The sequence below is a fragment of the Hordeum vulgare genome, chromosome 2H (genome assembly GCF_904849725.1).
Source record: "Hordeum vulgare subsp. vulgare chromosome 2H, MorexV3_pseudomolecules_assembly, whole genome shotgun sequence".
Taxonomy (NCBI): Eukaryota; Viridiplantae; Streptophyta; class Magnoliopsida; order Poales; family Poaceae; genus Hordeum; species Hordeum vulgare.
In genome coordinates, this window is record NC_058519.1 from 572,822,557 (window position 1) to 572,966,735 (window position 144,179).

A 144,179-nucleotide genomic window follows, 5' to 3' on the forward strand; every position below is an offset into this window, starting at 1 on the left:
GTGCGTCCCGCATCGTCAGTCAGAACAGATAGTCCGTCAGGACCCTTTCCAAAGATTACATGTAAATCATTGACCATATCAAGTATGTGATCACCAGTACGGAGGGCAGGCTTCTTCTGGTGATCTTCCTCGCCTTTGAAATGCTTTCCTTTCTTTCGACATTGATGGTTGGTCGGAAGAAATCAACGATGCTCCAGGTACACATTCTTCCTGCATTTGTCCAAATATATATTGTCGGTGTCATCTAAACAGTGTGTGCATGCGTGGTATCCCTTGTTTGTCTGTCCTGAAAGGTTACTGAGAGCAGGCCAATCGTTGATGGTTACAAATAGCAAGGCATGTAGGTCAAATTCCTCATGTTCGTTCTCATCCCACGCACGTACACCTCTTCCATTCCATAACAGTAAAAGTTCATCAACAAATGGCCTTAGGTACACATCAATGTAATTGCCGGGTTGCTTAGGGCCTTGGATGAGCACTCGCATCGTAATGAACTTCCGCTTCATGCACAACCAAGAAGGAAGGTTATACATACATAGAGTCACAGGCCATGTGCTATGCTTGCTGCTCTGCTCCCCAAAAGGATTAACGCCATCTATAATTAAACCAAACCATACGTTCCTTGGGTCACCTGTAAAGTCGCTCCACTTTCTCTCGATCTTTCTCTACTGCGACCCGTCAGCGGGTGCTCTCAACTTCTCGTCTTCCTTACGTTCTTTTATGTGCCATTGCATCAACTCGGCATGCTTTTTTGTTTCTGAATAGACATTTCAACTGTGGTATTATAGGAGCATACCACATCACCTTGGCAGGAACCATCTTCCCGGTGCGCTGGCCCTCAACATCACCAGGGTCATCTCTTCTGATCTTATACCACAATGCACCGCATACCGGGCATGCGTTCAAATCCTTGTACACACTGCGGTAGAGGATGTAGTCATTAGGGCATGCATGTATCTTCTGCACCTCCAATCCTAGAGGGCATAGAACCTTCTTTGCTTCGTACATACTGTCGGGCAATTTGTTATCCTTTGGAAGCTTCTTCTTCATTATTTTCAGTAGCGAACTAAATCCCTTGTCAGATACACCATTGTATGCCTTCCATTGCAGCAATTCCAGTGTGGTACCGAGCTTTGTGTTGTCATCTTCGCAATTTGGATACAACCCTTTTTTGTGATCCTCTAACATGGGATCGAACTTCAAATTCTCCCTTTCACTTTCACATTCTCTCTATGCATCAACAATGACCCAACGAAGATCATCATCTGGCACATCGTCTGGTTCCTCTTGATCTTCAGCTTCCCCCATTGCAGCATCACCGTATTCAGGGGGCGGGTAGTTGTCATCATCCTCTTCTTTTTCTTTGTCTTCCATCATAACCCGTCTTTCTTCGTGCTTGGTCCAAACATTATAGTGTGGCACCTTCTCAAGTAGGTGGAAGTGAAGGGTTTTTGAGTTGGAGAAAGCCTTCGTATTCCCACAGACAGTACATGGACAATGCATAAAACCATTCTCCTTGTTTGCCTCAGCTGCTTCGAGAAAATTATGCCGGTCCTTAATATACTCGGAAGTGCGTCGGTCACGGTACATCCATTGCTGGTTCATCTGCGTGTGTTATATAATAAAGTGTATTAAAAACCATTACATCATACCATGAATAGAGAAGTGACCAAATTAATAGAAATTCATCATCACATTAAAGCCAAAGTACAGTAGTGACCAAAATAAATACATAACGTTCATACATAGTTCTCATTATTGAACAACATATAGCTCTTTAGAGAATCTAATTAAAACATACATTGAAACTAAAAAATTTAAGTGCAACAACAAATGTGATCATAACCGCAACTAAGGTACCAATTGAACCAATGACATAATGATACCAAGCCTTAGTATGAATGACATATTTTCTAATCTTTCTAATCTTCAAGCGCATTGCATCCATCTTGATCTTGTGATTGTTGACGACATCGGCAACATTCAACTCCAATTTGATCTTCTCCTCTTCAACTCTTTGTAACTTTTCTTTCAAGTAATTGTTTTCTTTTTCAACCAAATTTAACTTCTCGACAAGAGTTTCTATGTCGGTTGGAATTTCTGGTTCACATACCTCCTAGATTAAAAAATCTATGTCATGTTGGTCGGCATAATTGTCATAAACACTAAATAAAACAAATAGTTATAAAAGATAATATACATCACATTCGAATCATAAACAGGACGAGGGCCGACGGAGACGGATACCAAAACCATCACACTATATAATAACAAACAATAATAAAAGTAAGAAAATTACACAAGTATCTATCTAAATCATACAAGTAAGAACTTTTTTTCTTTTAGAAAGAAGATAAGAAGAAGAGGCTAACCACGGTGGTACCGGCGCCGAGAATGGGCGCGAGCGATCGACGGCGGTGAGGACGGGGACGGGACAGGACGGATCGCCAAACCTAGACAAATCTTGAGGAAAATAGAGCTTGGACAAGGAGCTTCGAGAGGAGAAAGCTTAAGTGTGGCTCGGGCATTTCATCGAACACCTCATGTGCATAGGAGGTGAGCTAGAGCACCACAAAGCTCTCCCACGGTCGGTCAAAAAAACAGAGCAGTGCACTCCTGTGCTCACGGGCAGGGGTATATATAGGCCAACCATTGGTCCCGATTTGTGGCTCGAACCGGGACTAAAGGACACCATTTGGTCCCGGTTCCAGCCATAAACTGGGACCAATGGTGGTGGACCAGGACCGAGGCACATTGATCCCGGTTCGTGTCTGGAACCGGGACCAAAGGGGTCAGACGAACCGGGACCAATGACCCACGAGACCCAACCGACGCCCTGGCCTCATGAACTGGGACCGATGCCCCCGTGGATCCCGGTTCGTGAGTGAACCAGGATTAATGGGATTTCAGGCCTGGACCAAAGCCCTGTTTTCTACTAGTGTTACTCTATGCATAACATTGGATGGTTTACATAGGAATGGGTACATAACACTATAAATGATAAGCCTAGTCTCAAAGAGGGCATGCAACTTTGTGCGTATATTCCAAATAAACCCACCCATTGAGCATATTTGGCACCCAAAAAAATAAAATGGCGAAGCAGAGCATTCCATGCATTTTTTTCATCAGGAAGAATATATGCATATTTCTAAAGTTTCATTATTCGATAGTATAAATGGAATTCATATTTCAAAATGTTATGGCATGTCATATGAATTTTCTGTTAGTACAATCAAATGCTTATTAATAAATTTCCTTCATTTAACTTAAATGATAGTGTGCATGCAAGTAAGTACTCCCTTCGTTTTTTTACTCAGCATGTAAATTTTGTTTGAAGATAAACTTTATGAAATTCGACCAAATTTATATAGAGAATATCAACATATGTTCAATACTACAATTATACATTATAGAAATTAATTTCATGATGGATCCAGTGATATTGATTTTGTGTCATGAATATTGATATATTTTCCAATAAATTTGATCAAATTTTACAAACCTTGACATCATACAAATCTTACATCTGAAGTAAAAAAGAAACGGTGTAGTTTGACTAAAGGACAGATGGCCATGTCAATATTTTCACCAGTACAAAACAATTATACCAGTACTAGTGGCTTCGTTCTTCTATAAACTAGTCTAGTGTTACGTACATTGCTGAGCTCATAATATCTAACACCGAGCTTAAGAAAACTCGTATCATTGATTGCAAAATTTAAAAAAGGTGGGCCACGTAGAATCTCTACAATAAAAACAAAAAACATGGCAACAACTACACAGTACAAACATATATTAAAATATCAAATTCATAGAAAATACTCGCTCCGTCCTAAAATAAATGCCTCAACTTTGTAGTAGCTCTAGTATAAAATTATATTAAGCTTAAGACACTTATTTTGAGACGAAGGAAGTACTCCTTCCATCTTAAAATAAATAATTTAACTTTATACTAACTTTATACTAAATTTAGTAAAATATTAAGTCACTTATTTCGAAATTTATCAAGAAAAAACACTTATACTAATCACCGCTAAACAAGGGGGCGACACCAGCTAAAACAATCTTTGGACCTCTGATCCAAGTTGCTTGAAATGTATGTAACTCTTGTATACCCGTATACAAACCTGTATACCGCCGAAAAAAGAAGAAGAGAAAAAAAACAGACATCAGGGGACTCTTACATCGATGTACAATTCTTTGGCCTTAACACGAGGATGAACACCTATGTTACGCAGGGACTTGCTTGCTCTACCGGCCACCCCCTCTGCCTCCTTGGCCGGTTTGGGGGACAGAAGAGAGGCTCTCTTATTACACAGAACGAATCAATAAATAATGGAATGGCACGAGAGGAATTACAAGGTGAAAAAGAACAGTCGCCGTCGTCGGTGATGGTGTGATGTGATGGCGATGATCGACTCGAGGAGGTGATGCATGTTCGAGCGGTGACTCGGTGATGGTGATGTTTCGAGGTTATAGCTTCTCTGGAACTGGAAGTATACTGATGGATGAGCAATGGTGCTGAGCCTTTATTGAACCATGGCGAGGAAGGAGCTCGACGGAGTCGATGTCGGCGCTGCTGTCGTCGCGGTGGTTGCCGGTGGAGGTGCATTGTTGGCGCCGACCGGGTTTGGCCTCTGGAACTGTATCCTGTACTGCATTTTGCCGTCGTCCTCGCCGTCCTCGCCGTCGTCAGTGTAGTCATCGCCCATGTCGTCGCTGTCGGTCTCGTCCGTCGTCAACTCCCGTTGCGGCTGCTCGTTCAGCTCCCTCACAGTGTCTTCTGGCTTTACGGCAAGCGCATATCCGGTTAGTTTCCACCCCAAAACATCCATCGATCGAGATCAAACACGCTAGCTGGGAGGGAGTAGTAAATATGGTGTGCGTCATTACCTTTTTTACGCCCAGATCGACGTCGAACGTGGCCGTCGTCGGCGTTGTCTGCCCGTTGCTTGTCGGCACCTGCGCGGCTCCGACTCCTCCGTTGTTCCTCTTGTCGTTGTCGTTGATCTTCTTCCCCTCGATCTCGATCTCGATCTCGTGCCGGTTCAGGTTCTGATGCTCCGCGACGGCAGGGACTGAGACAGATACGGCGGCGTTGTTGGCGGCCGCGCCGCTGCCGCCGCCGCCGTTGTGTTTCTTGCGGTAGATGGCCTCGAGCTGGTGGAAGTACGGGCATGTCTTGGAGTCCTCCGGCCGCCTCTTGTTGCTCTCCTTCACCTTCTTGAAGTACTTGTTGATGTTCTCCCACTTCTCCTTGCATCGTTTGGAGTTGCGGCTGTAGCCCAGCCGCCGCATCCCGGCGGAGATCTCCTCCCACAGCGGGCCCTTGGGTCCGTTCTCCTGGTAGCGATTGTCCATGTCCATGCGCAGCTGGATAAGCGCGTGCACCTCCGTCTTGGGCCACCGTGACGACGACGCGCCCCCTCCGCTCTCCCCTCCTCCCAGTCCCAGGCCAGCGGCCTCGCCGACGTGCTGCTCCGTGGCGACGGGAACCAGCGCGAGTGATAAGCCGGCAGAAGTCGGGGCCGGTGCGCTGCGGGGCGTCCCCGCCTCATCGTGCGTCGTTTCCTTGTGCTGCGGTGGTTGCGGCGGCGGTTGCTGTTGGAGAGCCGGCGGTTGCTGTTGGAGCGGCGCAGCTGGGATGGGCTTGGGCTGCGGGTGATGTGTGGCCTGTGACGGCGGAGGAGGAGGCAGCTGCTGTCGAGGTTTCTTTGCCGGCGGCGGGGTCTGGGCCTGCATCGGCGTTGGCATAGGGATGACGACGGGTGGGACATGCACGGTCTGCCCACCGATGCGCTGGAGGAAGGCGATGATGGAGGCGTCGCGGGAAGCCGCGGCGGCGCGCTCTTGCGCGAGCTGCTCCTGCTCGCGGTTGAGCCGGGCCACCTCCTGCCGGCGCCAGGCCTCCTCCCTTGCCGTGCGCTCGGCCTCCCTCTTCTCCATGGTCTCCAGGAACCGCTGCTGCATCTCCTCTTGCCTCTGTATGACCTGCTTCATCAGGCCCTCGAAGAAAGCCATCATCTTCTTGCTGCCGCCGCGCTTGCGCTTGCCGACACCATCCGGGCTGCCGCCGGTCTCCGCCGTCATGTCGTCATCCTCAGAGGCGTCGTCGTCATCCGACTCAGAGTCGGACATGGACGGGAAGCTCAAGCCTTGCAGGCTGACGGGCGGCGGCTGGGGAGGCTCCACGGCCGGCGCAGGGGCCGCGGAAGAAATTGGGGCCGGTTGGATCGGCCCCGGCGGCGGCGGCATTGCGCTCATCGGCTGGGGCGACGAGAAGGCGTGCATCTGCGGCGGGGGGGCGACACCGGCAAGCTGCAACTGCTCCTGATGCTGATGCTGCTGCTGCTGCGAGGCGGCGGTGGCGGCGTGCAGCGCCTCGAGCTCCTGGAAGAAGCGGTAGCTCTTGCCGTCCTGCCTGCCGGCGCGGCCCTCCTTGGTGCGCTTGTAGTACTTGTGCACGTTCTCGAACTTCTCCTTGCACTTCTTGGAGCTCCTCTTGTAGCCCAGCTCCGCAAGCTTTCTGAAACCAAATCAAGACCAAAAAAACAGCAAGGTTAATTAATTACTCCCGTAGCGTAGTACTCTTACAATCAATCAATCAATCAATCAAAGGATTAAATGAGCAGCGGTGCGTTTACAGGAAGAAGAAGAAGAAGCTTCGAGCGTGTGTGCGCGTGTGCTCTCTTTCTCTTCCTCTCCGGACGAAAGAGACAAGGAGACGGAAGGACAAGGAATGGCGAGAGAGAGGGAGAGAGAGAGGAAGCATATAGGCAGAATGGGAATTAGTTAACCGCAGGCCATCTCGCCTTTTTAGGGGAATTGAAGTCGTAGGAAGACGACGGCAGTAGAAAAAATGAGGCCATGGGAGGGAAATAAACAAAGATGAGGGCCGCATTGGGATGGGAGAGAAAGGCTGCCTTGCTTCTTTTCCCAAAAACTGAAAGCGAAAAACAGTGGCAGACTGCAGCCTGCGGCCGCTGCCTGCCTGCGCCTGCCCCTGCACTCACACCGTGGTACGAGCGATCCCCAGGAGCAGCCCAGATTCTTACCACCACCCTAGGCTACCACCCCTACGCGCGACTCCTCCCCGCCTCTCGCTGAAACCGAGGAGCATTTGATTAGATCGGCCGGGAAAGGCAAGGAAAACTGCAATTTCGGGCACAATCGCTGCGCATAATTTGCCATCATTTCATGTGGAACCATTCCATTCCAGCGAGCGCTAAATTCCACGAAACCGTTAGCCGCCTGCGCAGCGCATGAGGGAATCATGCCCAAGACAAGCTGCTGCTGCTGCTGCGGTGAATTGCGAAATGTGTATGGAAATTACAGTGTTTTACTTTCTACATCTCTCTCCCTTACCTGGAGACCTCTTCCCAGAGGGGGCCCTTGAGGGTGGCGTCGCGGAAGGTGGTGTCCATCTCCGACCGGATCCTGATGAGGGCCAGCGTCTCCTCCCGCGGCCACCGGTTGCCGCCCGACCCCAGCACGCCGCCGCCGCCGCTGTTGCCGCCGGAGTCGCCCAGCATGTCGTCCTCGGGGAAGCTGCTTCCGCCGGCGCCGCCCAATTCGTCGTAGCTCGGCTGCTGCTGCGGCTGCGGCTGGTGCTGCTGGGTCGGCGGCGGCCGGCTGCTCAGCGGCACGGGGCCCGGAGCCGGGTGCGCGGAGAACGGCCCCATGCCCGGCGGCGGCGGCGCCCCGTACTGAGGCCCGCCACCCTGCTGGTGCTGGTGGTGCTGCTGCATGGATGATGCCGCCACGGCACCTCCGCCTTGAACGCGCGCTCTCCTCTGAAATTGTCCGGCGGGTACCAAGCTAGCGAAGCAAGGCAAAAATCTGTATGCGCAACAGGTGGTTGGCCGTAGAACTGTGTATAGAGCAGTTGAGACGGCCGGGGAAGTACTAGTGAATTGTAGGCAATTGATTGTGGTTTCTAGGCTAGGCTCCTTCCTAGCTCATCTCATCTCATCTCCTTCCTCTCTCTCTCTCTCTCTCTCTCGCACAGCACACACACCGAGTGAGTGTGGTGTGGCGTGGGCGGAGGGAGAGGGAGTAGAATTGGAGCGAGCGGATGAAATAGGAAAAGGAGCCCTGCGTAGTACAAGTAGGGAGGAAAGGGAAGGGAAGGGAAGGGAAGGTCCGGAGGTGGAGGACGGGCGATGGCTGGGGAGGGAGGGAGGGAGGGGAGGGGATGGGGAGGATGGTGAAAAAGAGTGGGAGCGTGGACAACTGGAAAGGGCCCCAAAGAGTGTAAGAAAGAGAGAGAGGTGGGAGGAGAGAGGAAGCTAGCTAAGCAAAGGAGAGAAGAAAAAAAGAGAGAGAAAGTAGGAGGGTGCCCCTACAAAGGGAAGGGCTGGTGGTGCCTCTACTGATTGATCTCTACCCTACGACTCTTCCTCCCTCCCTCGCTCCCTCCATCTTCCATCACTCCCACCAAGAACCTAAACTCCACCGCAGTACACTCTGCAGCAAAGGTAGTATACGACGCCCTATGTATGTATGTATGTAGAGTTTTGTGTATGCGCCGACGACGGCGTTTGTTACGGGGGCGGTGGCGTTTTATAGCGGATGGTCCAGGGGCGTGGTGATAGACAGATATGGGGAAATTTATGAGCCGGGCATGGGGACAAAAGAGGGAGGGTGTGAGTGTGGACTGCGCAGGCAGGCGGCAGCGGTGAAACGGAAACGCCTGCATGGGCCGACGCCTCACCGTACACGTGTGCTGCTGCTGCGCCGGGGCCGACGTGGCGCCGCCGGGCGGCGACAAGTGCGCCGCGCTGACATCGTCCTTGTCCGCGTCGGAGCGCGCCACGCTCACGCCGCGCGCATGCATCCATGCATGCATGAGCAGCCCGCGCGCGCGGCGGCCGCCGTGCCGCATACGCGACACGCCCCTGCCCGCCCCCAGCGAAATACGGTGGAGATAGATAGAGCTTTTTTTCTTTCTTTCTTTGTTTTAGATAGATAGATATATACTCCTAGATAGAAACGGCGGAGATGGAGTGACTGGATAGGTATATCTCCTAGCCGGCTTTCTATCTTTGAGCTAGGCCGATATATTTTTGCGGTCGCTGGAGAGAAGAAAAGATTTGCCTTTGCGTGCATGCCGGCCGCGTGCCCGCGCGCATGGACGTACGTGTTGCCGCGCTGCATGCATGGCGTGTCCAGCGAGCCTCCCCCCCCCCCCCCCCCCTCCCATCGACCCGCCGGATGGGGAGGCCGGCGCTCCTTGTATTTACTCGCCGCGGGCGGGTGGTGGCAGCACGGCGCAGATGCGCCTCGCCACTGTGTCGGCAGCTTCGGTTCAATGCGCGCGCGCGCGTGGTGAAAAACGTACGTACGTTACGTACCGCAAGTTGGCGCCGTTGCCCCGTCAATTCATAACCAACTCGATCGATCGTCGTCCAGTTCCAGATAGATGGATGGATAGATATTGCGCATAAGTCTGAGGAGCGGATTTGAGCATCAGTCGAGCGAGATATGCGCATTTGGTTGATCACTAATGTAGCAAGATGTGGGTATCCTTTTTCCCGATCTGTATTCGGCTGGCTGGATCTACGTATGCATGTGCATGAGGAGCATGGCCGCGCGTGGTTGGTCTGGTTAGGCAATTAATCACCGCACCCGCGCCGTGAATGGGCCCTTTGCATGCGTATGTATCGGTCGATCGATCAATAAGGAGTAACTCTACTGCTGCTGCGGCTGTAATTTCTGCCACGGTGAAATTAATGGCTTAGATAAACAGGGTAAAAAAGGAGTGTGATGAGCCGGGACGCCAACGGCTTAAAACGGGATGGTACAATCGGTACTGGGACCCGGGCGAAACGGACGGTTCTCAATTTCTGATGAGGTGGACGCCGCTGTACGCAGCATGGTTGGTGGTGGGCCGGATGCCCTGTAGGCCCAAAGCCGCGGTAAAAGAAAAAAAAATCTGCCATTCTTACCCTCGCAACTGCTTCTCAAATCAAAAGGAAAAATAAATTATAGGTTTCTTTCTCAATACGCATTAATTGGGACAAAATAATTAAAATCACTCCGTTTATACCCGTACTGCCCCAGATATAACTAGAGATGTACAGTACTGTACAACTGCACATGCGTCCGGCCGGTATACTAATACTGCGGTAACTACCACTTGGTTGAGGCCCATCGCAGCTTATGAGTTTTTTTAGATTCCGCTGGAAGCGTCCCGTCGCAGGGTTCACATGTCAACCAGCAATCATGCATGTTTACCACTCTGGCACGTATCAAATTAGTTGTGTTTTTTGTATTTTTATATATGTCAAATACGGTGGATCGATGCGTATGTCTATATATATACCAAGATAAGCTAGATGATCAATAATTACATGGAGTGTGGCCGAAGCAACACATAATATGCAGGAGTACATGCCTTGGTTGAAAATTTCGCACCCAACCACCCGTCCGCCACTACTAGTTAATTATTTGTGACTACCGCAAGGAAATTATACTGTGATCTTCGCCATGATTAATTGAAGCATCAGGCTGTGTGTTATTCACTGCTATGAAAAACCTATCCATTTGGACCACGAACAGATGGATACTAGAACTCAGTTTTGGCGTGTTGATACGGAAGTGGTTAGTATTATTAGGCTCAATCAATCAGTCTCTTAATTGAGCAGTCATGTACGTGTAGCTTTCAGGCATCTGCTAATACAGCTCGATTTTCCCTGACCTATTATTTTTACTAAAACCGGGACATATGCCCATCCCAGATTTATGTCAGTAAGAAAAACACGGGCCCACGAAACAGAATGGCTTGTGAGCTTGGAAGAGAGCAATAACACAAGCATGTGCTAATACCCAAACATTCCCCGATCTATTTACGTTTGCTAAACCGGGGTATTTGCGTATTTAGAGAAGTATCCGAATGGAGAAGACGCGGGCCCGGTGAAACAGAATGGCTTGTGAGCTTGGAAGAGAGCAATAATACAATCTTTTTATAGCTAACCAACAAAATAATGTTTGGTGCACGCTGCGACGTTGTCTGGGCCTCCGCCCTTGCTGTACCATTTGCCTAACAGTCATGCATGCATGTCGCATTTGTTGCCATTCCACCGTCGTGCTATCTTTCCGCTGAATTATTGCGTGCACGGGAAAAAGAGCCCGCCAAATCACCTTCGCCTTCTTCTTATTCTTATTCTTTTTTCCTTGGAAACATTTTCTGGTACCTGCCGAGTTACCTGACGAACCGTGCGGCGAAATGTTGGAAGCCAGCGTGCGTGTAGCCGGGCGGCAGAGTTGAATTCTGTTCCGGAAGAAACGAGGGAGAGGGCTGCTTGCGTCGTTAAAAAAGTTAGCCATGCTCCCCGCAAAAAAAAAAAAAAAAAAGTTAGCCATGCATGCATTGTGTGGCTGAAGATTGGAACGGGACGGGAACGGTGGTTTTTGGAGAAGAGACGAGGCCGCGGTAGGAGACAACAGTGCACCGCAACAGCGGTGCGGGGAGGTCCACACTACGGGACGGAGGTGAAGGGGGCGTAACAGTGAGGCTACTACGGAACGTGGCCTGCGTTTATCGCAGATCCTACCGAAACCCCACACCTCATTCGTCCCAATTTATACCCCCTTCTCTCCCAAAATAAATATCGTAAATTTAATATAACTTTGTATACACTAAAACTAGTAGTATAAAGTTAAGACATTTATTTTAAGACGGAAGAAATAGTAACTACATTAAAATAAAGTACACAATCGAACGATACACGACGATGAGGTGACTCCATACAATACAAATTCTAAAATAAATGGATCACGTACAAGCAACCGAAAAAGTACATAGAAAGAGTTAAGGACAACGCCGATCTATGCCCTAACACACCTGAGCTCCACAAGAACGCCGTTTAGAGGGAAAACAGTGTAGAGCGTCGCCGCTGCCGAGTCAAAAATGGATAAGAGGGTCTTGACCCGGAACTCTCACACGGATAGGAGCACCTCAACAGCGTCTTCAGGAAGCGAGCGTCGCCGTTGACGGTGCCAAAGCGGGAGCTTTCACTCGGTAGCTCCTCGTGCCACCACGAGGTCTTTAGCGCAAGCATGATGAGACCAACTCCCCAGATCCGGATTGGGGAGCCATCACTACCAAGAAAGAACGACCGTGAGAGCCACCCACCGCTACACCTCTTGCTGCCCACACGACCAAGAGGGATATCCATCACCACCATCATGGGACCCGCCGGAGAGCCACTCATGTGGACCACCACCCGGAGCCGCCACCCCGTTATCCATGTCCGCGAAACCGCGAACGATCCCCAACACAGCGTCCCAACCTCACAATAGAAGGAGTGAAAGGGGCCTCCTTTCACTCGTAGCCCGGCTGTAAGAGCATAATTTATCCTAAATAGTTTTGGTGGTTGATGACGATGCCCCTTGCGGACTAATCGTGTGTATTAAACTTTCAAAGATTGTCAGGTGGCACAAGACGGTTATTTTCCCCTCAGTGGTTGAGAGAGAAAACCGTGTTTGTCTATCGATTTAGTGTTGGTGTACGTGAGTCATAGGTAACCCGTACTATCAAGAGGGGATTCACGTTTGGAATGGTTGGGAGAAACAAACTCACGCACACTTGCACCCCTTCATGTTCCCGGCACAATGGAGCCTTTGTTGTGCCCCTTAGGCCTTCATATTAACTTAAGCGGAAGTACCGCTGTGAGGAGCGGTAGTACCGCTGTGAGGAGCGGTAGTACAGCCCCAGCGGTACTGTCGCCCTCACGGCCCGCCCCCCTTCCGCTTATTTATCCTTTCTGGCATCTTCGGGGCCTCTTCTCAGTTTAAGCAGAAGTACCGCTTGGGGAGGAGCGCTGGTACCGCTCCAGCAGTACTGCCGCCCTCCCATTTTATTCTTTCTACCGCTTATAATTTCTCTCTGGCTTCGTTAGCCCGTGTCGAAAATGTTGAGCGGAAGTAATGCTTGGTGTTGGACGGTACTACCGCTCCTGCAGAACTACCGCTTCCCAGGTCGTACTCTTTTTCCTGTGGTGGCTGGTACTTCCTCTTAAGTACGTCAGTGGGCAGAATAATGGACAGATTCTACCCACGCTATAAATAGGTCTTCTTCTCCCAAGAAACCTTACATTTTTCCCTCTCCAAGCTCCATTGTTGCTCCTAAGCTCAAACCTGACCGATCTCTCTCCCTAGCCATCGATTATTGTTGATGCTCTAGGGTTTGGAGGAGGATGCCTTGATCCATGCTTCCATGAAGAGAAAAGTTCTTCCCCCCATTAATCCCACGCGGATCTTGTTACTCTTTGGTGTTGGAGCACCCTAGACGGGAAGAGGTCACCTCAAAGCCATATTCCATTGTGGTGAAACTTCGTGGTTTCGTTGGGAGCCTCCAATTCAGATGTGGAGATTACCCAACCTTGTTTGTAAAAGTTTGGTCGCCATCTTCAAGGGCAACAATAGTGGGATCACGACATTTCGCATTGTGTGAGGGCGTAAGGAGAATACGGTGGCCTTAATGGCATCTTGGGGAGCATTGTGCCTCCACACCGCTCCAACAGAGGCGTACTTCCCTTCAAAAGGAAGGAACTTCGGAAACACATCCTCGTCTTCAAATGTTCCACTTGTGGTTATTTCTTACCTTTACTTGTATTACCTACCTGTTTGTTATAACTGTTGCTAGCATCATATAGGTTGCTCACTTAGTTGCATATCTAGACAATCTATTTGTTGCTAAACTAAATTTGTTAAATAAAAGCATAAAGTTGTTAGTTGCCTATTCAACCCCCTTCCCCTCTAGTCAACCATATCGATCCTTTCAATTGGTATCAGAGTTACGTCTCTTTATTAAGGGTTTCACCACCCAAGAGTATGGCTGGTGACGAGTAAAGGGTTGTGGAGTTGCCCGAGGCCGGGGTTGTGAACTCGATCACCTGAGAGGATCTAAATGAGGCTATTTCCTCTCTTAGATCCTTAGTGGCTATCGAGGTCAAAAAAATGCTCAAATATTTCCTCGAAGGCGTCAAACTTTCTACCGATCCGTTGTGTGTGGTTAATCCCCTAACTTCGGAGTCGATGACTGATACGTCTCCATCGTATCTACTTTTCCAAACTCTTTTGCCCTTGTTTTGGACTCTAATTTGCATGATTTTAATGGAACTAACCCAGACTGACGTTGTTTTCAGCAGAATTGCCATGGTGTTGTTTTTGTGCAGAAATGAAAGTTCTCGGAACGTCCTCAAAATTTACGGAGAATATTTCTGGAAAATATGAAAAATACCTGCGCAAAGATCCACTGGAGGGGACGGGCCAGTGGCCCACAAGCCCTGTTGCCGCGGCCACCCGCCCAGGCCGCAGCAACCAAGCTTGTGGGCCCACGTGGCTCTGCCGCCCCCAACTCCAGCGCTATTTATTCCCTTTCGTCCCAAAAAAAATCAGGAGAGAATATTTCATCGCGTTTGCGACACGGAGGCGCCGCCACATCCTGTTCTTCATCTAGAGGGCAGATCTGGAGTCCATTTTGGGCTCCGGATCAAGGAGATCGTCACCATCGTCATCATAAACCTTCTTCCCTCTCCAATTCCATGAAGCTCTTCATCGTTCGTGAGTAATCTATTCGTAGGCTCGCTGGGCGGTGACGAGTAGGATGAGATCTATCATGTAAACGAGTTAGTTTTGACGGGGATTGATCCCTAGTATCCACTATGTTCTGAGATTGATGTTGCTACTACTTTGCCATGCTTAATGCTTGTCACTAGGGCCCGAGTGCCATGATTTCAGATCTGAAATTATTATGTTGTCACCAATATATGTGTGTTTTAGATCCGATCTTGCAAGTTGTAGTTACCTACTATGTGTTATGACCCGGCAACCCTGGAGTGACAATAACCGGAACCACTCCCGGTCATGTCCATAGTTTGAGGAGTTCATGTGTTCACCAAGTGCTAATGTGTTGGTCCGGTTCTTTATTAAAAGGAGAACCTTAATATCCCATAGTATCCTTTTGGACCCCGCTGCCACAGGAGGGATGGACAATAGATGTCATGCAAATTCTTTTCCCTAAGCACGTATGACGACACACGGAATGCATTGCCTACATCACATTGACGAACGGGAGCTAGCCACATATCTCTCCATGTTATAACCGTTGCATGATGAATGTCATCCAACAAATCGCCGACCCATTGCCTACGAGTTTGTCCGACTGCTGCTGTTACTTGTTTTGCTCTGCTGCTGTTACTACTGTTGTTGCTGCTGTTACTCACTTTGTCCTGCTGCTGTTGTTACTATTCTTGCTACTGTTGTTACTTGTTGTTGCTGTTACTTCTTACCGTTGCTACTTGGTACTGCTGTCACTACTGTTGTTCCTTGCCACTGCTGTTACTCGTTACACTGCTGCTACCTGCTACAATACTTTTTCTAGCGCCGTTGCCGTGAAAGAATATTTCCCGTCCACGGGCAACTTACTAGCGCCATTGATACAACCGTTAGGAATAGTCTGCCATCAACAGATCGTTTCTCGCACCATTGTTATCATACTACTTTGCTACTGATACTTTGCTTGCAGATACTAATCTTTCAGGTGTGGTTGAATCTGACACATTCAGAATACTTGAGAATATTCTTTCACTTCCCGTCGCGCGAACCAACAAATTTGGGTTGAATACTCTACCCTCGAAAACTGTCGCGAACCCACGCACTGGTGGGCAATTGCAAGACAATTGCTAATTGTTGAGCAACTGGGACAAGCTCTTTTCTGGCTCCGTTGCCGTGGAGGCATCAAGTCAGGAATAGTTGCACGTTAGCAGCATTTTTCTGGCGCCGTTGCGGGGGAAGGTTTGCTATGTTCTCTGAGTCACTTGGGATTTATATCTGCTGATCACTATGAAGAATTTGAAAGATCCAAAAACCAAAGTCTTGCCCTCAACTACGAGGGGAGGTAAGGAACTGCCATATAGATCTGCACTTGATTCACCTTTAGTTATGAGTAAGTTTGCGACACCACCTCCTGCTAGAAATCTTGATATGTCGCCTATGCCTGATACTACTGTCCATGATGCTTATGATGCTATGCTTGATACTATGCCTGCTTTGCCTGATGATGCTAGATATGCTACTTCTATTGATGTTGCTTATGATGCTATGCTTGATACTATGCCTGATACTGCTAGAGATGCTATGTGTGATACTGCTAGAGATGCTATGCCTGATACTGCTTTGCTTGATGATGCTAGAGATGTTACTTTTCCTGATGATGATATGCTTGATACTGCTAGAGATACCACTTTGCCTGATGTGCCACTAGGGGTATTCCTTGATGCTCATATTGCTAGAGTTACTGCAAATGCTCGTGATGCTTCTGAAACTGTCGATACTATTGAGATAGTACATGCTTTTGCTCCTGCTAGATCTAGCTCTCCTAGATATCAATTGCCTGATATACCTGAGGGTTACGTTATGGAGGGAGAGATAGCTGAGGATTTTCTTGCGTGTAAGGATGCCTATGACACTGCGAAATTACTTCTCAAGTGGAAGGAAAAATCTCTGAAAGCTAGGATGAAATACGACCCGAAGTTTGCCACCTCACCTATCTTTATCACTGATGAGGATTAAGAATTCTCTATCGACCTTGAGATAATCTCTCTAGTCGAATCTGATCCTTTCCACGGTTATGAGTCTGAGATGGTTGTAGCCCATCTTACCAAACTATACGATATAGCCACCCTTTTCGCTAGTGAGGAGAAGATCCGGTACTACTATATCCTTAAGTTGTTTCCTTTCTCTCTAAAGGATGACGCTAAAGCCTGGTTCACTTCTCTTGCTCCTGGATGTGTGAGTAGTCCCCAGGATATGGTCTATTACTTCTGTGAGAAATATTTCCCTGCCCATAAGAAGCAAGCTGCCTTGTAGGAAATATACAACTTTGCTCAACTCAAAGAAGAGAGTCTCCCACAAGCTTGGGGGAGGCTCATCCAGCTACAAAATGCTTTGCCTGATCACCCTCTTAAGAAGAACGAGATACTTGATATCTTCTATAACGGACTTACCGATGCTTCTAGAGACCACCTAGATAGTTGTGTCGGTTGTGTTTTTAGGGAACGAACTATAGAACAAGCAGAGATCCTACTGAATAACATCTTGATCAACGATAATGCTTGGACTATCCCTGAACCACCTCCTAAGCCAACTCCTAAGAAAAGAGGTATTCTATTCCTCAGTCCCGAAGATATGCAAGAAGCCAAGAAATCTATGCAAGAGAAAGGCATTAAAGCTGAAGAAGTCAAAAACCTACCACCTATCGAAGAGATCCATGGTCTCGATAACCCGATACAAGTAGTAGAAGCGAATTCTCTGCGTTGGTTTGATGAGAGTGATATTCCTTTTGACAAACCTGCTAGCCTATGCTTTGATGAATTTGAAAACTTTGTTGCCAAACAAAACAGTTTCAATGATTATGTTAGCAGACATTTGGAACAAAGTACTCGTATGCTTAGTCATTTAAGTGCTTGTGTAGACAGAAATGTCAATGATCTGAAGCTTCTGAGTAAACATGCCTCTATGATTACTACTCAGGTAGAACAAGTTGTTAGAGCATATATCTCCATATGTGGTTTTGGTAATTGATGACAATTCCTATGGACTAATGGTTGCCTTAAGTTATATTTATAGAATTTGTCCATAGGCACTTCTTGAAGTCCATCTGTCAGGTTCAAGGAGTGTATATGATGACCAAGATGTTACTCAAGGTATTATCCAAAGAATGGTCATAGAAACACTAGGTTTATCAAGATCTCAAACAAAGAGTAAATCAAGATGATCAACACACAAAGCGTATAAGATGTACTGAGAGGGATCAAGTGATCCCATGGTATGGTAAGCATTGTCCATTACGTGTTTGTGTACTAACCCATGGTCTTTGTGAGACTCCTGTGTGGGGGTTAGGTTTGCTTCCATTGGGCTTGCGTCAAAAGGAAGATCTCATACAACCCATGAAGGATGACATCAAGTGGTGATCGTCATCAAGATTGTGATGTGCAAGTTCAAGTGGATCAGCACGAATATATCATTGAAACTAGTGTCAATAATCATGTGCTGATAAGGACAACCTCATCTGCTGATAAGGACAACCTCATCTGCTGATAAGGACAACCTCATGTGCTAACAAGGACAAGATCAAGATAAGCATTCCTGAGCACTACATGCTTGATTCTTGTGGATGTTCACATGATGGACAAATGAAGATGAATACATAAGATAGGCTTTCCGCATTGTGTATGGGAAAGCTACTTGAAGACTTCATCATGTCTTGCTTTCAACTTGAGCCAAGAAGGAACAACAACATCAAGCTCAGGTGAAAGGGCTAACTCAAAGGTATCAGTTCCTTTGACGTTAGTTGTGCGGAGTGATGATCAACGAATAAAAGTATACACTCAAGTATGGATCATCAGTACTCTTTTATGATTCTTGAGTCCTTAGGGATCCTGCACTATTAAGAGGGGATCACAGGCTTTGCGATGAACTTGCTCAAACTACATCATCACTTTCTGCTCAGACAACATCTCCACTGTTTTGTTGTTATCTGAAAACAGAACCAGTGCCTCGGACATCCGGCTTTCTCCGCACGTCCGAGGACCGGACGACCGACTAGTTCGGAAATCTGGAATCCTATACCAGAGAAATCAGAGCCATATAACTCGGACTTCCGGCTCCCTCCGAACGTCCGAGGCCCGGATGTCCGGCCAAGTCCCGGAAAACCGGAAGCCTGCACGAGTAGAAGTTGAGTTCTATATCTCGGAAATCCGGCTCCCTCCGGACGTCCGAGCGCCGGACGTCCGACACCCATCGGAAATCCGGAACCTACCACCAGTAGAAGTTGAGCTGTATAACTCGAATTTCCGGTCCTCTCCGGACGTCCGGTGGCTGATAAATTCAACATAGTTTCAGTCGTATCTACAGGCCTCGGACGACCGACCCCTGTCGGACGTCCGACCCCTCGCGGACGCCCGGACTTCCGACAACTGTCGGACGTCCGGACCCTGTGTGACTTAAAGTGTCCCCAACGGCTCTTTTTCTCTCCCCACTATAAATACCCCCCTCCCACTTCGTGAGAGGGTTTCCTAATACAGCCTTATCCTCATAAGAACACATTTCCACCTCACACACATTTGCTCACTCCAAATCTTAGATCCCAAGAGCATTTGTGAGCCCCTTTGAGAGTTGTTTCAATCAAAAGATAGATCGTCTCCCTCTCCTTCTCTCAACCCAAGCTATTTGTGATTTGAGCAAGTTTTGAGCATTCCCCGTGATCTTGTTACTCTTGGAGGTTGGATACTCCTAGGCGGTAGGAGTTCTTCGGAGAGGAATCAATTCGTGTGATTTCCCCCGGAAAAGTTTGTGAGGGTTTGGAAGCCACCTCAAAGGCTTACCACTAGTGGTTGAGAAACGCCTTCGTGGTGTTATCTCAAAGGGAGAATAGGGTGAGCCTTCGTGGTGTTGGTGTGCCTTCGTGGTAACATCCACCTCTCTAACGGTGACTAGCTTCCCTCCAAGGAAGTGAACATCGGGATACATCTTCGTCTCAGTGACCTTGGTTATCCTTAACCCTAACTCCTTACTTGTGGTTTACTTGTGTTAGTTGAGCATACATACATTGCATATTGTTTGTGCTCATTATATTGTGTTGGCTATTTCTTGTACAAGATTAATCATTCAAGCATACCCTCTATATCCACACGTTCATACTTGCAGCCTTTGATATATCGTGTGATATAGTGTGATCTAGTATCTTGTGTTGTTCACCTACTTGTCGTGTGATATAGCTCAAGTAAGTTTGTGTAACTTACTTATGCTTGTTAGTAACTGCATTATGTCCATCTCGGTAGATCGTGTTGTTGATACACGTTGCAGTGCCTAGTGCATTTAGGATTTGTGCTTGACAAGTACCCTCTTAGTTTATTTCCGCATTAGTTTCAAGCCAAATCCGAAGAAGTTTTTAAATAGCCTATTTACCCCCCTCTAGGCGTCATCGAGGTCTTTTCAATTGGTATCAGAGCTAGGTCTCTCTTTAATTAGGTTTCACGACCTAGAGAGTATCGATGTCGACTATTGGATTAGTGCACAATGGCATCTTTGACTTTGATGGCAAAAATTATACCCTATGGAGAATTCGTATGCTTCATCACTTTCGGACCATGGGCCCAAATACTTTACGAATTGTTCTTGTAGGGATTGCCGAAAAAAAGGATGATGCATCTTCATCTACTAATGAGATGTATCTTGATTGTGAGGCTTTTCTTTCCATTCATCGAACCATAAGTCCTGAAGTGTTTAAGTCTATCTCGACTTGCAAGTCAGCTCATGAAGTTTGGACTAAACTTGAAGATATATATGGTGGGTCCAATCTTGATGAAGATGGTATTATGATGAAGGAGTTGGTGCATGAGCTCTTCACTCTTTTCGATCTTAAAGATTCCACCACTACTTCCATATCCGATTGCTTGCACACCTCAGCATCTTCAATCTCACAAGGTAATGACATGGTGAGTGAAGAAATATATGTTGATGAAAATGTCATAGCCTCTATGGAGACGAGCATATCTAGCACCACACATAGTGTAAATTATTGTGCTGATAGGTCATGCACTTCACCTAAAGATCCCTCGACAAATGTCTGTGGTGATATGCCTGCTTCCTCGTGTCCTCTTGATCAAAATATCTTGTTTCTCCCTAGTTGCTCTATGACTAATCATTTAGGGGAAATCAAGAAATATGAAGTACCTTTGACTAATGAAGAATCTGATTCACCAAAAGAATCATCATCAACTCCTCCAGTTCACATGTGCCTCATGGCAAGAGGTAATAATGAGGTATCATCTTCCCTGTGCAATAAAGATGATATTTGCGATGAGGATGATGATGATGATTTGACCGAAAATATCTATGTGATCAGTAAAATTCTTCATAAAGCTAGAAATAACGCTCTTCAAAGATTCCAAGATGTTCTTGCTTACTTTGAAAATTGTAATGATTCACTTAATCATGAACAAGCTAAAAGTGAACAACTTGAACATGAACTTGAGAAGAGTCATCAAGCATGTAGAGACTTAAGATCTTCAAAAGGAGAGATTGAAGTTGCTCATGATAAACTTAAAAAGGATTTTGAGGTCCTTCTCCTTGAATGCAATAATGTCAAGGGAGAGCTCATCAAAACCTCAAAGATCTATGAGGAGCTTCAATCTACTCATGAGAAGTCTCTATTTGCTACTTACTCCTCTCATATTGTTGATGATACTTGTACATCTAACTCTACCTCATTTGAAGTATCAACATTGAAGGAGAATATTGAGCTACGTGCTCAACTTGATTTACTAACTAGCAATTATGGGAAGTTGGAAGAAAACCATGTAATGCTCACAAGCTCTCATGCCGATCTTCTAACATCCTATAATGTGCAAAAGTTAGCTCATGAGGCTATCATCACCAAGGTAACATCAAATAAGCCTCATGTGGACAATGGCACTACTTCTAGTCAAAGTACTATATTTCCATGTGCTAGTCCTCGTAATTCGTCTACTCATAATGTTGCTACCTCGTGTGATGAATTACTTTCCTTGCCTTGTTTCTCTAACAATGAAACTTACACTTCCTCTAGTATTTGCATTAAAACTAACCATGCAGAGGAAATCGAAGAGCTCAAGGCCCAAGTCACTTCTTTGAAGAAAGACTTGGAACAGTGTCATGAAGGGATGTCCACACTCAACAACGTCATGTGTGAGCAAACATCTCCGAATGACAAAAATGATGTTGGAGTAAACTCAAACAAGAACAAGAGTGGCCTAGAACGAGTTAAGAATTCAGCCAAAATCATTTGCTTCAAGTGCAAAGTTAAAGGGCACCATGTTAGATCTTGCCCTTTGAAGACGAAGTCTCAAAGTCACAAGCAACAAGGGAAGCGGCCACAAACTCAATCACACACTCAGCTACAAGTTGAAGGAAGGCCTCTTCCCAATAAGACCCAAGCCAACACTCCCCAAGGTGAGAAATCAACTGGGAAGAAAACAAAGGGTAGATGTTGCTACTTATGTCGTGAGAAGGGTAACATCGCTTCGTCTTGCACGAGAGGTAACTTATCCAACCCAATCACTATTGATGATATCTATTCCCTTGGGAAGGATAAGGTTGGCAATGTGTTTGCCAAGTTTGTTGGTACTCAAAATGGTGTCAAGAAAAGAACCATTTGGGTTGCCAAGCCTATTGTGATTAACCTCTTAGGACCCAACGTACTTGGGGACCAACAAGCTCAAACTTGATCAATAGGTGACTATGGAGGACATTAGAGACTTGGATACATAATGAAGAATTAAGGGGTCTTCATCATTCATATTATCTCAAGCCAAGTCATTTGGATTATCGAGTTTCTATCTTATATCCAATATGCCTCCTTACGGTAACTTATACTTAAACTATTTACATTGTTAGGTGCTCGCCCCTTTGCATGTTGTGGTTTTGTACCTTGCATGCGGTTGTATATGTTGTGCTTCCAACTTGCTTATCTTGAGTAATCGAGTATGGGTATGTTGGTTTGCATATCATGTACATGTGAGTCTTGTATTGAGCCTTTTTGCATCTTGTTTGTATTTTTGTTGGCTCTTGTGAGAGATTAATGGATTATCCCATTGTGGGGGAGTGATGTGCTTTGCACAACTCTCAATCCTATAAATGTGTATACATGGGGAATACCACTTAGTTTTGATATTTCAAGATTATCTAGTTTCTATGTGGTATGTCTTACTCATGAGAAATTCAAATTCTATATGGTCCATTAATTATCTCTTGTTGGTTTCAATTTGCCACTTGTTAATATTGTTGGTTTATCACATTATGGGGGAGTAATATGCTATGTGCATATTACAAACCTAGAAAATGTGTACATTTGAGGTGTTGCCACTTAGTGTTGATATTGTAAATTATCCTGTTCCTAGGTGGCATGTTATCTCAACAAGTGTCATTTGCTTGCGTTTTATGGGTAAAGATGATCTTGGATATATTTGTGATCTACCAATGAGTATCATTTCGAAAATACTTCTTGTCCTTGACAATTGGTATTCCCATCATGTGATTGGAATTGCTAATCATCTTTACATTGGATTTTGTGTTTCGTTTGTCTTCCTTGCCTCTTATGGATCTATTTTTAACCTGTCTAGTGCTTTTATAGATATAGAGAAAGTGATGATCCCATCGTGTGCGTTTTGTATTTAAATGCAAATTCTATATAATGCACGTCCCTTGGGGGAGCTATCCTATTTTCTTTAGAACACTCTCTTTATTCACTCATCATAAAATCTTTTGATCCCCATCAAGTGTGTGTTGATGGGAGGCAAGTCTTGCTCTTTATGATGCTTTGTGCCATCATGAAAATTTGTCGAGGGCTTGGTTTGTTGGAACCTAGCTCTCTTTTGGAAACTAGAAACCTCGTGTTTGTTTTCCTTCAATTGGTTTCTTGTTGCCTTCTATTTGGCATGTGTCAATGGATATCTCACTCCTTGAGGTATCTTTTAATTGATATCCTTCAAGTGACAGCTCTTTTGTTTTAGGATCTTATTATCACTTGATACCTTGTCTTTTGGTGACTTATCAACTTTGTGTTGAGTTGATTCTTAAGAGTCTTGAGCATGCGTATCTAGCTACTATATACAACTTCTTTTGCTTGCTTTCCTTCTTTGACCCAATATATAGGGGAAACCCCACCTTGTCATAAATTGGCTAAAAGTGTGCATGAAATTCAAATTCATATCTATATGCACATATGTGTGGAGGTTGTCCTATGCATTGCTGGTTTTCTAACTCTTTGGTCCCAATGAGTTTGGGCACCATTTTGTTTGTTTTGTTGTTCCAGGAACAACTGGAAATGGATTGGATGCTCGGCTCATCTATAAGGAAGATGTTAAGACCATGTGATTATTGGAGCCAAGTTAGGATGATCAAAGAACAACTATCTACTACATCAATCCAATGTTGTCTCGGTAACAAGTATCCACTTAATGCATTCTTTTCTTGCAAAGGACCCAACCTGTCTTTCCTTTTCAGGTTGCATCATGGCATGAATCTCTTGATTTGTTCTCGTAGTACTTGTTTGCTTTCTCAAAGCATCCGAACGATGATGTCTTACTATTAGTTGGGATGTCTTTGATGTTCGTATGTTGGCAGTTCATACTGTACAATAAGAAAATATTATGCCATGTGTTATGCTTCCAAGCAAAAGATCTCATTGATATATTTATGACTTCCTTTTTGGATATCTAGTTTGTTCCTTCTTGTAACCATTTCGTGTGTACATCCTTCTTTGTGGATATATATCATCATGATTGTCTTCTACTTAGAATCTTTTACACATGAGAGAAGTTACATCTCTAATTGATATCCTCTTTTCTTTCACGTCCATCGTTGCATTTCCTCTTTCAAGTTTTTTTTTGGCTTCGTGAAAGGATTTGTTTTGAGTGCGCATCTTATTGCTATATCTTGATGCACTCTTTGGCAGTGAAGATTATTTTTCCTCATGCTTGTCTTGATGAGGGTTTTGCCATTTCAACTAGTATCCTTCCTATTGACAAGGTTCTTACTTCCTATCTTCACAATGGGTTGTCACAAGCGTTGGTTCTTATTTTATTTATTAGTAAGCTTGTGAACCCATTTTCTAGTATGTGTGTGTGTGGGAATGATATGTCTTGCACTTTGTATCTCATATTCATCAAGACTATGTTGATGAGTAATGCTCATCCTTATCTTAAGTCTTCTCAAGTGCTTTGCCATGACTCACACACATTACTTTGGTTGAGCTTATTCCTAAGTTGCTCCCTTTACATGTTGCTCAACCATTAGTTTTGTGCAATTGATATGCTTATTGTCTCATCTATCTTCTTGCACTCGTTGTGTGTTTCTATTAATTCTGGGGGAGCAACGATCCTATTTTTTGCACCTGTGTCAAATACAAAAATCTCATATTAGTGCACAAATCATGGGGAGCTTCTCTAGTTTTTGATAAAGCACTATGTTGCCTCTATCATAGTATCTTTTATTCATGTGGTTCGAAGGACCATATGATTGTTTGTTCCATCTGGAATTCTTTGATTGCTTGCCTCTATCTTTGTATGTCTTTGTGGCATACGATCCTTTTATCTGCAATCTTTGGGTCCTCAATATAGTTTGTTTTCCTCCAACTACTTATCATTGTATTTGTGTATTTTTTTTCTGCACTCATTTGCTGAGAAGTACACACTTTTTGGAGGACCACCTACTATTTTGGCTTTCTAAACTTGTCGTCCATTTTGGCAATCGATGCCAATGGGGGAGAAGTTTAGAGAGTTTACTTTGGATATGTTTAGAGGGTTTTGCTTTTATTGCGTAAGCATTTACATCTTGCACACATGCATTATTACCTTGTATGTGTGCGCTTGGTTATGCTTATTTCCTTATATAAACTCTCTTGAAGTGGTTGTCTTCAATTACCAAAATGGGGGAGATTGTTAGAGCATATATCTCCATATGTGGTTTTGGTAATTGATGACAATTCCTATGGACTAATGGTTGCCTTAAGTTATATTTATAGGATTTGTCCATAGGCACTTCTTGAAGTCCATCTGTCGGGTTCAAGGAGTGTATATGATGACCAAGATGTTATTCAAGGTATTATCCAAAGAATGGTCATAGAAACACTAGGTTGATCAAGATCTCAGACAAAGAGTAAATCAAGATGATCAACACACAAAGCGTATAAGATGTACCGAGAGGGATCAAGTGATCCCATGGTATGGTAAGCATTGTCCATCACGTGTTTGTGTACTAACCCATGGTCTTTGTGAGACTCCTGTGTGGGGGTTAGGTGTGCTTCCATTGGGCTTGCGTCAAAAGGAAGATCTCATACAACCCATGAAGGATGACGTCAAGTGGTGATCGTCATCAAGATTGTGGTGTGCAAGTTCAAGTGGATCAGCACGAATATATCATTGAAACTATTGTCAATAATCATGTGCTGATAAGGACAACCTCGTGTGCTAACAAGGACAAGATCAAGATAAGCATTCCTGAGCACTACATGCTTGATTCTTGTGGATGTTCACATGATGGACAAATGAAGATGAATACATAAGCTAGGCTTTCCGCATTGTGTATGGGAAAGCTACTTGAAGACTTCATCATGTCTTGCTTTCAACTTGAGCCAAGAAGGAACAACAACATCAAGCTCAGGTGAAAGGGCTAACTCAAAGGTATGAGTTCCTTTGACGTTAGTTGTGCGGAGTGATGATCAGCGAATAAAAGTATACACTCAAGTATGGATCATCAGTACTCTTTTATGATTCTTGAGTCCTTAGGGATCCCGCACTATTAAGAGGGGATCACAGGCTTTGTGATGAACTTGCTCAAACTACATCATCACTTTCTGCTCAGACCACATCTCCACTGTTTTCTTGTTATCTAAAAACAGAAACAGTGCCTCGCACATCCGGCTTTCTCCGGACGTCCGAGGACCGGACGACCGACTAGTTCGGAAATCTGGAATCCTATACCAGAGAAATCAGAGCCATATAACTCGGACTTCCGGCTCCCTCCGGACGTCCGAGGCCCGGATGTCCGGCCAAGTCTCGGAAAACCGGAAGCCTGCACCGGTAGAAGTTGAGTTCTATATCTCGGAAATCCGGCTCCCTCCGGACGTCCGACACCCGTCGGAAATCCGGAAGCTACCACCAGTAGAAGTTGAGCTGTATAACTCGGATTTCCGGTCCTCTCCGGACGTCTGGTGGCTGATAAATTCAACATAGTTTCAGTCGTATCTACAGGCCTCGGACGACCGGCCCTTGTCGGACGTCCGACCCCTCGCGGACGCCCGGACTTCCGACAACTGTCGGACGTCCGGACCCTGTGTGACTTAAAGTGTCCCCAACGGCTCTTTTTCTCTCCCCACTATAAATACCCCCCTCCCACTTCGTGAGAGGGTTTCCTAATACAGCCTTATCCTCATAAGAACACATTTCCACCTCACACACATTTGCTCACTCCAAATCTTAGATCACAAGAGCATTTGTGAGCCCCTTTGAGAGTTGTTTCAATCAATAGATAGATCGTCTCCCTCTCCTTCTCTCAACCCAAGCTATTTGTGATTTAAGCAAGTTTTGAGCATTCCCCGTGATCTTGTTACTCTTGGAGGTTGGAGACTCCTAGGCGGTAGGAGTTCTTCGGAGAGGAATCAATTCGTGTGATTTCCCCCGGAAAAGTTTGTGAGGGTTTGGAAGCCACCTCAAAGGCTTACCACTAGTGGTTGAGAAACGCCTTCGTGGTGTTATCTCAAAGGGAGAATAGGGTGAGCCTTCGTGGCGTTGGTGTGCCTTCGTGGTAACATCCATCTCTCTAACGGTGACTAGCTTCCCTCCAAGGAAGTGAACATCGGGATACATCTTCGTCTCAGTGACCTTGGTTATCCTTAACCCTAACTCCTTACTTGTGGTTTACTTGTGTTAGTTGAGCATACATACATTGCATATTATTTGTGCTCATTATATTGTGTTGGCTATTTCTTGTACAAGATTAATCATTCAAACATACCCTCTATATCCACACGTTCATACTTGCAGCCTTTGATATATCGTGTGATATAGTGTGATCTAGTATCTTGTGTTGTTCACCTACTTGTCGTGTGATATAGCTCAAGTAAGTTTGTGTAACTTACTTATGCTTGTTAGTAACTGCATTGTGTCCATCTCGGTAGATCGTGTTGTTGATACACGTTGCAGTGCCTAGTGCATTTAGGATTTGTGCTTGACAACTACCCTCTTAGTTTATTTCCGCATTAGTTTCAAGCCCAATCCGAAGAAGTTTTTAAATAGCCTATTCACCCCCCCTCTAGGCGTCATCGAGGTCTTTTCACAAGTACTAATGACTTGCTCAATGAATTAAATGACAACTCTGTCAGAGTCATTACTAGAGGAGGGAAAATGACTGAGGAACCTTTGTATCCTGAAGGCCATCCTAAGAGAATTGATCAAGATTCTCAAGGAATTAATGCTGATACACCTAGTCATCCTAAGAAGAAAAATGATAGAAACCTATATGTCAGTTCACCAAATACTGTCACACCTGAAGAACCAAATGATATTTCTGCGTCTGATGCAGAAACAAAATCTGGTGATGAACATGAACCTGGTGACAATATGGACAACGATGTTCATAATAATGCTCAACCTAGCAACGATAAGGATGTGGAGATTGAACCTACGGTTAATCCTGATAACCCACAACCTAAGAGATACGATAAGAATGACTTCACTGCTAGGAAGCATGGTAAAGAAAGGGAGCCATGGGTTCAGAAACCTATGCCCTTTCCTCCCAAACCATCCAAGAAAAAGGATGACGAGGATTTTGAGCGCTTCATTGAAATGATAAGACCCATCTTTCTGCAGATGCGGTTAACTGATATGCTCAAAATGTCTTTGTATGCCAAGTACATGAAAGATATCGTGACTAATAAACGGAAGATACCAGATCTTGAGATCTCCACCATGCTTGCCAATTACACTTTCAAAGGTGGAACTCCCAAGAAACTTGGTGATCCCGGAGTGCCCACTATACCTTGCTCCATGAAAGGAAACTACGTAAGAACTGCCTTATGTGACCTTGGAGCCGGTGTTAGTGTTATGCCGCTCTCTCTTTATCGTAGATTTGAACTGGATAAGTTGACACCCACTGAAATTTCTCTGCAAATGGCCGACAAATCAACTGCTTTCCCTGTAGGCATTTGCGAGGATGTGCCTGTTGTGGTTGCTAACACCACTATCTTAACAGACTTTGTTATCTTGGATATTCCCGAGGATGATGCCATGGTTGTCATCCTCGGAAGACCCTTTTTAAACACGACAGGGGCTGTTATAGATTGCAACAAAGGCAATGTCACTTTCCATGTCAACGGTAATGAGCATACCGTGCACTTTCCGAAGAAACGATATCAACTACATTGCATCAATGCTATCGAAAAAACTTCATCGATTCTTATTGGGAGCTTTGAATGCCCTATTCCTCGTGTCAAGATGAAGTATGATTTGCTTGTTGGGGAGATTCATATCCCCATTGAGGTGACTTAGTGACTATTCGAAAATTCTCCGTTCTCTTTTGCGCTTCGGAAAAGTTTTGTCATGAGGATTTGATCAACCCCATCGACGGATTTCTTTCGATGACCATGAAATGGATGAATCAAAGAGTCACATACCTCTGTTTTATGCTTTCACTTTCTGTTGCTTAGAAGAAAAATGATAGATTTAGTTTAGTTTTCCCTGTTTCCTGTTTTAGCGTCCCGGAGAAAAGTACCCCGAAAATAAAAGTTCTCCGATGGTCCTGAAAATCTAGTATGATTTTTTCTAGAATTTTTTAAAAATACTGGGACTGAGAGCTGGCCTGGGGGCCACACCAGTGGGCCACAAGCCCTGTCACCGCGGCCACCCCCCTCGCCGCGGCAACCAAGCTTGTGGGGCCCACAGGGACCCCCTCCACGCATTCCAGCTCCCATCCTCTTCTTCTACCTCCAGAAAAAATCGTTTCGCAGCTCAAACCCGTGTTCTTGCTCATTTGGCTGTGATTTTTGATCTCCTTGCTCAAAGCACCATTCTCCGAACCGTTTTGGGGAAATTACTCCTTGGTAAGTGACTCCTCCATTGGTCCAATTAGTTTTTGCTCTAGTGCTTTATCCTTCGCGAATTATTGCTACCTTGGTGACCCTGTTCTTGAGCTTGAAATGTTGATTTCAGCTGGTCTCAAGTAGTTTTAGCGTGTGATACGGTCTGTAGGCACTAGTAGGAGTAGTTGCTACAAGGTGTGGTTGGTCTTTATTCACTTTTCTCTTGAACTTCAAAAATTTCAGCAAAAAGAAATTATGTTCAGGAGGAAGTTTCATGATGGTTCCTCAAGTAAGAAGGGTCCCCGTCTTTCTATTCGGGAGCCCGATCCTTATCAACTAAGGGACGCACCGGTACAAACATGTGAATGGCCTTTCGATGAGTTCATGATCGAAGCAGGCTTCAAGTATGAGTTTGATACATTTGTCCGCAATGCCGGGTTAGAAGAATTCCTCTCAGATAAATGTGAACAGTATGCTTTGCTCACTGCCTCTTTCGTGCGTAGATTTAAATTTTCAGTTGGCCGTGACTCATCCATACTGTTCGATCTGTATGATAAATCCCATGCCATGGATTTGGAGGATTTGATGGGGGTAATCTTAAAGATCCTGCTAAGTCTTCGGTTAGAGATTTTGTCTCTAGTATAACTGTTGGAGAAACTAGAGACATCACGCAAGCTACCATAGGAAGCATTCATTTCCCTGCCTTGCACTACTTTGCCCTCTTCATAGGTAGATGCATTAACGACAAGGTTGAACATTGTCACCTATGCACATTCGACCTTAGTATCCTTAAGAGCGCAGTGACGGGTGACAAAAGATTAAACATGGGAGCTATTATAGCAAGGAGGCTGGATAAGAATGCTATTGATGGGGATTTCTTTGGCGGCATCTATGCCACTCACATAGAAAATTTTCTTGGAGTACCCATCCGCGCAGGAGATCCCCCGCTCCATACAACTTTCCTTCACCGCGTCGCCATGACACGCTACCAGTTCCTTGAGAGGGATGATGAATCCCTCCTATACCGATTGATATTTAACCGGCAGCGTGTTTTCCATATTACTTTTCCTGCTCCTGCTTTCTTTGACTTTCAGGTAAAACGGAGATACTACATAACCATAGGAGAGGCACAGGAGTATGAGAGGGAGGCGACGGCTGCTCGTCTCCGTGAGGCAGCTATTCAGGCAGTGGCTGCAGTGCTCTCGTATAACCCCGATTATGATTTTGGGTTTCGCCAAGCCCGTCCTTGGGAGTAGACCAATCTAGGCCAAAAGCCTAAGCTTGGGGGAGTACGTTTTGCACCAACTTTACATTCATGCTTATGCTTTCACTTTGTTAGTCGGTGTTTACACTTTGCCACGGTATTATCCATGCTAGTTTAATTTCGTTTTCTTGTTTTCTTGTTTTGTGTCCTTTTGAGAAAACCCAAAAATATTTTGCTTTCTTATTTTGCTTGTTGGGAGCTTTCCTGTGTAAATAGTTTTCTTTTTCTTTGGGTCAAGGTAGAAGATATTGGTTACAATGTTTAGTGGCTCTTGCATGCATACCTGTTTAGCTTTCAAAGAGTCATATTACTTTGTCTTCTCCTTTGTGTTTGCCTGAAGATTCAGCTTAGTCCAATGCACGAGCACTCTTATTATTGTTCACATTGTTCGATCGTGCAAGTGAAAGGCAATAATGATGATATATGATGAAGTGACTGAGACTGGAAAAGCTGGTATGAACTCTATCTATTTTGTTTTTGTAAATATGACTAGCTTGTCGTCCCAGATTCAGATTTGTTGAGAGAGAACCATGTTTGCAATGACAACTTAGAGATCATAGTTTCTGATGCCATGCTTATTTAGCTAGGAGCTTATAATGGTTTGTCTTGAATGCCAACATAGATTTTGAGATGACTATGATGTAGTATGATAGGATGGTATTCTCCTTTGAATGATTCAAGTGGCTTGACTTGGCGCATGTTCATGCATATAGTTGAAACAAAATCAACATAGCCTCTATGATGTTCGTGTTCATGGTGATTTATATCCTGTTCATGCTTGCACTCAATGTTAGTCAAACTCATTGCATCTTGATGACTGTTGTCGCTCTCTAGTTGGTCGCTTCCCATTCTTTTGCTAGCCTTCACTTGTACTAAGCGGGATACTGCTTGTGCATCCACTTCCATAAACCCAAAAGTTTTTTCCATGAGAGTCCACCATACCTACCTATTTGCGGTATCTACCTGCCGTTCCAAGTAAATTTGCATGTGACATTCTCTAAACCTTCAAGAAATAATCTGTTTTGCATGCCCGAACCGCTCATGTGGTGACAGGGGGCTATTGGTATCTTCCATGTTAGGCGTGTTATCCTCGGCATGTGTTTATTCACTGTCATTCACGAGAAAGGGGACAGTAATTGGAATGCCCAGTTCCACGCTTAAATCGAAAACATAACTGCAAAACAAGACTCCCCCCGGATTGATGTTAGTCTGCACGGTACCCGAGGATTCGGCTAGCCGTGGAGTGTGATTGATTGGTGGTGGGGGAGTTAAAAGTTTACTTTTCTTGTTGGGAACCGCCCTATAGCATGAGTAACGTGGAAGATATTGAGAACTCTTGGTCATTGCGTTGACAATGAAAGCATGCCACCCAAAATTATTATCTCTGTTTTCAAAGCTTGAGCTCTGGCACCTCTGCAAATCAATGCTTCCCTCTGCGAAGGGCCTGTCTATTTATGTTCTTGTTGAGTCATCCTCTTCTTATATAAGCACCAATTAGAGAGCACCTCTGTCATTTCTATGCTTTGCTTTTGATTGATATTGAGTATGACTATGACTGGATATTTGTTGCTTTGAATTACAATGTTTAGTCAGCCCTTGATCTTTGAAAGTGCTCTGCATTTATGTTTTGCGATCTCAGAAAGAGCTAGCGAGATACCACCTATTCATATTGCTTCATGCTTGTTTTGATTGAATTGTTGGTATCTGAAACTCATTATTATTTGCTCGCTAGATGATTATGCCATTGATATTAGTTTACCGTGAGACCTATGTGTCACTTGCTTATGTGGTTAACTTGTGATCTTGCTGAAATTCTGGTTATGAGTTAGACATAGTTGCAACAACAAGATCAAACAGAGTTTGTCAAAGTTTTTCTTTCTCTTTTAGTTTGTCAACTGAGTTGCTTGAGGACAAGCAAGGTTTTAAACTTGGGGGATTTGATACGTCTCCATCATATCTACTTTTCCAAACTCTTTTGCCCTTGTTTTGGACTCTAATTTGCATGATTTGAATGGAACTAACCCGGAGTGACGCTGTTTTCAGCAGAATTGCCATGGTGTTGTTTTTGTGCAGAAATGGAAGTTCTCGGAACGTCCTGAAAATTTACGCAGAATATTTCTGGAAAATATGAAAAATACCTGCGCAAAGATCCACCGGAGGGGACGGGCCAGTGGGCCACAAGCCGTGTTGCCGCGGCCACCCCCCAGGCCGCGGCAACCAAGCTTGTGGGGCCCACATGGCTCTGCCGCCCCCAACTCCAGCGTTATTTATTCCCTTTCGTCCCGAAAAAAATCAGGAGAGAGGATTTCATCGCGTTTGCGACACGGAGGCGCCGCCACATCCTGTTCTTCATCTAGAGGGCAGATCTGGAGTCCGTTTTGGGCTCCGGATCAAGGAGATCGTCGCCATCGTCATCATCAACCTTCTTCCCTCTCCAATTCCATGAAGCTCTTCATCGTTCGTGAGTAATCTATTCGTAGGCTCGCTGGGCGGTGATGAGTAGGATGAGATCTATCATGTAATCGAGTTAGTTTTGACGGGGATTGGTCCCTAGTATCCACTATGTTCTGAGATTGATGTTGCTACTACTTTGCCATGCTTAATGCTTGTCACTAGGGCCCGAGTGCCATGATTTCAGGTCTGAACTTATTATGTTGTCACCAATATATGTGTGTTTTAGATCCGATCTTGCAAGTTGTAGTCACCTACTATGTGTTATGATCCGGCAACCCCGGAGTGACAATAACCGGAACCACTCCCGGTGATGACCATAGTTGGAGGAGTTCATGTGTTCACCACGTGCTAATGCGTTGGTCCGGTTCTTTATTAAAAGGAGAACCTTAATATCCCGTAGTATCCATGTGGACCCCGCTGCCACGGGAGGGATGGACAATAGATGTCATGCAAGTTCTTTTCCCTAAGCACGTATGACGACACACGAAATGCATGCCGACATCACATTCACGAACGCGAGCTAACCACATATCTCTCCATGTTATAACTGTTGCATGATGAATGCCATCCAACAAATCGCCGACCCATTGCATACGAGTTTGTCCCACTGCTGCTATTACTTGTTTTGCTCTGCTGCTGTTACTACTGTTGTTGCTGCTGTTACTCGCTTTGTCATGCTGCTGCTGTTACTACTGTTGCTACTGCTATTACTTGATGTTGCTGTTACTTGTTACCGCTGCTACTTGCTACTGCTGTCACTACTGCTGTTCCTTGCCACTGATGTTACTCGTTACACTGCTGCTACCTGCTACAATACTTTTTATAGCGCCGTTGCCGGGAAATAATATTTCCCGTCCACGGGCAACTTACTAGCGCCATTGATACAACTGTTAGGAATAGTCTGCCGTCAACAGATCGTTTCTGGCACCGTTGTTATCATACTACTTTGCTACTGATACTTTGCTTGCAGATACTAATCTTTCAGGTGTGGTTGAATCTAACACATTCAGCTGCTAATACTTGAGAATATTCTTTCACTTCCCGTCGCGCGAACCAACAAATTTGGGTTGAATACTCTACCCTCGAAAACTACCGCGAACCCACGCGCTGGTGGGCCATTGCAAGACAATTGCTAATTGTTGAGCAACTGGGACAAGCTCTTTTCTGGCTCCGTTGCCGTGGAGGCATCAAGTCTGGAATAGTTGCACGTCAGCAGTGACCAACTCCAAGAAGGAGAATTCTAGTAGTGATAAAAATAAGTTGCCTCAAGGAATGAGTGGGGCAAATAGCTTTGCCTCGGTTCCTCCTCCCGGGGTCTATGGAGAACTGGTGCACCCATCGCATATTATTAACCTCGGTCCTCCTCCTAAACTTATTAAGAATGATTCTGCTAATTGGGTATTTTGTATAAAGGCTCATTAGAATCACAGCTCAACACAACTTTGGAGAATCATTGGGCAAGGGTGCTACCCACATGATCCAAGCAACCTCACACCAAGAAAAGAGGCCGACAATCACCTCAATCACTCCTCCTTGTTCATCCTTTAAGCAGTTGTTCCCATTGAAGATCTTGCTCACTTGCATCCCTTCACTCGTGCCAAAGATTGTTGGGAGCACATTATTTCCATGTACAAGGGAAGCTCAAGTATTCAACAGTCCAACTATGAAGTGATTCTTGATGAGGCCGATGAATTTGTGATGATAGAAGATGAGGACCCTAGTGAGCTCTATCGGAGAGTGATAACTCTTGCCATTGCTCTTCAAGATCATGGAAGTAAGGATGTGGATGACAATTGGATCGAGCGGAAGTTTCTCAAGGCCATCATGCCTTTCAACAAGGCCATGTCATCCCTCATCCGACAAACGTTGGATTTTCACTCATTGTCCTCAAGTAACATGTCGGATGGGTTCATAGCAATGAACATTTTAAACAAGACCGCCGACAACACGCTTGTTCGTGTCCAACGGTCAAGAAAAGACTCCTCCAACCTTGCTTTGAAGGCCAAGGCTGCTTTGGAGGAAGATGAAGAAGAAGAAGAGGAAAGTTGTCCCGAAGACACCAAATATGCTTACCACGAGAACATGGCTCTTGCGTCAAGGCAATTTTGGGGCAACAAGAGAAACGCAAGGCCCAACTTCTCCAAGAACAAATCGAGTGGGTCCAAGGGCAAGCAACACATGAGGACTTGCTACAATTGTGGCAATGTGAGTCACTTTGTGGCACACTGTCCTTATGAGAAGAGGGAAGACAATGGTGGCAAACTTATTCGCAATGACAAACCCAAGTACTTCCCCAACAAGAATAACTTCTCCAAGAATATGCCCCAAAAGGTGTTGGTGGCTCAACAATGCCTCTCATATGAGGATGATTACGATGACGAAAGTGGTGAGGTAATGGGAATGGCCACGGTGGCTATTGCATCCTCTTCCCCAAGCAAGGTGTCCCTCTTCGACGTCCCAACGAGAAATGCATTGCCAAGTGCCTTATGGCCAAGGCAACCAACAAGGTAACCTCAAACATCAAAAGTACCATTTTCACTACCCCTTTTTCTATGTACAGTGCAGATGAACAAGCGGAGGCAAATGTTGAGGAAAATTCCTTTGATAGATTCATGAGACGGGTCAAGTGTAAAACCAAGAAGCATTTTGTTGCTCCCTTGGAACAACTAGGAGAGGCTAGTGACCTTATTGAAACTCATGAAGAAACAATGTCTATGTTCAAGTAGATAGTCATGACTATGCCGATGAGATAGCGGATCTTGAGGAGTCACACAACTGTGGCCTTGCTAAATTACAAAAGGGTCATGATCATGCTCTTGTTCTTACTCGTGTGCTCCAATCCGAAAAGGTTGCACTTGAGGTTGATCTTGATAGACTCAAGAAAGAGTTTGCCACACTTGACAAAGCTCACAAGGCTTTGAAGATTGTTCATGCTTTACGGTTATTTCTCAATCACGTAAAAAATGCAAAATTGATAGAAAATGTTATTGCTCTCATAGAAAAAGTTATTGCTCTCCGCACGGGCAATTTCCCTTTTTGAATTCAACCACGATCTATTTATTCATAAAAAGCTGGAATCTCTGCCGAAACAAGGTGCAAAATACATTCACGGGGTTCTTGTAACCAGGATCTGTTTACAGGATGAGGTGGTGGCCTATAGATGAACCACGGTGACAATCAGTGGTGTCCACAGTGAAAACAGGAAAGGTTAGTGGGGAAGAGGACATTTATAGAATACCGACTTAAATTTGAGTCACGGGAGTGCACAACACCATGAATTAATCAACTAGGCCAAAGTAACAGCGTCGACTTTAATAAATCGGAGGATTTGGAGCATAGCACATTCTGGTCGCCAGCCAGCCAAGCCCATCACTACTAATGCAGAGCACTACAACCGCTGGAATCAAATACAGTACTACCAGCAGCCCTCTGTCTAGCGTAGTGGTAGTTCTACTTCTACACCGTAATCATAATACGTTGATCATTGCCAAAGCAAAGTTAAAAAGGGAGGCGTCCGGTGTGGAATCTAATCTCGCGTGCATCCAGGTGGCGCACGACGTCCTGCACTCGGTAGTACTACTCCATTTCCGTGATTGTACAGCCTGATCCATCTTAACTCGAGGTGATAATGATTGATGATGCCCTTGGTAGAGCATTATAAAAGCGGACCTCCGAGCGGACAAATGATGGGCTAATATAAAAGCGGCCAGAACGAAATAACTTGTTTTTAAAAACTGCTACTAGTAGTAGTAGCAGCAGCAGACATGTCGAGGCTGACATTGTTTACGTGGTTGGTTTGGTTAACGCCTGATGCCCTGCTTCTGCTCAGATGCTGCATGCCAACATAGGAATGTGATGAAGCAGATTATAATTTACACGTATCATCATGTTGTCTTGTGCTCTCGGTGTGCAGGGGCATGCCGTTCGCATTGTCCGTGCATATGCATTTGCCCGGACGCAGAAGCCAGTAAGCCGCATCGTTGCTTGTCGAGCGGGATGATCTCATATGAAGACTGAAGAAGCCTGAAGAAGAAAAACACTTGCTCAGTTCGTCCTGTAAATTCAACATATACCGGCGGAGCGGTGACGATGCCCAGTCAATTTTGGATGTTTGGAGACCCTTGCAAGGAAAGGAATGTAGAGTCGTTGAAGAAAAAAAATATCTGCCTATAAACTAAACAGATGCTACGTTACGGTGGACCCATCTGATCAATAAAAAACAGTGTGGTACGATAGCTAACCCATCAGTTCCTGTTTAACGTGCAAATCCATCCCCCTTTGTACTACCCCACAAGTAAGAAGAGAACAACTACTACGAGTACAATGCTGCCGGATTAAATGTGAAAAACCTGGACAACGTTTTTGAATGTGACGACGGATAGAAACGGTCCAAGCAGCATCTTACTTTGATCCCCTGAATTTCAGTATTTTCTGAAACTAACGGCGGCCTGCAGGTTGTTGCCCTGTTGCTGTACTAAAACGAGTGAACAGGTGATCATACAAATCTTTCCTGTCGGCCTTCATTTTTCTTCAGACGGGAGGGAAAACTTAATTTCAAAAACACTTAATCTGTTCCAATACACGCTGTATTATACTAGTGGTAGTAAACAGTTAGAACGTGCCCATCTTGATTGTTGCTGAAGAAATGGGGCGGAAAGCAGATACAGGCTGGACGCCGCAGCGGTCCGGGGAAGCATAATTACAAGCTGTAACAACAACAGCAGCAGCAGCAGCACAGCAATCATGCACAGTTCGTTAGTAGTAGTAGTAGTATCTGAAACAAAACAATTGTGTTTCAGTTTAGCTGTTGGATATATATAGATATAGTTAATCGTTGACAAGATACTGGATGAGATAAACTAGGCCCAGAAACATGCCTAGCTAGCATGACGCTGGCTACTCTATTCTCCAGATAATTATCATGATCTGATTGATAGTACATGCGTAAATATTAAATAACTAGTGTTAATTTGCTTATTATGGCAACAAAAGTCAAGCTTCTGTTCTTTTTCATGTAGGTAGTATATGGCCCGCTTTCAGTTCTGCCCTGACAGCTGACACTTGCCCCGTTATGGCCATCAGGGATTCCGAAATGTTACTGTCAGGCACGTCTAATTCTCTGCAGTTGTTAAAAGTTGGGTCAGGGTCAGGGTCAGTGATTCAAAATGTTACTGTCGCGTCTAATTCCCTGCAATCCTTAAAATCGTGAAGTGCTAGTCAACGACGGAGACTCACATTGTCGTGTGTAACACGGGCACAAGCTGTCAAATTGTTGAGGTTAATTAAGCGGCCTGACGAGCCGATCGGGTCGACTGCATACGATGTAGCGCCAGAAAAGCACAAGAAGACAAGCGCTTGTGGCATGAACATATGATTGATTAGCTCGTCGGCGGAATCGACAGCTCTCTAACCTATTCAATGAATGGCAGTGTTGATCAAGGTTATGTTAATTGGGAATTGATGATCCACGGTCTCGCAACTACGTACTCCTCTACCATAGCACTAGCGTATATGATGATTATTATTAACAATGTGTAAAGAGACTGGCAGAAAAGAAAGAAAAGAAGGGAAGAAAATCCCGCAGATATAGCGTCCATATGTGGCTGCCGGGGGGACCGTCCATATGGAAGGGATGGGCTCGATGGCTCCAATAAGCGTGACGTTGGCCCATCGCTCGTCGTCCCTTGATCCCCTCTCACTCCATCTTTCGATTCATCCATCCATCCATCCATCCGTCCGTCAGGCACTCGGGACCACGCTGCCGCTGTAGCAGCCTGGTCTTTTTCTTTGCTCCTCACTCGCTTCCCCTTCTTCTTTGTTTATGCACGGCACAGACGGATCGCGTCTGGATGCTGCCTGGAAACGGACTGCACCCATGGCGCCGATCGAACAAGCTTCGGTTTTGTTTACTACTCACTACTACTGTCAGGAAGGCATTTGAACGCCCACCGCGCCAAAAGGAAAAGGAAAAGCGCACGATTCTGTACAGTCTCTAGAACAGTACACCCTGGGACGCGTGGCCGGCTCGTGCTCAGGCAGCTAGCCCGTTCCACTTCCATCTACTCCCTCCGGCCCAAAATTCTTGTGTTAGATTTGTTTACAAATGGATGTATCTAAATACTAAAATGTGACTAGTTACATTCATATCTACACGAATGTAAGACAAGAATTTTGTGACGGAGGGAGTAGTACATAACAAACATATGACCGGAGGTTATCGTGTTGGCTTTCACTCGTCCCGGCGCTCATGCGGGCACATGACCCTGCTCCTCGCCAGCCAGCCAGGCGCGCGCTATGGGCAATGGCTACGAGCTCGATCGTGGCATCGCATGTGTGGCCAAGCAATGCAGGGGTGTGCATGGCAAAAGCGCATGGCTTTCCGTTTCCACAAAAGGACGCGCTCCCGACCCGGCGTGGGTTAACTCAAACCGCGCGCACGGCGGCCTCCATGTTACCCTGCTCCCCGCGCCCGCCCCAACCAGCCTGGCCCGTGCTAGGCGTCGGATCGGCGACGGTCGGCTGTGATTGCTCCGACGATCCACCGGACGGCGCCGGCGCCAACAGGGGTAAGTAAGTAAGTAAGCTGATTGATTGACTGACTGACTGATTCATCAACGCCGCGCGCGGCCACGTAGGGCTCGTGTACGTGTGTCGGCTGGCTGCGCGGGCGGGAGGGCGATACGATTGCGCTGTGCAGAGCACGGTGGTACCGCCGACTGAAAGCCGCCGGGGCCATTGCCCCCTCCTCGTCATGTCCTCGTGTGCGCGCGTGGCTGATTATCTACCCAGCTAGTTAGCTACGCTATGTAAGTAGTACTACGTATCCAAGGCCAAATGCAAATGCTTTTCTTCGCCCAGACACTACTCGTCTCCATGTACCAGCCAGGCCGAACCACTACTCTTCGTTTCGATACATATTCTGTGACTGTGAGGTCGCCAACAGCGTCGATCAGTGGTCGTATATATAATCCGTCCGTCCATTCATTCATTGGTTTCCGGCAGGCAGGCACCAACTGATGTGAATGAACGCACACTTGGCGGGCAGCTCTTGTGTGGCTGTCAGAGACGGTCTCTCAGGGCTCGGCGCAAGTACTATCTGCTGCCACACGACACGCCTGCCACCACCACTGTGGTGTCAGATCGGCCGGGTTCCATGCGAGGAGTGGAGTACTAGTACAACCGAATTTCACTGGCTGCTCGCTCGTACGGATTGCATTGCATTGCATGACAGAAAGGCAGGCACACGTACGCCCGCGGTCACTCACGGTTTCGCTGCCTCTGCCTGCCCCGGGGCCCCGGAGCAACGGACGACAAAACCAAGCTAGCTCGCTCACGGGGTTGGGTTGGGTTGGGTTGGGTCCTCCTCCTACGGCCAGCGTGGGGCGCATCGATCGTCCCGTGCGTGCGAGCGAGCGAGCGAGTGGCAGTCTGACACTGTCGCCGTCGGCGCTGGATGCCCCTGCCCACTGCCCACTGCTTCCCGGAAAATCGAAGGTGACAGGCACTGATCGATGGACTGGCTAGATCATGCATGCACACCCCCACTGTTTGATCCATCCATCTCCGCTGATTCGATCGTTGGCCGGGTGGCTTGCTGCTCCGTCCGTGTCGATCGGCGGTCGATTACGTGACGTGAGAGGCCGCACGCACGCGTCCGGCGTGCATGCATGGCCCCGCCGCTGCCGACGTAAAAAAAAAAACGGGAGTTTTTACCACGCACGATCAACGGACCCCTCCCACGTAGGCCATGCAATGCAGAGGCAAAGGCAACCCCTCCGACGGCAAAATCTATAAAATTGACCCTGAATGAAATAAATTTTATAAACTAAAGTGCGTTTAAAAAATTCGCTCAACTGCCTTTTTTGTAGCGTCCACATAAAAAAGTTAGCTAAGTGAATTTTTTAACGCAATTCAGTTTGTAAATTTGTATCGTCGGATTAATTTTATCGATTTTGCCCGTCGCAGCTCCATGGCGGATGAGCTGGGCTTACTGTTGACGCAAGTAGAGTAGGTACTAGTCTACTTACTCTACTACCCTCACCACGCGCCGTGGTCCCTTGACGCAACGCGAACGCACAAGCAAGCAAGTGCTAGCACCGCACTGCAGGTACGGCCCAATCCTCTGCATGCAGGGATTAGGACGCCTCCTTAACAATCCATCCCAGGCTGCTTAGGTTAGAGTGGGTAACAGCAGCAGCAGCAGCAATGAGGCTGTAGCTGCACATAAAAGATAGCTAGTAGTAGTAGCAACGCCAGGGCCCAAGGACTCGTCCGGGAATATAACCATGTTCGTATCGATCACATCCCGTGCGTAAAGACGCCACGTTGTGTGCCATGATTACCATCATGTACTACTACCGCTCAACCGTAACGGGCGGGCTGGCCGCTAGCTGCACACATGTTCTCATGCTTGTGCCAAGCTTGCTAGCATGGGAGAGCACTTGCATGGACGAGTGGGATGCAGATGCACGCACGCACGTATGCATGCGTGCGGAGTTATACGGCACCACATCGCCCCCATCTCCCGCCCACGAGACGACGACGAGCTAAGCTCGCCATAGGCCGGGGGCCGGCGGGGGTGGTGCATGCTGCCATGGTTGGTTGGTTGCAACTGTCAACCTCCACATAAAGCGTGACGCCCCTTCATTATTCGCCGTCGCACGCCGCCGCTTAGGCCATCGCGAGCAGTAACCGCGATCCGCCCTTCACCCGCGCCGACAGTTTACAACCGGCCCCCGCCCATGCCGGCCCGTCCGCTCGTGCCGCCGGTCGCGCTCCGTGCCACCCGTGCGCGCGCGCAGAGCGGCCGGTCCCGCGCCCGCGCGCGCACCGCATTGCCGACGCCGAGTTTGTTGGCCGCCGGCCGGTCCAGAGCGGCTCGGTCTGGCATGCTCGCGTATGCCGTCCCACTACGGCCTGCCTGCCTGTAGCAGTCGTGACTCGTGACTCGTGAGGCGATCCGAGGCTGGCTAGCTTACTATTCCTGTTTAATTAGGTCAGTACGTAGTGGTAGAATCTTACTGCCGCGGAAAACAATTAACCCAGTGCGCGCGAGAGGAGATTAGATCCGATCGCGGGGCGCATCCAGATCTGACAGACAGGCCTCGATGGCAAGTGAATCTCAATCTACCTGCCTGCCTGCCCGATTTGACACCTCGTCCACGTTCCCGCGTGGGACGGACGGCCGGTTTCCTGCTGGCGCCCCGGTGATTAAATTTGAACGTGACGACGAAGATACGCCCGGTTGATTCATCCTGGCAGCTGGCCCCATCTTCAACTTGTTGCGGAGTAAAAAAGGAGTATATCGTCCAGCATGATGCGGCCGTTGCAGCCTGCAGCTAACTTAACCGCAGATCGAATCGCCGATCCATCGATGGATCGATCATCAGAGATAGTATAAAAAGGTCCCATGATGCCACCATGACCTCAAGTAGCGGCCGGTTGCAGGCTTTGCAGCCGCCTGCCTACCTGCCTGCCTGCAGAAATCCATGAAGCTGTGTACTTTGATGGCTCTTCTTTGCCATATTATACTCGTGGTACCACGATAGGTGGATCGATCAGCCTAATCTAAATCTAATCCAACTCTCTCCGCTCGGACATCTGACGGACCATCTTCCATCCAAATGGCCGGCCGGCCGGCAGGCTGGTGTTCACCGCGCGCATGTTCGCCGCGCATCGCGTCACTTCGATCGAGAATGTTGGCGCCAAAAGGGGAGGTGCCATTCTTCCCTCTGTTGCTGCCTGCTGATGTTGATGCTGCTGTTGGTGTTGATGTTGCCGGTCGAGTTGCATGCGGACTGCATATCACTGGGGAAGCTAGGATGGCTTCTTTTCCGGAGATCCAACTCAAAATGAGGCCCGTAAAAGCGTGCCTGCCTGCCTGCCTGATATCTCCAAAGAATCCTTTGCTTTTCTTGCTTCGTTCGATAGGCGGAATCAAAGTAGCGTTCGGGTGTTCCTAATACTTTAGCCGAAAGAACACAAGACCCGTGATTCATACACTACACCTACCCCAAGGGCATCAGTGGTGAAATGAGTTATTATTCTCATAATGTGATAGTACTGTACTGTACTACTACTAAGTCTATATAACCAATAATACAGTGAACACGCAGGCGCGTCATTGTCAGCGTTGCCAAAGACAATGGGGGCTTTTGTAGCTTCCGAGGTGGCATCAATTAGAGAAAACTCAGTTCAGAGTTCACACGGAGAAGGATGTGCTGCTGCTACGAGCTACGAATTAGATTCTCCGCCGTGGTAATTGATGGAGTAGAGATTGTTGATGCGTAGCAGAGCATATGTCGTTATAGCTATGGTGCCGGTGCCAACTACCTTCGAAAGAAAGTAGTTTCTGCTTTCCTGAAGCCTGACAGAAAGATTGTACTGTAAAGCTTGCAAAGCTGGGGAAAAAGAAGTGGACAACCAGCAGCACATTATCCTTCGTTGCACATGCTTTTTGGAAGGCTTCTGACACAAGAAGAATCCGTTTTGGGCCTCTCCCGAACCACATGACTCGGTACCAAAACAAGGCTTGATTGGCGGTGCTGCTCCTACTCCCAGAGGAAACCTGCACTGTACTGCATACATATGATGGGCCATTTACCCTACTCGGGCAGTCCGGCTGGGGCGCTGATCCGTCTGGTCTCACGCGAGATGAAGCGAGCGCTGACAGGAACTCCTACCTGCCGCTCGCTGCGGCAGGGGGTCGCTCCCACGCACAGGGGGCGCCCGACTGGGCCGTCCCACCTTTTTTTTTGTCTATAAAAATCGGATAATTTATTTCTTTTTCCTATTTTTGTCTGTTTCTTTTTTACTTTTCTGCTTATTTCTTTTTTTTGACTAGGTTTCTCCCCGCTTTCCTTTTTTCTTTTTTTCATCAAAACAAACCAACATTGAATTTCTCAATCATTTTTTGAAAATTTCAAAGCGCGAACAATTTTTCAAAGCATGGCAATTTTTTGAATCTTGAGAACAAATTTTAAAACGAACAACAGTTTTGAAAAATACTTAACAAATTTTGGACTGCAAATAATTTCTTGAAACAAGAACATTTTTTGAATATTGAGAACAAAATTTTGAAATGGAGAACAATTTTGCAATCCCCAAAAAAATTCAGAAGCGTGAACAATTTTAAAAGCACAAAGATTTTTTGAATCTTGAGAACAAATTTCGAAAATGAAAATAAGTTTTTCGGTTTTTCCTTTCCTTTTTTAAGCAAAAACACATTTTTCGAATTTGAAGTACAATTTGAAAAATCATGAAACAAATTGGTAGCGCAAACAATTTTTTAAAGCACAAACATTTTTTGAATCTTGAGAACAAAATTTTCAAAAGGAGAACAATTTTGAGAAACCTCGAAGAAATTTGAAAGCGGGAACACTTTTTTCTAGCACGAACATTTTTTGAAATTTGAGAACAAAGTTTGAAACCGAGAACAATTTTTTAAAAAAGTGAACAAATTTGAAAGCACGAACATTTTTTGAATCTTGAAACCAAACTTTTGAAATGGAGAACAATTTTGAGAAACCGCAAACAAATTTAAAAGCGCGAACAATTTTTCAAAGCATGAACAATTTTTGAATTTTGAGAACAAAATTTGAAACCAAGATTTAAAAAAAATTGTGAACAAATTCGGAAGCTCATATATTTTTTTAAAGGACAAACACATTTTGAATTTTGAGAAAATATTTGAAACCCAGAACAATTTTGCAAAATCATGAAAAATTTGGAAGCTCAAATAATTTTTTAAAGCACGAACATTTTTTGAATATTTAAAACAAAATTTTCAAACGGAGAACAATTTTGAAAAACCCCGAACAAATTTGGAAGCGCAAACTAATTTTCAAAGCAAGAACATTTTTTGAATTTTGAGAACAAACTTTAAAACCGAGAATAATATTAGAAAATACTGAACAAATTTTGATGCGCGAATAAAATTTTAAAGCACAAATATTTTTTTAATCTTAAGAATATTGTTTTTGAAACCAATAACTAATTTGAACCTTAAGAACAAATTTTGTAACCTAGAATAATTTTTCAAAAATATGGAACATTTTTCTAAAGAAGTAAAAACATTTTCTGAAAATCCAGAACATTTTTTGAAGCAGGAACAGAAAAAAAGAAACATCAATTCATAAAAAAATTAGTGAAAGGTTCATGGAACCTTCTAAAAGTTTCCCAAAACCAAAAAATCCCGACTCAAAACATCTGGTACAACCCTGCTAAATGGGCAAGTCTATTCAAATCGACCCCTCTCGCCCTGTGCGATGCCCCGACACTCCTTCGCACAGAAGCGACGAATAGAGTTTTGTTTTGAAAAATGTTGAAGATGTAGTAGAAAAATGTTTTGGACATCTGCAAAAAATATAGAATGAAAACCAATAGAAACAAAGAAAACAGAACAAAAAAATGTAACCAAAATAAACAAAGAAAAACAGTGAAGAAAAAAAAAGAGAAAAAAGAAAACAAAAAAGAACGGGCCAGCCCACAGAGTGTGGCAAACGAAGCAACGATGCAAAAATAAATAAATTGGGCCAACCAAGTTGCTACAACAAAAGGCAAAACCTTGAGCGAGACGAAAGGGGCTCTCGCTTAATACAAGATATAGTTGTTGCGGCCAGGCTGTGCATTACACGAAACTTTACTAGGTGAAGATCTCTTTGTGAATGGAAGACTTGGAATTAGCAAGGAACAACCAACATAGATTTTCTTTTTTGCGAGATCATAAATTACAAGGTGCCCCTTGCAAATATCACTCTCACTTTTTGAGGGGTTGACAAGTGATGTATTGCATGTACGCAACTTGTTGCAATGAGTGTTTTTTTGAATAGGCTCAGGTATGCCTCTTGAGAAAGTAAATGTGTCCTTTCACGATAAGCAAATCTTTGCCACCCTTGAAAGATAAACAAAACAATTTTCACCTAATTTTTTCCTCAAAAACCAAGAAAAAACAAAAAAGTCAAAAACACTAGAAAAAACCATCTAAGACCCGAAATGCATACAAAACAAAAATCTCGAAGGAGCGCGAGTATGCGACATAGTGTCGAGCGTATGAGTATGGAAAGACAGCTCGATTGGCCAAGCAGGGTTGATTGTTCTTGTAAGGTTGGGGTTAACGTTACCGTTAAGAGTATCTCTTGCTACCATGAGGGCATATATCTTCTCTTCCTTGGTTTCGTCTACATATATGGAATATTTTAAGAAATATATGCATCTTTCTTCGTAGCAGGATCAAGGAAAAAAGAATGGAAAGGATAATTTCACTATATTTTTTTACAGGACGAGGCCTACACGGGACGACACTTGGTCGAAAAGTTAACTCCACTCGTCATTTTTATACCCATTATTTGGGTGCTACCCGTCCTCACTTGGGGGCCATTAACATGTTCGCTCGGCCTATGTTGCCTCCAAAACCTAATAGGCCAAAACCCATCTCCCTCAATCCTCCACACCAACCAATCAATCACACGCGAGCGTGCCCCGAGCTCACAATGGCAATGGCATGAACCGACACGACCGGCCCACATCATTTTCTCCTCGCCCCCTAGTCTTATAAAACCAAGTAGAATAGAGTGACATAGGCAGGCTATAAGAGATGCCACATCAGATTTGTGCCAAGTTGAAGGAGAGAGGAAAGGAGAGAGAAGAGAAGCGGTTTACAAGCTTATGGCAGGCTGTAACAGACCCAACAACCTTTGTGAGAGAAAGAGGTATGCCACATATTAATGATACATTATACTAGTATGACTTACTATTCTAAAGTTGGGCTATTAGATAGGCTATAAGTGACATGACATGTTCATATTGCCGACTCTTGCCTATATTATTAACCATGTCCTAAGCGGTATTTGGGCCCTAGAGCCATGTCCATACCTATTGCTGGAGCCGCTCAACCATTCGTCAAGCTCCAGTCGGTCCCTGGCTGGTTGATCTGTTGGGCTTGATATGCATGCACTCCATTTGAGAAAAATAGCGTCTCCAATAGAACTTGCAAACATGAGATGAATTTAAAGGAACTAGTAAACTTGTCCTCAACTTCACTCTGGTTTTGTGGAAGTTTCCCTTCGCGTAAACTCTTGACAGACTAGAAACCGCCCTAAACTTCCCGATGCACCGTCGCCCTCCTCCCCTCCCCTCCCCTAAACGCCACCACAAGCATGTCGCCCCCCCGGCTGCCACGCCGTTGGTGCCACGACGCCACTTGTGCTGCCGCCTGCGGCTATGTCACCAGGGACTCTTATGCGTAGAGGTAGGTTATCTCATCTAGGGTTTTTAGCTCATGTGATCTTGAGGTAGATCAAATCTGTAACCATTGTTCCCCATCAATATAATCAAGCAGGACGTAGGGTTTTACCTCCTGAAGAGGGCTCGAACCTGGGTAAGCTGTGTCTCCCCTTCTTTCCTGCGATCCATCGATTCTAGGTATACTCTTCGGGACCCCCCTACCCGAGAACTGCCGATTTTGATGCCGACATTGGTGCTTTCATTGAGAGTTCTGCCGTTGGATCGCTTGATCATCAACCACCGAGTCTGCGAGGGGGCATCTCCGCCCCCGAACAGATCCCCACGCTCGACAGCATCACACCGCGCGTGGAGAATTCAAAGTCACCAAATAAGGTTCGGAGACTTTGAATTCTCCACCTACTTGCATGGCAATCTATTCCCCGCCAGCGTCACGGTCTCGGCCAATGAAACTCAAAATTCCGAAGACTTGAATCCGGGTCCCTTGTTTGGCCATGGATTCGGTCCCATCCTCGTCGGAAAGGTGGTCTTGATCTTGGAACTGACCATAGTGTCCGGACAATAGGGAATGGCCATTGTCGAACTGGCTTCCCCTACGGCAGTCACGGAGGTCAACTCCAAAAATACCGCAAGAATTGGTCAGGACAACCTCTCAATGTTAAACGAGACACTCGGTCAGATCCAACTGCTTCAAATCTCACTTAACCAAAGTCCGACCTGTTCGAAGATCGGCTACGAGGTGGATTACGAGGACTTTTATGACCCACCCACCCACTTGATCGCCACTGTCGAAGATCTAACCGACTCATTGGACTACGCCTCCAAAGAGCTCGAGGTATGGATGATGGGGCTACTACCCCACCCCATAAACACTGGGCGATGGATCGCAACATCTACCTACAATGTTTACATGGTAGACACGCCTCGCGACACAGATGACGTCACACCCAAGGAAAAGGGTGATAAGCCCGCGAAGGGCCCTCAAAACGCCGAAAGCCGCATAAGCGCGTCAAGGCAAATAAGGGAAAAGGCTCCACACAAGCCACATGGGGGAACACGACCCTAGAGGGCACGACAACCCTGAAGCTCCTAAGCAACAACCAGAGGAACCGACGAATGCCGATTCCGATGACCACAACAATTTAGACGACGGCAATGATTACCTTCCTCCCGTCGACGACCTGGACGACCTTGAAGCCGAAGAATTCGTAATCCCCGAAGACCCCGAAGGCGAGGAGAAATTCCGGCAGCGACTTATAGCCACCGCCCAAAGCTTAAAAGCAAAGCAACGAAAGCTCCAGGACGAACAGAACACCATCAATAATAGGTGGACCAAAATCCTAGCTTGGTGAGCGTTTGCGGATGACTGGCTTGACCTCCATTGTTAGCGTTACACCTTATCACTTCTTCTCACCGATGGAGCCGACATGGTCTCTAGTCCGGTCCATCCCTCCACCAGCTTGGTGAGCGTCATGTCCGACTCCCCGCCCTCGGCCAGCGCCTCATTGGCCCTCCGCAGGACAGCCAGCGTGCGCTCGCGGAGCATGCTCCCGCCGTCTGAATCCTTCAGCCACCGCACCTTCTTATCCACCTCGCCGGCCTCCACCACCTCCTTCTCGTATCCTTCGACGACCGCGGCCAGCCCTTGCTCCTTCTCCAGGAACACCCAGTTGAGCTGTTGCTCTGCGTACAACGGCCACGTCAGCATTGGTACGCCGACCATCACCGCCTCCAACACCGAGTTCCACCCGCAGTGCGTCATGAACCCCGCCCACTTCACCGTCCGCCAGCACGTCGCGCTGCGTCGCCCACGTCTTCGCGACCAGGATAAACCGTAGATGGTGGATCCTGTGGAAATTGTTTCCTCTTTTGGGATATTGTCGGGCAATTCACGTTCCCTCTATACCCCGGAGGAAAGACCAGATCCGGGATTTTTAGATCGGATGATGACGAGGTCCATGCATCGTCACCCCTTGTGGATATCATCTTTCGTGCAGTATATCCACTGGAGGGACAAGTGTTTTTGTCTTCGGTGGCTGGGTGCAGGTCTCCGCATGCTTCTTTTGGAGTGAACAAGGTGGAACATCGTGGTTTCTATAGTATCGACGTTGAAGAGTCTTGACGGCAAGGTACAGTGGGGTTTCTACAGTATCGATGTTGAAGAGTTTTGATGGCAAGGTGCAGTGGGGTCTAGGCGCAGGATACCGCTTGATGGGCGTGCCCAGGAGGGTGGCGCCGTCTCGCTTCATGGTGGCGTCGACTGCATAGAGGATCTAAAAGTGAATGCATTTATTACTCCTAAAAATGGGACAATGGAAGATGGCAGACCGGTTGATGCTCCCGGTTAGCCGATGGACGGCTATGAGATGACCGGATTTCATGATTTGCGTTAAGGGGAGGTCAGGCACATTATAAATCTTGCAGGTAGGGCTGCAATTCTCTTAAGAAAGGTAGCATTTAGTTGATTCATGTATTTAATTTTTAAAGTATTGTTAAATAATTAATGAAGATGACTGTGTGTATCGTTGGATGTAGAGGCCGGAGGTTATATTCTCCTTTTAGAAGAACAAAGAGAGGTATGCATGCCCTGGAGTTCGTAGCCGTGAGCGAGTGTAGGGGCACGGACGAGCTCAATGCATCTTGCCGCACGCGCTATGGAGGATGGGTCTGCCCAACCGTCAGCGACGTGGTCTGGCGCAACATTTAGCCATGAGCAGGATGAGGGTGTTAGAGCATATATATATATAAAGCTAGGTACCTCAAACTGTCCCAAAACTTCTAGACGGATGCATTGACCAACATAAAACGACCTAGCTGTGCACTTTAAACTGGCATCAAACATCTGGACTGTCCGATGCCTTTCATATGCAGTCCAAATCCAGGACTGATATGGGGCAGCCCGTACACGTCCATCATGTCGGCCAAGCCCATACTAGGTCTCCCTATGTGACAGCCAGAGACCGACGTTCCAGAAGATTCCCCCCCTTTTATTCCGTTTTCATCGTGTGTCTATTTTTATTTGTCGCATCATCATCGCATCATGCGCATCATCAGCATTGCATCAGCTTCCCGTTGCCGCCAATTTTCAAAACTTGCATCCGTTGTTAGTTGCCGGATCTCGTCGTTGTCCGTTCTAAGCCCGACCGCACACGCACGCGCCCGCGGCATCGTCAAGACCTGTTTTTAAAAGTGTGTGTAAAACTTTCTCTGATTGGGTTGGAACTTGGCGTCCGGTCTTATTTTAATATAGGTAGGCCGCCTGCCAAATTTCATCGCAATCGGAGTCCGTCTGGTACCCGAACGGTCGACCGTAGCGGCACCGTCTTTCGTTATTCGTCGGACGTGATTCCGTATTTTAAAACGCGTGTCACGGGCGCACCCCTTCCCTCTCGCCTTATCCTAGCCACTCCACATGGCCACTTAACCGTCCCCGCGTTCGAGATTGTCCGATTCCAACCGCGCGGTTGGATCCGGGACGAAATTCTGCTAAACCTAACCCCCTTTGTCTATAAATTGACCCCGAGATCATTTTATACAGCCTCTCTCTCTCTCCTTCGAAACCCGCGCCCACCTAACCCTAGCCGCCAGCCCACTCCCACCTCTCTCTCTCCTCCAGCACCTCAGCCGCCGACTGTCGCCGATCCAACGCCTAGCACGGGCTCAGACCGCTCGTACACACGCGCCAGGCCAGGCTGGTTCGGGCGGGCGCGGGGAGCAGGGTAACATGGAGGCCGCCGTGCGCGCGGTTTAACCCACGCCGGGTCAGGAACGCGTCCTTTTGCGGAAACGGAAAGCCATGCGCTTTTGCCATGCACACTCCTGGCCCTGCACTGCATGCTTGGCCACACATGCGATGCCACGATCGAGCCCGCGAGCCCAGATCTGGCCCTCTCGGGCCCGGACCGAGCCGCCGCCGGCGCCCGCTCGCCTGCTCTACCCGAGGGGAGGCAACCCCGAGCGCTCCTCCTCGCGGGAGCTATCCTGCGCCGGCCAGCCGCGGTGCCCCGGCCGCCGGGAACACCACCGGCACCAGCCCCTCGCCGGAGCACGGCCACCGCAGCATCAGGCCGACTCAGCCACGGCACCCTTCCGGCCATGGTCGCCGGAGCGCACCTCCCGGATCCGAGGCCCTCCCCAGGCCTCCCCTCGCCGGTTCTAGCCCGCGCAGTCGGAGCCGCCGGCGCCCAGATCCAGGTCCTCCCCGCCGCGCCCCTCGCCGTTGGCCACTACGCTGCCGCCATGAACGAGCTCGTGCCTTGGGCACGGGAGCTCTCGAGCGATGCTCTCACCGATCCAGCGTTTACCGATGGCCGCTGCGCTCGCTTGGGCCTCGTCCGTGCCGCGCGGCCCAGCAACGGCCTCGCCCGTGCGCAGCTTCGCCCGTGGGCCGCCTCCCGGCCCAGCTCCCCTTCGGCCCCCTCCATCTTCAGATCCGGCCCAGGCCGAGGTGAGAACCACCCCCGACCCTCTATTTTTCGCCTTGGCGCGTCTTAGCTAACTTACGCCCATAGATTCGGCCTGTAGAATTTTTAGTTTTTTTTTGTGATTAGGACTTTCAGAAAAATAGTTATATTCAAATGGCCGTAGATATTTAACCGGGCATCGGATCGAGATGATCTATACATGTAAATTGTGTAGTTTTTCGCATAGATTACGAATTTGCAACTTGCATAATTGTTTGAAGTAGTTTGACCCGCCGAATGCCTAGTTTAGCGTGTTGTCCTATTATGTTTTTCTCCCGTAGCTAATTCTCGTGCGTGTCCGGATTGTTCGAACACCGTAGATAAAGTGTTCATGTTTTAGGAACCCTTTTTCCATGTATTTTAGAGTAGTTGGTTGTATTTTTGCATGTAGGGTTAAGTCGCTAGTTTATTATTTCGCGTTTAGGACTTATTCCCGCATATACGTGTGGCGTTGTTTTCATTTTGCAACCCACATGTTATATATGTTTTCGGGGTAGAAAAATCCATAGGATTTATCTGTGCATTTAGTTTTAGCTTTTGAGCAAGTTAGTTCGCGTGATATTTTACCGTGATGCCCTTTTGTTTATTTTGTGGGTTTTATTCTTTGCTTGGTATGAAGGAGTTGTCAACTAGAGAGTTGTTCTTGGATGTTTAGTCTAGGCCCTGGTAATGTTGGTTGCAATAGAAATCCATGTTTAGGTGTGGTTTGTTTGTTCTTTACTTGCTAGGAAATAGTGTTGTTTTAGAGATGCTGAAATATTTCTAAGTCTGAGATCTGTTATATTTTGTTGATGTCTTGTCTTGAGTTTATCTGGTGATCTGTAGCTCTTTTGACGTTGGTGCAATGGAGTTAGTTGTAGACTTTGGGATTCTCTAGCATGCTGTGAAATTTTATGCCGTTTGGAGTCCTGTAGCTTATGGTTTTGCTGCTGTCAATATGCTTTCAGATTAAAAGCTGCAGTTTCATAAACTGTTATTTTCACTAAGTCTGAAACTGTGTGTAAGAAGCCGTTTTGTGACTTGTTTTCCTAGTGATCCATGCTTCCATGCTAGTTGTTGTTAGTTGTATGTTGTAGTGCTGCTTGCCCTCTATCGTCTCATGCCTTGGTTGAGCATATTGGATTTGTGTAGCTCGTAGTTAAGGGTGTAGAAAAAGCTATGTGGCTGATTTTGGCAGATTGTAGTGATTTCGTGTTTAGCCCGTAGTTGTTGAACCGTTGCTCTGCTTTGGTCGTGTCCTATATGAAACTTGCTTAAAATCTCATGTAGTTTCATATTATCTTGCTGGTTGTATGTTTTGAAATGCTTGTGACAGTCGTTGCACACATATTGCATTCATGCCATCATATCTTGTGGTGCTCGTATCTTTTGAACCGTAGCTCCGTTGGAGATGTTCTCTATGTGTAAATTGCTTATAACGACGCGTAGAATCACATGAAACTATTTGTTTTTCTGTTTAACAACTATTAAAAACATGTAAGTTTAGATCTGGACAGGATTGTTAATTAACATGTGAGGTCGTCTCGGAGGTGCTATATGTCATTTCCGACCTCATTTAAAATGCCTAGATAGGTAGATTAATTGCGCTTCACCTCTTGCCATGTTTAATAAAATTTAATATTGCCGAGTACCTAATCGGTATAGAATTAAATAATCCGTATGTGGAGTTTCGTCAATATGCAACTCGTTGCATATTGAACTTCCTTAATGTGTAGTGTTTGGTTGTGGTGAATCGCCGTGCCATGTCTTGCATATATTCTTTTGTTCATGCATCATATGTGGATTGCATATTGTCGTGCATATGCCGTGGTGAATATCGTGTGTTGATTCTTGTTTTCGTTTCCTTCGTCTCGTTAGAGTTCCGCAAGCGTGTCAGATTGTGAGGACCCGTTCGACTACATCGGCTCGTCTGCTTCACGGAGTCATTCTTCTTCCAAGCGGGATCTCAGGCAAGATGACCATTTCCCCAGATACCATTACTATCATTGCCATGCTAGTTTTACCGTTTCTATCGATTATGTCTCGTTGCCTACCACATGTTAAATATCAGCCTCCCAACATTGCCATGAAAACCTTCAACCTGTTCACAACCTAGCAAACCACTGATTGGCTATGTTACAGCTTGCTTAACCATGTGTTAGCATTGCTAGTTGCAGGTGCATTTTCTTCCATGTGATAACATGGGTTACTTGTTATATCACCCTATTAATGCTATTTAATTTAATGCACCTATATACTTGGTAAAAGGTGGAAGACTCGGCCTTCTAGCATGGTGTTTTGTTCCACCTTTGCCCCCTTAGTTTTGGCTACCAGTGTTATGATCCATAATTGAGCGCTCCTAACACGACCGGGTTTGTTATGGGGACCCCCTTGATAATTCGTTTTAGATTAATACTGGTCTGGTGTGACGCCCTCGATTTAATCGTACGCTAACCATACACGCAAATGTGTACGATCAAACCCAAGGACTCACGGGAAGATATCACAACACAACTCTAGACACAAATAAAATAACATCAGCTTCATATTACAAGCCAGGGGCCTCGAGGGCTAGAATATGAAAGCTCGATAAACACACGAGTCAGCGGAAGCAACAAATATCTGAGTACAGACATAAAACATCGGGTGCCTTAGAGAAGGCTAGCACAAAAGATACAACGATCGAACGAGGCGAGGCCTCCTGCCTGGGAACCTCCTAACTACTCCTGATCATCAGCGGCCTCCACGTAGTAGTAGGTACCGTCGGGGTAGCAGTCGTCGGCGGCGGGGACCTCCATCTCCTGGGCTCCATCATCTGGTCGCAGCAAACGGATCAAGGGGACAAGGGGGGAGCAAAGTAGCGGTGAGTACTCATCCAAAGTACTCGCAAGTCTTACATCAGAACTATTCTAATTATACATCAGTATCAAAGAAGGGGGGGTTATATGTGGACTGACTGCAGCAATGCAAGAATAGAGAGAGAAGGCCTAGTCCTATCGAAGACTAGCATCTTCAGGGTCTTGCAGCAATAGACGAGAGTAGAACAGGGGTAACACATTAATAGTCATATTGTTGCAGCAATATTAAAGTGAGGTCATGCCTAAAGATCCTCCCTCGACTCCCTGCGAGGAAGCAATCCCGAGGCAAAATAATTCCAGTTAAGTAACAATTGTCGTTGTACAAGATTGGGGCACAACTCCAAGTCGTCCTGTAACCGTGGACACGGCTATCCGAATAGTTAATTTGCATCCCTGCAGGGGTGCACCACATGTCCCGTCACGCTCGATAACACTCTGGCCGGACATACTCTTCTGGGTCCTGCCCGACCTCGGAATATCGACATGTCGCAGCCCCACCTAAGACTAATCAGAGAGGCCAGCCCACCGGTCTAACTCCTAAGCACAAAGGGTTCGTGGGCCCAGTTCCCCTTCGCGCTCCTGCACGTGGCGTGGGTGGCCGACGTCAGTCCTAGCATCCCTTAATCACAAGAGCGATGCATCTCTGGACCACTCGGGCGCGCGCCGTTACATTGCTGGCATCTGAAAAGCTTCGGCTGATACCGCGACGTCGAGTACCCATAATTCTTCCCGCGTATCCGGTTAGTGCGAAAAGGTCTCCGACCAACCCAGATCAAATACCCAAATCCATTAACATTTTAATTAGGCCATCAACATAGTCTCACGGGAATCCACCCGTCTTACAACTAATCACCAATGATCCCAGTAACATGGTCGAGTAACTGTGTGGTTGTAACATCGGGGGGGGGGGGGGAATCCGAGGTATCACCCTCGTTGGATTCCGAACGATGTATCCATCAAGGTGGGATTAGAGGAATCATCCTCGGGGGTCCCACACTTGAGGGGTTGTACGACAGAGGCATCGTCGGGAATGGTGAAAGAGGAATCACCCTCGATAACGACGACCGACTAGCTATACTACAGAGATATCATCAAGAGTACTTAGCGAGGTGTCACCCTCGGTACTCGATAGTATCTCTGTAGCGTCGTACAACTAAGGGGGGTGTATGTGCTGTGTCGGGTCTGGTTCGTCGATCAGGGATCGAGATTTGAAAACAAGCGGGGCAACTGGACTATGGGGTCAGAGGGGATGACTGCTCCACCTATACTAACCAGATTTAAAGTACAGGACTAAAAGTAGCAGTTCATCAAAAATAGGCTATGCATCAGATATAGGAGCTAACTACAACAGTAGCAAAATACTAATGCAAGCAGTAGGACGAAATACATAGGCGATATAGGAATGATCAAGGGGGGTTTGCTTGCCTTGCTGCTCTGCGGCAAAGGACTGATCGGCAGGGTCGTAGATGTACCCGGCAGCAGCGTCAGTCTCGGGGTCTACCGGTAAGAAGAGGGCGACGAAACAATAAATAATAGCAACGGTGCAACACAAAGCATGACATGGCAAGATGCATGCTAGACATGAGCTAACGCAGCAACATCCGTCATAGACGAGTCGGAAGAATATCTGACGATATTTTCCGGGTCTCGGGCTACTACCGGTTATATCGTAAACGATGGAAATGTTCCATGTTTGCTAAGCTAGGACGCGTGACAAACGAACGGGCCGTGTATCCGGGTTCGTCTCGTTCTGCTGATCAACTTTCATGTTGAAAATATTTTGATCTGACTTACGGATTATTTAATATTAATTTTTAAAGTTTTATTCAATAATTAGGAATTAAAAACAGATTTAAATAATTTAATAAAAAGCTATTATGACATCAACATGATGTCATGCTGACATCAACAGTTGACTCGTCAACTGACCAGCGGGTCCCGAACGTCATAGGCACAAGTTTTAATTAAGATTAAATATTAATTAATCAGATTAATTTAGTGGGGGACCCACGTGTCATATTATAATTATTCTAACTAATTAATTAACTAATATATATATTTATTTATTTAATAAAAACATTATTTTTATTTTTATATTTTAATTTCACTTTTCTTTAAAAGGGGTGTGGGGCCTTCCTGTCGTAGACAGCGGGGTGCGTTGGCCCCACTGGTAAGTGGCTTTAGGCCAAATACTCGATTTTATTCACAGATACATAATCATGCAAATATCGTATTCCTCCAAATATCTATATACGCAAATACTTACATCGCATCTCATACATACATACATACATACACATCTAATACATCATTTATTTTATTTATTTATTTAACTCTCACAACTCTCACCTCTTTGTTAACACACACAACTTCACACACACACACACACACAGAGAGAGAGAGCTACATCTCCACGAACTCCTACATGAACCTAACGGCGCCGGATCGGAGTGCCGTTCGTCGGAACGGAACCGGGACGGCGAGGGGAACGAGATCGTGGGAGGAGCCCGAGGAGGGGCTCACCAACGTTGATGAGACGGCCCGGTGAAGCCGGAGTTCGCGGGAAGGCGTAGGTGACAGTGGTGATGGCGCGGTGATGACGGTGATGATGAGGACGGTCGGTGAGGAAGAGGCCCTCCCGGAGGGGGAGGGGGGGCGACGTTGAAGGAGGGGGGGTCGGCCGAGGTGAGGCCAGCCGGATCCGGCGAGGTTGAGGTCCTCCCTGCCCGGTCCGTCCTGGACCGAGCGGAAGGAAGGCCGACGGGGGGGGTTGGGGCCGAGAGGGAGGTGGCCGGCCGGTGGTGAGGGAGGAAGTGGGGTTGGCCAGTGGGAGGTTGGTAGGCCGATGGGATGGGATCTGGGGGCGAGGTGGGAGGCAGGGGCGTGGTGGTTCGGCAGTTAGCAGGGGAGGGCTGGTCGGCGGGGCTCCCTGCCGATCTGGGAGGCGAGGTGGGGGTGGTGTCGTGGGAGGGTCTCAACCAGGGAGCAGGAGACCCGTGGGGGGGTGGCTGGCCGAGAGGGAACGAGAGGTGGGTTCTGTGTGGGGGGAGACGAGAGAGAGAGAGGTGTCGGTGGGGTGGGTGTGCACCGACGGAGAGAGAGAGGAGATCGGTGGGGAGGGGGGCCCACGAGTGGTGAGGCTTGCGGGATGGGAGGCGAGCGGGAGGGGGGCTCACGGCGCAAGTGGGAGGGGAGGGAGCGAGGCAGGGGGCTCCCTCGCCCTAGGGTTCCAGCGGCGTGGGGTGGGCTGGCTCGGCTGGGCCCCTTTTGGCCCAGTCGGCCAAGGGGGTGGGGGGGGGGGTTTCCCCTTCTTCTTTTTTTGTCTTGTTTTGTTTTGTTTTTGTTTTTCTATTATTTCCTGTTTCAAATTTCCTTTTTTTCTTTTTAATTTCCTTTCTTTTCTTTCTTTTATTATTATTATTTTTAATACTTTCATTCTATACATATATTCCTTTAATAGTTAATATGAAATTATAATATAGTTATCTTTTGTTTTTCAATTTCTGAATCCGGATAGAAATTCAATGCGGGTCAACGACGGTAATTCTCGATGATGTGGCATCATTTGCGGGTGATCACTGTAGCTTAATTACAATATTTACTGTAGCAAAAGTCAAGGATGTCACAATTCTCCCCTACTAACAAGAATTCTCGTCCGAGAATTAAGAGGTAGAGGGAAGAAGCCCGGGGTATTCATCACGAAGATGGTCCTCGCGTTCCTAAGTGGCTTCATCTTCAGAGTGATTTGACCACTGCACCTTAAGGAACTTGGTGACCTTGCGACGAGTCTTACGTTCAGCTTGGTCGAGAATGCGGACCGGATGCTCTTTATAAGAGAGGTCTTGTTGTAGCTCAAGCATATCGTGATCCACTGCTCGAATAGGGTCCTTGAAGCAGCGACGGAGCTGAGAAACATGGAAGACATCGTGAACCTGAGAAAGGTTCGCCGACAGTTCCAATTGATAAGCCACTCTTCCACGCCTTTCGAGAACAGTGAAAGGACCAATATAACGAGGAGCTAACTTGCCCTTGATTCCGAAATGGTGTGCACCTCTCATTGGTGTGACACGAAGATAAGCCTTTTCGCCAGGTTGATAGACCATATCTTGATGATGACGGTCATACTGACTCGTCTGACGAGACTGAGCAGCCTTCAGATTCTCATGAATAATGCGGACTTGATCTTCGGCATGTTGAATAATATCCGGACCGAAGAGTGATCGTCCCCAGTTTCTGACCAGTTCAGAGGAGTTCGACACCTTCGCCCATACAATACTTTGAAAGGGGCCATCTTCAAACTAGTTTGATAGCTATTGTTGTAAGAGAACTCGGCATACGGGAGAGATTCCTCCCATTTCTTACCGAAAGAAATGACACAAGCTCGAAGCATGTCCTCGAGAATTTGGTTGACTCGTTCAACTTGTCCCTGGGATTGAGGATGAAATGCAGTGCTGAAGGACAGATGAGTCCCCATAGCCTTCCGAAAACTTTCCCAGAATTTTGAAGTGAACAAGCTGCCACGGTCCGAACTGATTACCAACGGAATACCGTGAAGTGAAACAACTCTTGACATATAAAGATCTGCGAGCTGACTAGCATTAATCGTTTCTTTCATGGCCAGGAAATGTGCAACTTTGGACAGTCGATCAATGACGACAAGAATAGCATCATTACCTTTCTGAGATATGGGGAAACCAGTGAGAAAGTCCATTTCAACATGGTCCCATTTCCACTCAGGAATAGAGATAGGTTGCAGAGTTCCAGCAGGCTTTTGGTGTTCTACTTTGATACGCCGGCATATATCACATTCTGCCACATAGCATGCAATGTCTTGTTTCATATTGGGCCACCAAAATCTTCGCTGGATGTCCACTACAAGGAATATGCTAGTACACGACGCTATTTTTTCGTCGCTACATCGTCACGGTTTTTCATTTACGACGATCGCACGACGAAAAACCAAGCGTAAAAAACGGAGCGTCAGAAATGAACAGCAACGACGTTTTGGTCAAAATCGTCGTAACTTTACGACGATTCCTGGATTGTCGTAACCTTTACGACGATCCTAAATCATCGCTGACAATCAAACCCAGTCCTACGTGGCAAAATTACGACAAAATCAAAACGTCATGGCTGAAATCAGCCCAACCCATTTCAATTGATCACATGGGCTCGTTTTATTTTTTTTGGGCTTTTCTTATTGGGCTTCTTTTGGGCCTTAGCCCATTTATAGCCACTTTTAGTTTTTCTTTTTCAAATTTTTTATTTGGGCCCTGACCTTTTATGCCCAAATACATTTGGTCCATTTTCAGTTTTGGCCTTTTTCATTTTTGAATTCAGCAACTTTTTTTAAAAATTCAAAACAAATTCAAAAAAATGGAAAACCATTGCATTGTATCATTATATGTGACAAAGTTATCAGGAAAAATAATAAACTTGTAATACGACAATTATTTTAAACAAGTGTTCTTAGAAATGAGCTATCATGTGTGAAGATTCATGACTTTCAAGCCAAATGATCAATCTTATAGCCACATTCATGACATAGTTTGTTGAAATGATATAATATTATGCACAAGGGTGCATATTGGAATGGCAAACAATGTTGATTAAGGAAGTTTTCATTTTCCTTGTATGAAAAATTCATTTTCCATTTTTCAAGTGATCAAAATGAGTTGTTTTGTGAAGGACCTACCATATATTTGTTTTAAAATTGGACCAAATAATTTTTATAAAATACTAGTCCATATTTAATGTACAATTGACAAAATGGTTGGGTGTTAAAATATTTTATCCACCTCTCGTGAAAAAGACAAATTTATGTCGATTGAGTTGGAAGTGGGTCAAATTTGAACTGCAGCTGCATTATAGTTTGCTCTTTATTTTTCCCAAAAATCATTTATAGGTATATAAGTATCTATTTAATCAGAAATACATGGTGTGGTGCCTTGACGTCGAGGTTTGCATGGTGGTCGAGGGCCCAACTCCAGAGTGCGTGAACTTGCATGCCAGTCGCATGGTCACCGCCTAACCGTTGCATTGCCACGCGTTCTAGGTGGAATAGTCATGTCTGGTGGGTTGGACAATCCCTCGATAGGTGTTATCAAGAATAATACAATAGAATAATCTCATGAGGAGACTGAACTAAGCACAAACATGAATTAGCAGCCAAGTGTTTGATTAGCGATGCGGGTAATTCAAATAGACAATGGGCCTAAATTTTGGATGAGGATGATCATCTACTAAGGAGACTCTCTTGGCAAATTTTTATCTCAAATGGATGAATCTAGGTGGCACTTGCTTTGCAAAGTAACACATTGTGTAGAAATATGGATGTTGAAGCTAGGATCAAATGAATGAATGGATTGACCTGAAATTTGGTGTATGATGTTAATTTGGGCATATGAAGGCACTGTATAAAAATTATACCATTTGGACATGCCAAAGTGACACTTCCTTCACAATGTGCTAGTCTGGACAGAAAATGGTAATTAAAACTGGGCTCACATAGATGATTGGATTGATCTTAAATTTGGAGGAGGATGATAATTTGGGCACATTAAGGTACTGTAAAAAATTCATAAAATTTGGATAAACAAAAATTGTACTTCCTTCACAATGCTCTCTACTAAATAGAATATTGGGAAAAATATTGAGAGAAACTGACTGAATTAAATGAGCTAAAATTTGGTGCAGTGAGGTTATATGGCAGTATCATCCCGTGGTAAATTTTTCATCAACTATAAAGCAATATAAAACATAGTTGCTTCACAAAATGAAAATATTACCAAAAACAAAGATTGGATGATGAGCTCACATGAATTGTTAGATGTGGCTAAATTTTTATGGAGAGCTATGTTTTGGGCGCATAGATGATGTGGAAAAAATTCAACTCATCAGGATATTCCTATCTAGTACTTCCTTCACAAAGCTGTTAGCTGAACACAAACTTTGGAAATTTGCTGAGAAAGATTTACTAGGCAAATCATTACGAAAGTTTTCATGAGGCAATGATTTGGATAGGAAAGAGTGCCCAAACAATATGAGGGTAATCAAAGAAATAGAAATACCACTTCCTTCACAAAGTGCTATTCTGAACAGAATAGGAAAATGAATATTTTTGAATTATTTTTGAACTATGGAAGGGAGGGTTTTCACATATTTGAGGAATATATAGTCCAAATTATTTATGAGAATTTTTCGAGAATTTTAGGAATGATAGAATAGTAGGTTGCTTCACAAACTAGGATCAGGTGGGATAGAATGGACCCACGAGTGACATGTCAACAAAGTTAGAACATGTTACGACATTTTTACAATCGTCGTAAAAGTTATGACGATCTCATCTTATGCGGTTACGACGTTTTGACTCACATCATCGTAATTTATATGTAGATTTGATCCCCTCAAACGGTTTACGACGATCTCGGATGAAATCGTCATAGATTTATGACGAATTCATCAACGACATTTTAAAAAACATCACACATGAGCATATTTCTTGTAGTGGTCTTGGTACATCTTGGTACTACCCGGGTGAATAGACAATGGTGTGTCATGAGCTTCTTCCATCACCTTCCCAGTCATCCTGAGATTTTCCTTCTTATTTGGGACGAATAGGCGACCCTTGAAATACAAGGCGCCATCTTCATCAACAGTGAAAAAGGAGGGTTTACCCTTCGCAATATAGCTCTTAATCCTGTCGACATCATCGTCAAAGCCTTCCAGATTCTTTATGGAGCTCACAAGATCTGGTTCAACCACTAGGTTACTGAGGGAACCCTGATTAACAACACGAAGGTTCATCTTTTGACACTCTTCAAGAGGGGGAACAAGGTAACCCTGAGGAACAATGTGGAGGTTCAGCTTACGGAATTCCTCTTGCAGACGATCGTGAACCTGATGAACCTGGAGGTGGTTGCAGTATGACTTGCGACTCAAGGCATCAACCATTACATTAGCCTTGCCAGGGGTATATGATATACTATAGTCAAAATCTGCTATACGCTCCATCCATCTTTGTTGACGTAGGTTCAGCTCCGGTTGAGTGAACAAGTACTTCAGACTTTGATGGTTGGTGTAGATTTCACAACGATTACCGACAAGGTATTGTCGCCATTCCTTCAATGCATGAATGACTGCGGCAAGCTCGAGATCATGAACTGGGTAGTTCTCTTCATGAGCACGCAGTTGACGTGAAGCATAAGCGATCACCTTGCGATCCTGCATTAGGACACAACCTATTCCTTGACGAGAAGCATCACAGTATATGACAAAATCCCTTTTCGTATCTGGAGGAGCAAGTACTGGAGCGGACGTCAGTTTGTCTTTGAGCGCCTGGAAACTTTCCTGACATTTATCAGTCCACTCATACTTAACACCTTTGTGAAGCAGATTGGTTAAGGGCTTCGCAATCTTGGAGAAGTTCTTGACGAATCGACGGCAATAGCTGGCGAGTCCGAGAAAACTTCTGACTTGCTTGACATTCTTCGGGGGAGTCCAGTCAAGAATAGCTTGAATTCGTTCGGGGTTGACCGCAATACCATCCTTGGAAATCACATGACCAAGGTAAGTCACTTCGTCTAGCCAGAACTCACATTTGGAATACTTCGCATAGAGTTTATGCTCCCGAAGCTTATCCAGTACAAGACGAAGATGTTCAGCATGCTCTTCTCTATTCTTCAAAAATACCAGAATATCATCGAGATATACCACGACAAATTTGTCGAGGTAGTCCATGAATATATAATTCATCAATCGAGAGAAGGTTGCCGGTGCATTGGTTAAGCCGAAGGACATGACGGTGTACTCGTATGATCCATATCGAGTAACAAAGGCGGTCTTTGGAATATCCTCCTTGCGAACACGGATCTGGTGGTATCCCAATCTCAAGTCGAGCTTAGAGAAGACGGTGGAACCAGCAAGTTGATCATACAAATCATTTATCCGAGGGAGAGGATATTTGTTCTGAATAGTGGCCTGGTTGATAGGACGATAGTCTTGAACCAATCGATTTGTCCCATCCTTCTTCTTAACAAAGAGAGAAGGTGCTCCCCAAATAGAGGAACTCGGACGGATGAAACCCAGACGGAGCGAGTTGTCAATTTCTTGCTTAAGTTCAAGGAGTTCATGTGGTGGCATTTTATAAGGACGCTTGGCAATAGGAGTGGTACCGGGTTCCAAGTCAATGACAAACTCGACAGCTCGAGCAGGGGGAATCCCCGGAAGTTCTTCTGGAAAGACATCTTGGAATTCTCGGACCACTGGAATGTTTTCAATCCCTTCAAGAGGCGACGCATTTAATGCATTCAAGGCATATAGCCGTGCCTCAGCATTTCGGACGAGATGAGCATGGTAGCTTACTAATTCATCTGAAGGATGTAAGAGGTGGACGGTTTTGGTGGTACAAACGATCGATGCCGTATGAGCTTTCAACCAGTCCATCCCCAGTATGAGATCAATGTTGGATGACTTTAGTAGGATGGGGTTGGCAAGGAATTCTAATCCTTCAATTTCAACTGGAACATGGGGGCAAACCACAGAGGTTCGGCATTCGCCCCAAGGGGTGTTTACCACTATCGGGATGTTCATCTCTTCGCTCCTAATGTCATGCATGTATGGAAAATTTTCCGACATAAAGGAATGTGATGCTCCTGTATCAAACAATACAGAAGCAGGTACTAAGTTAACGAGAAGTGTACCCATCACGGCAGCAGGCTGGTCTTGAGTTTGACCCATATCAATGTTGTTGGCCTGACCACGAACATAAGCAGGCTTAGCGTTGAAGTTGCGGTTCTGGTTGTTGCCACTGCCAGTTGCGGGAAGTGTCAGCTGATTCGGATTCTGCCTGCAGTCTCTAGCACGGTGACCTGGACGGCCACACTTGAAGCACAGCCCGTCCTCAGGACGGGAAGGAGGAACTCGAGGCGGTGGAGCTGGAAGCCTCGGCTGCCTAGGTGGTGGAGGAGGCAGGCGAGGTGCAGCATAGGACGGCCTCGGAGCAGGAGCAGGTGCATGGTACATGTTGTTGGGAATCCAGATCTTCCGCTTCTGTGCAGATGAGCCCGAAGATGAGCCCATGTCACGGTTGCGCTTGCTGCTATCTTTGTATTCCTGCAGACCAGTCTCAACCTGAATAGCCTTTTTCACCAGGGTGGAAAAATCAGCATAGTCCTGAACGAGGAGTGTCAGCTTGATATGAGGGTGGAGGCCTTCACGGTGTTGGAATTATGCCCTAGAGGCAATAATAAATATAGTTATTATTATAATTCCTGTATCAAGATAATCGTTTATTACCCATGCTATAATTGTATTGAATGGAGACTCATTTACATGTGTGGATACATAGACAAAACACTGTCCCTAGCAAGCCTCTAGTTGGCTAGCCAGTTGATCAAAGATAGTCAGTGTCTTCTGATTATGAACAAGGTGTTGTTGCTTGATAACTGGATCACGTCATTAGGTGAATCACGTGATGGACTAGACCCAAACTAATAGACGTAGCATGTTGATCATGTCATTTTGTTGCTACTGTTTTCTGCGTGTCAAGTATTTGTTCCTATGACCATGAGATCATATAACTCACTGACACCGGAGGAATACTTTGTGTGTATCAAACGTCGCAACGTAACTGGGTGACTATAAAGATGCTCTACAGGTATCTCCGAAGGTGTTAGGTGAGTTAGTATGGATCAAGACTGGGATTTGTCACTCCGTGTGACGGAGAGGTATCTCGGGGCCCACTCGGTAATGCAACATCACACACAAGCCTTGCAAGCAATGTGACTTACTGTAAGTTGCGGGATCTTGTATTACGGAACGAGTAAAGAGACTTGCCTGTAAACGAGATTGAAATAGGTATGCGGATACTGACGATCGAATGTCGGGCAAGTAACATACCGAAGGACAAAGGGAATGACATACGGGATTATATGAATCCTTGGCACTGAGGTTCAAACGATAAGATCTTCTTAGAATATGTGGGATCCAATATGGGCATCCAGGTCCCGCTATTGGATATTGACCGAGGAGTCTCTCGGGTCATGTCTACATAGTTCTTGAACCCGCAGGGTCTGCACACTTAAGGTTCGACGTTGTTTTATGCGTATTTGAGTTATATGGTTGGTTACCGAATGTTGTTTGGAGTCCTGGATGAGATCAAAAACGTCACGAGGGTTTCCGGAATGGTCCGGAAACGAAGATTGATATATAGGATGACCTCATTTGATTACCGGAAGGTTTTCGGAGTTACCGGGAATGTACCGGGAATGACGAATGGGTTCCGGGAGTTCACCGGGGGGGGGGGGGCAACCCACCCCGGGGAAGCCCATAGACCTTGAGGGTGGCGCACCAGCCCTTTGTGGGTTGGTGGGACAGCCCAAAAGGGCCCTATGCGCATTGGAAGAAAAATCAAAGAGAAAGAGAAAAAAAGGGGAGGTGGGAAGGGAAGGAAGGACTCCCACCCACCAAACCAAGTCCAACTCGGTTTGGGGGGGAGACCTTCCCCCCTTGGCTCGGCCGACCATCCCCTCTCTCCCACCTATATATACGGAGGTTTTAGGGCTGATTTGAGACGACTTTTCCACGACAGCCCGACCACATACCTCCACGGTTTTTCCTCTAGATCGCGTTTCTGCGGAGCTCGGGCGGAGCCCTGCTGAGACGAGATCATCACCAACCTCCGAAGCGCCGTCACGCTGCCGGAGAACTCTTCTACCTCTCCGTCTCTCTTGCTGGATCAAGAAGGCTGAGATCATCGTCGAGCTGTACGTGTGCTGAACGCGGAGGTGCCGTCCGTTCGGCACTAGATCGTCGGACTGATCGCGGGATAGTTCGCGGGGCGGATCAAGGGACGTGAGGACGTTCCACTACATCAACCGCGTTCACTAACGCTTCTGCTGTACGGTCTACAAGGGTACGTAGATCACTCATCCCCTCTCGTAGATGGACATCACCATGATAGGTCTTCGTGCGCGTAGGAAATTTTTTGTTTCCCATGCGACGTTCCCCAACACACGGAACTTCTCCTGCCTGCGTGCATCAGTTGCAATGTCTTCTTTAGCATAGCAAGATAAGTCCAGAAATTCCCACTTATAAGCATCCACAGTCTTGTTGCCCTGGACCAAGTTGCGGAACTCACGCTTATTCCGGTCCATGATTCCCTGAGGAATGTAACGAGCACGGAAAGCAGCCTTGAACTCTGCCCAAGTGATGATAGTTCCATCGCGCTGAGAGCGCCTGTGGCTGTCCCACCATTGAGCAGCGGGACCCTTCATAAAGTAGGCGGCAAAGTTGACATAGCTCGCCAGGGGCACATTGGCAGACTCAAGCTCGTAAGAAATGTCACGGAGCCAGTCATCAGCATCAAGAGGCCGAGTTGAGCTGCGGTAGATCGCAGGGTTGAGGCGGCAGAAGTCTTGCAGTGTCACGCCTTGCGGTTGGTTGATGTTCGGCCTTTGGAACTGATCCATGAGCCCTTGCATAAACTGGCGGTTCAGCTCAAACTGTTGGATTATCCCCGCCATATACTCGGGAGGCGGGGGTGGTGCATCGTTGGCAGGGGCACGTGGGCGGCCAGCTGGTCTAACCATCCTGTTAAATATTTAACAGGGGTAGTTTAGCTTAAAGTAATTGCAAAGGCATCGCACGCATTCACGAAGTAATCAAGCATAATGAAAGGGAAATGCGATAGTTACTCCATAGTAGTTGAGTTCGACATACAGACCCATACATAAGTTCGATTACAGACTAACGATTACAAATTTGAAATTTGGCGATAGCCCGGACGCATTAGACGATACCCTGGACTCACTAGGAGGCGCGCATGCACGCGGTGGAAGAGTACCACAACGAGATGTAGCGATAAGGCTACATCAACGTCGGAGAGGACGATCGAATCCTGGTAGCTGGCGGTGATAGAAGGTAGGGACAAGATCCTGTGTCCCGTTGTGACTCTGGTGAGGGTACCACATCCAGTCGAGGAGCTGAGGTCCAAGTGCAGGGGTTCTACCCCCAACATTAGTCCACTCGAGAGCTGATGGTAGCTCTGTCCTACTCGGCTCGCGGATGCGCATAGGGGGAACCCTCAGGCAGTGTGATGGCTGCAGCTCCGTCAACGCGTCGTAAAGACGAGCGCGCGTAGGATACAACTCCACAGTCAGAGCTCGGAAAGCACGATCCAGTGCCTCAGTGTACTGCACTAGAAACCGCGCGTCGTAGCGACGCATCACGTAGGGGGCGCAGACAGCGACGTAGGAACGGTCGTTGCGCTCCCGAACGTCAGAAGCGTAGGCAGTGAGATCAGACGCAGTCTCATCCCCAGCAGGAGCATGCGGGATGTATCTGAAAGGGCTCTCCTCCAGGTGAGGGTACGCTCCACGGAGACGGGTGATGGTGATGTAGGCCGCATCATGGACGACCATCTCGACCGACACTCCAACACCACAGAAGACGTGGCGCTCGAGGGTCTCGCCGCCCCTCTGGTCGAAGATGCGAACCTCAGCCTGATACTGGTGCTGGTTGTACTCGCGGAAATCCTCGAACACAGTGTACTCGGGGTACAAGCGATATCCCAGCCTGGTCAGGAGGTCGACCAAAATGGTCGGGAACCCAGTCGTCTTAGTGGCCTGTGTCAGGCGCACGTGCTGTCTTGCGGGACGCATCTGAAAATAAGATTGACGCATGTCAAATGACAGTGTGTGTAATGCATATTCAGGAGAAAGAGTAGATAGTCCAGCGCTCCGGGTCGATGTGTTTCGAGAACCTAATGTTAGAGTTAGTAAAATCTTTGACCCGAAAGAGAAGAGAGATTAGAGCCCAGAGTATAGGAAAGGAGTAAAAGATACTAATACCACCCAATTGAGATGTAGGCCCGTAAGCCACAACATCAGTGTTAGTAAAGTTGATCAAACACTAGACTCAACTTCGGCCAAGGAGTTGGAAAGGGGGCTACCTATAGGCAGTCGGCTCTGATACCAACTTGTGACACCCTCGATTTAATCGTACGCTAACCATACACGCAAATGCGTACGATCAAACCCAAGGACTCACGGGAAGATACCACAACACAACTCTAGACACAAATAAAATAACATCAGCTTCATATTACAAGCCAGGGGCCTCGAGGGCTAGAATACGAAAGCTCGATAAACACACGAGTCAGCGGAAGCAACAAATATCTGAGTACAGACATAAAACATGGGGTGCCTTAGAGAAGGCTAGCACAAAAGATACAACGATCGAACGAGGCGAGGCCTCCTGCCTGGGAACCTCCTAACTACTCCTGATCATCAGCGGCCTCCACGTAGTAGTAGGCACCGCCGGGGTAGCAGTCGTCGGCGGCGGGGACCTCCATCTCCTGGGCTCCATCATCTGGTCGCAGCAAACGGATCAAGGGGACAAGGGGGGAGCAAAGCAGCGTTGAGTACTCATCCAAAGTACTCGCAAGTCTTACATCAGAACTATTCTAATTATGCATCAGTGTCAAAGAAGGGGGGTTATATGTGGACTGACTGCAGCAATGCGAGAATAGAGAGAGAAGGCCTAGTCCTATTGAAGACTAGCATCTTCAGGGTCTTGCAGCAATAGACGAGAGTAGAACAGGGGTAACACATTAATAGTCATATTGTTGCAGCAATATTAAAGTGAGGTCACGCCTAAAGATCCTCCCTCGACTCCCTGCGAGGAAGCAATCCCGAGGCAAACTAATTCCAGTTAAGTAACAATTGTAGTTGTATAAGATCGGGGCACAACTCCAAGTTGTCCTATAACCGTGGACACGGCTATCCGAATAGTTAATTTTCATCCCTACAGGGGTGCACCACATGTCCCGTCACGCTCGATAACACTCTGGCCGGACATACTTTTCTGGGTCCTGCCCGACCTCGGAATATCGACACGTCGCAGCCCCACCTAAGACTAATCAGAGAGGCCAGCCCGCCGGTCTAACTCCTAAGCACAAAGGGTTCGTGGGCCCAGTTCCCCTTCGTGCTCCTGCACGTGGCGTGGGCGGCCGACGTCAGTCCTAGCATCCCTTAATCACAAGAGCGATGCATCCCGGGACCACTCGGGCGCGCGCCGCTACATTGCTGGCATCTGAAAAGCTTCGGCTGATACCGCGACGCCGAATACCCATAATTCTTCCCGCGTAGCCGGTTAGTGCGAAAAGGTCTCCGACCAACCCAGATCAAATACCCAAATCCATTAACATTTTAATTAGGCCATCAACACAGTCTCATGGGAATCCACCCGTCTTACAACTAATCACCAATGATCCCAATAACATGCTCGAGTAACTGTGTGGTTGTAACATCGGGGGGGGGGGGATTCGAGGTATCACCCTCGTTGCATTCCAAACGATGTATCCATCAAGGTGGGCTTAGAGGAATCACCCTCGGGGGTCCCACACTTGAGGGGTTGTACGACAGAGGCATCGTCGGGAATGGTGAAAGAGGAATCACCCTCGATAACCACGACCGACTAGCTATACTACAGAGATATCATCAAGAGTACTTAGCGAGGTGTCATCCTCGGTACTCGATAGTATCTCTATAGCGTCGTATAACTAAGGGAGGTGTATGTGCTCTGTCGGGTCTGGTTCGTCGATCAGGGATCGAGATTTGAAAACAAGCAGGGCAAATGGACTACGGGGTCAGAGGGGATGACTGCTCCACCTATACTAAGCAGATTTAAAGTACACGACTGAAAGTAGCAGTTCATCATAAATGGGCTATGCATCAGATATAGGAGCTAACTACAACAGTAGCAAAATACTAATGCAAGCAGTAGGAAGAAAGACATAGGCGATATAGGAATGATCAAGGGGGGTTTGCTTGCCTTGCTACTCTGCGGCAAAGGACTGATCGGCAGGGTCGTAGATGTACCCGGCAGCAGCGTCAGTCTCGGGGTCTACCGGTAATAAGAGGGGGAAGAAACAATAAATAATAGCAACGGTGCAACACAAAGCATGACATGGCAAGATGCAGGCTAGACATGAGCTAACGCAGCAACATCCGTCATAGACGGGTCGGAAGAATATCTGACGATATTTTCCGGGTCTCGGGCTACTACCGGTTATACCGGAAACGATGGAATTGTTCCATGTTTGCAAAGCTAGGGACGCGTGAGAGACGAACGAGCCGTGTATCCGGGTTCGTCTTGTTCTGCTGATCAACTTTCATGTTGAAAATATTTTGATCTGACTTACGGATTACTTAATATTAATTTTTAAAGTTTTATTCAACAATTAGGAATTAAAAACAGATTTAAATAATTTAATAAAAAGCTAGTATGACATCAGCATGATGTCATGCTGACATCAACAGTTGACTGGTCAACTGACCAGCGGGTCCCGAACGTCATAGGGACAAGTTTTAATTAAGATTAAATATTAATTAATGAGATTAATTTAGTGGGGGACCCACGTGTCATATTATAATTATTCTAACTAATTAATTAACTAATATATCTATTTATTTAGTTTATAAAAACATTATTTTTATTTTTATATTTTAATTTCACTTTTCTTTAAAAGGGGTGTGGGGCCTCCCTGTCATAGACAGCGTGGTGCGTTGGCCCCACCGGTAAGTGGCTTTAGGCCAAATACTCAATTTTATTCACACATACATAATCATGCAAATATCGTATTCCTCCAAATATCTATATACGCAGATACTTACATCGCATCTCATACATACATACATACGCATCTAATACATCATTTATTTTATTTATTTATTTAACTCTCACCTCTGTGTTAACAGAGAGAACTTCACAAAGAGAGAGAGAGCTACATCTCCACGAACTCCTACATGAACCTAACGGCGCCGGATCGGAGTGCCGTTCGTCGGAACGGAACCGGGACGGTGAGGAGAACGAGATCGTGGGAGGAGCCCGAGGAGGGGCTCACCAACGTTGATGAGACGGCCCGGTGAAGCCGGAGTTCGCGGGAAGGCGGAGGTGACGATGGTGATGGCGCGGTGATGACAGTGACGATGAGGATGGTCGGTGAGGAAGAGGCCCTCCCGGAGGGGGGCGACGTTGAAGAGGGGGGTCGGCCGAGGTGAGGCCGGCCGGATCCGGCGAGGTTGAGGTCCTCCCTGCCCGGTCCCTCCTGGACTGAGCGGAAGGAAGGCCGGCGGGGGGGTTGGGGCCGAGAGGGAGGTGGCCGGCCGGTGGTGAGGGAGGAAGTGGGGCTGGCCGGCGGGAGGTTGGTAGGCCGACGGGATGGGATCTGGGGGCGAGGTGGGAGGCAGGGGCGTGGTGGTTCGGCAGTTAGCAGGGGAGGGCTGGTCGGCGGGGCTCCCTGCCGATCTGGGAGGCGAGGTGGGGGTGGTGTCGTGGGAGGGTCTCGATCAGGGAGCAGGAGACCCATGGGGGGGGTGGCTGGCCGAGAGGGAACGAGAGGTGGGTTCTGTGTGGGGGGAGATGAGAGAGAGAGGTGTCGGTGGGGTGGGTGTGCACCGACGGAGAGAGAGAGGAGATCGGTGGGGAGGGGGCCCCACGAGGGGTGAGGCTGGCGGGATGGGAGGCGAGTGGGAGGGGGGCTGGCGGCGCAAGTGGGAGGGGAGGGAGCGAGGCAGGGGGGCTCCCTCGCCCTAGGGTTCCACCGGCGTGGGGTGGGCTGGCTCGGCTGGGCCCCTTTTGGCCCAGTCGGCCACGGGGTTGGGGGGTTTCCCCTTCTTTTTGTTTGTCTTGTTTTGTTTTGTTTTTGTTTTCTATTATTTCCTCTTTCTAATTTCCTTTTTTTTCTTTTTAATTTCTTTTAATTTCTTTCTTTTATTAGTATTATTTTTAATGCTTTCTTTCTATACATATCTTCCTTTAATGGTTAATATGAAATTATAAATATACTTATCTTTTGTTTTTCAATTTCTGAACCCGGATAGAAATTCAATGCGGGTCAACGATGGTAATTCTTGATGATGTGGCATCATTTGCGGGTGATCACTGTAGCTTAATTACAATATTTACTGTCGCAAAAGTCGAGGATGTCACATGTGGCAAGGCCCAAATTTGGTTTTCATTCGCCTAATAACCTAATAATAATGCATAGGGACCCGCCGGCACCCGCGGAGTAATTAATCAACCCCCGGGCCAGTTCTCCTCATGAGTGTTGGTCCAAAAAGGGCAGACTGCGGGGCCACCACGGGGCAACTCGAGGTTTGGTACCTGTAGGCTTTCCCATCCGGTCGTGTCCTGAGAACGAGATACGCGGCTCCTATCGGGTTCGTCGACACGTCGGGCGGCCTTGCCATATTAGTTTTACCTTTGACGAAATATCTTGTGCATCGGGATTCCGATGATGCTTTTGGGTAATCTCAGAGTTGAGGTTTTCCACTAAGGAGTCCGACGAGATCGCGAGCTTCGTGATCGAGGATTTCTTTGCGGCTTGTGGTAATTTGTGATGGACTAGTTGGAGCACCCCTGCAGGGTTAAATCTTTCAGAAAGCCATGCCCATGGTTATGTGGCAATGTGGAAACTTTGTTTAACACTAGTTCTAGATAACTTGAAGTTAACTTAATTAAAACATGCCAACTGAGTGCGTAACCGTGATTGTCTCTTTCATGAGCTCCTTCTCCGATCGAGGACACGGTGGGGTTATGTCTGACGTAAGTAGGTGTTCAGGATCACTCATTTGATCAACAGTAGTTCACGTTCGTTATGCGTAGGTCTTCCCCCTCTTATTTCTTGTACTCGTAAGTTAGTCACATCATATAATGCTTAGTCGCTTGTTGCAGCCTCACCACTTAAACATGCCTCACCCATTAAGCTTTGCTAGTCTTGATACCTTTGGAATGAGATTGATGAGTCCCCTATGGCTCACAGATTACTAAAACACCAGTTGTAGGTACAGGTAAAGGTTACTTGACGAAAGCGCATTGATTGTACATTTGGAGTTGCTTCTTCTTCTTCATCATCATCGATCTAGGATGGGTTCCAGGCCGACAGCCTGGGATAGCAAGGATGGACGTTGTTCTTCTTTTCTCGTTTGTTTTTGTCCGTAGTCGGACCCTGCTCTTCTTCATGATGATTATGTATTGCACTGATGTGACTCTGATGTAGCTTGTGGCGAGTGTAAGCCAATTATATATATCTCATCTTTTCAGTACATGTACTTGTAAAGATATCCTTTGTTGCGAAACGACGAGATGCGCTTCTATCCCTGAATAGGCCCCCGTGCGAAATTGAGGATATGATCGCATCTTGGGCGTTACACCCTAGCCCACTCTTGCCCCACAAATATCCCAAACTGTAGACCGAAGTCAATCCGCCAGTCTACTTACCTTCTCTGTCCACTCCAGTCCCATTTCTCTCTTATCTACAACAACATTTGCTTCGGTGACGAATCCGGTAGCTCCAATGACAGGTCGAGCCTATTGCATGACACAGAGCCCGCCTATGTGGAGGAGGTCTCCTTCCACCTCGTGCTGAGGTGGTCACGGCTCGAACAAGGATGCAACATCAACTCCTATTCCGCAACGCCTGTCACCAGTCAATGCAGCGCCGATAACGACTACAACCCATCCCTCCCGTCGCGCAACTCAGCCGGCGCCGCATCCGTGACCGTGCAGGTACGTGATACGTCTCCAACGTATCTATAATTTTTTATGGTTCCATGCTATTATCTTGTCAACTTTGGATGTTTTGTATGTATTTTATATCTTTTTTGGGACTAACCTATTAACTCAGTGCTAAGTGCCAGTTCCTGTTTTTTCTGTGCTTTTGACCCTTTTCAGAGAAGAATATCAAACGGAGTCCAAACGGAATAAAATCTTCGAAATGACTTTTTCCGGAACAGAAGATACACAGGGAACTTGAGAACCAAGGCAAAGGCTCCTGGGGGAGGCCACAAGCCCCCTAGCCACGTCCTAGGGGGGCGCCTACCAGGCTTGTGCCCCCCCCGTGGTTCCTTTGCCCTACCTCTTCCGCCTATAAATTCCCTAAAAATCTGAAACCACGGGAGAGAGCCACGAAAATACTTTTCCGCCGCCGCAAGCTTCTCTCTCCGCAAGATCCCATATGGGGACCATTCTGGTGCCCTGTCGGAGGGGGATTCGGACACGGAGGGCTTCATCATCAACACCATTGTCTCTCCGATGATGCGTGAGTAGTTCACCACAGACCTTCGGGTCCATAGCTAGTAGCTAGATGGCTTCTTCTCTCTCTTGGATCTTCAATACAAAGTTCTCCATGATCTTCATGGAGATCTATCCGATGTAATCTTCTTTTGCGGTGTGTTTGCCGAGATCCGATGAATTGTGGATTTATGATCAGATTATCTATGAATATTATTTGAGTTTCTTCTGATCTCTTATATGCATGATTTCGTATCCTTGTAATTCTCTTCGAGTTGTGGGTTTCGTTTGGCCAACTTGATCTATTATTCTTGCAATGGGAGAAGTGCTTGGTTTTGGGTTCATATCGTGCAGTGTCCTCACCCAGTGACAGAAGGGGCAGCGAGGCACGCATCATGTTGTTGCCATCAAGGGTAAAAAGATGGGGTTTATATCTATTGCATGAATTTATCCCTCTACATCATGTCATCTTGCTTAAGGCATTACTCTGTTTGTTATGAACTCAATACACTAGATGCATGCTGGATAGCGGTCGATGTGTGGAGTAATAGTAGTAGATGCAGAAAGTATCGGTCTACTTGTCTCGGACATGATGCCTATATGTATGATCATTTCCTTAGATATCATCATGACTTTGCGCGGTTCTATCAATTGCTCGATAGTAATTCGTTCACCCATCGTAATATTTGCTATCATGAGAGGAGCCTCTAGTGAACATTATGGACCCCGGGTCTACTTCACATCATATTTTCAGCTCTACACCTTTACTTTGTTGCACTTTCCACCTTCAGATCTCACCTTGCATTTAATCGTGAAGGGATTGACAACCCCTTTATAGCGTTGGGTGCAAGTTTGTTTGTTTTTGCGCAGGTACTTTGGAGACTTGCCTTGATACTCCTACTGGATTGATACCTTGGTTCTCAAACTGAGGGAAATACTTACTACTGTTGTGCTGCATCACCCTTTCCTCTTCAAGGGAAAAACCAACGCAAGCTCAAGAGGTAGCAAGAAGAATTTTTGGCGCCGTTGCCGGGAAGTATCAAGTCAAGAATAGTCTTCGTTCAACCTGTCAATTTCTGGCACCGGGGATTATTCTAAGTGAAGCTTATCCAAGTAACTGTCGCAAACTCATCTCTTGCATTTACTTTTTTGGCTCTCGTTTTCCTCTCCCCCACTTTTGAAAAACAAAAAATTACAAAAATATTTGCCTTTTTGTTCGCCCTTTTCTTTCGCTTGCTTTTTCGTTGCTTGTGTGGGATAGTCTACCTATCCTTATGGCTAGACCTATCGCTTCGAACGATACTCCCGAGAGCGAAGTTCTTAATTTAAAACAAATTGAGGGAGAAAACTTAAAGGATGATTGGTATAGGATTTACAATGCTCAGAATAGATCTACTCGTAAGCAATCTACCAGCGTCCTACTTCGCAGCTTTTATGTGGGTATTTCCCCTTGGAATAGCTATGTTCTTGACACCATCGTGGGCGGAAATTTCTTGGGTAGCCATACAGTTGATTCTTACGATGATCTAATAAATTTAGTTGGCTCACCCCCACTCATGGTTAATGGAACTACCTTAACTTTGGAACATGTGATGCGTAGGCTGGATATCATTGAAAATAAAGTTGCTACGATTGAACTCATTGAAAATTTGGATAAAAAGATCCACAATAAAATCACTCAGTATGGATCCAAGGTGGGAATGACTTTGAAAAATTTAAAGGAGAGGGAACCCACAGTTAACGAAAAACTAGGTCATGATTCCGCTAGAATTGGCAAACTAGAGGATGTTATAACCAACATGGGCTCCGTTTTTGCCGATGTGCAGAACACTCCAAATTTTGCCCACAATAAGGCCACCAAGTATGTTTTTGTTCCTAAAAATAGTGGTGAACCATCTAGTAAGAGAGATGAAGATCATAAGATGATGAGTGTTCACCCTACTTATAGTTTGAGCACCAAAGACGACGATACTTGATTCTATCGCCTTATGCCTAGCTAAGGGCGTTAAACAATAGCGCTTGTTGGGAGGCAACCCAATGAATTTATCTTTGCTTTTTGCTTTCTGTTTTGTTGTGTCCACACCATAATAATTCTGTTATGATTGTGTTTTTTGTGTTTCTTTTTGTGTTTGAGCCAAGTAAAACCTTTATGACTAGTTTTGGTGATGGTTGTTTGATCTTGCTGAAAAAGACATAAACTTTGCGCTCACGAATTTATTTTTCATTCCTATCCAGAAAGAGATTTTGATTTGATTCTTTTTTCTTCTGGTTTATATGCCAATTTCCCTAATTGTAGTATTTTTTTAGAATTTTTGAGATACCATAAGTATACTAAGTATACAGATTGCTACAGACTGGTGTGTTTTTGACAAATTCTGTTTTTTGTTGTGTTGATTGCTTATTTTGATGAAACTGTGGATAGTATCTGGGGGTACTAGCCATGAAAAAGTGAGAATACAGTAATATAACACCAATATAAATAGAAATCAAGTTTTCTACAGTACCTAAAGAGTTGGTAGTTTGTTATTTTGTGCTAATGATATCACGAGTTTCTGTTTAAGTTTTGTGTTGTGAAGTTTTCAAGTTTTGGGTGATGTTCTCATGGACAATGGGATAAAGAGTGGAAAGAGCTCAAGATTGGGGATGCCCAAGGAATCCCAAGCCAAATTCAAGAACACCAAAAAGCCTAAGCATGGGGATGCCCCGGGAAGGCATCCCCTCTTTCGTCTTCAATCCATCGGTAACATTACTTGGAGCTATATTTTTATTCACCACATGATATGTGTTTTGCTTGGAGCGTCGTGTATTATAGGAGTATTTTCTTTTTGTTGTGTCACAATCATCCTTGCTGCACACCTTTTTGAGAGAGACATGCACTCATCGTGAATTTGCTAGAATACTCATTGAGCTTCGCTTATATCTTTTGAGTTAGGCAATTTAGCTCGCATGTGCTTCACTTATATCTTTTGAGCTAGATAACTTTTCTCTAGTGCTTCACTTAGATCTTTTTAGAGCACGACGGTGTCATATTTTGGATAAATAAGGACTCTCGATCTTCACTTATATCTTTTTTAGAGTGCTCTCTCTGAGTAACTTGGTAATTGGCTTGTGCTATGAAAGTAGTCCTAAAGATGATAGGCATCCATAGAGGATATAATAAAAACTTCCATATTCGTGTCCATTGATTAGTAAAGAGAAGTTTGATTCCTCTCAATTAGTTTTGAGACATGGATTTGGTAGTATCAGAGTTATGTTAGTAGGGTGTTGTGAATCTAGAAATACTTGTGTTGAAGTTAGTGATTCTCGTAGCATGCACGTATGGTGAACCGCTATGTTAGGAAGTCAAAGCATAATTGATTTATTGATTGTCATCCTTTGTATTGCGGTCGGGATCGCACGATGGTTAACGCCTACCAACCCTTCCCCTAGGAGTATGCGTTTAGTACTTTGTTTCGATTACTAATAAAACTTTCGCAATAAGTGTATGAGTTCTTCATGACTAATGTGAGTCCATGGTATAGATGCACTTTCACTTTCCACCGTTGCTAGCCTCTCTAGTGCCGCGCAACTTTCGTCGGTGCACAAAACCACCATATACCTTCCTCAAAACAGCCACCATACCTACCTATTATGGCCTTTTCATAGCCATTCCGAGATATATTGCCATGCAACTCCCACCGTTCCGTCTCATGACTTGTGCTGTCACTTTCATATTGCCATTGCATGATCGTAAGATAGCTAGCGAGATGTTTCAATGTCATACGCTAAGCCAGATCGTTGCACATCCCGGTACACTGCCAGAGGCATTTCCTATAGAGTCATCATTGCTCTAAGTGCGAGTAAATAAAAGTGTGATGATCATCATTATTAGAGCATTGTCCCATGTGAGGAAATAAAATTAAAAAAAGAGGCCAAATATGCCCAACAAAAATAATTGAAAAAAAGAGAGGCCAAAGAGCTCAACCAAAAAAAGAGAGAGAAAAAGAGAGAAGGGACAATGCTACTATCTTTTTCCACACTTGTGCCTCACAATAGCACCATGTTCTTCATGATAGAGAGTCTCTTGTTTTGACACTTCCATATACTAGTGGGGATCTTCATTATATAACTTGGCTTGTATATTCCAATGATGGGCTTCCTCAAAATTGCCCTAGGTCTTCGTGAGCAAGCAAGTTGGATGCACACCCACTAGTTATCCTTTTGAGCTTTCACACACTTATAGCTCTAAGTGCATCCGTTGCATGGTAATCCCTACTCATTCACATTGATATCTATTGATGGGCATCTCCATAGCCCTTTGATACACCGAGTCGATGTGACCATCTCCTCCTTTTTGCCTCACAACCTCCACCACACTCTATTTCACCTATAGTGTTATATCCATGGCTCACGCTCATATACTGCGTGAGAGTTGAAAAAGGTTTGAGAAAGTAAGAGTGCGAAAACAATTACTTGGCCAATACCGGGGTTGTGCATGATTTAAATTCGTTGTGTGGGGATGATGGAGCATAGCGAGACTATATGATTTTGTAGGGATAACTTTCTTTGACCTTGTTATTTCGAAAGTTCATGATTACCTTGCTAGTTTTCTTGAAGTATTATTGTTTTCATGTCAATAACAAACTATTGTTTTGAATCTTACGGATCTGAAAATTCATGTCACATGAAAGAAGTTGCAAAGGACAAATATGTTAGGTAGCATTCCACATAAAAAATTCAGTCTTTATCACTTCCCTACTCGAGGACGAGCAAGAGTTAAGCTTGGGGATGCTTGATACGTCTCCAACGTATCTACTCCCTCCGTCCCAAAATTCTTGTCTTAGGTTTGTTTAGAAATGGATGAATCTAAATACCAAAACGTGACTAGATACATTCATATCTATACAAATCTAAGACAAGAATTTTGGGATGGAAGGAGTTATAATTTTTTATGGTTCCATGCTATTATCTTGTCAACTTTGGATGTTTTGTATGCATTTTATATCTTTTTTGGGACTAACCTATTAACTCAGTGCCAAGTGCCAGTTCCTGTTTTTTCCGTGTTTTTGACCCTTTTCAGAGAAGAATATCAAACGGAGTCCAAACGAAATAAAATCTTCGAAATGATTTTTTCCAGAACAGAAGATACGCAGGGAACTTGAGAACCAAGGCAAAATCTCCCGGGGGAGGCCACAAGCCCCCTAGCCGTGGCCTGGGGGCGCCTACCAGGCTTGTGGGCCCCCCGTGGCTCCTTTGCCCTACCTCTTCCGCCTATAAATTCCCTAAAAATTGAAACCACGGGAGAGAGCCACGAAAATACTTTTGCACCGTCGCAAGCTTCTCTCTCCGCAAGATCCCATCTGGGGACCGTTCTGGTGCCCTGCTGGAGGGGAATTTGGACACGGAGGGCTTCTTCATCAACACCATTGCCTCTCCGATGATGTGTGAGTAGTTCACCATAGACCTTCTGGTCCATAGCTAGTAGCTAGATGGCTTCTTATCTCTCTTGGATCTTCAATACAAAGTTCTCCATGATCTTCATGGAGATATATCCGATGTAATCTTCTTTTGTGGTGTGTTTGTCGAGATCCAATGAATTGTGGATTTATGATCAGATTATCTATGAATATTATTTGAGTTTCTTCTGATCTCTTATATGCATGATTTCATATCCTTGTAATTCTCTTCGAGTTGTGGGTTTCATTTGGCCAACTTGATCTATAATTTTTGCAATGGGAGAAGTGCTTGGTTTTGGGTTCATACCGTGCAGTGTCCTCACCAAGCGACAAAAGGGGTAGCGATGCACGCATCGTGTTGTTGCCATCAAGGGTAAAAAGATGGGGTTTATATCTATTGCATGAATTTATCCCTCTACATCATGTCATCTTGATTAAGGCGTTACTCTGTTTGTTATGAACTCAATACACTAGATGCATGCTGGATAGCGGTCGATGTGTGGAGTAATAGTAGTAGATGCAGAAAGTATCGGCCTACTTGTCTCGGACGTGATGCCTATATGTATGATTATTGCCTTAGATATCATCATGACTTTGCGTGGTTCTATCAATTGCTCGACAGTAATTCGTTCACCTATCATAATATTTGCTATCATGAGAGAAGCCTCTAGTGAACACTATGGCCCCCGGGTCTACTTCACATCATATTTTCAGCTCTGCACTTTTACTTTGTTGCACTTTCCACCTTCAGATCTCACCTTGCATTTAATCGTGAAGGGATTGACAAGCCCTTTATAGCGTTGGGTGCAAGTTTGTTTGTTTTTGCGCAGGTACTTTGGAGACTTGCCTTGATACTCCTACTAGATTGATACCTTGGTTCTCAAACTAAGGGAAATACTTACTGCTGCTGTGCTGCATCACCCTTTCCTCTTCAAGGGGAAAACCAACGCAAGGTCAAGAGGCAGCAGTACGCTGCTCACCTTCATGCATGTGGGTTGAGACTCGTCCGAAAGTGGTACCCGGGCACCGCTTGGTCTTCCTACCCGCGTATGTGTCTGTGCACACGAGGACACCAAAATTGGAGGAACGGGTGGCCCGACGCCAGCTATAACGGGCGAAGGAGAGGGCAACGGGGAGGAAGGCACTGGCCACGCACCAAGCACATGCGGGCACACCGGTGGATCCCGAGGCCACGCTCCTCGCGTTGGTCCTCCGCTGGTCTCTCACGACGGTCGAGATGGATGCGCAACGCCTACATAAAAAAACGCCAAGGCGCTCTGGCTCACCATCGAGCTGTGAGAGCACGAGGCAAACAAAGAGCCGCCGACAAAGACGAATATGGCCCGCCATGCGAATGAGCCTTATCTATGATCCCCTCCGCCCTTCCCCGCTTCATCTATGTTTTATTTATGTTTTAAGTCGTCTATAGTATTTTTTTTCTAGGATATGCATGTGCACGGGGGCGAAGATCCCCTCCACAAAGTTTACATCATTACAAGGCTTACAAGAGCCTCACATCACTCACGCTATACTACAATAAAAGCAACTACTCGCAACCAGCCCGCCTATATAATCCGCTAAAAAGTAACTCTAGTTCATCCTTGAACAGTCCCGCCGACTTCCATGCACGACCTTCACGATCAATGTTGCGCAGTGCTATTTTAAGTGACGGTGTTTCTCTGTCAAAAACAATTGCATTGTGATGCTTTCGTAGTTCTCATAAACATAAAGTGTTGATCGCCTTGAGGTCTTTTAGTGTGCAATGGATCCACACCCGTCTGGAGCACCATTCCACCAAGTCGTCTTCCATCACGGGCGTCTGTCCAGGAGTCCCCATGGCAGTCCAAACCCAGAGCCATGGTGTACGTGTAAAAACACATGTTAGCAGTATGTGATTTATGGTATTCACTTGCTGGTTGCAGAAGGGGCATGCGGCGTGGTGGGGTAGTCCTGGACGTGCCAAGCAGTCCGAGGTCCATCAACGGTTTTGCATTGCTAGCCACGCGAAGAAGTGACTTTGTAGGGGTGCCTTTTGTTTCCGTACAAAATTTGCATATGTTGCCACTTCTCGCCGCAAGAACTTTGTCGCGTATGCCGATCGAATCGAGTAGTTACCATTTGCCTCCCAGGCCGAGCGGATGACGTCTTCCCTCTCCTCATGCAACTCCACCTCAGCCACTCTCTCACCTAGCATCATGTATTCTTCAATATTCTGTAGCCCGAGGTTAGGTCCAACATCCCTCGCTTAATTGTTGTCCTGAAGGGCTTGGCGCATTGTTTGTGAGGCCATCTTTATTGGTGCAATTACCTCATATATGTTGGGTGCCACGTCTTGAACACGGTTGCCATGAAGCCATCTGTCTTTCCAGAATAGTATCATGTCACCCTTTCCGATGGTTGCCGTTGTTGCTGCGTGGACAATTGCTCATGCTTCACTCGTGACCTTTATGTCAAACTCCGCCCATGGCCTATCTACATCCGTACATCACAGCCAAAACCAGCATGCATGGAGCGCGGCATTCAGCCAATGCAGGTTTGGAATGCCAAGACCATCGGCCCAGCATGGTGTACAAACCTGCTCCTAAGCCACTGAGCGGTTACCACCATGGGCCTCCCGCTTTGCGCTCCATAGGACGCCACGACAGATTCTCTCCAAGGCCAATAATGTCTTCGATGGTACCTCAAAGGCCATAAGAGCACGTATTGGGATGACATAAAGAACAGATTGGACCAATAGCAGTCTGCCACTTTTTGGTAGTAAGGTCCCTCTCCATGTTGGTAACTTATTTGCTTCACTACCTCATAAAGTGTTAACGTGTTTATCTAACAATCGTATATCGATTAGATATGAGACGGTCAAAATCTCCACTTACTCAGCACTCATTGTAATAATAAATGGTCAATATATAGTTTTCTTATCCCATTGCAAGGCACGGGCCCTTTTGCTAGTAATTTTTGCCCCTGCTGGTCGCCAGAGTGCCCCGGCGAGCCTCGCCGGACCCACGTGCCGCGTGCACCGGCTGGATCTCCGCCGCATAGCCCAACCTCGCGTTTGGAACCGTTCTATTCCGATCGTACGGTTGAAATCGGGGCAAAAATTAGCAAACCCTAGCCCCCTTTCCTATTTAAACACCCCTAACCTACCTAATCTGGCCCTCTCTTCCTTGAAATCCGTGCCACCCCGAAACCCTAGCGCAGCCTCCCGTCCCGATCTGGACGAGGTCCAGATTCCGTCGTCATCGCTCGAGGCTCCGCCGCCCCGGGGATGGCAGATCCGGCGATCCGCCGCCCGGATCGGACCGCCTGCGCCCTCGCCCCGCCTGCCCGTGCACCGTCGGCCACCGTGGCAGATGCGCTGCGCCGCCGCTCGTTCGTCCCGCTTGGGATCGAGCACGAGACAACGCAGCGCTCGCCAGCGCCCCTCTCCAGCAGGCCCAGTGCCAGCACCGCGGCCCAGCTCAGCCTCCCCGCGCCAGGCCCAGTTCGGCCGCCCCGACTGGCCCAGCTCCTCCTCTTCCAAGTCGGCCCAAGAGCCAAGGTGAGGCCCCAACCCCTCTATTCCACGCCCTAGGCGCAGAATAGTTTCCTTGCACCCACCAATTTAAGCCCGGTAGTAGTTTCTAGGATTTTCGGATTATTATATTTCAGGAAAATGTCTTATTTTGAAATCTTCGTAGTTTTTAAACCGTGTATCGGATCACGGTGATTTATATATGTAACTCGTGTAGATTTTTGTGTAGGTTTACATTTTACAACTTGCATGCATGTTTGAAGTGGTTTGAACCACCGTATGCCTAGATTTGCGTGCTGTCCTAATAGGGAATTATCCCGTATTTATTTTCGTGCGTGTCCGGATTGCTCAAATCCCATAGTTTAAATGCTCATGTTATAAGGACCTTTTCCCATGTATTTTAGAGTAGTTGTTTGCATTTTTGCATGTAGGTACCGTCGCTAGTTTGTTATATCATGTTTAGGACATATTCTCGCATATACGTGTGGCGTTATTTTTATTTTGCAACCCCACATTTTATATATGTTTCCGGGGTAGAAAAATCCATAGAATTTATCTGTGCATTTAGTTTTAGCTTTTGAGCAAGTTAGTGCGCGTGATATTTTGCCATGTGGCCCTTTTGTTTATTTTGTGGGATTTAATCCATGCATGATATGAATGAGTTGTCAACTAGAGATATGCCCTTGGATGTGTAGGCTAGCCTCTCGTAATTTTGGTTGCAATAGAAATCCATGTTTAGGTGTTGTTTGCTTGTTCTCAACATGCTAGGAAATAGTGTTGTTTTGGAGATGCTGAAATATTTCGAAGTCTGAAATCTGTTATATTTTGTTGTTGTCTTTCCATGAGTTTATCTGGCGATCTGTAGCTCTTTTGAGGTTGGTGCAATGGAGTTAGTTGTAGTCCTTAAGATTCTATAGCATGCTGTGAATTTTCATGCCATTTGGTGCCATGTAGCATATAGTTTTGATGATGTCAATATGCCTTCAGATTGAAAACTGCACTACCAAAAACTGATATTTTCACCAAGTCTGAAACTGTGTGTGAGATGCCATTTTGTGAGTTCTTTTCCTAGGCTTCCATGCTAGATATTATTAGTAGGGTGTTGAAGTGCATCTTTCCCTCTACTGTCTCATGTCTTGTTCGAGCATTTTGGATTTATGTAGCATGTTGTTCGGGGGTGTAGAAAATGCCATGTTGCTGATTTTGGCAGATTATGACTATTTCTTGTTTAGCTTGTAGTTGTTGAACCGTTGCTCCTTTTTGATCGTGTCCTATATGAAAATTGCTTAGAATCTCGTGTAGTTTCATAATATCTTGTTGGTTGTGTGTTTTGAAATGCTTGTGACTGTCATTGCATACATATTGCCTTCATGCCATCATATCTTGCGGTGTTCGTATCTTTTGAACCGTAGCTCCGTTGGAGATGTTCTCTATGTGTAAATTGATTGAAATTACATGTAGTTTCACGTGAACCTATTTATTTATCTGCTTAACAAACATTTAAACGTGTTAGTTCAGATCTGGTCAGAATTATAAATCAATGCATGAGGTCATCTCGGAGATGCTATATGTCGTTTCCGGCCTTATTTAAAATGCCTAGATAGGTAGCTTAATTACACTTCACCTCTTGCCATGTTTAACCACATTTAATACTGCCGTGTACCTATTCGGGATAGAACTAAATAATTCGTATGTGGAGTTTCGTCAATATGCAACTCATTGCATATTGAACTTCACTTAATGTGTAGTGTTTGATTGTTGTGAATTGCCATGCCATGTCTTGCATATATACAACTAATCATGCATCATATGTGGATTGCATCTTGACGTGCATGTGCCGTGGTGAATGTCGTGTGTTGATGCTTGTTTCCGATTTGCTTCGTCTCGATAGAGTTCCGCAAGCGTGTCGGAAAGTGAGGACCCGTTCGACTACATTGGTTCGTCTGCTTCACGGAGTCATTCTAATTCCAAGCGGGATCTCAGGCAAGATGACCATTTCCCCACATACCATTACTATCATTGCCTTGCTAGTTTTACCGTTTCTATCGTTACGGCTCGCTGCCTACCACCTGTTAAATATCAGCCTCTCAACATTGCCATGAATACCTTCAACCTGTTCACAATCTAGAAAACCACTGATTGGCTATGTTACCGCTTGCTTAACCATGTGTTAGCGTTACTAGTTGCAGGTGCAGTTGCTTCCATGTGATAACATGGGTTCCTTGCTATATCACCCTATTAATGCTATTTAGATTAATGCACCTATATACTTGGTAAAAGGTGGAAGGCTCGGCCTTTCTAGTCTGGTGTTTTGTTCCACCTTTACCGCCTTAGTTTCAGTTACCGGTGTTATGTTTCATAAATGAGCGCTCCTAACATGCTTGGGGTTGTTATGGGGACCCCCTAGATTCTCGTTTTGGGATAATGCTCGTTTGGCAAGGCCCAACATTGGTACTATATTTGCCTAACATAATAATTTTGTTAATATTGAAAAGCATAGGGCGTCATGAACCCGATGAGTAAGTCAACATAATACAGGGAGGGCCAGTGCTGATGGTGCTGGTCCAAAACAGAGCACTGTGCAGGGCCAACCCAGCGCAACTTGGGTGATTTCTATCAGGCCACCGTACGCGTAGCTTATCCTTCGTGTCCTGAGAACGAGATACGCAGCTCCTATCGGGATCATCGACACGCCGGGCGGCCTTGCTGGACTTGTTTTACCTTTATCGAGCATCTTGTGCGAGGGATTCCGAGGATGCTTTGAGCCAAACTCGAGGTTGAGGTTTTCCAATAGGGATCCGAGGAGATCACGGATTTCCCTTGTCGGGACCCCGATCCTAAGCCATAGGAATCCAGCCTGTAGCACATCGCATCTCTTTGCGGTCTCACGCACGGTTAACCCAACGGTTGCAGCCTTACATTAGCCGGGACCGTTTGCGCCTTTTGACTCACGTATGCAATTGTGTTGCTAGCAATCCAATGACAAAGAACCCGGATCGACATGTCTAGTCATAAACCAAACCGACAGTTCCGCACAGGGACAGGCATACATGACCCAGCAAGGCAGGTGTCGGCCATCAACGAATGTAGACGAGTCGTAGCAAGCTACAAGGACTCCATTACATCGCGTGACATTTCCCCAGAGGGGACAGACACAACAGCTAAGAAGGACACACGCCAGTCAACCAATGTGTCCGGAGCAGTAGCGAACTACCATGGCTCGTTGGATCACAAAGGGGCATTTCCCTGTAAGGAATGCTACTGAAGCCTACGACTAGGTAATCGAACCCCATACATATCAATACGACACACGTACGCATGGCATGCCGATATGTATTGATACATCGATGGCATCACAACATAACCATAAACATACAAGATTTATTTAAAAGGCTCGGAAGAGCCTCACACATAATATTACACAGTAGGGTCTCATGACCCATCATAACAGTCATTCAAGTTACAAGCCAGCGGAAGTAGATGAACTGTCTGAGTACAGACAGATGAAACTAGAAGGCACATGGCCTGACTATACTACAGACCCACCCTAGGGCCAGATCGTAGCTGGGATACCAGCTACTCGTCGTCGTCGATGTCTAGGAAGAACCCTCCATTAGGGTCATTAACAACCTCTGCAACAAATTATTAAGCAAACATGAGTACAATAGTACTCAGCAAGACTTTAGGATAACTATCTACTCATGCAATGTAACAATAAGGAATCGTGGGGTTTCATGCGGAAAGCCAGCATTTGACTCGTGGCTAGACAACTTGCATTTTTAAATAATTTTGACAACTTGATTTCTCGCACACGAGTCCACTAACACCATAACAATACTCCATCGTGGAATCATTCCGTCTCCATACGGAAATGCCGTCCACGACACTCACGCTTATCTTGACAATTTTATAAGTAGCCATTGAAGTTATCTATGAACAACATATGTTTCCAAGTAGTCCATATCCGCGGACGCGGCTATTCGAATAGATCATAACCCTGCAGGGGTGTACTTCTTCACACACGCTCTCGCCACTTATCGCCATGTGCACGTCATGCACCTCGGCAACCTTCAAGCGGAAGCCCGGCGAGGGAGTCAGCCACGACCGTTAACCACACTAATACTTAGTCCAGGTCTACAGCCTATCTGAGGGTAACCCGCACGAAAGTCCGGCCGAGGTTTCCGCCACGGCCCCAAACGATGTGCGCAGGGTTCCCAAGCCCACCATCCGGGTGCCACTTGGTACACCGTGCCACTGCCTACCGCATCACAGCCCACCTCTCAGGTCAGCGCTATGCACGGCCTCCAGCATGACTATAAACACCAGAAACTACTTGCAACTCCTGGACCGAGTACTAAGCGATTAATAAGTCGAGCGGGGTCATATTTCAGGGCCTAGCATGTGGTAGTATCTCGTCTTGGATTACATACATGGAATTCAGTTCCTAGGGACGGTTCAAATGAAACAACCCGCCATGTACTCCTACATAGCCTTTCACCGGTACCTTTACCAAATCAGGTTCAACACACAACCTTTACTTACTGAACACATTCTCACAATTCTGTTCATCTTCCATATGACAGACTATACACAACTCTAAGCATAGCATGCATAGCAGGATAAGGCACATCATGGCTCAAGCATCTACCAGGTATGCTAGGTTGCAAGGTTCAGCTATTTACTGTGACAAAGACAGGTCATGCAAAGGAAGTGGGTTCAACTAACGTGGCAAAAGCATTTGAGGCATTTGATCCTAATGCAATAAGTAAGTGCAGGAGCGAGAACATGGGATTTATCGGGATGATCAAAATGGTTGCTTGCCTTGTTGCTCAGAGGAGGGACAATATCCGTCAGTCGGATATTCAGTGGAATCCGGAGGAGCGGAGCCTACCGAAAGAAACGGCAATAATCAATAGCAATCATATGCAACAAAATGATGCATGAGCATGGCATGATGATGCAAGGTGGTATGCTAATGTAGCTATCATTTATTAGGTTTGAAGTTGATTTGAATCAGATTCAATATCACTTCAAACGAGGTATTCTCGAATACCATTTTAATTGATTCGACCTGATGCTCAGATCAACTTGTTTTTAACATGCATGGGAATGATATGTTAAGTTGCTGGTAGTGATTGAACAATGTTTGATCATAGCATTTGAAGTGGAATTCAAATGATTTTCAAATTCCAACTCCAAAGCATTTATTTAATTTAACCTATTCATTATTCTACATGTTTGGTCCAGTAACATTTTCAAACATGTTTGAAAATGACATATTCATATTCCTTGGATTTTTTTGATACTTTTTCATATATAAATTATTTTCATTGGAGTTACAGATTAATTTCTATGATTTTTAGAAGTTTTGGACATTTTCTGGAATTCTTTTAAATCAAAAAATCCACTTACTGCGTGAACCCCACGTCATCATGGCGTCAGCCGTCGACTGACCTGATCAGGTCAAACCCGACAAGGGGACCCACTGGTCAGCCTCACAGGGATAATCCCGCGCTGACCAGCCCCTGATTGCGTTTGACTTGGCCTGGGGCCCACTGGTCAGTGGCTAATTAGCGTTTAAAACATGGATTAATGAGGCCAGGTCATCCCGTGCCGGAGACTGACCGGCAGCGACCAGATCCGCGGCGGATCTGTGCTGGAGTGTCGCCGGAGATGGTTGTAGTGCTCGGGATCGAGAGCCGAGAGCACTGGGAGGATCCCCAGGCTCGGCCTCATCCAGTACTGGCTTCAGGGAGGGCTGGGGAGGACCGGAGGTCACCGGCGACGAGCGGAGGCGACGGACGGAGCTCGGGCTCGTCGGTCCAGTGGCTAGGGGGCACCAAACCGAGGGGAAGAAGAGGGGAAATGATCGCAATCTCACGGGGAGTGCAATGGAGGGCTTAGATGGCTCGGGGCGGCGCTGTGGGCGACGAATCGAACAAAGCTCGTCGGTGGCCGAAGCTTGAAGACGACGGTGTCGTGGGCGTTGCAGTGCTCGGGGGGACTTCTACTTCTGCAGGGGTATCCAGCTCATCGAGGCAGAGCGATTGGAGCACTCGGGGAAAAGAACTAGTGGCCAGAGGCACGGCAGCTCGAGCTCGAGCTCTTGTCAATGGCGGAAGAAGGGGAGGAAGGAACCGAGAGGAGAGGGGAGGAATGGCTCGCGGGAATGGATAGGTCCGTGCTCGGGGAGGTTATCCCCGCGCGTGCGAGCGCGAAGCGGCGGCCAGGCAGGCAAGGAGCTGCATGGAGGCGCCGGGCGTCGCGGCGGCCACCTCCTCCTCCTACTGGCGAGGAGGAAGACGACACACGGACTGGGCCTGGGCCAGGTAAGCGACAGGTAGGTGTTTTGCTTTTTTTCTTGTTTTGTTTTCTGATGTACTAACTATTTTTGTTTGCTATTTATTTCATCTCCAAAATAGTTTATAAAATTATTTTGAACACACGGAATATTAGTTGGAATATATCCAACCACTCCTGAAGTTTTCAACATTTTTGAAAACTTAAAGTTTTTGAATTCAAATTTAAACTTGAATCCAGTAGCTTTTTGCATTTAAATAAAATGCCAAATGTGTTATGAAAATAGTTTTCTTCACTTCTTATTTTCTTTCATGAATTATCAGAAAAGTTGAACTTTTCTTGGGGCCATTTTGGGTTCATTTATTGGAACAAGTTTAGAATTTCTTTGAATTTGAGAAGTGGCTAGGATTTTTGAGTTTTGCTTCACCACTTGCTTTGATCTTGCTGCAATTTTCTTGGATGCAATGCAAAGAAGATATGAGCACAATGCCATACTTTGGTTAGGGTTCCAGGGATGTGACATCCCTGATCGAGGTCACTCCGTCGCAGCGTGTGGTAGTTTGTGATGGACTAGTTGGAGCACCGCTGCGGGGTTAAATCTTTCTGAAAGCCGTGCCCGCAGTTATGTGGCAACGTGGAAACTTTGTTTAACACTGGTTCTAGATAACTTCAAGTTAACTTAATTAAAACATGCCAATTGAGTGCGTGACCGTGACTGTCTCTTTCGCGAGTCCTTCTCCGATCGAGGACACGGTGGGGTTATGTTTGACGTCAGTAGGTGTTCAGGATCATTCATTTGATCATCAGTAGCTCACGCCCGCTATGCGTAGATCATCCCCCTCTTTTTGTTCTTGTACTCGTAAGTTAGCCACCTCATATATTGCTTAGTCGCTTGCTGCAGCCTCACCACTTAACCTTACCTCACCCATTAAGCTTTGCTAGTCTTCATACCTTTGGAAATGAGATTGATGAGTCCCCCGTGTGGCTCACAGATTACTACAACACCAGTTGCAGGTACATGTAAATGTTACTTGACGCGAGCGCATTGATTGTTCATTTGGAGTTGCTTCTTCTTCTTCTTCATCATCGATCTAGAATGGGTTTCAGGCCGGCAGCCTGGGATAGCAAGGATGGACGTGGTTCTTTTCTCGTTTGTTTTCGTCTGTAGTCGGACCCTGCTCTTCTTCGTAATGTTTATGTAATGTACTGATGATACTCTGATGTAGCTTGTAGCAAGTGTAAGCCAATTCCATATATCTCATCTTTTCAGTACATGTACTTGTAACGATATCCATTCTTGCGAAATGACGAGATGCGCTTCTATCCCTGACGAGGCCCTCGCGCCAAATTAAGGATATGATCGCATCTTGGGCGTTACAGAATAATTTTTCAAAAATATAAAACATTTTCTAAAAACGAGAACAATTTCTAAAAAAGTATAAACTTTTTCTAAAAACCCAGAACATTTTTTGAAGCAGAAACAAAAAAAAACAATTAATAAAAAATAAAAACAAACAGTAAAAGGTTCATGGAACCTTCTAAAAGTTTCCCAAAACCAAAAAATCCTGACTAGAAACATCTGCTACAACCCCGTTAAATGGGTCCAGTCCATTTAAATCGACCCCTTTCGCCCTGTGCGAAGCCCCGACACTCCTTCGCACAGAAGCGACGAATAGAGTTTTCCACTGCTGATCTCAAGCAGGTCCCATAATTGGCCAGCCAAGCGGGTACCTTGGGCATTTAGCATTTTTTTTCATTCGTTTATTTTTTATTTTTTTGTGTTGTGTATTTTTTTATTTATAAATGTTGTATTTATATCTATAATTAAAATGACTTTACATACCGAATTAAAAAAATTTAAACACGTATAAAGAAAACGTTTACCATGTATACGTAATATGTTACAAAAAATAAAACATGTATTAAATATGTTGATCATGTATTTAAAATTGTTAATCAAGCATTTCAAAAAATATTGAACAAGTGTTTGAAAAATAATAATCAAGATTTATAAAATGTCAAATATAAAAAAAAGTTTACATATATCTAAAAAATGGGTAAATTTGATCATGTATATATAAACTTTAGTTTGTTGTTTGAAAAAATATTAATAAGATTTGGAAAATGTTAAATCTGTTAGAAAAAATGTTGACAATGTGTTCAAAACTATAATGATGCATTTCGAAAATGTTAATTAATTTTAAAAATGTTGACCATGTAATAGAAGAGTATCAATCTTATATATGAGAAATGTTAATCAATCATTTGAAAAAATAGTTGACTACGTATTAAAAAATATTACGTTTGTATTGAAAAATGTTAAAGATGTAGTAGAAAAATGTTTTGCACATCTGCAAAGAATATAGAATGAAAACCAATAGAAACAAAGAAAACAAAACAAAAAAATGTAACCAAAATAAACAAAGAAAAACAGTGAAGAAAAAAAAGAAAAAAAGAAAGAAAATAGAGAAAAAAAGAAAAAAAGGAACGAGCCAGCCCACAGAATGTGGCAAACGAAGCAACGATGCAAAAAAATATAGAACTGGGCCAACCAAGTTGCTACAACTAAAGGCAAAACCTTGAGCGAGACCAAAGGGGTTCTCGCTTAATACAAGATATAGTCGTTGCGGCCAGGCTGTGCATTACAAGGAACTTTACTAGGTGAAGATCTCTTTGTGAATGGAAGACTTGGAATTAGCAAGGAACAACCAACATAAATTTTCTTTTTTGCGAGATCACAAATTAAAAGGTGCCCCTTGCAAATATCACTCTCACTTTTTGAGGGGTTGACAAGTGATGCATTGCATGTACGCAACTTGTTGCAATGAGTGTTTTTCTAATAGGCTCAGGGATGCCTCTCGAGGAAGTAAATGTGTCCTTTCACGATAAGAAAATCTTTGCCACCCTTGGAAGATAAAGAAAACAATTTTCACCTAATTTTTTCCTCAAAAACCAAGAAAACACAAAAAGTAAAAAACACTAGAAAAAACCATCTAACACCCGAAATGCATACACAAAAAAATCTCGAAGGAGCGCGAGTATGCGACATATGGCGGTGGTTGAAAGCACGCAAAAGGCGTGCTCTCAGCCCACCAAAGTGGGTTCTGATGTTAAAGGACGGCAACAAAACTACATCAAAACCATCTTTGGTGGGCTCCAATGATGGGCGTCGATGGGCTCAACGAGTGCCCTCTGCTGGAACTATCGTGGCGCGGGCAAAACCGCGAGAATCCGAGAAATGCGTGAGTTCGCGAATAAATTTGCCCCTAACCTATTATGTATTGTAGAAACTCAGATTGAAGGCTCAAGGGTAGAAGCTCCAAGAGGCACTTTTGACTATGATAATAGTTTTGTGATTGATTGTGGGAGTAGAAGCGGTGGCATTGAAATTTTCTATAATAATGACATAAAAATAGAGATTCTTGGTTATTTGGAGTATCATATTGATTGTTCTGTGTCTGAAGCAGGGCATGATCTCTGGATGGCGACAATGATATATCGACAAGCTCAAACTCTCATGCGATAAAAAACATAGGATACTTTAAATAATATTAGTACCCTAAGCAATCTCCAACGTATCTACATAGGAGATTTCAACAAAGTATTACGTCCTCATGAGCATGAAGGAGTGGGACATAGGAGTAATGCGCAGATCCAGTCTTTTCGCGATGCGGTGGACGTATGCATGTTGCTAGATGTGGGCTACAATGGCCGCTTCTAGACGTTTGGAAAAAAGGTGGTCATGGGATAATATACGAGAGTGTGACTAGATCGGGCATTGGTTACTGCTGACTGGCGTGCCAAATTCCCCTTGGCAGACTTAACGCATTAATATGCAAAAACTTCTGACCATTGCGTAATTTTGTTGAGTCTAAACACAGAGCAACAGCAAAACCGACAACCAAAACAGTTTTGGTCGAAGTTGATGTGGGAGGGACACGAGTCATGGCTTCATAAGATCAACTCAACACGGTCTGGTGGTGGGATCAGCAACAGAGCGGATGAGATGCGAGCAAAACTTCAAACTATTTCGTTCGATTCGGGGCGGTGGAACATTGACACTTTCGGAAACATTCGCAAGGAAATAAAGCATCTAGTGAGGGAACTGCGAAGCTACGGTTTGATCCAAATCGAACTGATCCTTCTCATGTCAAACTTAAGATAAACGAGAAAGTTGTGGAACTATAACATTGCGAGGAAATCTTATGGAGGTAGCGGTCCAGGATTGAATGGCTAGCATCAGGGGACAAAAATACCAAGTTATTCCAGTTGAGAGCGAGCATTAGGATAAAGAAAAATATGATCAAAGCTCTCGAGAATTCCCTTGGTGTTTTGTGTGATGACCTCGAGAAACTGAAAGCTATGGTACATGATTTTTACAAAAAAATTGTATACCACTAAGGGTGTGAGTAACATGGACAGTCCTCAATAGTGTACCCATTAAAGTTTCGGCGGCGATGAATGAGCTTCTCGTCGCCCTGTATACAAGTGATAAAGCTAAAGCAGCCCTATTACAGAGGCACCATGTCAAAGCCACTCGCCCAGACGAGTTTCCAACCCATTTTTACCAATGACATTGGGACCTTTGTGGGACCGAGGTGACGAAGGAAGTTTTGAGGATTGTATCGGGGGGGGGGGAGGACAACTCAGAAAGTATCAAAGACCAATGTTAGGAAATCATTAACTAGTAGTTGCTCATTCGGCTTAGGAGTAATAATTAATCACTGAATCATCATATTAACTTGATTAATGAGTTGACCATTAATCAATGTAATTTTAAACTCAATGGAAGCAAATTTTGTATCAAGAAATTTTTTTACATCACAAATATGAAGCAAATGGCACCATTTTCTTTTAGCAATAGATGACAAACATGTATACAACAACAATCATCCATGTGGGCGTAAGAATCGTCAACAAACATGTATACAACAACACTTCTTTGTTGATTTCCGCCTAGACGCAAGTCCGAGAGATGGCGCCACGAGATGGTGAAAGAGAAAAAAGGTGAGGGCGGCCATGCAAGGCGTATGAATAGGTCGATTGCCGGAGGTGGCAGACCATGAAGGAAGAGGGGAAGTAGTGGCACAGAGGGAGAAGAGGAAGAGGTAGTAGACATGGCAGTAAGGAAGCGGCGACGCACCGATGAGGATCTGGCTAGCCACCATCTTGGTCGGAAGGGGATGAAAGGAGCGGGAGGGGCGGGTGGTGGGATAAACCCTAGCTCTTTAAGAGCGGGAAGGGCTAGGAAGGGTTATTGGCCAAATAATCGGGCTTTGTTTGACCACGAGTTAGCGGGCCAACATCGATTAATCAGCGTCACAACCGATTAATCGGTCCAACAATCCATTTAATCGGCTTGGCAAGTTAGCACGATGAATATGTGTTATTCGACTTGGCCACCCGATGAGTAGCGATTAACTGCCAATTAATTGACTAATCGGATGAATTCTTGAATGGTGTTGAACACGTTACTCGTAGTGATTCCCAAGGTAATGAACCCGTTCTTGTTAACCCAGTTCAGGTCCATCAATCTTTGGAACGTTCTATATAAGATTGCATCCATGGTCATTGCAAATAGGCTGAAGCAGATTCTAACACACATCGTCTCATAGGAGCAGTCTGCATTGTGGGTTATCAAGATCATCTGGTTCAATCTCCACATCCTTATCATTGCTAGGTTGAGCATCAACATGAACATCAGTATCGATATTATCATTAGGCTCATGTTCATCACCAGATTGTGTTTCGGCATCAGAAACAGAGATATCGTTTGGATTCTCAGGTGTAACAGCAACGGGGTTGCTAGCATGCAAGTTCCTATCATCTTTATTTTTCTTCCTAGGATGACTAGGTGCCTCGGTGCTAACTCCTTGAGAATCTTGTTCAATTCTCTTAGGATGACCCTCAGGATACAAAGGTTCTTGGGTCATTCTGCCACCTCTAGTGATGACTCTGACAGAATTGTCATTCAACTCCTTGAGCAAGTCATTTTGAGCCTTAAGTACTTGTTCTACTTGAGTAGTAACCATAGAGGCATGTTTACTCAAAAGCTTAAGATCATTGACGTTTCTATCCACACAAGCACTTAAATGACTAAGCATACAAGCATTCTGTTCCAATTGTCTGCTAACATAATTATTGAAACTTTGTTGTTTGGCAACAAAGTTATCAAATTCATCTAAGCATAAGCTAGCAGGTTTATCAAAAGGAATATCATTATCATTGAATCTACGAAGAGAATTTACCTCTACTACCTGTGTCGGGTTATCAAGACCATGGATATCTTCGATAGGTGGTAGATTTTTGACATCTTCAGATTTGATGCCCTTCTCTTTCATAGATTTCTTAGCTTCTTGCATATCTTGAGGACTGAGGAATAGGATACCTCTTAGGAGTTGGCTTCGGAGGTGGTTTGGGAATAGTCCAAGAATTCTCATTGCACAAGATATTATTCAATAGAATCTCAGCTTGTTCCACAGTTCATTCCCTGAAAACACAACCAGCACAACTATCTAGGTGGTCCCTAGAAGCATCGGTTAGTCCATTATAGAAGATATCAAGTATTTCATTCTTCTCAAGAGGGTGATCAGGCAAAGCATTCAGTAGCTGGACAAGCCTCCCCCAAGCTTGTGGGAGACTCTCTTCTTCAACTTGCGCAAAGTTATATATTTTCTGCAAGGCAGCTTGTTTCTTATGGGCAGGAAAATATTTCTCAGAGAAGTAGTATATCATATCCCGGGGGCTACGCACACAACCAGGAGCAAGAGAAGTGAACCAAGTCTTAGCATCATCCTTTAGCGAGAAAGGAAACATCTTAAGGATATAGTAGTGGTGGATCTTTTCCTCCCTCGTGAATAGGGTGGCTATATCGTGCAGCTTAGTAAGATGTGCTACAACCGTTTCAGACTCATAACCATGAAAAGGATCAGATTTGACCAAAGTGATTAACTCAGGATCGACGGAGAATTCATAATCCTTATTGGTCACAAAGATAGGCGAAGTAGCAAACTTAGGATCGTAGTTCATCCTAGCGTTCAGAGATTTTTGTTTCCACTTGTGCAATAAATTCTCAAGATCATAACTATCCTTACAAGCAAGAAAGTCCTCAGCTATCTCTCCCTCCATAACATAACCCTCAGGTATATCAGGCAATTCATATCTAGGAGAGCTAGTTCTAACAGGTGAAATAGCAGGTTCTACTTCAATAATCTCAGCAGTTTCAGAAGTATCAACACATTCAGCAGCAACTCTAGCAATTTGTGCATCAAGGAATGCACCTAGTGGCAAAGCAGTATCAAGCAAAGCATCATCACAAGTATCATTGATAGCAAAAGTAGCATCATCAAGCACAGGCGACATATCAGAATTTCTAGCAGGAGGTGGTGTCGCAAACTTACTCATAACTGAAGGTGAATCAAGTGCAGAGCTAGATGGCAGTTCCTTACCTGTCCTCGTAGTTGAGGGCAAGACTTTAGTTTTTGGATCTCTTGGATTCCTCATAGTGATCAACAGATGTAAATCCCAAGTAACTCAGAGAATATAGCTATGCTTCCCCGGCAACGGCGCCAGAAAATAGTCTTGATAACCCACTAGTATAGGGGATCGCAACAGTTTTCGAGGGTAGAGTATTCAACCCAAATTTGTTGATTCGACAGAAGGGGAAGCAAAAGAATATTCCCGAGTATTAGCAGTTGAGTTGTCAATTCAACCACACCTGAAAGACTTAGTATCTACAGCAAAGTTTCAATAGCAAAGTAGTGTGATAGCAACAGTAGCAATGGTAACAGTAGCAGCAAAGTAACATAGCAAGGACCAGTAGGAAAAGACTCGTAGGCATTGGATCGGTGATGGATAATTATGCCGGATGACATTCATCATGTAACAGTTATAACATGGAGAGATATGTAACTAGCTCCAGTTCGTCAATGTAATGTAGGCATGTATTCCGTATATAGTCATACGTGCTTATGAAAAGAACTTGCATGACATCTATTGTCGATCCCTCCCGTGGTAGCGGGGTCCTAATGGAAACTACGGGATATTAAGGTTCTCCTTTTAATAGAGAACTGGAACAAAGCATTAGCACTTAGTGAATACATGAACTCCTCATACTATGGTCATCTCCGGGAGTGGTTCCGGCTATTGTCACTCCGGGGTTGCCGGGTCATAACACATAGTAGGTGACTACATCTTGCAAGATAGGATCAAGAACACACATATAGTGACGAGAACATAATAGGTTCAGATCTGAAATCATGGCACTCGGGTCCTAGTGACAAGCATTAAGCATGGCAAAGTAGTAGCAACATCAATCTCAGAACATAGTGGATACTAGGGATCAATCCCCATCAAAACTAACTCGATTACATGATAGATCTCATCCAACCCATCACCGTCCAGCAAGCCTACGATGAGATTACTCACGAACGGTGAAGAGCATCATGGAATAGGCGATGAAGGAAGGTTGGTGATGACGATGGCGACGATCTCCCCTCTCCGGAGCCCAGAACGGACTCCAGGTCTGCCCTCCAGAGGAAGAACAGGTGGTGGCGGTGCCTTTGTATCGTAAAACGCGATGAACTCTTCTCCTTGATTTTTTTCGGACGAAAGGGACTAAATAGAGCTGGAGTTGGAGGCGGCAGAGCCCCGAGGGGGCCCGCGCCTCCTCGGCTTGTTGGCTCCTCGCTCCACGTCTCCGGTTGATTCTTGCGCCAGTATATTTTATATATTCCACAATAAATCCTCATAAATTTCCAAGTCATTCCGAGAACTTTTATTTCTGCGCAAAAACAACACCATGGCAATTCTGCTGAAAACAGCGTTAGTCCGGGTTAGTTCCATTCAAATCATGCTAATTAGAGTCCAAAACAAGGGCAAAAGAGCTTGGAAAAGTAGATACGATGGAGACGTATCAGCCACCATCTTGGTCGGAAGGGGATGAGAGGAGCGGGAGGGCGGGTGGTGGGATAAACCCTAGCTCTTTAAGAGCGGGAGGGGCTAGGAGGGGTTATTGGCCAAATAATCGGGCTTTGTTTGACCACGAGTTAGCGGGCCAACATCGATTAATCAACGTCACAACCGATTAATCGGCCCAACAAACCATTTAATCGGCTTGGTAAGTTAGCACGATGAATATGTGTTATTCGACTTGGCCACCCGATGAGTAGCGATTAACTGCCAATTAATTGATTAATCGGATATCCTTGAATAGTGTTAAATACACGTTACTCATAGTGATTCCCAAGGTAATGAACCCGTTCTTGTTAACCCAGTTCAGGTCCATCAATCTTTGCAATGTTCTATATAAGATTGCATCCATGGTCATTACAAATAGGCTGAAGCAGATTCTAACACACATCGTCTCATAGGAGCAGTCTGCATTTGTACCAGGTAGACTCATCACTGATAACATTATTAGTTCTTATAAGTGTCTCCATTTTATGAAACATAGCAAGGCAAAGGACAATAGTTTCTGTGGTCATAAGCTTGAAATGATGAATGCATATGACATGCGTGAGTGGGATTACTTACAAGCGATGATGCTGAAGCAAGGCTTTGCTCCTTCCTGAGTACATATTGTTATGAACATGGTGCGGTCAGTATTGTTCTCGGTGCTCTTTAATGGTGAGAGACTTGACACTTTTTCTCCAACCAGAAGTATTTGGTAGGGAGTTCTGATATACCCTATCTCATTTTGATTGCGACAGAGGGCCTTTCGTGCCTCGTGAAATCCAGTTCCTCATCATCTCAACTCGAAGGAATTAAGATAACTCCCACGGCCCCGGTCGTGAACCAACTCCTTTTTATCGACGACAGTCTGCTGCGGTGCTGCTTCGTAAATCGAGTGTTGAAGGCCATTGCAGTACCCAACTTGCTAGAACGCTAGTGTTTGGCTTCGGGACAATGTATTAATAATGGCAAGTCATCTATTTTCTTCAGTCGAGGGTGCCCACAAGTAATGAGAGATAATACCAAGGATACTTTGCATGTTCAGAATGAATCTCTCGATGACAACTGATTCATCTCCAATATATCTATAATTCTTGATTGTTCCATGCTATTATGTTATCATTTTAGAACACTTTTTGTATACTTACCTACCAATTTATATTATTTTTGAGCACTAACCTATTGACTCAGTGTCGAGTGCCACTTGCTATTTTCTACATGTTTTTCCACTTTTTAGGTTTTCAGTACCAAACAAAGTCTAATTGACCTCAAACTTTATGTGATTTTTTTCTGGATCAAAACAAGACCGCGGAGCATTGAAAGGAGGCAGGAGGGTGCACGAGGGCCCCACAAGCCAACATGGCGCGCCTTGAGGGACGCCCTGATGGATTGTGGCCCCTCGTGGCTCTCCCGACTCCGTTCTCTGACTTATAAATTCACATCTACCGTAAAAAAACATTGAGGGAGGTACCGAAACACTTTTTACGTCGCCGCAAGTCTCTGTTCCGATGGGAGGCCATCTAGAGCTCCGTTCCGACACTCTGGCGGAGGGGGGATTGATCACGGAAGGCTTGTTCATCAACCTTGGTGCCCTCAGGATGATGTGTGAGTAGTTCACCATAGACCTATGGGTCCTTAGCTAGTACCTAGATGGCAATCTCTCTCTCTCTTTGATCTTCAATACAATGATCATTACATCTTCGCTTTGATCCATATGATGTAACTCTTTTGTACGGTGCATTTGTTGGGATCCGATGAATTGTGGGTTTATGTTCAGATTATTCATGATAAACATTTAAGTATCCTCTGATATATAATATGATTCTTATGTGCATGATTATGATAGCTTCATAATTCTCTCTGATCTATTGAAATAGTTTGGCCAACTAGATTGATATTTCTTTGATGAGAGGTGTGTTGTAGTAGGTTCAACCTGGCGAGTCTTTATATCCCAATGACAGAAGGGGACAAGTCGCGTCTTTGTGTTGCTTCTACTAAGGGTAAAATGACGGGGTTTATTCATATTGGTTGAGTTTACTTTGTCTACATCATGTCTTCTTACTCCAAGCATTACTTCATTTGTCATGAACTTAATACGTAGAGAGGCAAGCATAGAAGCGCTCTTGAAGTGAAGTAATAGTAATAGGTGCAGGCAGGAGTCGGTCTATTTGTTTATGGACGTGAAGCCTGTATTTACATGATCATTGCCGTGAAAATTGCATAACTATCCGCTCTTCTATCAATTGCCCAATAGTAATTTGTTTACCCACCGTGTGCTATTTTCATGAGAGATGCCATTAGTGAAAACTACGCCCCCCACGTCTATTCACAACATATTGTTAAAACCTCCAATACCTTGTTGTCGTTTAATTGCTTTTATTTTAGTTTCATTTTACAATTATCTACACACCTCATTTGCGTGCAAATAACGAGACCAAGGGGATTGACAACCCTCTTGCCCACGTTGGGTGCAAGTTGTTTTTTCTTTTGTGTGCAGCCACTGAAGACGGTTGTGGTTGATATTCCTATTGGTTCAATAACCCTTGGTTTCTTAACTGAGGGAAATACTTACCCGCATTGTCCTGCGATAACCCGTTCCTCTTCATGGAAAACCCAACGCGGATCACAAGTATTAGCAAGGATTTCTGGCGCCGTTGCTGGGGAATATCGTCACCAACTATCAAGTAACACCGCACAAAATTTTATTCACTTGTTCCTCTTTTTATTTGCTGGTATATTTAGTTTGTCTCATAAAAAATTACAAAAATATGTATCTTTGCTTGCTTAGCTTGGCACTAGATTGCATCTTCGCTCTCTAGTTTGCTTGTTACACTTGTCACTTTGCTCACTTAGTCACCATGTCTCAAGATACTACTAAGTTGTGTGACTTTTCAAATACTAATAATAATGATTTTATTAGTACTCCTATACCACCCGCCACTAGGGCAGATGCTTTTGATATTAATGATTCATTACTAAATCTTGTCATGAAAGATCAATTTTCGTGAAGTCCTAATGAGGATCCCGCTTGACATCTCAATACTTTTGTGGAAATTTGTGATATGAAAAAGAAAAAGGACCTGGACAATGATATTGTGACATTAAAATTATTTCCTTTTTCGCTTAGAAATAAAGCAAAAGTTTGGTCTTCATCTTTTCCACGTAATAGTATTGGAACATGGGATAAGTGTGAAGATGCTTTCATTGCCAAGTATTTTCCTCCTGCTAAGATCATCTCCCTAAGAAATCAAATAAGGAATTTTAAATAGCAAGAACATGAACATGTTGCTCAAGCTTGTCCCAAAATGATATTGATGATAAGGAACTATCCTATGCATGGTTTAAACTTATGGACGATTATTCAAAATTTCTATGCGGGACTAAACTTTGCATCCACAATAATACCAGCGGTATGAATGGGGGGCGGAGCCTAGCTAGGGCAAGTGGATACACTCGGATGTATGAGTTCGGGCCCCACCCAGGAGTGGTAACAACCCTACGTCTCGAGGCCTGGGGCTGATGTTTTCTTATGGGGTGTGTGATAATACAGAATGCTCCACCCCTCGTCAGGAGCTCGGGAGTGGTTTATATAGAATGTGCCACAACCGGCCCAGCCTCATTACAAGGGCGAGTTAATGCTAATAACTATGGAAGTTACTGGTAACGGCAACTCTAACTCCAGCGTTACTGGTAACACACGTCTTCACTGCACTTCATGTGATAGTTTAAGTGTGTAGTCGTTGCAGTCCCTTCGTCACCCACGCCTTGTTGTAGTCCGAGTGTTGGGGCACATCCGACTGACACGAGATGATCCGAGTGACCTTGTACAAGCCGAGTGAAGACATGCTTGCCCAAGTGAGGTCATGAATGCACAAGTGGCTTTTGGGACACTGATGTCCATGTAGGGTCTTAGGTAGGCCTAGGTATGTAGGTCTGTAGGACTACCGCTAATGTAAAACCCCATCAGTAGCCCCTGAATTAGTTGCGGTTTTACTCGCCGAGTGGATGACACTCTTTGGTGTCCTTAGTGTCTCAGGGATGTCGAGGTTGTAACTTGGGGCTACATCACTCGGGATCTCAGTAAACCAATGCGGATTCAAGAGCAAAAGATTTTGGGTGTTGGAGCATGTTGGCATGCTTACAATCGGTAATAATTGAATGCCTTTGGGGAAGATAGATTCAATGACTCATACGATCGCGAGCTCGGGGCTCTGAACATCCAATAAGCGAGGTAGGATGGGTCCCACTCGTGCTGCAGTACGGGCGATCTGGTCGCCTTCTTGTGTTGTTGGAATGCCTAGGGTCCCACGAAAGGATGAGTGGCAGGGTATTCGGCTCACCTCATAACGCGTCGTGGATACAGAATCCATTCGAGTTATGAGGGAGGTGGCTTCTCTGTGTTTTTTTGAATTGATGGAGCGCGCACGGGTAGCGGAATTAGTGGCGACGTCGGTAGTGGAGAGACGCCTCGGTTCCCCGCGCCTAAAATGTCGATGTCGTGCTACAGGTGCGTTGTCCCAGGGATCCTGCGGATCTTCCTCTCGTCGATGAAGTACTCGATGGGTATCTCCCTGTAGCGTATAAATGGGACAAGGTAGCAAGGGGAGGGAATCACGCCGCCAGATCTAAGTCGTTTCCATCCCCTCCCCCGAACCTCGCCCACTCCGCCATGCAGCATGGTGAAGGGCGCGAAAGTGAAAGCCGAGCGGGCCAAGAAGGGCTTGCATGGGTATTCCTCGAGTGTCGGTACGCTCCCACCAGGCTGGATTCTGTTGGGGAACGTCGCATGGGAAACAAAAATTTTCCTACGCGCACGAAGACCTATCATGGTGATGTCCATCTACGAGAGGGGATGAGTGATCTACGTACCCTTGTAGATCGTACAGCAGAAGCGTTAGTGAACGCGGTTGATGTAGTGGAACGTCCTCACGTCCCTCGATCCGCCCCGCGAACAATCCTGCGATCAGTCCCACGATCTAGTACCGAACGGACGGCACCTCCGCGTTCAGCACACGTACAGCTCGACGATGATCTCGGCCTTCTTGATCCAGCAAGAGATACGGAGAGGTAGAAGAGTTCTCCAGCAGCGTGACGGCGCTCCGGAGGTTGGTGATGACCTTGTCTCAGCAGGGCTCCGCCCGACCTCCGCAGAAACGCGATCTAGAGGAAAAACCGTGGAGGTATGTGGTCGGGCTGCCGTGGAAAAGTCGTCTCAAATCAGCCCTAAAACCTCCATATATATAGGTGGGAGGGAGGGGAGGAGGCAGCCTCAAAACCTAAAGGTTTGGCCGAAATTGGAGGTGGAGGAGTCCTACTCCAATCCTACTTGGAGTAGGATTCCACCTTCCCACTTGGAAACTCTTTCCACCTTGTGTTTTTTCCTTCTCAAACCTTATGGGCCTTAGTGGGAACTTATTCCAGCCCACTAGGGGCTGGTTTATCTCTTCCCATAGCCCATGAGACCCCTTGGGGCGTGACACCCCTCCCGATGGTCCCCGGCACCCCTCCCGGCACTCCCGGTACACTACCGATGAGCCCGAAACTTTTCCGGTAATGCACGAAAACCTTCCGGTAACCAAATGAGGTCATCCTATATATCAATCTTCGTTTCCGGACCATTCCGGAAACCCTCGTGACGTCCGTGATCTCATCCGGGACTCCGAACAACATTCGGTAACCAACCATATAACTCAAATACGCATAAAACAACGTCGAACCTTAAGTGTGCAGACCCTGCGGGTTCGAGAACTATGTAGACATGACCCGAGAGACTCCTCGGTCAATATCCAATAGCGGGACCTGGATGCCCATATTGGATCCTACATATTCTACGAAGATCTTATCGTTTGAACCTCAGTGCCAAGGATTCATATAATCCCGTATGTCATTCCCTTTGTCCTTCGGTATGTTACTTGCCCGAGATTCGATCGTTAGTATCCGCATACCTATTTCAATCTCGTTTACCGGCAAGTCTCTTTACTCGTTCCGTAATACAAGATCCCGCAACTTACATTAAGTTACAATGCTTGCAAGTCTTGTGTGTGATGTTGTATTACCGAGTGGGCCCCGAGATACCTCTCCGTCACACGGAGTGACAAATCCCAGTCTCGATCTATACTAACTCAACGAACACCTTCGGAGATACCTGTAGAGCATCTTTATAGTCACCCAGTTACGTTGCGACGTTTGATACACACAAAGCATTCCTCCGGTGTCCGTGAGTTATATGATCTCATGGTCATAGGAACAAATACTTGACACGCAGAAAACAGTAGCAACAAAATGACACGATCAACATGCTACGTCTATTAGTTTGGGTGTAGTCCATCACATGATTCTCCTAATGATGTGATCCCGTTATCAAGTGACAACACTTGCCTATGGCCAGGAAACCTTGACCATCTTTGATCAACGAGCTAGTCAACTAGAGGCTTACTAGGGACAGTGTTTTGTCTATGTATCCACACAAGTATTGTGTTTCCAATCAATACAATTATAGCATGGATAATAAACGATTATCATGAACTAAGAAATATAATAATAACTAATTTATTATTGCCTCTAGGGCATATTTCCAACAGTCTCCCACTTGCACTAGAGTCAATAATCTAGTTCACATCACCATGTGATTCCAACGAATCCAACACCCATATAGTTATGGGGTCTGATCACGTCTTGCTCGTGAGAGAGGTTTTAGTCAACGGTTCTGAAACTTTCAGATTCGTGCGTTCTTTACAAATCTTTATGTCATCTTATAGATGCTGCTACTACGTGCTATTCGGAAATGCTCCAAATATCTACTCTACTATACGAATCCGTTTCACTACTCATAGTTATCCGGATTAGTGTCAAAGCTTGCATTGACGTAACCCTTTACGACAAACTCTTTAACCACCTCCATAATCGAGAAAAATTCCTTAGTCCATTAGTTACTAAGGATAAATTTCGACCGCTGCTAGTGATTCAATCATGGATCACTCTCTCTACCTCTCAACATACTTTGAGTCAAGGCACACTTCAGGTGCGGTACACAGCATGGCATACTTTAGATTCTACGGCTAAGGCATAGAAGACGACCTTCGTCTATTCTCTTTATTCTGCCGTGGTCGGGTTTTGAGTCTTACTCAAATTCACACCTCACAACGCAACCAAGATCTCCTTCTTTGCTGGTCTATTTTGAACTCTTTCAAAAACTTGTCAAGGCATGCATCTTGTTGAAACTTCTATTAAGTGCTTTCGATCTATCTCCATAGATCTTTGATGCTCAACGTTCAAGTAGCGTAATCCAGGTACTCCTTTGAAAACTTCTTTCAAACAACCTTGTATGCTTTACAGAAATTCTACATTACTTCTGATCCACAATATGTCAACCACATATACCTATCAGAAATTCTATAGTGCTCCCACTCACTTCTTTGGAAATACAAGTTTCTCATAAACCTTGTACAAACCCAAAATCTTTGATCATCTCATCAAATTGTATATTCCAACTCCGAGATGCTTGCACCAGTCCATTGAAGGATCACTGGAGCTTGCATACTTGCTAGTATCTTTAGGATTGACAAAACCTTCTGGTTGTATCACATACAATGTTTGCTCAAGGAAACCGTCGAGAAAACAATGTTTTGACATCCTACGTGCAATATTTCATAAATAATGCATCAACAACTAACATAATTCTAACAGACCTTTAGCATCGCTACGAGTGAGAAAGTCTCATCATAGTCAACTGTTTGATCTTGTCGAAAACATCTTTGCGACAAGTCGAGCTTTTCTTAATAGTGACTTATCACCATCATCGTCTGTCTTCTTTTAAAGATCCATCTTTACTCAATAGTCTTATGACCATCAAGTAGTTCTTTCAAAGTCTACACTTTGTTTTCATACATGGATCCTCTCTCGGATTTCATGGCTTCCAGCCATTTGTCGGAATCTAGGCCCACCATCGCTTTCTCCATAACTCGTAGGTTCACTGTTGCTCAACAACATGACCTCCAAGACAGGGTTACCGTACCACTCTGTAGTAGTATGTGACCTTGTCAACCTACGAGGCTTGTAGTAACTTGATCCGATGCTTGATGATCACCATTATCAGCTTCCACTTCAATTGGTGTAGGCGCCACAGGAACAACTTCCCGCGCCCTGCTACACACTGGTTGAAGTGTTGGTTCAATAACCTCATCAAGTTCCACTACCCTCCCACTCAATTCTTTCGAGAGAAACCTTTCCTCGAGAAAGGATCCGTTTCTAGAAACAAACACTTTGCTTTCGGATCTGAGATAGGAGATGTACCCAACTGTTTTGGATATCCTATGAAGATGCATTTATCCGCTTTGGGTTCGAGCTTATCAGACTGAAACTTTTTCACATAAGTGTCGAAGCCCCAAACTTTCAAGAAACGATAGTTTAGATTTCTCTAAACCTCAGTCTATACTGTGTCATCTCAACGGAAATACGCAGTGCCCTATTTAAAGTGAGTGCGGTTGTCTCTAATGCATAACCCATAAACGATAGTGGTAATTCGATAAGAGACATCATAGTATGCACCATACCAAATAGTGTGTGGCTATGACGTTCAGACACATCATCACACTATGATGTTCCAGGTGGCATGAACTGCGAAACAATTTCCACATTGTCTTAACTGCGTACCAAAACTCGTAACTCAGATATTCATTTCCATGATCATATCGTAGACAGTTTATCCTCTTGTTACGACGAACTTCACTTTGAAACGGAATTGAACTTTTTCAACATTTCAGACTTGTGATTCATTAAGTAAATACTCCTGTATCTACTCAAATCGTCAGTGAAGTAAGAACATAATGATATCCACTACGTGCCTCAGCACCCATTGGACTGCATACATCAAAATGTATCACTTCCAACAAGTTACTATCTTATTTCATCTCAATGAAAACAAGGCCTTGCTCATGTGGTATGATTTGCATGTCACTTAGTGATTCGAAATCAGGTGAGTACAAAGATCCATCAGCATGGAGCCTCTTCATGCAATTTATACTAAGATGACTCAAGCGGCAGTGCCACAAGTAAGTGGTACTATCATCATTAACTTGTATCTTTTGGCACCAATATCATGAACATGTGTAACACTACGATCGAGATTCAATAAACCATTGAAGGTGAATATTCAAGAAAATAGAGTAACCATTATTCTCCTTAAATGAATAATCGTATTGCAATAAACACAATCCAATCATGTTCATGCTTAACGCAAGCACCAAATAACAATTATTTAGGTTTAACACCAATCCCGATGGTAGAGGGAGCGTGCGACGTTTGATCATATCAACCTTGGAAACACTTCCAACACGTATCGTCACCTCGCCTTTAGCTAGTCTCCGTTTATACCGTAGCTTTCATTTCGTGTTACTAATCACTTAGCAACCGAACCGGTATCCAATACCCTCATGCTACTAGGAGTACTAGTAAAGTACACATCAACATCATGTATATCAAATACACTTCTTTCGACTTTTGCCAGCCTTCTTATCTACCAAGTATCTAGAGTTGCTCCGCCTCAGTGACTGTTCCCCTCATTACAGAAGCACTTAGTCTCGGGTTTGGGTTTAATCTTGGGTCTCTTCATTAGTGCAACAACCTTTTTTCCGTTTGATGAAGTATCCCTTCTAGCCCTTGCCTTTAATGAAACTTAGTGGTTTTACAAACCATCAACTATTGACGCTCCTTCTTGATTTCTACTTTCGCAGTGTCAAACATCGCGAATCGCTCAAGGATCATTGTATCTATCCTTGATATGTTATAGTTCATCACGAAGCTCTCACAGCTTGGTGGCAGTGACTTTGGAGAACCATCACTATCTCATCTGGAAGATTAACTCCCACTTGATTCAAGTGATTGTCGTACTCAGACAATCTGAGCACACGCTCAACGATTGAGTTTTTCTCCTTTACTTTGTGGACAAAGAATCTTGTTGGAGGTCTCGTACCTCTTAACAAGGGCACAAGCATGAAATCACAATTTCATCTCTTTAGAACGTGACGTTTTACAACGTTTTCGGCGCCTTGCTTCTAAGCCATTAAGTATTTTGCACTGAACTATCGTGTAGTCATCAGAAACGTGTATGTCGGATGTTCATAGCATCCACAGACGACGCTCGAGGTGCAGTACACCGAGTGGTGCATTAAGGACATAAGCCTTCTGCATAGCAACGAGGACAATCCTCGGTTTTACAGACTCAATCTGCAAAGTTTGCTACTATCAATTTTCAACTAAATTTTCTCTAGGAACATATAAAAACAGTAGAGCCATAGCGCAAGCTACATCGTAATTCGCAAAGACCATTAGACTATGTTCATGACAATTAGTTCAATTAAGCATATTACTTCAGAACTCCCACTCAAAAAGTACATCTCTCTAGTCATTTGAGTGGTACATGATCCAAATCCGCTATCTCAAGTCCGATCATCACGTGAGTCGAGAATAGTTTCAGTGGTAAGCATCTCTATACTAATCATATCAACTATACGATTCATGCTCGACCTTTCGGTCTCATGTGTTCCGAGGCCATGTCTGCACATGCTAGGCTCGTCAAGCTTAACCCGAGTGTTCCGCGTGCGCAACTGTTTTGCACCCGTTGTATGTGAACGTTGAGTCTATCACACCCGATCATCACGTGGTGTCTCGAAACGACGAACTGTAGCAACGGTGCACAGTCGGGGAGAACACAATTTTGTCTTGAAATTTTAGTGAGAGATCACCTCATAATGCTACCGTCGTTCTAAGCAAAATAAGGTGCATAAAAGGATTAACATCACATGCAATTCATAAGTGACATGATATGGCCATCATCACGTGCTTCTTGATCTCCATCACCAAAGCACCGGCACGATCTTCTTGTCACCGGCGTCACACCATGATCTCCATCAGCATGATCTCCATCAACGTGTCGCCATCGGGGTTGTCGTGCTACTCATGCTATTACTACTAAAGCTACGTCCTAGCAAAATAGTAAACGCATCTGCAAGCACAAACGTTAGTTATAAAGACAACCCTATGGCTCCTGCCGGTTGTCGTACCATCGACGTGCAAGTCGATATTATCTATTACAACATGATCATATCATACATCCAATATATCACATCACATCGTTGGCCATATCACATCACAAGCATACCCTGCAAAAACAAGTTAGACGTCCTCTAATTTTGTTGTTGCATGTTTTACGTGGTGACCATGGGTATCTAGTAGGATCGCATCTTACTTACGCAAACACCACAACGGAGATATATGAGTTGCTATTTAACCTCATCCAAGGACCTCCTCGGTCAAATTCGATTCAACTAAAGTTGGAGAAACCTGCACTTGCCAGTCATGTTTGAGCAACGGGGTTACTCGTAGCGATGAAACCAGTCTCTCGTAAGCGTACGAGTAATGTCGGTCCAAGCCGCTTCAATCCAACAATACCGCGGAATCAAGAAAAGACTAAGGAGGGCAGCAAAACGCACATCACCGCCCACAAAAACTTTTGTGTTCTACTCGAGAAGACATCTACGCATGAACCTAGCTCATGATGCCACTGTTGGGGAACGTCGCATGGGAAACAAAAATTTTCCTACGCGCACGAAGACCTATCATGGTGATGTCCATCTACGAGAGGGGATGAGTGATCTACGTACCCTTGTAGATCGTACAGCAGAAGCATTAGTTAACGCGGTTGATGTAGTGGAACGTCCTCACGTCCCTCGATCCGCCCCGCGAACAATCCTGCGATCAGTCCCACGATCTAGTACCGAACGGACGGCACCTCCGCGTTCAGCACACGTACAGCTCGACGATGATCTCGGCCTTCTTGATCCAGCAAGAGAGACGGAGAGGTAGAAGAGTTCTCCAGCAGCGTGACGGCGCTCCGGAGGTTGGTGATGACCTTGTCTCAGCAGGGCTCCGCCCGAGCTCCGCAGAAACGCGATCTAGAGGAAAAACCGTGGAGGTATGTGGTCGGGCTGCCGTGGAAAAGTCGTCTCAAATCAGCCCTAAAACCTCCGTATATATAGGTGGGAGGGAGGGGAGGAGGCAGCCTCAAAACCTAAAGGTTTGGCCGAAATTGGAGGTGGAGGAGTCCTACTCCAATCCTACTTGGAGTAGGATTCCACCTTCCCACTTGGAAACTCTTTCCACCTTGTGTTTTTTCGTTCTCAAACCTTATGGGCCTTAGTGGGAACTTATTCCAGCCCACTAGGGGCTGGTTTATCTCTTCCCATAGCCCATGAGACCCCTTGGGGCGTGACACCCCTCCCGATGGTCCCCGGCACCCCTCCCGGCACTCCCGGTACAATACCGATGAGCCCGAAACTTTTCCGGTAATGCACGAAAACCTTCCGGTAACCAAATGAGGTCATCCTATATATCAATCTTCGTTTCCGGACCATTCCGGAAACCCTCGTGACGTCCGTGATCTCATCCGGGACTCCGAACAACATTCGGTAACCAACCATATAACTCAAATACGCATAAAACAACGTCGAACCTTAAGTGTGCAGACCCTGCGGGTTCGAGAACTATGTAGACATGACCCGAGAGACTCCTCGGTCAATATCCAATAGCGGGACCTGGATGCCCATATTGGATCCTACATATTCTACGAAGATCTTATCGTTTGAACCTCAGTGCCAAGGATTCATATAATCCCCTATGTCATTCCCTTTGTCCTTCGGTATGTTACTTGCCCGAGATTCGATCGTTAGTATCCGCATACCTATTTCAATCTCGTTTACCGGCAAGTCTCTTTACTCGTTCCGTAATACAAGATCCTGCAACTTACATTAAGTTACAATGCTTGCAAGGCTTGTGTGTGATGTTGTATTACCGAGTGGGCCCCGAGATACCTCTCCGTCACACGGAGTGACAAATCCCAGTCTCGATCTATACTAACTCAACGAACACCTTCGGAGATACCTGTAGAGCATCTTTATAGTCACCCAGTTACGTTGCGACGTTTGATACACACAAAGCATTCCTCCGGTGTCCGTGAGTTATATGATCTCATGGTCATAGGAACAAATACTTGACACGCAGAAAACAGTAGCAACAAAATGACACGATCAACATGCTACGTCTATTAGTTTGGGTCTAGTCCATCACATGATTCTCCTAATGATGTGATCCCGTTATCAAGTGACAACACTTGCCTATGGCCAGGAAACCTTGACCATCTTTGATCAACGAACTAGTCAACTAGAGGCTTACTAGGGACAGTGTTTTGTCTATGTATCCACACAAGTATTGTGTTTCCAATCAATACAATTATAGCATGGATAATAAACGATTATCATGAACTAAGAAATATAATAATAACTAATTTATTATTGCCTCTAGGGCATATTTCCAGCAGATTCATGGTGACTCGTTGTCATCCCGAGTCTCCAAGGGGCGCCTACATGAGCTGGAGAGCGAAGGCCTGGTGGATCCAAAGAGCTGGCGGCTGCCAGATGAGGGCGGGCTGGAACGTGGTGTTGGGGAACATCGCATGGGAAACAAAAAAATTCCTACGCGCACGAAGACCTATCATGGTGATGTCCATCTACGAGAGGGGATTTCCGATCTACGTACCCTTGTAGATCGCACAACAGGAAGCGTTAAGAAACTCGGTTGATATAGTGGAACGTCCTCATGTCCCTCAATCCGCCCCGCGAACCATCCCACGAACCGTCCCGCGATCCGTCCCACGATCCGCTCCGATCTAGTGCCGAACGGACGACACCTCCGCGTTCAGCACACGTACAGCTCGACGATGATCTCGGCCTTCTTGATCCAGCAAGAGAGACAGAGAGGTAGATGAGTTCTCCGGCAGCGTGACGGCGCTCCGGAGGTTGGTGGTGATCTATCTCAACAGGGCTTCGCCCGAGCTCCGCAGAAACGCGATCTAGAGGAAAAACCGTGGAGGTATGTGGTCGGGCTGCCGTGGCAAAGTTGTCTCAAATCAGCCCTAATACCTTAGTATATATAGGAGGGAGGGGAGGGACCTTGCCTTGAGGCTCAAGGGAGCCCCAAGGGGTCGGCCGAAGGGGGGGAGGAGGAATCGTCCTCCAATCCTAGTCCAACTAGGATTGGAAGGTGGAGTCCTTCCATTCCTTCCCACTTCCCCTTTTTTCTCTTTGATTTTTCTTATCTCCTGTGCAGGGGCCTTCTTGGGCTTGCCCACCAGCCCACTAAGCGCTGGTGCGGCACCCCTAAGGCCTATGGGCTTCCCCCGGGTGGGCTGCCCCCCCACCCCCATGAACATCCGGAACCCATTCGTCACCCCCGGTACATTCCCGGTAATGCCGAAAACTTTCCGGTAATCAAATGAGGTCATCCTATATATCAACCTTCATCTCCAGACCATTCTGGAAACCCTCGTGACGTCCGTGATCTAATCTGGGACTCCGAACAACATTCGGTAACCAACCATATAACTCAAATACGCATAAAACAACGCCGAACCTTAAGTGTGGAGACACTGCAGGTTCAAGAACTATGCAGACATGACCCGAGGGACTCCTCGGTCAATATCCAATAGCGGGACATGGATGCCCATATTGGATCCTACATATTCTACGAAGATCTTATCATTTGAACCTCAGTGCCAAGGATTCATATAATCCCGTATGTCATTCCCTTTGTCCTTCGGTACGTTACTTGCCCGAGATTCGATCGTCAATATTCGCATACCTATTTCAATCTCGTTTACCGGCAAGTCTCTTTACTCGTTCTGTAATACAAGATCCCGTGACTTACATTAAGTCACATTGCTTGCAAGGCTTGTGTGTGATGTTGTATTACCGAGTGGGCCCCGAGATACCTCTCCGTCACACGGAGTGACAAATCCCAGTCTTTATCCATACTAACTCAACGGACACCTTCGGAGATACCTGTAGAGCATCTTTATAGTCACCCAGTTACGTTGTGACGTTTGATACACACAAAGCATACCTCCAATGCCAGTGAGTTATATGATCTCATGGTCATAGGAATAAATACTTGACACGCAGAAAACAGTAGCAACAAAATGACACGATCAACATGCTACGTCCATTAGTTTGGGTCTAGTCCATCACATGATTCACCCAATGATGTGATCCAGTTATCAAGCAACAACACCTTGTACATAGTCAGAAGACCCTGACTATCCTTGATCAACTGGCTAGCCAACTAGAGGGTTGCTAGGGACAGTGTTTTGTCTATGTATCCACACATGTATCTAAGTATTCATTCAATACAATTATAGCATGGATAATAAACGATTATCTTGATACAGGAATTATAATAACAACTTATTTATCATTGCCTCTAGGGCATAATTCCAACACTTGGACCAAGAGGTGATGAGCAAGTGCTCCTCGTCACCCATATGGAAAGAGGTTTTTCTATGCCCCCGCATCCATTCTTCCGCATGTTCCTTGACTTTTTTGGTGCACAACTTTATCATTTTCCCCCCAATGTTGTCTTGTACTTAGCTGCTTTCGTATCCATGTGCGAGAACTTCCTCGGGTGCTATCCAAACTAGGGATTGTTAAAGCATTTGTTCATGTGGCGAGTGATGACAGTGAATAAGTCTTCTCAGTCGAGGGGAAACACGCATGTAGTGCAACTCTGTGGGGTTTAGGAATACAGCTCGGGATAAAAGTAGTTTTCCTCATATGTCCTTCCCCGACTCTGTGAAGGGTTGGCAGGACTCGTCGTTATATTGCTAGGATGTTCCAGTCGGTGAGGGTCAGCCGAGCCTTCCACCTTATTTGCCTGAGCGAATCCAGTCGGCTCCCTAATTGACCGTGCCAAAGGAAGAGAGAACGGACATAGATATACTGGTGATAGCGTTGATTGCTCTATTACAGAAGAGTATCAACGGGGTGGACCTTCTGGAAGTCTTTTTCCAGCGGAGGATCTAGCCTCTTCAGGCCAGGGTCCACACCAAGTGGATGTATAGTGGGCCGGATGATCCAACCCGTGTTCACCCAAAGGAGATCGTGGTAGAGCAGCTAGAAGACAAGCTCAAGGCCATAACATCCGTGTGAGACAACCCAGGGGTACCAAGTTGGTGCCTCCTTTCTCAGCGAAGCAGCCGCCAAATGAGGTAAGTCTTCATGCGTTTGGACCGAGTGAATTTCTTTGTCGTTTGTCGTTTCTGTTTGTAATTTTGACTCCGCAACTTGAGAGGCTTTTACACGGCTGGTCAGTTCCATTCCGGTGGTTGACCGTGTACCTATTGATGTGGCGAGTGACACCGAGAACCAAGGAACTTGAAAGGTGAAGAAGATAAAGATGACGACGAGGAGACGGAGGAGAGTCATGACGAACACGGGGACGAGGTGGAGTCTTCTCCGTCTGATGAAGTCCCAACCGAGGCTCGCTCCAAGTCATGCCAGGACCCTGGGGTCCATAATGGGGGTGCTAGGACCCCAAAGGTGGCAAAGCCGACCACGTCGTCCATGTCGACCCACAATTCCAAATGAGGCTTGAGTGATCGAGAGGTGTCACCGGAGAAGGCTGCCAAGCAGCCCAAGACCATGACCTCCAAGACTCGAAAGGCTGTTCTGCCGCGCATCAAGGTCGACATGTCCATGGCTTCGGCGTAAGTATTTTTGCCAAGTGATTGTTTCTTTGTTTATCAAGGTATCCCGAGTGATGGCTGGTTTTCTTGTTGTCTCTCTTGCATGCCTGATACCTTGACTGCTTCTCTAGATCTCAAGACCTCTGACAAAGGGCAGGCGGATGCCAACGTCGCTTCCTCCAAAGGTAACCCTTGGGCTTATTTATGCGTCATTCGGGACTTGAGACTTAGCCATGAAATGACCTTTTGAATGTTTGTGGATGTGTGCAAGGTCACCAAACGTGATCGAATTTGACCCTGCCAGTCCTCCAGTAGTTGATGAAGCATCTAAGCAAGCTATGACTCCAAGCCGAGTGGTTGAACCCTCGGCTGCCAAGGTTCAGGCTCCTGTGGCTCGATGGTTGCTTCGGTTGGAGCATCATTCGGACTTGGTCCTTCTATCACTCTATCGCTTCCTCCCATGGACCGCAACATTTTCCAACTGCATCATATCCCGGAGGATCAAGAGGGGGCGCGCAAGAAGGCCCTGGCCTAGCTGGAAGTGATGGTTTGGGGACTGAAGGAAGCGTATGATGCTAGTGAAGTCGTGGCGAAGAACACTCGGGTGAGTCATTTTTGTGCACACATATTTTTTCTTTCTGAACCCGATCCCGAGTGGGTTTTCTTCGAGGCACACCCAGTGGGTGTCAGTTTTCAGTGGGGGTGCGCTGAGCGCATCCACTAGGTGTAGTCCCTGAGGCTACCGTCGACTGAAGCAGTCGGCGGTAGTCTTAGTTCCTGTGTTGATTCCATAGAGGTTGATAGGGTAAGGGTCCTTTTGTCCCTTCTCTTATATTTCCAGTGGGGGCGCGTTGAGCGCACCCACTCGATGTAGTTCCCGAGGCTGCCGTTGATACGTCCCAAACGTATCTATAATTTCTGCTTGTTCCATGATCTTTTGGGTGACATTGTTATATGTTTTGCTACACTTTTATATCATTTTACACATATTTGGACTAACCTACTAACTCAGTGCACCCAGTGCCAGTTTATGTCTGCTGATTTCTTTTTTGCACGAGCTTTTACCCAATTTTCCAAAGCCCGAAAAAATACGAAAAATATATAAAAAAATTCAGCGAAACAGAAGCTTCGGGATCACCGAAGGAGGGCCACACGAGGGTCACGGGCCTCCCAAGCGGCCTGCTGGTGCGGCCAGGCCCTAGGCCGCGCCAGGAGGTCGCCTGGGTGGGCCCAATCTCCTCCGGTACCCTCCTTTGGCCTATATTTAGTGTTCCGTGAGGAAACCCTCGCAGACAATTTGGAATCGTGAATTTCTCCACCGTTCCGCCGCCGCAGCGCTTCCGAGATCGGGAGCGTCAGGAGATCTCTTCCCGGCACCCTACTCGAGGGAGGATTGACCTCCGGGAGTTTCTCCACCACCATGGACGCCTCCCGGATGTGCCGTGAGTAGTTTCCCTTAGACCATGAGTCTATGACCAGTAGCTATGTGATTTCTTCTCTCCAATCTTGTGCTTCAATGGTTAGTCCTTGTGAGCTGCCCTACATGATCAAGGCATCTATGTAATTCTCTTGCTATTGCTATGCTCGGTTTGTTGGGATCCGATGGATTATTAGATTATGTCAGATTGTTATGAGTTATATATTTGATTATCCTTTTCTATTATGTTCCTTAGTGATTCATGCATGTTCTGCGTTGCTTTTTATTGCTTTGGCCAAGTAGTAGATCGTAACTCCAAGAGGGAGCGTTATGCATGATTGTGGGTTCGTCCCCCTCGATGTCTAGCTTGAGTGGCAAAACATGAGACTAGGGGATGTGCTTGTTGCCACCAGGGAGAAAACAACGGTCCTTGTGAGCAAGGTTGCAAGGATTCTTTACCTTACGCATAGTTCGTTAATGCAGTTGTCCGTTGCTTTGTTTTTACACTTTGGGTGGGGCTCAACTTAATACCGGAGAGATGTTCTGGATAGATATCTCAAGGTGGATGATTAGTAAGTAGATGCTGATGAATAAACGGTCTACTTGTCTCGGCATATTTCCCATTACTATTGAACCTCTAACTATCAAGGAGCATAATTAGCATTGCAGTGCGATCATAATTCTGTCAATTGCCCAACTGTGATTTGTTTACCCTAGCATAGTTGTTTATCGTCTTTTGGGAGAGAGACATCACTAGTGAACGTCATGTGACTCCGGCCCATATCACCATCATTGCTTACACCTCCACTATTTACCGCTTTATTCACTTTTCCGTTGCAATCACTATTACCTTCCCGCTTGTGTTTTGATCCTTTGCAAACTACAAGGCCGGAGAGATTGACAACCTCTTTGTACTCGTTGGGAGCAAAGTTATTTGTTGTGTGTGCAGGTCCACGTCTTCTGCTAGCGCCAGGGTGGAAGACACCTACTTGTTGAGCCTAGGAGACCTCCTGGTTCGATAAACCTTACAGTCTTCGTGTAAGGGAAATTTGATGCTGACTACATCTCCACCTTCCACTTGGGGTCCAACGAGGGGCGAGAAGCATATACATCACCTCATCATTAGCCGTCGACTAAAGCAGTCAGTGATAGTCTTAGAGTTGTCATTTCTGTATTCTGCTTGACTTTCATTTGTTGATGCCAGACTGCATGCGTATTTGTGAGCCATGATAATGTAGTGGAGAGGGGGTTGCAAGCCATGTGTATCATCCTTGATGCTGAAAAGGCCAAGATAAAGCATCTGGAATAGGAGAAGCATGTCGCTGAAGGTGAGCCTTTGTTGTCCACCTATCTCTTGATTAGATTTTCCTCCCTATTCGACTAAGGTTATCTTGTCAGATTTCCTTTCTGAGAGGTTGAACAATTCCATTTCTTTAGTTACCATGAAGGAGGACCTCGAGAAGAGGGATGAAGATCTGGCATCGGCCTGGAGAGAGGCCAATGAGAAAATCAAGGTGGCTGAAACCAAGCTCAAGACGGTCGGGACACTTGAGGAAGAAAAGCGGCTTTTTAAGGCTGGTGCGGAAAAATCTGCCGAGGAACTTGCTGAGCTGAAAAAGAACTACGCCGAGTGGGAGACCAAATTCGGGGAGGTCGTCGCCAAGAAGGACGAACTGGAGCAGCTCGTTGAAGACTCCAATACGGAACTCAGCGAGAAACTTAAAGGTATGTTGGGAATCTGAATGATCTCTCGCTATAACCTTGCAGTTTCCAAATTATATTTCTCATCCTTTTATTTTTTGACCAAACCCAGCCTTCTCTATTGGTGTCGATGAAGACATGGCACAGATTGAGAAGGAGCTGGACCCAAAGGTAGGGCTCTTGAAAGACAGTGTCGCTTTATCTCTTCTCAGAATGGAAGCTCGTGTTGACTACGTTCTAGGTCGCTTCAAGTGGCTCCAATCGGCCATTGGGGAGATAGATCAAAAGACCACCCCTGACGATGAACTTCCTAAGGACGCCCAGACCATCGTGAACCGAGTGAAGGAAATCCCCAGGGAACTCCAACTTGGAAGAAGTTAGCGGCGCGGGCCGGAGCTGACGTCGCCCTCTCACTCGTCTCAATCCATTGTAAAGGAGTGGATGAAGAGAAACTGAAGAACCTCCAGGTCGTCAACAGGAAGAAAACCAAGTTCGAGGACTTCATGGAGATGTTCATGGCGGCTGCCACTCGGATCACTATTGTGATTGACTTCGACACCTTCGTGGAAGCGGTGGAGTCTTGAGCCTCCGAGTGATGCTCAGAGAAAAAATATTAAGTTTCAATTTGCCACGGAATGCCGAGTGGTTAATGTAACCTCCAAACTTTGAACGAGCCTTGGGATCCTTTTTCTTGAAGTAGAACTAAATTTTGATCATCTTTATGCGAACTTGGATTTTATTTGCTTGATTATCCTTATTTGAAGCCATTTTTACTCGAGCGAAAGTAGGTTCACGGCCGAATCCACACATGTGGAGGTTGTCCTCACTCGTGGCTAGTTTTAACTTAGGCAAAAGCAGATTCATAGCTAAGCCCTCGAGCGTGGAGGATGTCCTTACTCGGGGCAGGTTTTAACTTAGGAAAAAACAGGTTCACTGCTAAGCAATGATTGTTCTGTTCATCTTGGCGACCGAATGAAGAACTTGTTTTTCCTTCAGAACCGTTTTAACTTAGGCGAAGTCTGGTTCCCAGCTAAGCCCCCGAGCATGGAGGTTGTCCTCACTCATGGTAGGTTTTTCCCTTAGGTGAAAACGGGTTCCCTACCAAGATGAGAAGGTAGTTCTTGAGAACTTGATGATGGCCCTGTCCATCTTGGTGCCCGAATGAATATCATTTCTTCATTCGGAATCGTCTTAACTTAGGCAAAAGCCGGTTCGCGGCTAAGTCCCCGAGCGTGGAGGCTATTCTCACTTGGGGCAGGTTTTACCTTAGGAGAAAACAGGTTCACAACTAAGGAATGAATATTCTGTTTATCTTGGCGGTCGAATGAAGAACTTGCTTTCATTAGGAACCGTTTTAACTTAGGTGAAGGCTGGTTCGCGGCTAAGCCCCCGAGTGTGGAGGCTGTCCTCACTCGGGGTAGGTTTTCCCCATAGGCGAAAACAAGTTCGCTGCCAAGATGAGAAGGTAGTTCTTGCGAACTTGATGATGGCCCTGTCCATCTTGGTGCTCGAATGAAGACCGTCTCCTCATTCAAAATCGTCTTAACTTAGGCAAAGGCTGGTTTGGAGCTAAGTCCCCAAGCATGGAGGTTGTCCTCACTCGGGGCAGGTTTTACCTTAGGCGAAAACAGGTTCACAGCTAAGGAATGATTATTCTATTCATCTTGGCGACTGAATGAAGAACTTGCTTTCATTCAGAACAATTTTAACTTAGGCGAAGGCTGGTTCGCGACTAAGCCCCTAAGCATGGAGGTTGTACTCACTCGGGGTAGATTTTCCCCTTAGGCGAGAATAGGTTCAGTACCAAGACGAGAAGGTAGTTCTTGTGAACTTGATGATGGCCCTGTCCATCTTGGTGCACGAACGAAGATCGTGTCCTCATTCAGAACCGTTTTGACTTAGGCGAAGGCTGGTTCACGACTAAGTCCCCGAGCGTGGAAGTTGTCCTCACTCGGGCAGGCTTTACCTTAGGCAAAAACAGGTTCGCACCTAAGGATTTTCACCCACCGGGTGTGTTTCACCGGAGTGAGAGGTCTGACCATATTTGAAGAAAGAAAGTACTTTATTCCTCTAACCATTCGAATTCATTACGCAAATGAAAATACACATTCTAAGTGTAGAACTTGCGGAGCAGTTCCGCATTCCAGGTTCTGGCCTCTTCCACTCCTTTCTTGAGGTTGTATAATCGATAAGCTCCATTGTGCAAGACTTTGGAGATGGTGTATGGTCCTTGCCACGGAGGTGCAGCTTATGTGGTTTCTGTTGGTCTAGTCGGAGGACCAAGTCCCCCTCCTGAAAAGCTCGTCCCTTGACTTGCTTGTCATGGTAGTGCCTCAGGTCTTGCTGGTATAGTGTGGACCGAATGAGGGCTAGCTCTCTCTCCTCTTCCAAGATATCCAAAGTGTCTTGTCGTGCTGCTTTGGTTTCAGCTTCATTGTACTGCTCCACTTGGGGGAGTTGTGACGTAAGTCACTCGGCAGAACAACTTCAAACCCATACACCATGAAGAAAGGGGTATGCTTGGTTGAACGATTCAGATTCATCCACATACCCCACAAGATGGATGGTAATTCTTCCACCCATGCGCCCGCGGCATACTTGAGATCTCTCATCAGTCGGGGCTTCAATCCCTGTAGTATCATTCCAATCTCTCATTCTGCCTGCCCATTCGACTGCGGGTGAGCGACGAAGACATAATTGATCCGAGTGTCCTGGGAGTGACAGAACTCATGGAACTCATCCGAGTCGAAATTGGACCCGTTGTCGGTGATGATATCGTGAGGAACTCTGAATCTTAAGATAATCTGCCGAATGAAGCGGATGGCACTCGCTGAATCCAGGCTTTTGATGGGCCTGGCCTCGACCCACTTGAAAAACTTATCCAACGCTACTAGAAGGTGGGTGAGTCCACTCGTCCCGGTCCGTAAAGGGTCAACCATATCGAGACCCCATACGGCGAACGGTCAGATGAGCGGAATTGTTTTCAGGGCGGATGCAGGCTTGTCCGACTATTTTTTATAAAACTGGCATCCTAACGATCCTCTGGGGTTTTTTGGCAACTGACATCGCACAGTCTTCATATCTTCCGTTATATAAGCTTCTTCCGTCACTGGGTCTTCTTGACTGACAGTCTCGTGATCAATTCTAACTAACCTATCGATGATCCTCATGGTGGTCTACCATTTGTGGTTATCCTGCAGAGAGAGGGGTCTTGGTTTCATTCTCACCGTAAAATTTCCTACGTGTGACAACAAATGCCATGTACATGGGGCTTTCATCATACCATTCTAAGGCTTAAACAAAAGCTTCAAAGAATATCGTCTCTCTATATGGGTAAGTCTCTCATATTTACCATTTCGAATAGCAAGATAAATGATAAGAGTAAGTCGTGATGGTGATCAATCCATTCCGCACCCAAATCATTTCTCTGTATAAGGTTTAGCGAATAAGGTTTAGCGAATCTCGCATTCTAACACTTGGGCATCCTCACAAGCGTTGCAGAATTTCTCTTGTCCACGAACGAAGTTCGGATAATCCATTGGTTCTGCAAGCTGAACAAAACATCTATCGTATCTTCACAACTCTCTGGCTTTCGTCTGTTCCTAAGAAAACGTGTGCTGATCCATCATAGCTTCTTCCATAAATCATATTCATTTCATAATCAATCCTTTATTACATCCTTAATTTCTTATCAAAAACTCCAATTCAAAAGTACTCTATTACAATTGCTGCCATCCACATTGTTCGGTATGGTCAAGCATTTCTGCCAACTTTATTCATCTATCTCTCTTGAAGGTACTTTAGTTCCACTGGAACTTTCCGAGGTGCTCCTTGAAATCATCCATCTTTTGCTTCATCATGGTGGTGATGAGCTTCATCTCCATCATCTCCGCACGTACCTCACTCAGGTATTCCTGGGTATGTCGGAGTCTTGCTTCAAGTATTTCTCCAATCTGACGTATGGTTTCCATGGCAGCTTCACGAACAACATCAAAGAAGGTTGCTCGTGGTACACGTGAAATGAAAAAGTATTGCCCCATAGTCTTTGGACAAACTCCTTTCACATGGTGGAGGTGTACTTCCACGTACCAAAGTTCCACTCCATGATCTCAGGAAATACAAGAGTGCTTCAGATTACACTTATTGCCAGGGTCAAAACTTAACTACTCCATTCTAGCTTTCTTCCTTTGTGGTCAATCGCTGGCAAAATGTCATGCTTCCTTGCAACAAAAGCAAATGATTTCTGACAAGTCTCGAGGCTTCTTAGCTTCTGCTTTTTCTCCTTGGATTCCCGGCTTCCTTCCTGAGCACATGTATTTGTGGTGGCCAAATTTCATACACTTGTAACATCTGACATGACTCAGGTCTTTTTCTGCAGAGATTTGGCTCTTCCGAGGGTACTTTTTCTTCTTTCCGGACTCCTTTATTTTGGCCAGTTATTCTATTTCAAGTGGATCAAACTCCACTTCTTCCGTCGGGAAGTTTCCCAGATACTCTTGGCTTCTCTTCGTGCAGTCCTGTGAATAATGTCCTTCTTCTCCACATGAGTAGCATGCATTGGAGAAAAATCTGGTCAGACCTTGTCCATCAGGGTCCTCAATATTTTCGTTCATCACCGGTTCTTCTAGAATCTTCTTCTTGAGGTTTCCGTCACTGCTTCTTTCTGCTGCTTGACAACTTGTTGCACCTTGGGGTAAATGTGACACTGAGCTGGGTAGTGGGTGGTTCCTTCACAAAGGAAACAAGTCACCTGACTACTTGGGCACTCCTCAGCTGGGTGATTTTCTTCACAATGAGTGCACCCATCCTTGTGTTCTTCCTGGGTGTGTCCTATTTCTCCACAGATCTTGCATGCACAAGTCTTCTTCTTCGGATTATCATAGCACTTCTGAATAAGTCGGGATCTTAACAGAGTGTTCTTGAATTCGCCCCAACTTTCTGCTCCACTAAATCCTTGTATGGCATGGTGCATTTTCCACCAGATAGCAGCACTTTGGGTAAAGTACTGAAGAGCGTGTTCCACTTCATACTTCCTTGAGATCAAGTTGCTCCCGAAGTGGTTCTCCAAGTTCTGAATCCATATCTCAGCTTCCAGCTGGGTCATTGGTCCGGAGACTACAAGTCCAGCTTCATACTCCATCTGGTAGGGTTGAGGTTTTGGGGATGAGACGGGTAAGAGAGGGAGGGAGATACACACAATACAAACAATATTTTTGAGAATAGGTTTTATTTGTGGACATCGGAAAACACACACCAATGACGGCTCACAAATCATCGTATCTAACATGGGTATATAACAGGGGTTTGGACTTCTAATGGTCATATAAATATTCGAACGCTTCAGGGTCTTCGAATTCTTCGGGTCTTGAGAGTCTTCAATTGGTGTAGCTTCAATTCTTCAATCGCGTGGTGAAATCCTCTTTACTTTGAAGTAGAACTCCGTTGATTCTTCATGAGGTCGAAGGGGTAAGGGTATTGTCTAACTATTGGAGGTGAGGGAGAGCATTTGATGAAGTCAGAAGAGATGAGAAGTAAAAGGTGTTCTCGAAAATATGATTTTTGAGAGATCCTCTCCTAAGAAGTTTCCAGTTTCTAGGGTCACGTCCTACAGTCAACATGTGCTCTGATACCATTTCTGCAGCGACCCGACTCAAAACGAGTCAAGCCTCTGTGTTTCTGTGCCATCCCTGGATCAGTATGCTGGCACACACAGTACATCAATGTATATATCAAAGTGCAATCACATGTAAATAGCGTAAAACTGATATATACCTTAAATATTTCAGCGGAAGCAGTCAAGGGAGTGGAGTCCCAATAAACACCAACGACAAGTTGAGTGTAGACCGTAACCCTGAATCGTACTCTTACTCGTCGAAGAAAAATATCTGCAACATAAGACGTTGCAGCCGTGTAGGTCAGCATATTGAATATGCCGGCAAGTCACATAAGAGAGGGGAGAAAAGTAATCATTTATACTATATGCATATATGGCAGGTGGGGCTATAAGTTTTTAGCGAAAAGCAAGTTTTTCTCCTACAACAAGAGTGGGCTAAAAGCAAAATGTTACTACTTTGTTGGTTGTTAACGAGATGGTTCCGCCAACCAGTTCTCGTACCCGAGTTGTCAATAATTACCCTCATCAAATATATTTAATGGTGCTGAGAAATCCAGATAACTTCAGTTCCTTTGCCTCAAGTTGTCCATGACCGTGGACACGGCTAATCGATTAGGTTTGAGTACTCTGCAGAGTTTTGCAGACGTTCCCCACAAGATTTGATCGCCTCCGAGTATGTCCTCGCACTTCAGGGTGTTTGAAGACCGGATGATCAAAACATGGTCTTTCAACGGGTCCCTCTGAATCCCTGTCGGTGCCCATCCATTCCTACCGTTCATCTACATCTGCTAGCACCGCCTGTCCAGAGTCGCCGCGTTGTCCAACCAAGCCAGAGCCCATAATGACTTGTGGCTGTGCAGGTAAGCCTTGGGTCTTGAAAATATCCGTCCGTCTCTTTGAGCCTGGGTGAAGCTTTTCGCAGGATGTCATGGCCTCTCCAGCATCCCGGGTCATCCACTGGGTTCTCCAGGGAGCCGATCAACCGTCCTTCACCCAGAGTTGCATTGCGTCCGAGGTCTTGAAAATCTTGTCTTAACCGGTATTGATTATTTAAGCAACCTTGCATAACTCGTGTTATGCACTCAACCGAAATCCCGTCTACTCAAGCATAGCCATATAAAATTTGTCGTCCCGGGGCCAAGTATCGGGGTTGTTGTGTGCCTACCACATGATACTACAATCTATACTAAAATTTCCAAGTACCTAAGGAGCATGCAATTGGGCATAGGATGGTAGAACTACGATGCATAAAACATAGGTGATAGTATGATCAAAGTGACTTGCCTGGTGATGTTGACGAAGAAGAATTTCTCGAGAAAATAACTTGATAGACTACTCGTCACTCTCCGATGAAATCTATATAACAAACATATCATTCACATAAGCACTCATACTAGCAATCATTCTAGCAATCAAAACAACAGAGAGAGCGAATAGGAATCCGAAGGAAACTTCAAATAAGACTAGGGAGTCTTCTACTACGTCAAACACTAAATAGTTTTTGTCTAACAGAAAATAAAACACTAAAATAGAAACAAATAACAGAAAACAAAATATAAAATAACTAAGATAACAGAAGTAAAATTTACAAAACAATATTTTTTATAAGTATTTTCAAAATAGGAAATCAAACTAGCAATGCAATCAATTCGCAAGTTAGTATAGAACTAGAATTGATTCCATGCAAACAAATAAGAATAAATAAAATAAAATTTTGTTGTTGTTGGAAAGTTACTGGTAAATATCAGAAAACAAAATATAACTTGTCACAATTACAAAAAAAACAAATTAAGAACAATTAATACAAAAGAAATAGCAAGAAAACAAAAAAGGTTAAAACAGAATCTGTTTTGCTTAAAAACCTAAGAAAATTATTTAAAAAAAATTGAAACTTAAACTACTGAAAGATATGATCAATAGGAAACAGCAGCAAAAAGAATCAAATTGAAAGCTATTTTAAACTCCCGGAATAAGCAAAACAAGCCTTAATTCAAATCTGATCTAACTCAATTTTTATAAATCCAAACATAGACAAATTATATATCTACAGAAGCTGCATAAAATTTGTGATCCAACGCAAAAAGAATCATCTAATTTGGAGTTACACACTAATAGATATGAATTTTCTAAGATTGCAATTTTCTGAAAAAACTGCAATACGGGATTTCGTGAATCTCACCATGGGTGACAGAGAGGAAGAACTCCGGCGAGGTAGCTGCTCCGGCGAGGTGGGGAGGTCGCCGGTGGGGAGGGGGAACGGCGGAGGGGGTCCCGGAGGCGAGGAAGGGGGCGTCAGGGGCTCCTGGGCGTTCTTCTGTTCGGCTCCTTGCAGGAACAACAATGGTGGGGGCGTCGTGGCTACGGGCAGGGAGAGGGCGAGCTGATGGGGAAAATGGAACGAGGAGAGGAGGGGCGTTCTTATAGGGGTGGTGGGAGGCTTGGGAAGGAAGTGTAGCCCGCGAATCCCGGAGGTGGGGATCTCCTCTCCATGGATGGCAAGTTTCCTGTAAGTGAGGGAGAGATGGAGGTAGGAGATGATCTCCTGTTGGGCTAGAATAGGAAAGTCTTAATGGGCCAGCTCCTATTTCCTAATAAAAGTGATTCTATTCCTATTTTCAAAACTAGGAAACTAAAACGTTAAAAAGGAAATCAAATCAATTCGGAATAAAGAGTTTTTATATACTAAAATTATCAGAAAAATAAAATATAAATGGTGGGCATTTTTCCACGGCAAAAATAAAAACTTCAGAAAAAATTATTTTCACAAAGTTGCCAAAAAGGTTTATTTTCTTTTGCAAATAATTTTCAAATGATCCTCTAAGTTTGAGGGTTCAAATAACTTTCAAAATGCCCGTGGGTTCGAGGGTCATGTTCCTCCTCTCTGGAAATGTATTTCCCGGCATTTTGTTGCACGAAGAAAACGAATGGAAATGCAAGGAAATTCAAATGCAAACACCTCCGTTCAAATTCTTTATAGTTGAAGAAGTCATGTCATCTTCTCTCGTTGATTAAAAAAAATTGAATTTGAATTCACCGGAGAAGGGGAAAGTCATTTTATTCCCTCTCGTTCAAAAGTTTCGAAAGGTTTCAAATTTCACAAAAGTTTCAATCACTCAGGCAACCAACAAACAAACAATCAATCTAATAATTATATTAACATTCCAAAATTTATAATTTTGGGATGTTACAAACTACCACACTTAAAATGAATCTCATCCTCGAGATTCGAAGAGGCTAGAAAGAAAGGTTAGGGTTTGGGGGTCTTCTAACAATCCAATCTCCGGCAAGGTGGGGTGCTACCACACTTAAAATGAGAGATACTGGTCCCTCAAAATGCTTTAACGATCCTCTGGGGTTTTTTGGCAACTGACATCGCACAGTCTTCATATCTTCCGTTATATAAGCTTCTTCCGTCACTGGGTCTTCTTGACTGACAGTCTCGTGATCAATTCTAACTAACCTATCGATGATCCTCATGGTGGTCTACCATTTGTGGTTATCCTGCAGAGAGAGGGGTCTTGGTTTCATTCTCACCGTAAAATTTCCTACGTGTGACAACAAATGCCATGTACATGGGGCTTTCATCATACCATTCTAAGGCTTAAACAAAAGCTTCAAAGAATATCGTCTCTCTATATGGGTAAGTCTCTCAGATTTACCATTCCGAATAGCAAGATAAATGATAAGAGTAAGTCGTGATGGTGATCAATCCATTCCGCACCCAAATCATTTCTCTGTATAAGGTTTAGCGAATAAGGTTTAGCGAATCTCGCATTCTAACACTTGGGCATCCTCACAAGCGTTGCAGAATTTCTCTTGTCCACGAACGAAGTTCGGATAATCCATTGGTTCTGCAAGCTGAACAAAACATCTACCGTATCTTCACAACTCTCTGGCTTTCGTCTGTTCCTAAGAAAACGTGTGCTGATCCATCATAGCTTCTTCCATAAATCATATTCATTTCATAATCAATCCTTTATTACATCCTTAATTTCTTATCAAAAACTCCAATTCAAAAGTACTCTATTACAATTGCTGCCATCCACATTGTTCGGTATGGTCAAGCATTTCTGCCAACTTTATTCATCTATCTCTCTTGAAGGTACTTTAGTTCCACTGGAACTTTCCGAGGTGCTCCTTGAAATCATCCATCTTTTGCTTCATCATGGTGGTGATGAGCTTCATCTCCATCATCTCCGCACGTACCTCACTCAGGTATTCCTGGGTATGTCGGAGTCTTGCTTCAAGTATTTCTCCAATCTGATGTATGGTTTCCATGGCAGCTTCACGAACAACATCAAAGAAGGTTGCTCGTGGTACACGTGAAATGAAAAAGTATTGCCCCATAGTCTTTGGACAAACTCCTTTCACATGGTGGAGGTGTACTTCCACGTACCAAAGTTCCACTCCATGATCTCAGGAAATACAAGAGTGCTTCAGATTACACTTATTGCCAGGGTCAAAACTTAACTACTCCATTCTAGCTTTCTTCCTTTGTGGTCAATCGCTGGCAAAATGTCATGCTTCCTTGCAACAAAAGCAAATGATTTCTGACAAGTCTCGAGGCTTCTTAGCTTCTGCTTTTTCTCCTTGGATTCCCGGCTTCCTTCCTGAGCACATGTATTTGTGGTGGCCAAATTTCATACACTTGTAACATCTGACATGACTCAGGTCTTTTTCTGCAGAGATTTGGCTCTTCCGAGGGTACTTTTTCTTCTTTCCGGACTCCTTTATTTTGGCCAGTTATTCTATTTCAAGTGGATCAAACTCCACTTCTTCCGTCGGGAAGTTTCCCAGATACTCTTGGCTTCTCTTCGTGCAGTCCTGTGAATAATGTCCTTCTTCTCCACATGAGTAGCATGCATTGGAGAAAAATCTGGTCAGACCTTGTCCATCAGGGTCCTCAATATTTTCGTTCATCACCGGTTCTTCTAGAATCTTCTTCTTGAGGTTTCCGTCACTGCTTCTTTCTGCTGCTTGACAACTTGTTGCACCTTGGGGTAAATGTGACACTGAGCTGGGTAGTGGGTGGTTCCTTCACAAAGGAAACAAGTCACCTGACTACTTGGGCACTCCTCAGCTGGGTGATTTTCTTCACAATGAGTGCACCCATCCTTGTGTTCTTCCTGGGTGTGTCCTATTTCTCCACAGATCTTGCATGCACAAGTCTTCTTCTTCGGATTATCATAGCACTTCTGAATAAGTCGGGATCTTAACAGAGTGTTCTTGAATTCGCCCCAACTTTCTGCTCCACTAAATCCTTGTATGGCATGGTGCATTTTCCACCAGATAGCAGCACTTTGGGTAAAGTACTGAAGAGCGTGTTCCACTTCATACTTCCTTGAGATCAAGTTGCTCCCGAAGTGGTTCTCCAAGTTCTGAATCCATATCTCAGCTTCCAGCTGGGTCATTGGTCCGGAGACTACAAGTCCAGCTTCATACTCCATCTGGTAGGGTTGAGGTTTTGGGGATGAGACGGGTAAGAGAGGGAGGGAGATACACACAATACAAACAATATTTTTGAGAATAGGTTTTATTTGTGGCCATCGGAAAACACACACCAATGACGGCTCACAAATCATCGTATCTAACGTGGGTATATAACAGGGGTTTGGACTTCTAATGGTCATATAAATATTCGAACGCTTCAGGGTCTTCGAATTCTTCGGGTCTTGAGAGTCTTCAATTGGTGTAGCTTCAATTCTTCAATCGCGTGGTGAAATCCTCTTTACTTTGAAGTAGAACTCCATTGATTCTTCATGACGTCGAAGGGATAAGGGTATTGTCTAACTATTGGAGGTGAGGGAGAGCATTTGATGAAGTCAGAAGAGATGAGAAGTAAAAGGTGTTCTCGAAAATATGATTTTTGAGAGATCCTCTCCTAAGAAGTTTCCAGTTTCTAGGGTCACGTCCTACAGTCAACATGTGCTCTGATACCATTTCTGCAGCGACCCGACTCAAAACGAGTCAAGCCTCTGTGTTTCTGTGCCATCCCTGGATCAGTATGCTGGCACACACAGTACATCAATGTATATATCAAAGTGCCATCACATGTAAATAGCGTAAAACTGATATATACCTTAAATATTTCAGCGGAAGCAGTCAAGGGACTGGAGTCCCAATAAACACTAACGGCAAGTTGAGTGTAGACCGTAACCCTGAATCGTACTCTTACTCGTCGAAGAAAAATATCTGCAACATAAGACGTTGCAGCCGTGTAGGTCAGCATATTGAATATGTCGGCAAGTCACATAAGAGAGGGGAGAAAAGTAATCATTTATACTATATGCATATATGGCAGGTGGGGCTATAAGTTTTTAGCGAAAAGCAAGTTTTTCTCCTACAACAAGAGTGGGCTAAAAGCAAAATGTTACTACTTTGTTGGTTGTTAACGAGATGGTTCCGCCAACCAGTTCTCGTACCCGAGTTGTCAATAATTACCCTCATCAAATATATTTAATGGTGCTGAGAAATCCAGATAACTTCAGTTCCTTTGCCTCAAGTTGTCCATGACCATGGACACGGCTAATCGATTAGGTTTGAGTACTCTGCAGAGTTTTGCACACGTTCCCCACAAGATTTGATCGCCTCCGAGTATGTCCTCGCACTTCAGGGTGTTTGAAGACCGGATGATCAAAACATGGTCTTTCAACGGGTCCCTCTGAATCCCTGTCGGTGCCCATCCATTCCTACCGTTCATCTACATCTGCTAGCACCGCCTGTCCAGAGTCGCCGCGTTGTCCAACCAAGCCAGAGCCCATAATGACTTGTGGCTGTGCAGGTAAGCCTTGGGTCTTGAAAATATCCGTCCGTCTCTTTGAGCCTGGGTGAAGCTTTCCGCAGGATGTCATGGCCTCTCCAGCATCCCGGGTCATCCACTGGGTTCTCCAGGGAGCCGATCAACCGTCCTTCACCCAGAGTTGCATTGCGTCCGAGGTCTTGAAAATCTTGTCTTAACCGGTATTGATTATTTAAGCAACCTTGCATAACTCGTGTTATGCACTCAACCGAAATCCCGTCTACTCAAGCATAGCCATATAAAATTTGTCGTCCCGGGGCCAAGTATCGGGGTTGTTGTGTGCCTACCACATGATACTACAATCTATACTAAAATTTCCAAGTACCTAAGGAGCATGCAATTGGGCATAGGATGGTAGAACTACGATGCATAAAACATAGGTGATAGTATGATCAAAGTGACTTGCCTGGTGATGTTGACGAAGAAGAATTTCTCGAGAAAATAACTTGATAGACTACTCGTCACTCTCCGATGAAATCTATATAACAAACATATCATTCACATAAGCACTCATACTAGCAATCATTCTAGCAATCAAAACAACAGAGAGAGCGAATAGGAATCCGAAGGAAACTTCAAATAAGACTAGGGAGTCTTCTACTACGTCAAACACTAAATAGTTTTTGTCTAACAGAAAATAAAACACTAAAATAGAAAAAAAATAATAGAAAACAAAATATAAAATAACTAAGATAACAGAAGTAAAATTTACAAAACAATATTTTTTATAAGTATTTTCAAAATAGGAAATCAAACTAGCAATGCAATCAATTCGCAAGTTAGTATAGAACTAGAATTGATTCCATGCAAACAAATAAGAATAAATAAAATAAAATTTTGTTTTTGTTGAAAAGTTACTGGTAAATATCAGAAAACAAAATATAACTTGTCACATTTACAAAAAAAACAAATTAAGAACAATTAATACAAAAGAAATAGCAAGAAAACAAAAAAGGTTAAAACAGAATCTGTTTTGCTTAAAAACCTAATAAAATTATTTAAAAAAAATTGAAACTTAAACCACTGAAAGATATGATCAATAGGAAACAGCAGCAAATAGAATCAAATTAAAAGCTATTTTAAACTTCCGGAATAAGCAAAACAAGCTTTAATTCAAATCTGATCTAACTCAATTTTTATAAATCCAAACATAGACAAATTATATATCTACAGAAGCTGCATAAAATTTGTGATCCAACGCAAAAAGAATCATCTAAGTTGGAGTTACACACTAATAGATATGAATCTTCTAAGATTGCAATTTTCTGAAAAAACTGCAATACGGGATTTCGTGAATCTCACCATGGGTGACAGAGAGGAAGAACTCCGGCGAGGTAGCTGCTCCGGCAAGGTGGGGAGGTCGCCGGCGGGGAGGGGGAATGGCGGAGGGGGTCCCGGAGGTGAGCAAGGGGCGTCAGGGGCTCCTGGGCGTTCTTCTGTTCGGCTCCTTGCAGGAACAACAATGGTGGGGGCGTCGTGGCTACGGGCAGGGAGAGGGCGAGCTGATGGGGAAAATAGAACGAGGAGAGGAGGAGCGTTCTTATAGGGGTGGTGGGAGGCTTGGGAAGGAAGTGTAGCCCGCGAATCCCGGAGGTGGGGATCTCCTCTCCATGGATGCCAAGTTTCCTATAAGTGAGGGAGAGATGGAGGTAGGAGATGATCTCCTGTTGGGCTAGAATAGGAAAGTCTTAATGGGCCAGCTCCTATTTCTTAATAAAAGTGATTCTATTCCTATTTTCAAAACTAGGAAACTAAAACGTTAAAAAGGAAATCAAATCAATTCCGAATAAAGAGTTTTTATATACTAAAATTATCAGAAAAATAAAATATAAATGGTGGGCATTTTTCCACGGCAAAAATAAAAACTTCAGAAAAAATTATTTTCACAAAGTTGCCAAAAAGGTTTATTTTCTTTTGCAAATAATTTTCAAATGATCCTCTAAGTTTGAGGGTTAAAATAACTTTCAAAATGCCCGTGGGTTCGAGGGTCATGTTCCTCCTCTCTGGAAATGTATTTCCCGACATTTTGTTGCACGAAGAAAACGAATGGAAATGCAAGGAAATTCAAATGCAAACACCTCCGTTCAAATTCTTTATAGTTGAAGAAGTCATGTCATCTTCTCTCGTTGATTAAAAAAAATTGAATTTGAATTCACCGGAGAAGGGGAAAGTCATTTTATTCCCTCTCGTTCAAAAGTTTCGAAAGGTTTCAAATTTCACAAAAGTTTCAATCACTCAGGCAACCAACAAACAAACAATCAATCTAATAATTATATTAACATTCCAAAATTTATAATTTTGGGATGTTACAACATTTTCCAACCACTCGAAGTGGTAATCCTCATGGATGAACTCGGCAGATAGGAGCCGACCAATCTGCTCGCCGATTGCCCCCCCACTTCTCCACGGAGGAGCAACGCAATTTTTTGTGGACGGGCTGGACTTTAGAGTCCACTCGGAGGCGGTGCTTAGCCAGTTCCCTGGGAACACCCGGCATGTCATATGGCTTCCTTACGAAGATGTCCCAGTTCTCACAGAGGAACAGGATGAGATCGGCTTCCTATTTGTCGCTGAGTGAAGTGGAAATGTTTGTCCTAGAGGCACTCGGATCGGTAGGGTGGATGTGAACCTGCTTGGTCTCACCGGCCGACTGAAAGGAAGACTCAGTAGCCGCAACTACAGTAGGAACGTCCTCACAAATACCAATAGGTATAGAAGTGGATTTATCAGTCATTTGTAAAGATATTATAGTATGTGTTAATTTATCCAAATCAAGTCTTCTATATAAATACAAAGACATAACATTAACACCGCCTCCTAAATCACATAAGGCAGTTTTGACATAGTTTCTTTTAATGGAGTAAGGTATAGTAGGTATTCATGGATCTCCTAACTTCATAAGAACTCTACCGTTAAAATACTAATTTGTAAGCATGGTGGAAATTTTAGTTTCATGTATCTTCCTTTTATTAGTGATAATATCTTTCATATAGTTGGCATAATGATGCATTTTCAAAATGCCCGTCAAACTTGTTCGCAAAAAAGACGGGTCTAAGCATTTTAGTAAAGCGCTCAAAATCTTGCTCATCCTTACTTTTCAAAGGTCTATTAGGAAAAGGCATGGTTTTTGAACCCATGGCTCTCTTTCCCTGCCATGTTTTCTAGCAATCAAATCTATTTTATCATCTCTTTCATTCTTAGGATGTGGGTTATCAAGATCAACAACATGTTCTATTTCCACTTCATTATCAGGTTCTTTATTATTGTCTGGTTGAGCATCAACATGAACAACATCATTATAATCATTATCATTATCACTATCATTATCATTACGTGGATGTTCACTACCACATTGTGTCTCAGCATCAGAAATAGAAACATCACTATGATTCTTAGAAGGTTTTTCTATCACAGGTTCACTACAAGCATGCAAAGTCCTATCATGTTTCTTTTTCTTTTTCTTCTTAGATGGACTAGGTGTATCTATATTGATCCTCTGACCGTCTTGCTCAATTCTTTCAGGGTGGCCTTTAGGGAATATATGATCTTGAGTCATTTTGCCTCCTCTAGTCACTACTCTAACATCATGCTCATTCGTATTATTATTCATTTAATTAAGCAGATCATTGTGTAACTTAGAGACTTGTTCTATCCGAGTATGAACCATGGATGAATGTTTACTTAAACCCTTAACATCATTAGAATCCTAAACAACAAGTCACGTAGACGTTCAGTCATTATGACATTTTATTTCAATTGATTCGTAACATACATATTGAAGTTTTCTTGCTTCACAATGTAATTATCAAATTCATCCATGCATTGAATAGCATATTTATTATAAGGTATATCACACTCATCGAATCTATAAATGGAATTTACCTTTACTACACGTGTCGGGCTATCAAGTCCATGTATTTCTTCAACATGTGGTAAATTCTTAACATCTTCAGATTTAATACCCTTTTTTCATAGGTTTCTTAGCTTCTTGAATATCTTCTGGAATAAGGAATAGCATACCTCTCTTCTTTGGAGCTGGCTTAGGTGGAGGTTCATGAAGTGTACAATTATCACATTCTTTAATATATTATTCAGTAGTTCTTCAATCTGCCCAATAATTTGTTCCCTGAAAACACAACCAACACAACTATCTAGCTAGTCCCTAGAAGCATCGCTTAGTACATTATAAAATATATCAAGAATTTATTTTTTCTTAAAAGGATGATCAGGCAAACCATTAAGTAATCGGAGAAGCCTCCCCCAAGCTTGAGGGAGATTCTCTTCCTCAATTTGCACAAAGTTAAATATTTTCTATAAGGCAGCTTGTTTCTTATGAGCAGGAAAATATTTTGCAAAGAAGTGATAAATCATATCCCGGGGACTATACAAACAACCAAGAGCAAGATTATTAAACCATTTCTTAGCATCACCGTTTAATGAGAAATGAAATAACTTAAGAACATCATAGTGGCGGGGTTTTTTCCTCATGAGCAAATAGGTGGCAATATCATGTATTTTGGTAAGGTGTGCCACAACAGTTTTAGTTTCATGGCCATGAAAAGGATTGGATTCTACCAAAGTAATTAACTCAGGATCAACAGAGAATTCATAATCATTATCAGTAACAAAGATAGGAGAAGTAGCAAACTTAGGACCATATTTCATTGTCTCTATCATAGATTTTTCTTTCGGCTTACTCAGTAATTTCTTAAGATCATCTCTATAATTACAAGCAAAAAGTCTCTAGCTTACATAACACAACCATCAGGTATCTCACGCATTTCAACTCGAATAGGAGAGCTAGGCATAATAGGTGAATCATAATTTTCATCGGTTTCAACATTCTCAATTTCTTTAGATCTAGCAATATGAGCATCAAGCAATTCATGTAGTGGCACAGTTTCAGTTCCATCTAGCATCAAAGTAGCATCATCATGAATATCATATATAATATAAGTAGTATCATCAATTACTTGTGACATATCTGATTGAATAGCACATGGAGGTGTTCAAGCTTACTTAAAACAGAAGGTGAATCAGGTGCGGAGCTAGATGACAGTTCCTTACCGCCCCTCATCTTAGAGGGTACGATCCTGGTTCTAGAGTCTTTCAGTTTATTCATAGTGATTGGTAGATAAATAATTCCCAAGTGAACTCAATAAATATAGGTATGCTCCCCGACAACGGTGCCCGAAAAAGGTCTTGATAAGACACAGGTATAGGGGACCGCGATAGTCTTCGAGATAGTATTTCACAAAAAAATATTTATTCGATGCAAGGGGAGCCAAAAAATATTTATGAGTCTTAGAAATTGAGTTGTCAATTCAACCACACCTAGAATATAATAACTCTGCAACAAAGTGTTTACTAGCACGGTAGTTTGATAGTTTCAGTAGAAGTAGCAATAGTAACAAGAACATGAGCAGTAGTAGTTTGTGATGTTTGTAACAACACTAAAAATAGTAACTTAGGAAATATCAATATGATAAAAGCGTAGCATTGGATCAGAGATGGATATTTATGTTGGATGACATTCATGTGATAGTCACAACCTAGAACGGTACAAAATAGCTCCAATTCATCAATGTAATGTAGGCATATATTTTGTATATAGTCATACATGCTTATAATAAGAATTTGCATGACATATTTTGTCCTACCCTCCCATGGCAACGGGGTCCAAAGGGAAATTAAGGGATATTAAGGTCTCCTTTTAATAGAGAACTAGAACAAAGCATTAACACATGGTGAATGCATCACTACAATAGGAAGGTCCTAAGATGACACATCAATCAGAGACCCTTCAACCAAACTGTGTGTGATGCATGAATCGCGAACGGTATAGTTCTAGCTATGTCGCCAATAATGAGAACTGTGTGTGATGGCAGATCCAGCAAATACGATTCAAAAAATACTTACATGTGCAATATGTGACATAAAGTTGTTTCATACGAACAATTTGCGATTAGCTAAAATAACACAAACAACTTAGAGATCCACATGTGTGCAATATATGACACACCTTCACTACGAAAAATTGTATGCAATGATACAACAGAACACAAAGATTTAATGTAAGAAGGTGTGTGTGATATCCGGCAAACAGGTCAACAATCAAAATTGTGTGGGAAGACCGATAATAACACAAACAAGTCATCCTGACAAGTTGTCTGTGTTGTGTGCAGACGGTTGCTGGTAAACAATTGTCAGCAGTTGTTGAAATCATTGTCTACATTTTCCTTAGTTTAATCATATGAGATGTGATTTTCTCTGTTTGCACAACATTTATATGTTGTGTATATGGAACATCAACATAATACTTATTAGAACATGATTGCATAACCAAAAAAGAACACAATGCCATTTCAATCATTGTATCACAAATACCAAAAATATTACAAGGTTCAAATTCCATCTTCACAAGTCCCAAATACAAATATTACATGGTTCAAACTGATATTAGAAATCAAATTCATCTTCTTTAGAATCTGAGTCATGCAATATTTCTACGAAGGTATACGCCACCGAGAAGTCATATATCGGTCTGATACAGTGACTTCCAAATAATCTATCATTTGAAGTTTCAAACCGAATTTCACCTTCTGCATAGCCTTTTCCATTCAGCTATAGACGCCTTCGATGATCAGCAAACCATTCATTTCGGCGCACTAAATATAGAGCAAACCTCATTACCTTGAGCACCCTTGTTTTCTGAACAAAGAACCTGGCAAATTAAATCTGTGGTTTGGTGCCTCGGTACTGGTTGAAAGTAATTTCTTTGAGATGGAAATCAAGGCATTCGATGGGATTGTTATATTGTGCCACATTTTCCACTTCCGGGTGTGCTTGTATCTGCAAATGAAGCAAACATATCAGTGCCTATATGTAGTTTTGTACACTATGTGCATATTTTATTTACAGGATTCCTAAAATACACCAATACATTGACATGTCATACTCAATCATTCATGATTAACATCTCAAAACATGTGTATCGGAATTCTACAAATTTCCTTTAGAAATCATAGTACATTTGTCATAGTAATCATGGGCAAAGTACCAACAAATGGAACTCCTTTGTGGTTAATAATTAACATGAAAGGAGCATCACCTCAATGTATAGCTTCTCCATGCACGGAAAGCATCTAAGGAATCTAACAACTTCATCTAGATCGGGCCCGATAGATTGTAGTGGTAAGATCTTCATTGTGCGCATAGACATGGTGAAGCTTACGACAATCAATTTCTGCATGACAACCGAACATAGATCAACAAAAATTAGATAAAATGTGATGTACAATAATAAGAAGGAGAATAATATTGTTGTACCTGAATGGGTATGGGTCCAGTTGTAACAAGTTCAGAGAATTTAGCACACGAATAGCCCAACACAGTCAATTTCGGCGTGTCAATGACCCTGATTCTTGTTGGACCTTCTTTATCAACTATAAACAATCTCTCAAGTAAAGGCGCATTCTCAGTGACCACATCGTGAAACACCTCAACTAACCACATGTTGCGGAACCAACCATGCACATAAATGGTATGGACATTCGTCGTACCGATGTGGAGGCTACTGAACCCAAACATCACCTGAAGATGAAGGTACTCGAGCGCAGTACAACCATGGACTAGGCACGCCAAATCCTCCTTTGAGATGCTGACACCAATGAGCTTGAGGTCTTTCCGTTTAGGGAGATGAAGAGTGTTCGCGACATTAATCTGGGGGAAAAGCACTCCCTGAACATAGTGCGGCGCAACATGGGCACGAGGCGGAGCATGGACAGAGCCAACGAGCACCAATTTCCAACTTCAAATCTGAGTTCCTCAAGCAGATCTAGGGCGGGGGATAAGAACCACTCATGACACTTGGGTTTGATCTTGTAGTTGGAATATAACTTGTCGGTGGCAAGGTGTTTAACTGTCCCAATGTGTGTGGCGAGGATGTGGGACAATGCGTCCATGCATTTATGATCCCTTCTCCAGATCTTCTCGTCTTTGATGATATCCGAGTGAGGAGTGGAGTGCCAGAGGGGCGCCGCCATTAGGGGAGGACGATGGTCCTAATGGCTTGGGACTACCCCCCGCGGCCTCCTAACCTAATTCCAGTCCTATAAATCCTATTATGTTAGCAAAACACCACAGAGCCGCCTGAAATTCTTTTTCTGCTACCACAAGTATTTCTCCTGTGATCCCTTCTAGATCCATGTGTCAATGCCCCGCCGGATGGGGGTCGATGACGGAGGGCCTCTACATCAACCTTGTTGCTCCCATGGTGATGTGTGAGTAGTCTACCACAAACCTACGGGGCCGTAATTAGTACCTAGATGGATCTCTCTCTCTTTCTCTCTCTCTCTCTCTCTCCGTGTGTGTGCGTGTGCATGTGTGTATTCTTCAATGCAAAGATCATCGTGATTCCCACGGTGATCTATATTATGTAGTCCTCTTTGCGGTGTGTTTGTTGGGATCCTACGAATTGTGGGTTTATGTTCAGATTATTCATGAAAATTTTGAGTCATCTACGAATTCTTATATGCATGATTATGATAGCTTCGTATTTCTTTTCGATCTATCAGTTTGGTTTGGCCAACTAGATTGATTTATCTTCAGTGGGAGCGGTGTGTTGTGATGGGTTCAATCTTGCGGTGCTCAATCCCAATGACAGAAGGGGACATGACACGTATTGTATGGCTACCATTAAGGATAAAATAATGGGGTTTATTCATATTAGTTTAGTTTACTTTGTCTACATTATGTCATCTTGCTTCAGGCATTACTCTGTTTTTACTTAATACTCTAGATGCATGTTGGATAGCGGTCGATAACTGGAGTAATAGTAGTATATGCAAGAAGGATTCAGTCTACTTGTTTATGGACATGATGCCTATTTGTGTGATCATTGTTGTGAATGAATATTACCTAACTATACGCTTTTTTATCAATTGCCCAACGGTAGTTTATTTACCCACCATATGCTTTCTTCAAGAGAGAGGACTCTAGAAAAAAACTATGGCCCCCGGGTGTTCACAAATCATATTATAAAAACGCTAAAAATATCGCTGCACTTTTACTATTCTTATTTTATTTTATATTTATATTATCTATCTATCACCACATATCGCTTGCAAGTAACGACTTCAAGGGGCTTGACAACCCTCTTGCTCGTGTTGTGTGCAAGTGTTTCCTATTTTGTTGTGCAAGTGCTAAAGACGGGCATTTGTGTGGTCCTCCTATTGGTTCAATAAACTTGATTCTCACTCAGGGAACTACTTATCTCTATTGTGTTGCATCTCCTCTCCTCTTCGGGGAAAATCCCAACGTAGTTTACAAGTTGTAGGAAGAATTTATGGCGCCCTTGCCGGGAGTATCACCAAATTCTTATCAAAGTACCTTCACAGAAATTATCATTCACTTGTTCTACCTTTTATTTCTTGTTATCTTAGCTTGCCTAAAAATATCAAAAATATTTATATTTGCTAGTTTACTTGTTTGCTTTTCTTGCTTGCTAGTTTACTTGTTTCGTCACTATGTCTCAACATAATACCAAGTTGTGTGATTTCTCAAATACTAATAATAATGATTTTATTAGTTCTCCTATACCACATGCCACTAGTGCATAGTTTTATGATATTAATCTTCCTTGCTAAATCATTTTATGAAACAACAATTTTCCAGAAGTCCTAATGAGGATCCAGCTTTGCATCTCAATACTTTTGTTGAATTATATGATATGCAAAATAAAAGGATATGTATAATGATGTAGTCAAATTGAAATTATTTCCATTTTCATTAATAGACAAAACTAGAGCTTGGTTTTCATCTTTGCCTCGTAATAGTATTGGAACATGGCATAAGTGTAAAGATCCTTTCATTGAACATGGCATAATTTTATTAGTTCTCCTATACACTTATGCCAAGTATTTTCCTCCTGCTAAGATTATCTCTCTTCGTAAACAAATTATGAATTTTAAACAACATGATCAAGAACATGTTGCACAAGAATGGGAGAGAATGAAATTTATGATTAGAAATTGTCCCACTCATGGCTTAAGTTTTTGGATGACTATACAAAATTTCTATGCGGGGCTGAATTTTGTGTCTGGAAATCTTCTAGATTTTGCTGCAGGTGGTACCTTTATGGAGGTGACATTGGGAGATGCTACAAAACTTATGGACAATATCATGACAGATTGTTCTCAATGGCATACCGAGCGAGCTCCAACTAGTAAGAAGGTAAATTCTGTTGAAGAGATTGCCACTTTGATGATAAGATGGATGCTCTTACGAACATGGTTGCTAGTAAACATGATCATGTTGATCCCAATGATATGCCTTTATCTAACTTGATTTAGCAAAATAATGATTCTATCGATGTGAACTTTGTCTTTCAAAATAATTTCAGAAATAATGCTTATAGAGTAAATTTCAATGCTAGATAGTATCCCGGTGGTTCCTCTAATAATTATGGTAATTCTTTGACTAATAATAATAGGATACCCTTTGATCTTGAGAACACAACTAAAGAATTTATTAGTTCTCAAAATATTTTCAACACTACGTTAGAAGAAAATATACATCAAGTTGACGACATGGCTATGAATATGGATAGGATTGCTCGTGATGTGGAAACTCCTAAGAAATCAAAATTTCCACCTAAGCGTGATATTAACGATTCCATTCAATCTATTTGAGTATCTATTTATGAAAGTAAGAAGAGGACCGCTAGGTTGAGAGCTAAGCGAGAGTTCTTAGAAAAAGCTCATCCACCCAGTTTTTACCGTAATCATGATGAGGAACTTAAAATAATTGGTGTTTCTCCTATTGAATCTGTATTTACTAATTTGAAAATTTATGATAAAGGGACTGGAGATGAGTCAACTTTAGCTAGCGGGCGTCTCGTCTGTTCGGAGGGTGATGTTCCTAATGTTAAAACTCAAAAAGTGGGTTTGTAGAGGTCAAAACGTTAACTACTGATGTACCCAATATCTTGGATTACAAGGACTTTAATTATGAGAGTCGTTCTTTTCTTGAATGTATTTCCTTGTTGCAATCCATAATTATCTCACCCAATGCCTATGAACAAAATAAAGCTTTTACTAAACATATTGTAGAAGCGATGATAAAATCTTGTGATGAGAAACTTGAACTAGAGGTTTCTATACCTAGGAAATTGCATGATGAATGTGAACCTATTATTAAAATAAGGATTAAGTAATATGAATATAATGCTTTGTGTGACCTTTGTGCTATTGTTTCAACTATACCTAAATCATTTTGTGATGTGCTTGATCTCATCGATATACAAGATTGTTCCCTTAACTTGCATCTTGGGCATTCTACCATTAAGAAACCTTTGGGGTAGAATAAATGATGTTCTTATTATTCCTAATAGAAATTACATGTCTATAGATTTCACTGTGCTTGATATTGAATGCAATATGTCTTGTTCAATTATACTTGGAAGACCTCTCTTACGATTTATAGGTGGTATTATTGATATGAAGGAGGTGACATAAGATTTCAATTCCAATTAAAGAAAGGGATAGATCACTTCCCTAGGAAGATAATTAAACCACCTTATGAATCTATCAGGAGGGCCACTTATGGACTGGGTGTCAAAGATGACGACACTTGAAGCTATACATTATCCCTAGCTAAGGGCGTAAAACGATGGCGCTTGTTGGGAGGCAACCCAATAGTTATCTTATTTTTGCATTCTACTTTCTGTTATTTTGTGTTCCCATGATTATTTCTACTGTAATGTTTGTGTTTTTATGTGTTACTTAGTTTTTGTGCCAAGTAAATCCTTTGGGATGATTTGGATGATAAGTAGATTTGATCTTGTGCAAAAACAAAACTTTTAAGACCAATGCAGAATTTCTATGATTTCACTCGAATGTCTTTTTGATATGAATTTTTATACATTATTACATACAAATTACCTATTTTGTCCTATTTTTCATAACTTTTGGAGTTACAGAAGTACGGTTTTAGTGCTGGTCTTTACAAACTGTTTTGTTTTAGGCAGATCCTGTTTTTTCCTTGCATAGTTTGCTTGTTTTGATGATGCTATGGATTATATCGAAGGGGTTATAAGCCATGGAGAAGTTATAATGCAGTATCTTATACAATAATTAAATATGAATCAATTTATAATACTAGCTAAAGTGAATGGTTTGCCTATTGTACTAACGGATCTCACAAGGTTTCCGTTGAGTTTTGTGTGCTGTAGTTTTCAGGCTTTGGGTGCGATCATGATGGATGAAGGAATAAGGAGTAGAAAGACCCTAAGCTTGGGGATTCCAAAGGCACCCCAAGGTAATATCCTAGGAATTCTCAAAAGTCTAACCTTGGGGATGCCCCGGAAGGCATCGCATCTTTTGTCTCCATTCCATCGGTATGTCACTTTAAGCTATATTTTTATTCATCACATGAGATGTATTTTGCATGGAGGGTCATGTGTTATAGTTTTATTGTGTTTTAGTTTTCCACCATAATTGTTTTCTATACACACCTATATGAGAGAAACATGTGTTCATCATGAGTTATTAGAATACTCTATGTGCTTCACTTATATCGTTTGAGCTCAGTAGTTGCTCTAGTGCTTCACTTATATCTTTTAGAGCACGGTGGCATGTAGATTTTATAGAAATAATTGCACTCTTGTTCTTCACTTATATTTGTTTGAGAGTGTACTAAGGAACAATGGTAATATGCATGGGTTATAAGACTAGTCCAAAAAGGATAGGTATTCAAAGTTGATATAATAAAAACTTTCATGTAGCACACAAAAGAAAAATTATGGGTTAATAATATTAATGTGGTAATATGAAAGGGCGTGAGTGCATGCTTGTTGGTTAGTAGAAATATCGATGGTTTAAGGGTGTTAACTTTGTTTTCATTTAAATAATGGTTGTGGCAT

The 144,179-nt window shown here is 44.6% G+C and overlaps 1 protein-coding gene across 3 annotated transcripts; it reads right to left on the bottom strand.

The window, feature by feature from the left end:
• Positions 1 to 4,056: 4,056 nt before the first annotated feature.
• LOC123427385 (trihelix transcription factor GTL1-like) lies at positions 4,057 to 8,530 on the bottom strand. Of its 3 annotated transcripts, none has more exons than XM_045111413.1 (3): positions 7,366 to 8,530; positions 4,894 to 6,526; positions 4,057 to 4,787 (listed from the first exon to the last, which is right to left on the bottom strand). In XM_045111413.1, the coding sequence occupies exons 1-3, from the start codon at positions 7,746 to 7,748 to the stop codon at positions 4,530 to 4,532; spliced, it is 2,274 nt and encodes a 757-aa protein (XP_044967348.1). In that variant the 5' UTR covers positions 7,749 to 8,530; the 3' UTR covers positions 4,057 to 4,529. The 3 variants fall into 3 exon arrangements, with proteins under 3 accessions (XP_044967348.1, XP_044967349.1, XP_044967350.1); XM_045111414.1 differs by lacking the exon at positions 7,366 to 8,530 and adding an exon at positions 6,645 to 6,925; XM_045111415.1 differs by having other exon boundaries at positions 4,684 to 4,783.
• Positions 8,531 to 144,179: the final 135,649 nt, after the last annotated feature.

What these genes read in the sequence shown, in the direction of transcription:
- LOC123427385 (XM_045111413.1), bottom strand. Translation starts at nt 7,748, where the DNA reads ATGCAGCAGCACCACCAGCACCAGCAGGGTGGCGGGCCTCAGTACGGG. An exon ending in CTCTGGGAAGAGGTCTCCAG is followed by an intron (nt 6,527 to 7,365) that starts GTAAGGGAGAGA and finishes ATTTGGTTTCAG; the next exon opens with AAAGCTTGCGGAGCTGGGCT. An exon ending in TCGATCTGGGCGTAAAAAAG is followed by an intron (nt 4,788 to 4,893) that starts GTAATGACGCAC and finishes CTTGCCGTAAAG; the next exon opens with CCAGAAGACACTGTGAGGGA.